This window comes from Myotis nattereri, assembly GCF_964212035.1.
Source record: "Myotis nattereri genome assembly, chromosome: 5".
Taxonomy (NCBI): Eukaryota; Metazoa; Chordata; class Mammalia; order Chiroptera; family Vespertilionidae; genus Myotis; species Myotis nattereri.
Window position 1 is genome coordinate 89685941 of NC_138080.1, and position 131793 is coordinate 89817733.

A 131793-nucleotide genomic window follows, 5' to 3' on the forward strand; every position below is an offset into this window, starting at 1 on the left:
TGTGTGTGTGTGTGTGTGTGTGTGTGTGTGTGTGTAACAGGTTACAATGGGGGGACAGAGGACTGTGGGGCTCCAAGAAAACCAGCCTGGCTCTGGGTGGCTGAGAGGCCCAGCTAATGGGATGCAGAGCCTGGGGCCCAGCAGGCCTGGGACAGGGCCGCGTTGGAGGGCAAGCCTCTCCTAGCCTGGCTGCTCCAGAACCACTTCCTCGGAACCACACCAGATGGGCTAGCAATCTGGATCCCCATTCTTCACAGTCGCCACTCACGGGGATAACAAAACACATGCTCTGCAGCTATAAAGCCTGAACATTAAAGCAAATTAAAAATGTTTATTTATATGCATTTAAAAATATCTCCCTATATAATAACAGGAAGTGCATTTTCATCTGGCACTTTCCTTAAATTAGCACACATCTCCATCTCTCTTTTGATGTGAGACCAGAGGAGAGAGAGGAGGGGAGAAGGGGAGGAGATAGATTGAGCATTCCCCGGTTTGGTTTCCTCAGTAGTTCCTTTGCCAGGTAGTACCCCGACTTCCTCTGGGATGGTAGCAATGGTCCACCATGCTTGGTAGCTGACTGCGTGGTCAGTTAGTTGTATGATCATAAAACCAGGGCTTCAGTGGGTAGATTGACTTATGTGGACCATGTCTTCCGATGCTGGGGTTTTGTTTGTTTTATAAAGTACAGATTTCCCCCACAGCAGCTGTGGTGGGGAGAGGACAGCAGAAAGGTGTGATCTGAGCGCCCCGCCTGGGTGGGGTCGGACTCCTAGATTCCAGGCCTCACCCTGCCTCTACTCCACAGAGTGATTTTGCAAAGTCCTACCTCTTCTGGGCCTCAGTTTCCCCATATGGAAGGTGTGGGCCCAGGACCGTGTGCGCCCAGTGACTACGGCTGATGCTCAGGAGTCACCCCGTGATGCGTTTGCTGCAGGAAGGCTGAAGCCGCGGCCCTGTTCCTTCCCGGTCCCCCAGGGCTGGCTCCCTCCAGGGCTGGATCTAGAGAGAGCAGGTGCTGCTGGGAAGGGGCCATAAGAGGCTCTGGAGCTCATGCCTTGCTACTGTTTCCTGTTCCTATGGTTCTCTGTGCCTTCCATGGGGTCTAATGAAACCAGGGTGCCAATGGGAGGGGGTGGTTCAGTAAAGCTGCCTCCAGGGAGTGGGTAGGAGGGTACTGGCTGGGCCTCCTTGGGATCCCCTGGCACAGCCCATGGCCCCCTTGTTTTATCTCAGAACTCAGAGATTCAGTGACGTCACTCCTCTGAGACGGTGTCCTCAGGTGCCAAATGGGGCTGCACAAACCTGTCCTCCCAGGCTGCTAGAAAGAGTTGAAAATCAATATTGGATAGGAGTTCATCTAATACACACAGTAGGGCTGGGTGAATGCTCCTTCCCTTCGCACTCATGACCAAGGGGCTCCTTCCTCCTGGGTCCCGAGAGCCCCTGGCCAGCCCTGGGAGGCCGGGTTCAAGGAAGGAGCAGCTGGTGGAACTGGGGGAGGAGAGGTGGGCCCGGGGTGGACCAGGCCAGGCCTTTCCCCGACCTTTCGCTTTGATTTAACTCTTCCCACCTCCTGCCGGCTCCAGGGTGTAAACAGCGGCTCCCATCTCCACTCTCCCAAGGCCTCCCCATGCTGGCTGATGGCAGGATGACCCTGTGAAATAGTGTCTGAGCTGGGACACTTTTAAGAGTGAAAGGGCCCAGCCGGCAAGGCTCAGTGGTTGAACATCAACCTATGAATCAGGAGGTCATGTTTCCATTCCCGGTCAGGGCATAGGCCCAGGTTGCAGGCTCCATCCCCAGCACACTGGCGTATGCAGGAGGCAGCTGATCAATGATTCCCTCTCACAGTTGATGTTTCTATATCTCTCTCTCCCTCTCCCTTCCTCTCTGAAATCAATAAAAAAAAAAAATTTTTTTTCAAGAGTGAAACGGGAACAATTTTTAATGCATATGCCGGGTTCACTAGCATATACTGGTTCAGTCCCACAAACTAATGCATATATTCACTCTAGCTAATAATTTTCCATCCTAGCCACAGGCTCTCTGGAACCTTATAACACTCGAAGTCAGCAATTTTCAACCGGTGTGATGCAAGAATTTTTTAAACATGTAATACCTGACTGTTTAGTCAGGGGCACTGACCTCTTTTCCCTTAGACTGTCAAATAAAAAAAATGACAACAGCCAACACAACAATAGCCATCTTATGTGAATGTATCAAAATTATACTTATTTTTGGTCAGATTGGCAAAAAATAATATATTTTTTGGTGTGCCGCAGACTTTTAGTAATGCATTTATGTGTGCCATGAGATGAAGAAAGGTTGAAAATCGCTGCTGTATGAGGTCAGCCAGGCAAGGGCTGGTTGGTGGCCCATTTGAGTATTTGACAGATGTGCAATCATAACATTCCCATGGTCTTACTGCTGGTGGTGGACAGGAGCCCAGGTGCTTATGATCTAAGTCACAAACCATCACAATGACCCAGTGGCGCTTGCCCTGTTTCTTCTTGCCCAAACCTCCCTGTTTCACTTTCAGCTCAAGGGAAAAGGGAGTGTTCAGGACCACTACTGGCCTGGAATCTGCATGAGGCCTGACTCTGGCACTGGTGTCATTCACCAGCTGTGTGACCTTGAGTGAGAAATTTAACCTCTCTGTGCTTCAGGTTCCTCATTTGTAAAATAGGGATAATACCATATGCCTCCCCAGGTCACTGTGTTGATGAAATAAGACCTAGCCTAGGATCTGGTACACGTTAGGTACTCAATAAATATTGGTGGATTGAATGATTGGGTAAATATCTGACTAATGGCTGTTTTTCTTTTGTTGGCAGGAGTGGTCAGTTAAATGTTACTGAGCCCTTACTATGTCCCTGGCCCCCTACTAAATGTTTTCCATGCACCATCTCCCTGAGTTCCTCATAAGGGAAGTAAGATTCTTTTATTTTTTTTATTTTTATTGACTTCAGAGAGGAAGGGAGAGAGAGATAGAAACATCAATGATGAGAGAGAATCATTGATCTGCTGCCTCCTGCACGCCCCCTACTGGGGATGGAGCCCACAATCCAAGCATGTGCCCTTGACAGAAATCGAACCCAGGACTCTTCAGTCCACAGCCTGACGCTCTATCCACTGAGCCAAACCGGCTAGGGCAGGGAAGTAAGATTCTTATTCCCATTTTCCAGATGCAGAAGTGGCAGTGCAGGGAAGTTAAGCAATGTGGGAAGGTCACACAGCCAAAAGGAGGAGGCACTGGGATGCTGGAACCCACAACGGACTGTTAGTGCCCAGCCGAGGAAAGAGAGGCCCAGAGAGGGGAGGTTACTTGCCCAAGGTCACGCAGGAGACTGTGGCGGAGGCCTCCAGACCTCCTAGGATTTCCATCGCAGACACCCCCACCTTACGCGCTTGGCCCCTCCAATCCTAGCTCTGCGCGAGGGGACGCGCATCCCCCCATCCCTACCCCTCCGCGGTCTGTCCATTTGGGTGTCTACGCGGGCGCAGCCGTGCACCCCTCCCCAGCCTCCGGCCCTGCGTAGAGAGAGACTGGCGTTCGCAGCTCCGCTCTGCGCCCCACACCCGCAGCCGACAGACGGCAGCGCCTGCGCTCGCGCCCCCAAAGCCGGTGCACGGAGCCGCCGGGGCAAAGGCGCGGCGCTGGCCGGCGGCGCATCTCCCGTTCTCCCGCTCGCTCCCTGCTCTCTGCGCTGAAGGGAAGACAAGCCGGGAAGCCCCAACAACCTGCCCTCCAAGATGAAGAAGCTCCAGGAAGCTCAACTCCGAAAGGTAGGGCACGAGGGCGGGCTGGGGGCGCACCTGAGAGGGGAGTGCGGAGGCCCGCCCCCAGCGAGGCCGGGGAAGGCAGGGGGGCACCAGGACCCAGTTCAGAGCTCCGGGGAAGGCCGGGCTGAGTTGGATAGCAGGGAGGGACCAGTCACGGCCTGTGCCACCCCATACCACCCCACCCCCGGCTGAGGGTCGGGAGGTAGCGTGTTTAGGCCTGGGGTTCATTGGGCCAGGTCCTGGAACAGGTGTCTGCAGCCCAGGAGGCAGGAAGTAGGGGTGGCTAGGGCCAGGCACCCACCCCTCTCCAATCGCCCTACCCCGGGGAGGGAGTGGGGAGGGGGGATGATGGCGGAAGGTGGGGAGGAATTGCTGAGCACCAGCCTTGAACTTGACTAATTTCGGGGGTGGGGGTGGCGGGGAAGTGGCCTGGGCCTGGTCCTCCCCTGTGCACTCTAAGCAGAAGCAGCCTGTGCCATCCAGCCCCTGCTCCTGCCTGCCAGGCCCACCACCTGCTTCCTCCGGCTCCCTTCCTTCCCCAGGCAGTTTAGTGTCCCTGCTAAGACCCCATGCTGCCCCTCAGCAGGGCAGAAGGAGGCAAAGGCAAGGAGTGAGGAATGTGGAGACCCAAGGGATATGGGGGTGAGAGCTGGCATGAGAGAGGCAGCCAAATCTATGTGTTCCTGGGCCCTGGGCCCTGGGCCCAGTCCTCAGCCCCTCCCCACCTTGTCCTATGGGATTGGACCTCCCAGCCAAGTGGCACAGGCCTGGGGAGGGAGAGTATTGGCCATGTTTCCTGGCTTTGGGCTTAAAACTACCAGTCCCAGCCAAGGCATCAGAACTCCAGGGCACTATTTCTGCAGATGCCCCTTACCCGGTGGCTTTGGGCAAGTCCATTCTCTCTAACCTAGACCATTGCCTGCCCATCCCCCATGTCAGCACCAAAGCAGGACCCCGCCGAAGGTGCTAGTAGATGCGAGACAATTGCCCATCGGGGCCAGTGTTATTGACCACTCTCTTCCTCCAAGGGTCTCCCCTATTTTACAAGCTCTCTGACCTTGGCCAGCAGCGTGGGACCACTGATAAATGGGTCCTTTTTCTTCCTGACATGAGTAACTTCTTTGGGCTATTTGAGGGTCTCTTGGGCCTTGAGTTCTGCCCGGCTATTTTCTATTCTCTTCTTCTCTTCCCTCCCCTCCCCTCCCCACAAGAATCCCTCCCCTCATTGCCGTAGGACCACACATTATGTAAATAGCCATGTTTTGTGAAGCCGTATCTCCTGTAATCCCCCAGCAATAACTGGGAGCTATGGCTTATTATCCCCATTTTATAGACAAGGAACCCAAGGCAGAGAGGGGTGTAGCTTAGTGCTTTCCTGAAGGTGGGCTGAGCAACCTAGGACCAGCAGAGCAGGGGTGGGGCCACCTAGCCGCAGGGTCCACTCCCTTGGTCTGAAGGAGAAGGGGGCAGGGAGGCAGGAAATGCCAGGAGCAACAATGTTCAGAAATGAGTACTGAGCTGAGAGTCAGGGATCTGGGTCCTGGTCTTGCTCTGCCCTTAACTTGCTGTTTGACCTTGGGCTCATCCCTTCCCCTCCCTGAAACTCATCTGCACACTGATGAACGTGGGTTCAGGATTCCTATTGCCTCTCATCCTGAACAAGGTATGAGAACCTTGGCGTAGGCGGTCCTACCTCTCCCAGCCCCTGGCACTGCCGGTGACCTGTACTGCTGGTCCCTAAAAGAGGAGGTGTAGGCCTGCCAAACTCAGGGGTGTTCCTTCTGACTCTGGGTGGGGAATTGGGGGCGGGGGCGGGGGGGGGGGAGGAGGGGTAATCTGGAGAGGGAGCCTCACACGCAGTGGAAGTGTAAACGACTCATTAAGCTTCCAGTCCTGCCCCATTGATGTGGTTGCTTCCCTCTGTCTCCCAACTGGTTCCATCCCCTGTTCCAGCCCCTGGGATTCACTCCATGGTGGGGTTGGGGGCTCCTCCAGCAATGGAGGACCCCATTCCCTGCCCCTGGAGCAGAAGCAGGCTTCCCTCTGATTGGGGGAAGAGAGGGATTGAGAGCTGGCAGCATCCAGCTCTTGGAACTCTTGTCACCATGGAAACAGAGAGCCGGGCCGCTCTGTGAACATAGAAAGGGCAGCAGCTTCTCAGAAGGGATCAGAGGAACCTCATTATCGGGCCTTCCTGCCAGCTGGCCGGGATGGGGCTGGGGGGCTCTCAGGGTGACAGGCCTGCCTCACCACTCAGTATCCGTCCCTGTCATCTGGCGTTACCCATCCCTCCTGGAGCTTACCTAGGAGGGTGTGGTTCCAGCTGGTGAGGGTGCCTTGAGGGGAAAGGCGTCCGGGGGAAGGGGCAGTTTTCAGATAGGTCTGAGAGCTGCTGCCACCCTAACCCCAGCCGAGGTCGCAGCTAAAGAACCGCCAGGCATATATTTCAACCCTGGGAGCCCATTTTCTTAAAAAGCAGCTGTTCATGTTCTTCATTATTGTCACCATCACCCATAATCATGCCAGGCTGTCCCGGTCACCACTACCCTTCCTCAGGCAGGATCACCCCCATGCTCGTCACTATCACTGAGAGTCAACCCAACATTGTTACCCCATTTCTGCCACCTGAGCCTAATGCACCAACCCTGTCACCACACCCGGACACATCCAGTCCTCTGACACGTGCACCCTTCATCCCAGCAATGCTCATGTGACAAATCCCCAGCAAAGCCTCCTCTGTCGCCAGCTGATTTGTGTGTAGACACTTTCTTGGTCTGGTGGTAGGAAGGGCAATTTTAGGGGAAAACACAACCCTGATTAGTAGGTCGTCCTGAGCCCCCGTGTGTGAATATGATATGATCCAGCGAAGAATCTTGCCTCACACATCAGAGCCAGAGACTGTTAGGTAGAGATTGTCTAGACCTGTATTTCCCCAAGTATATCGTGGCAGGCCAGCTCCTTGAAACCCTTTTCTTAAATAGGATTGGGAAATACTGTCTACTCCAGTCCCTATTTGACAAGTCCTGTGAAAAGAAACCTGTCTTACCTGTGTTAACTCAGCTTTTCCCAAGTTCTTTGAAATCAAGAATCATTTTTCCACGGAATACCAAGGGATGTGTTTTTGGAAACACTCGCCTATCTAATCCTCCCAATGTCCAGATGGGGAAACTGAGGCCTGGAAGACCCTTCCCTAAAGTCATACAGTGAATTGGCACAGACCTGGGACTAGAATTGTGGTCTCCTGACTCCCAGTCCAGTGGCATCACTGTTTCCCCACAACCAGTCCTCAGTGGGAAGCAGGGGGTTCTTTCTTCTGAGAACCATGGATGTCTTTCACAATTGGCCTTCTTTGCAGTTCCATCTTTTCTGCCATAAGGTGAGACTTTCAGAGGCAAGCAGGAAAGGGAGGATTGCCCCTTTCTCCTGACCCATTCCTGGAGTCACGTATGGAAACTGCTCTCTGGATTTTAGGCGGCCATCCTGGTATCTTTGAGCTTACTTCCAGGCCCTAAGCCCAGGCAGTCCATGGACATGCTAACTCACATCCCTTGGGGCCAGGATTTCAAGCAGCTGATCCATCTCCTAGCCCCAGCCTGAAGGGAGAATGAGGGTGGACTTCCCCGCCCTCCTTGAATCACAAGGGGAGCCCTTAGGGACAGCTGGCCTCCATTCCCTCTATATACATCTGCCCTTCAGTGACAAGAAGATTATGACTTCTGAGACAGATTGGTGCCTAAATAGCAACTTCCTGCTGCTCGTGAACTAAAATTCACAGTCCTCTGTAGGCCCCCTTGAGCATAAATCTACTCCCTTCCTCAGGGGAGCTCAGAGTCCCTCCAAGCCCTCTCCTTTCTATGCTCAGCTTTCCCAATTCCTTCCTCTTGTCCTCAAGTAACCGCTTTTCCTGAACAACCTCCAGTCTGGCCACCCGCCCTTTGGACACCCTCCAAACTGTCTGTGTCTTTCTAAAATATGGTGCCCAGAATGGAGTAGCTAAACTTCAGCACTGTGCCTGAAGACATGGGCTTGAACTTCAGGAAGCTCTCCCACTCCGCAGCCTTGTAAAAACCTCAGGTATGGCAGGACTCCCCTTTGACCTTCAGCCCCGTCATTGAAATGGAGCTTAGGTGAATACTTAGCTCACAGGGTTGCTTTGAGAATGAAATCCAGTAATGGGAGTAAAATGTTTATTGCATAATCATAGTAAGTGCTCAATGCATGGTGACTGTTGTAAGTTCACCATCATTATCATCGTTGTTGTCATCTTCAAAATAGGACCATCCCTTGATTTGACTGCTGTGTTAGCCAAGCGAAGACCGTGGTGGCTTTCCTAGTGCCCGAGCAACCCTGCTGGTCTCATAGGTTTGCAGTCACCCAAAACCTCGAGGAGCTCCTGCTTATGGGCCATGTTAACCCAGATGAGAGGAATGGATCACCTGAACCAATAGAATGTCTTTCTTGCAGCCCTATTCAAGGCTATATTCTTGTATTGGTGCTCACAGATCCATCCTAGCCTCACCTTTCTCTTTCACCCTTTTGGTTTCTCTTCTTGGCAGCCCGTCACTCCAGACCTGCTGATGACTCCCAGTGACCAGGGTGACGTAGACCTGGATGTGGACTTTGCCGCAGACCGGGGGAACTGGACAGGCAAACTGGACTTCCTGCTGTCCTGCATTGGCTACTGTGTGGGCCTGGGGAACGTCTGGCGTTTCCCCTATAGAGCCTACACCAACGGAGGAGGTATGGGCCTGAGCTCCTGCCTGAGGAGCAGCCGAGTGATGGGTCAAGGCTCCGGGTGGACTGAGGTTTGAAGTGGCCTTAGCTACCGTCTCCTATTGGACCCTGAGCAGAATTAGTTGAAAGTGGTTTTATAGCAACTTGGGACTGGAAAGAGGGAGTTGTCTGTCTTGTTCCTTTTCATCACCCAGGCCCCTCTTCCCTCTCTCTCGACCCCAGCATGGGTATGACACAGTAAGCCCTAAGCCTTGGCATTTCCTGGGTCCTGAGTGATGGGCAGAGGGCTGCCTCTACTTCATGAGGAAGAGCTGAGTCTGCCTGTCAGTGGTCACTGCACTCTCAATATTCTCACCACCACCACCGCCACACCTCCTCCAGAACCTTACTCTATCAATAATTCCTGCTCGTGAATCCTCTATCTCTCTTCCTCTCCTGGTTCCTTCCATTCTGACTGTGAACACAGAGTCTCTGCCATCTTAAACAAATTATCTGTTGTCCCTGCTTCTCCATCAAGTGACTGTTCTTAGTCTTATTACAGTAGCTGGGGTTGAGCACTCACCATCTGCCAGCCCCGGGGCGGATGCTCTCCATGCCTGTCTCATCTAACCCTGACGACAGCCCTCCTGGGTGGGCACCTTTGTCCTGACGAGGACGCCTGGGCTTGGAGAGGCCAGTTCCTTGCCCAGGGTCCCACAGTGGCCGACCCAACATCCCACCCAGAACTATCTTCCGCAGAGCCAGTGCACGCCCACCCGCAATCCATATCTCCTCCCATCTCTACCAAACCCGTTAAAGAAGCTCACATTGTCAGGGCGACAGAAATCCAAATAAACCTACACGAAGCAGCGACAGATGAATGGTATGACTGGGAAGAGGTCTGGAGCTGGGCTCTGACGCTCCAGGAACTTCACAGTATCCACAGTTCTCTCTGCACCTTCCCTCCCCCCCCCCCCCCATCCCCCGGTTCCGACTCTTTTTCCCTCTGTATGCTGGCCTCGTTTTCTCCCGGGACAGGCTTCCTCCTTGCGGTTGGGTGGCCAGAGACAACTCTGGAATGACTTCCTCCTCAGAACTGCCATCCGAATGAATCTATATAGAATTGCAGAGAAGGTCTCTAATTGGCCTGGCTTGGGATATGTGCCCATGAGGAGGTGGGCAGGGGTTGGCTGCTGTCACTGGCAGCCCCTCCAGAGCCATATGGTGGTGGGAAGTTCTCTAAGGAGTTGGCTGCCAATATGTGAAGAAAGCGGGGAGAGATGTTGGGCACATGGGACCACAGGTGGCAGCCATGAGCATCTGAGGTGGCAAAGTGGGGGTTGGGGTGTGGGGACAGGTAGATGGGAGGCTTGATTTCAGCACTGAGGAGTTTGCCCTTTCTTCAGCAGGGAATTCACTTGTTTATTCATGTATTTGTTCATTCAGTGTCTGCTCTGAGCCCAGCCTTTAGGCACTGGGGCTACAGAGGTGAGTGAATCTCTGTCCACCCCTTGGCTCTCAGTGATTGATGGTAGAAAAGAAGACAGTCCCAAGCCACAGGAGAAGTGTTCCCTCAGGTCACAGGTGGTGTCCACTGGTCAGGGGTGGGGCAGGGCTAGAGCTGTGCTTTGGGGGAGCTGACCCCCTGCGACCTGCCCCCACCCCTCCCCACAGGTGCCTTCCTCGTGCCCTACTTCCTCATGCTGGCCATCTGCGGCATCCCTCTCTTCTTCCTTGAGCTTTCTCTGGGCCAGTTCTCCAGCCTGGGACCCCTGGCCGTCTGGAAAATCAGCCCCCTTTTCAAAGGTGAGGCCTCAGGGGTCCCTGGAGTGGTCTGGGCCTGAGGGAGGCCAGGTGATTGCCCCCTTACCCTTTAACCTCCAGAAAGGGAGGGCTTCCCGGAGGAAACACAGCCGGCCCCAAGGAGGGCATGGCCTAAGGGCAGCCCCTGTCGCCACGCCAGGTGCCGGCGCGGCCATGCTGCTCATTGTGGGCCTGGTGGCCATCTACTACAATATGATCATCGCCTACGTCCTCTTCTACCTCTTCGCCTCCCTCACCAGCGACCTGCCCTGGGAGCACTGTGGCAACTGGTGGAACACAGACCTCTGCCTTGAGCACAGAGGCTCCAAGGATGGCAACGGGGCCCTGCCCCTCAACCTCACCAGCACCGTCAGCCCCAGCGAGGAGTACTGGAGGTCTGGGAGGGCCCATGCCCTGGTGGGTTGGGGGAGGGCAGGAATGAGCCTGAGTCCCCAAGGGGCCCAGTGTTCACTTCAGGTGCTAGTATTAGGTGGACTCTAGGTTCTAATCTTAGATATTCACCTGACCGGCTATGTGACCTTAAACAACTTATTTGGCTTGTGATGCTTTATCTTTTATATATATATATATATATATATATATATATATATATATATATATATTGATTTCAGAGAGGAAGGGAGAGGGAGAGATAGAAACATCAATGATGAGAGAGAATCATTGATTGGCTGCCTCCTGCACGCTCCCTACTGGGGATCAAGCCCGCAATTCAGGCATGTGCCCTTGACTGGAATCGAACCCAGGACCTTTCAGTCCATAGGCCAACACTGTATCCACTGAGAAAAACCAGCTATGGCCTGATACTGTATCTTTAAGTGGGTGTAATAGTATTTCAGAGGGTTGCCATGAGGAGTAAAGGAAAGAAGGCATATAAATTTTGCCATCCAGTCCGGTGGATAGCAAGTGCTCAATAAATGCTAGCTGATCATCCTGACGATGGTGAAGGCACTAACAGTAATAGTAACCTTGTGGAGCCTTAGTTTCTGCCTCTGTAAAAGGGGATGAACATAGTCCCTCCTCCATAGGATGTCACCCATTGGCTGACCAGAGGACACAGACCAGGCACCCCCAACCCTTCATCTGCCGAGGGCTGCTCTTAGGAATCTGCCCCCAGATGGACCCCATGTCCTGAAATATTTTGGTCTCCAACCTACATGTATTATGCGGTTCCCCGTTTGTCCGTGTAAAGTCCATCCAGAGTGTGTGCACCTGCTGAGGAGTATGTCTGGCCAGTGGGAAAGGCGAAGCTTGGGCCTGCAGCTTAAAGCCAAAGAATGCGACGTGGGGGTCCAGCAGCTGCTGGGGTTTCCATGGAAGCGTTGGGGGGTGCAGGCAGAAAGCAGACAGCACTCTCCCGAGACGTTAGCAAAGGGAGTTCAGTGGAGGGAGGTGGCAGTGTGAGGGAATCCACACAGAATAGTGAGGCACCAGGGACTAGCAAGGGGGTCAGCTGTAACACCCCCGAGCCAAGGAGCAAGAGGGGGGACCCAGCGAACTGGAGCCAGAGAGATCGGGAGCCTTGGAGGAAAGGCTGCCAACCAGAGCTTGCTATGGAAGAAGGCAGTCACAGCCCGGCCTTCTCATGCATGTGTACGTGCGTGCGTAAGCATGTGCACACGTGTGTGTGCAAGTACCCCAACCCCTCACTCCTCCCACCCTCCAGTCTCCTGCTGTTGCCTCCCCTCACCAAATCCAAATGGCAACCAAAGGGGATGGCAGCCTGGGCGATGTGGCCTGTAGAGGCAGCCTCCAGGTGCAGAGCTGGTCTGGGGACAGACCAAATCAAGTGGACGCTAGCCAGGATCGCCTCGCAGGCTGGCCACGGCTTTCCTCCATGTCCGTGGAGCGTGACCAGCAGACACTCAGACCTTCGTCTCCCACAGCCGCTACGTTCTCCACATCCAAGGCAGCCAGGGCATCGGCAGCCCCGGCGGGATCCGCTGGAACCTCTGCCTCTGCCTGCTGCTCGCCTGGGTCATCGTGTTCCTCTGTATCCTCAAGGGTGTGAAGTCCTCAGGCAAGGTGAGGCCCGAGGGGCTGGGAGGGGTGAGGGCTTCTGGGAGGAGGCAGGGCATGGACTGAACCGAAGAGGTGAGGCAGAGGGAAAGGGCACGGAGCTGGGGAAGATGTGGAGGCAAGGACGGGCTAGGAACTTGCCAAGGGCAGGACCTATTAGTTATTCAGGTTTGTGTCCTGACCGGTGCTGGCACTCTGAAGCGGCTAGGCAGGTGTTTCTTGGAAGCTCGGAGGGTGGCTGTGAATCAGAGCCCTTTGAGAGGCAAGTGGCCAGAACCCAGTTGTCACAATTGGAAAATCCAGAGTGTGTGCTGGATTGACTGGGTCCAGGAGGCAAGTGGAGGGAACATCCCCCCCACGGGCCCCATAAGGCCCGAGAAATTATTTGGTCCGGCCCTGCCAAAGCACTAGGGGTGAGTTAATGAAATGTTTGACCAAGCAGAGCAGGCTCATTTTAAGTTGGTAATTTTGTGTGGCCTACAAATGATGTTATAAATAGCCAATGGGCCTCGGCAGAAAAGAGGTCTCGGGGTTCAATTAGTGTTATCAGGACTGGTTCTCCCGTCTCTCAGCAGTCTTCTCGGGCTTCATTCCGTATGCGGTCGCCCAGCAGCTCTGGGCTACACTTTACATGCTTAGGGAAGGGTTCTCCCTTCCCCAGTTTGCAGAATCCTAGACGTGAGTCTTACTGGGTAAGCTGGGTCGCCATACCCATCCCTGAACCAGCCACTGTGGCCCGGAGGGGGGCGTGCTGGGCCCACCCCAGGAGCCAGGAATGGAGTCAGCCCCAGCTGGGGAGAGTCGGGGGCTGTTCTCTGAAGAAGGTCAATGAGATGCTGGGCAGACTAAGCCACAGGTGTCCACTTTAGGTGATGAAGGGCGAGAAGGCCGTAAAGCAGTTTGGAAGGACTTGGAAACCTGAACGGTTTACTTAATCATTTATAAATCAGAACCGGTCCCTCTGCAAAGTACTCAGAAGTGATGTCCATTTGGAAGAGAACCATTAAAAGAAACACTAGGAAGCCAGAGAAGAAAGCCTTTAGAAAGAGAGGAGAGGTCATCGGGGGCAAGCCAACACAGCGGGGAGCCTGGGACTCGACAGTGTCTGCTGAGGGCGGAGGCAGGGCAGCGGGGAGTCTGGGAATGTCCAGCTGATGATCATGCTGGCTGATGACCACATGGGGTGGGTTTGCCGGGGGGAGGGGACATGTGGAGCAGGAGGCTCTTCTGACCTTCAGGGGAGGGGTGATGGTGGCCTGGACTGGGCCACAGTAGACCTGGAGGGGGTGGATGGATTTGGGCAGCCTTGGGAAGCAGTGACAGGACTTTGCTGATGGCATCGGTGTGAGGAGAGAGGGAGGGAGGGAGGGAGGGAGGGAGAGGAAAAGAAGCATCATAGGTTGATGGCTGTTTCCCACCTTGGGAGTAAGGTGGGGCTTTCTAGAAGAGGAGCAGGGCAGAGGAAGTCACCCTGCCTTCCATTCCCACTTAACGCCTCTCAGGTGGTGTATTTCACGGCCACGTTCCCCTACCTCATTCTGGTCATGCTGCTGATCCGTGGAGTCACTCTCCCAGGGGCCTGGAAGGGCATCCAGTTCTATCTCACCCCCCAGTTCCACTACCTCTTGTCTTCCAAGGTGAGGCCATCGGGACTAGGGTGCGGAGGGAGGGGGCAGGCCTGACCTGGGAAGTGGAAATAGGGATCCCTGGAGGAAAGAGTGGGCAGGGGGTGGGAATCCCTCACGCGGTCAGCCTCCAGTACCAGGCACTGTGCTCAGTCCTGTCTTCTTCATTTATTGTTCTCGACAATTCTATGAAGTAGACATTATTCTCCCATTTCACAGATGAAAAAAACTGAGGCCTGAAAGAGTCAGTGATCAGCTTACGGTGACATAGGGAGGGGCAAAGCTGGGATTCTAACCTCGATCTGTTTGATTCCAAACCCCACAGAGGGCATTTTGTAATATTAGTCACAACAATGTTACTGATGGCTATCATTTCTTATTTATTGACAACTGACTGTGCCTAACCACGCTCTCAGCACTTTGCATATATGTAGTCATTTAATCCTCATCACCACCCTACTCCCATTCCCTTATTGCAGAGGGACCTGAGGCCCAGAGAGGTGATGTGGCTTTTCCACACGATACAGCCAGAGAGTGGTAGAGCTGGGGTCCAAACCCAGGTCCCTCTGGCTCCAGGAAGGAAGTTTAAGGGTTACATGGGCTTGTTGTCCACATGAATTTCCTGAAAATCTTACATGAGGAACTACTTCCTTCAGAACGAGGCCAAACTTGGAGGTTGCCTTCTAGATCCTGGATGGGGAAACTGGGGCCGTGAGAGGCACAGTGTGAGTGTTGGAGCTGGGTTTGCTCCCAGCCCAAGTCACTTGTGGGCCAGGCCCTTCCCCACGCCATCCCTGGACCTATTGGCTGGCTCTCTCCCCACCTCCTTCCTCCTGTTTCCCTGGCCCTCTGACACCACGGTGTGCCAGCTGCTTCTCTTTGTGCTCCGTCTGCATCCTTCTTGCCACAGGTGTGGATCGAAGCTGCCCTTCAGATCTTCTACTCCCTGGGTGTGGGCTTCGGGGGTCTCCTCACCTTTGCCTCCTATAACACGTTTCACCAGAACATCTATCGGTCAGTGCAGCCTCCTGGACCCCAGGGCCGCAGCTGGGAGGAGGGGGCGGGGAGACGGGGCGGGCGGGGGGAGCGATGGGGGGGTGGGCAGGGAGGACTTCTCCGGGCGAGGTTCACCCGGCCTGTGCCTGGACTTCTCCTGGCAGAGACACCTTCATCGTCACTCTGGGCAACGCCATCACCAGCATCCTGGCCGGCTTCGCCATCTTCTCCGTGCTGGGCTACATGTCTCAGGAGCTGGATGTGCCTGTGGATCAAGTTGCCAAAGCAGGTGGGCAGGCTGCCCGGCCCTGGTAGGCAAGGGTGTGTGTTGGGCACAGCTGGGGCTGGAAAGTGAGCCTGTGTGTGGAACAGCAAGGATGTGGATGGGCGTGTGGAGTGTGTGTACGCACAGGCATGCGTGTGCGCAGAGATGAACGTGTCTCGGCTGGTCTCTGGGTGGCCATGTGCAAGTGAGTGTGCATTAACCTGTGTCCGGAGATGTAGGAACTTCTGTATGAGACTGCCTTATATTGGTCACATTAGTAACTCTCCTTGCTTGTCCAAATGAGTCATATCCTGAATTGAGATGTGTGTGTGCAAGTGAATCGATGTTGTGAGTGATCTTGGGAATCAGTGTCTTGTGCCAGTGGACATGTTTAAGCATGTGTGTTAGTGGGATTGTTTGTGCAAATGGTTGTGTACATAAGTGTTTTCAAAGGAGGCATTACTAATTTATTCATTATTCATTACTAATTCATTTATTCTATCAACTTACGCTTACTGAGCACTGACCATGTGCTGGCATGTGTCCTAGGAGTTAATAGAGTATCAGAAGTGTGCAGTTAGTGGACGTCTTTGGGTTTGCTCAGGTGGGTGTAAGCGACCATGAGTGTGTGAGTGTGGATGTGGGGCCTGCCACGTGCCCCAGGCTGCTGACCCCGTGTGCCCTTGGCCCAGGCCCCGGCCTGGCCTTTGTCGTCTACCCACAGGCCATGACCATGCTGCCTCTGTCGCCCTTCTGGTCCTTTCTCTTCTTCTTCATGCTGCTGACTCTCGGTTTGGACAGTCAGGTGAGCCTTGTCCATACCACTAGGTGCCTCAGGGCACATGCACCGTGTGTATCTGTGTGTGCGTGAGATGTGTGACTGTGTGTGTGATCTGGGTGTGTCTGTGATGTCTGTGGGTGTGATATGTGTGTCTGTGTCTCTGTGTGTGTCTGTGCATCGTGTCTGTCTGTGTGTCTATGTGTAATGTGTCTGGAGTGTGATATATGTGTGTGTCTGTGATGTGTGATGTGTGTGTGTGTCTGTGTATTGTGTCTGTTTGTGTGTCTATGTGTAATGTGTCTGGAGTGTGATATGTGTGTGTGTCTGTGTGGTGTGTGTCCGTGTCTGTGTGAGTGTATGTGTGTGGCGGAGACAGAACTCAGAAACCCCCTTCCTTCCCTCCAGTTTGCCTTTCTGGAGACCATTGTGACAGCTGTGACAGATGAGTTCCCCTACTACCTGCGACCCAAGAAGGTGGTGTTCTCAGGGCTCATCTGCGTGGCCATGTACCTGATGGGGCTGGTCCTCACCACTGACGTGAGTGGCTTTGGGGACAGGTGGCTGGTGGGCGAGGCTGGGAGGACACTCTGGCAGTGTCTGTGGCCAGGCTGTGCACTCCCTGAACCACCCACTTTCTTTACCTCTTTGGGAGGAGCCTAGACCACCTCAGACCCTCTCTCCCAAGGGGCACCTTGGCCTATGATGCAGGGTCGTGGCTTTGGAGTCTAAAAGACCTGGTTCAAGCCTCGCTCCTGCACTTGGGGGGGTGGGGGGGTGCTGACATCAGCTGGCTCTCCCCGCCGGCCTGGCTGCTTCCTGCCTAGAGAAGGGGCTGCAGCAGGGAGCCTGGCCGTGGTGAGGGGACCCCAGAGCTGTGACTTGTATTCCAGGGGGGCATGTACTGGCTGGTCCTTCTAGACGATTACAGCGCCAGCTTCGGGCTCATGGTGGTGGTGATCACCACATGCCTCGCTGTCACCCGGGTATATGGTGAGAGGGGCCGGAGAGGCGGAGTTGGGGCTTCCCCCGTGGGAGAGGGGAGTCCCCCAGCAATTGGGTCCCTGTTCCCAAGGGCCAGGGTCTTGGGTGGGGGCCACTGGGGTGGAGGAGGGGCTGCTGGCACTTGTGGGGCCTCTGGGAGGGACCTGTGGGAGGGACCTGTGGGTGGGGCCATGCTCCTCTCCTCCTGGTGCAGGCATCCAGAGGTTCTGCCGGGACATCCATATGATGCTGGGCTTCAAGCCGGGCCTCTACTTCAGGGCCTGCTGGCTGTTCCTGACCCCGGCCACCCTCCTGGTAACTGGGGTGGGTGGGAGGGCTGCTGGCTGGGGCCCAGGGCTGAAAGCAGGGCCCCTCTGGGCATTCAGTCTGGTAGGGCTGAGGGGGGTGGGCTGGGCACCAGGATCGGGTCTACTCTCCTCCCCCAAGATGCCCCCAGCCTTTGTGTCTGTGCTGGGCCTAGTCCTCAGTTTGGTTGGCAAAATGAATGCGGCTTTCTCAGGCCTCTGGGTCTTAGGCTGGGCCTTGAGGCTCTCCTTTCTCAGCCATGGGGTGGGAGCAGGTCAGAGATAGACCATCTCAGCAATTAGGGTTCTTCAGAGCTGGGCTGTCTCAGGCCTGGGCATCGGGTGAGCTTGAGCAGAGCTAGCTCAGGCTCCAAAACAAAGATGGACCATCACAGGTTCTGGCACCACGTAGGACTGGGCTATCTCAGACACTGGGTGTCTCGGCTGGGCTGTCTCAGGCTTTGGGATGGCCCTGGACTGAGCTTTCTCAGGCCTTAACCTAGCTGAGACCCGGGCTATCCTAAGCCCTGGGGCCAGAAGGCGCACTGTGATGCTGGGAGCCCCCTCCCTGCAGGCCCTGCTGGTGTATAGCATCGTCAAGTACCAGCCCTCCGAGTACGGCAGCTACCGTTTCCCAGCCTGGGCGGAGCTGCTGGGCATCCTGATGGGCCTGCTGTCCTGCCTCCTGATCCCAGCCGGCATGCTGGTGGCTGTGCTTCGAGAGGAGGGCTCGCTCTGGGAGGTGAGTCGGCCGCCACCTTGCCTGCCCTCAGCCTCCCCGGCCTGTGGCCTGGCCCTGGCTCACCTGCTAAAACAGAAAAGATTTGTACCAATACCTGATCCAGGGCTTTCAGGCTTCTTTTAAGAGCAGTTTTTCTAACCAGTACCCTGAGCTCTGAATCAGCTCAAACCTGTTTGGGCGGAGGTAGGCTTGCAGGCCTGCCCTGTGGCCCCTCATATCACACAGGGACTCAGGGGGCCACAATCCTAAGACCACCAATGTCAGCCAACAACTGCTTGTCTGGGGAGAGGACAAGGGACTTACCCCACAGTGAGTCAGGCAGGGTCAGGACGTGAACTCTGGTCGCCAGCCCAGAGCTTCCCTAAGGGACTCACGGGCAGAAGGCAACATTGAGGGACCCCAGAGGGGGGCTGTCTCCCTCCTCCTGTGTCCAGGAGCCCTGCTGTGGGGCTCCTGGGAAAGGGAGGATGGCGTGAGCCCTCCTCATGGCCAGGGCTTTGTGGAGAGACCCACGGGGATCTGCAAACCGCAGAAGAGGGGCGTAGTGACCCTTTGTGGGCGCATGGGCTTGCTGTGATGCTGTGTGGTCACGGAGAGGTCCCGCCCCCCTCTGAGCCTCAGGGTGCCCTCTTTATACTGAGCCCTTCACCGCTGAGGCCATGGGTGCGGAGTTCCTCTGGTGGCAAGAGGCTGTCATAGTGAGCAGAGCTGAATGAGCCTGCAGGCCAGCAGAGAGAGCCTGGGAACCCCACCTCCTACCCCCGCACCCCATCAGAGATGTGTGGGTCCAGCTAGTACTGCCTCACGAGAGCCAATTGTGAAATATTCGGGAATGTCGTTAGCCACTTGTCAAAGCATTGATAGCTTGAGGACACTGGTGGGAATATTTGCACCACTGAACTTGACTACACATCAGGCCTTCTGTACCCTCACCCTCCTCCCCAGCCTGCTTACCAGCACACTACTCCCCACTCCCCAAACAGCTGCACTGCCCTTCAGCTGTCCCTCAGGGGGCTCAGAGCCCTTTCCTGGCAGAAGTGGGTTGTGGCCGCTCTGCCCAGACCACAGGGGTCCTGGAGTCCAGCCACTGCTCTGCCTCCAGCTGCTGTGTGACTGGAAGCAAACCCCTTGCCTTCTCTGAACCTCAGGAGCCCCACTCGTGCTACTACAGAAAGCGCGTCTCCTTGCTTGAGAGCCAGGGTGTCTGTAAAGGGAAGGAGGAAGGGGGGTTGCTCAGGTGAAGGGCTCCAGTCCCCCTGGAAGGTTATGGTTCCCAAGCCTTGCTCTGCTGCCCCAGCTGCCCATAGCCGGTTGGAGAGGCATGTCGTGGGGGGGTGGGGGTGGGGCAGCGGAAGAGTCATTGTCCAGCTCCGGAGTGAGGCCTTCAGAGACCAGGGCTTCTGGCCCTGACAGACACCTGCCTAGCTTGACAAGGTGATCGGGATGGAAGATAAGGGGAGAGCGTTCCAGGCAGAAAAACCATTAGTGCAGAGGCCAGAGGCAGGAGGGGCTGGCATGTTTGGGGAGAGCAAGGAGGTCAGTGTGACTGGACCAGAGCGGGTAGAGGGAGAGTGGCAGGAGGAAGTCAGGGAGGAAGACAGGGGCCAGGACACGGAGGCCGTGACGAGCACTTAGGATTTCATTCCAAGTGAGGTGCCAAGCCATTGGCAGGTTTCTGAGCAGCGGGGTGACATGCTCTTCATAGATTTTAATAAGTGTCGCCATGTTTGAGTGCAGAGCCGTGCTAGGCCCTGGGCTGAGGGCATGGCGTACATTCTCGCCCCTGACCTGGATCCCCTGGGCTCTACTTACTGTCAGTTGTCTTTCCTTCTTGGAGAGTCTGGGGCCCTTTTTCCTGGCAGGGCAGTGGGCTTCCGAAATGTGGTTTGAGGAAGAAGGAACCTAGAATGTCCAGGCTTACTCATCCCTGTAGTCAGCTTCCTCCTTCCATGGAAATGGGGCCTCGGAGAGGGAAAGGTCGGACACCAGAGTCCGAATGAGGCCGAGTGGAAGGTCAGAGCTAATTCCTGCCTCAGTTCTCCAAGTCCACGGCTCTTTCCCCAAAGCTGCCAGCTCCTTAGGACGGAGCATTTTAGGGAAAGGGACCCAGAATGGGCTCCTGTATTTGCTGCTACGCAGCCATAACCAGAGCCACCGTTTCCTGGGCCTTACCCTGCACAGCAACCCTAACCGGCATCCTGAGTCCCAGTTACGAGGAAACAGAGCTTACATTCTGTGCCCAAAGGCCACCCAGCCTGAAAGTGTCAGGCAGAGCACGAGTCTCATCCAAGCATGTGACTCAGTCCCCAGGGCGGGTAACAGTACCCCATCCCCGGGCTGTTGCAAGGACTAACCCAGAGGATGTGGAAGGTCTTTGCTGGGTGCTGGGTGCTGGGTGCTGGGTGCTGGGTGCTGGGCGCCGGGTGCTGGGCCCCAGGACGCACTGCTTGAGCTTGGGCTGTTCCCACCGCTGTCTTTGGTCCGCTGCAGAGGCTCCAGCAGGCCAGCCGGCCGGCCATGGACTGGGGCCCGTCGTTGGAGGAGAACCGGACAGGCATGTACGTGGCCACGCTGCCAGGTAGCCAGTCGCCCAAGCCGCTGATGGTGCACATGCGCAAGTATGGGGGCATCACCAGCTTCGAGAACACCGCCATCGAGGTGGACCGAGAGATTGCCGAGGAGGAGGAGTCTATCATGTGAGGCAGGAAGCAGGTGGACAGGGGGTCCTGCCCCAGTGCAAAGGCAGCCGCGACCTCTGGGGTTCTGGGAGGCCTGAGGCTGTGGGAGGTTGCCATGGTGTTGCCAGTCCTCAATGCAAGTCCTTCTTTGTGGTCTCTGCCTCCCCTGAAACCTCCATCTACCCCCTACACACACACACACACACACACACACACACACACACACACACACATTCCAAGCTGAGAATGATCTAGCTCAGCCCTCACTTCACAGATGGATACACCGAGGCCAGGGAGGAGGACTTGCCTGAGGTCTCATGGCAGAGGGGACTGAACTCCAGGCCTCCTGACCAGCCAGCTCCCTTTCTCTTGTGGCAGCTGGCACTACCCTCTCATCTGTGTCCAGGGCACAGGCCCCTCCCTTTTCTCAGGGAGCCTGCCCCCAAGCCTTCCACACAGCCAGAACCTTGAGCAGGCAGACACTCAGAGTGTCTGGAGGCCCATCGGGCCCCGGGCATCGAGGGTTAACAAGTCGAGTAGGAGAAAGATCCCTCCTGGTTCGTGTGTGCAGGTCAGGTTTCCTGGAGGGTGGGCAAGTTGGAAAGAGAGGAAGAGGAAGGCAGGGTGGGGAAGGCCTCTGGGCAAGGGGCTGACCCTGCCGAAGTAGAGATCAGCCTGTAGCCTCTTCCTCCTGCCCTGGGTCCAGGAGGACGTCAAGAGCTGAGGAGCAGGAAGAGTGGCGGGAGAAGAAGGTGCTAGGTAACAACAAGGTCTAAGTAAGGATGAGGAATATTGGGGAGGGGATACGGGGTGGGCATGGGATTGGCACGATCTGTGTGTGCTTTAGAAAGAATGTTGTTCTGGGTCAGTGTGCAGAGTGGTTAGAGGGGACGGGGTGGAGGTGAGAGGCCTGTGGAGGACAGGCAAGAGGGGCTGGTGGCCAGGCAAGGGTGATGGAGGTCACCCGAGCATGAGGGTGGAGATAGCAGAAGGCAGCTGACACCCCAGGCCTGGGGCCAGAAGCCTTGGTATCTTCAATCCCCAGGCACGGAGGGGCTGCCCTGGGTCCCTCCTTCCCTGAGAGAGGAGGGTGGGGGGTGAAAATGCCTGAGCAGGTCTGCACACGGCGAGCTCCCCACCAGTGGGGCACGGCCCCCACGTGCAGCTACACCAGCCTCCGCGCCCGTCTCTCTCCCGGTGTCACCCCGACCCATCTGTGTTCTGTTGGTTACTTGTTAATAAAACCCAATGAGGTCACCCTCCTTACCCTGCCTCCTTATTGCAGAGCCAGGAGGCGGGCAGCACAGGCCTTCCAGCTCCATTGCTCAGATGAGGAGACGGACGCCCAGCTGCCTCCTGCCCTGGCTCTCCTGGCTTCTCTCCTGACACACAGTTTCTCTGTGGCAGTGATGGGTGGGTGGGTGGGGCTGACGAAGGATGATGAAGAAGGTGAGGAAAGCCCCGAAAGACCGCTTGGCTCCCCATTATACACACGAACAAGCCCAGCCCCTGGTCAGGGTTACTCAGCTGAGGCCCGCAGAGCTGGGGCCGAACCAGGGCCTGCAGCATGCCCTCTCCCTCCAGCTGCTCTGCCTTCCCGGCAGGGGAAGCTGGAGCTGGGAGGCCAGGGTCAGAAGGAGCCAAGAGTTTCCCAGGCTGGAAGAATGTCCTGGCTCCCCCCCACCCCCCACCCCTGGCGGGACCTGCCATATAAAAGAGCCCAAAGCCTTTCAAATGCGAGGCCCAGGTGTTCTCAAAGACTTTGATTGGGGTGGACAGGAAGGGCTTGCGTGCTGCATGTTTCGGATATTAATAAATTTCCCCTAACAAAGGGCCAGGGCCCCCTCCCACTCCTCTTTGTTTGGGGCTTTAGGTGGGGGAGAGAGATGGGTTTGCTAATTTGCAGAGGATGTAAGAGTGGACTTCACAATTCAGCGGGCTTCTCCCCACACCCAGGGGGTAGGCTCTGGCCTTGCTGACAGAGCCCCTGGCGTCAGCCCTGAGAGCGACCCTGTCCCGGTGCCTGTCCCAGGCCCTCCCCACCAGCTCTCAGACAGACTCTAGGCCGCCACGGCCTTGCTTGTACTCCTTACACAGATGCATATTGGGAGTCAGGAACGGAAGAACCTAGAAGTCTAGGCTTCGCCCTGGATTCTGAGTCTGCAATTGGAGCACCCTAGGCGTCTGGACCACTCCCAGCTTCACCTCTCCCTGCCTCATCTCCCTGACTTGCTTCCTCCTGCCTCCCTTCCCCCTGCTCACTACCCTGTGCTGGGCCTGTGGTTCCTGGACTGCCCTCCCTGGCCCAGTCCTCCAGGCTGTCCTGCTTTTCCCATTTCCGCTGCTCCCAGACAGCCCGGCCTACCGCACTACCCTTCCCTCCCTCTGCCGCCCGCACCATCTCCCAGCTGCGCCCCTCCCAGTCCTCAGTGGGAGCTGACTAGGGACCAGGGACCCGCAGCTAGAGGACTCCATGGCAGCATAGTGGGCACCTGAAAGGAAACACAGCCCTGTCTGGAGTGGAAGCTCAGCCAGGGATCCTGGACGGTCCTAACGGGATGAAACCCAGTGCCTTCGGGGCCAGGCGGGGAGCCCAGGGGAGCAAGGCTATAGGTGTGAGCACGTGAGGGAGGCCTGCCTCTCTTAAGGTAGAGGTTACCCTCAGAAGTGTGGGCCCAGGTTGTAAGATATCAAGGCTTTTAAAGGGAAGTTGGAAGTCTGAAGTTTTATGAGAAATTTCCCATTTTTAAACAGGAGCAACTGATCCAAAAGATGTACAGCGGCATGGCTCAGCTAGAGCCTCCTGTCGGCCACTCTGCAGTCTTAGGGGATCAGCAGCCAGAGGGGCGGGGCTTGTCCCAGGGCTCCCCACCCAATTCAGTGCTCTGGTCTCCTCCGCTAATCTCTGCGATCATAGTCCCTTGACCTTGAGAGGCTGGTGGGGCCCTGCGAGGCAGCGTCTGGGCCTGCTGGGTGTGGTGGAGGGTGCCCTGGGCCCTTCATTCCTGTTCTGGGGCTCGTCAGAGAAGGTGGTCTCTTGGACGGTGCTGGAAAGCGCTGAGATCCGAAATCACTTCCAGCCCATGATCTGAGAGCAAACGTGGGGGGAGGGGAGAGAGGGGAGGAGCACCTTATCATTAGGGCCAGCCACATTCCCAAGGTCAAGTGAGGGTCAACAGACAAAACCAGGGGTCACAAGGGTTAGTGTTTGATCCTCAGTAGGCTCTGCCCCAGGTGTTCCTCTCCACGGCCCGGCCAAGTTCATCTGCATGGTGTCCTGAGCAGGCCTAGGCTCCTGACCCAGGGTCTTCCCCATCCACCCATGGGAATCCTGCCATTCTTGTAGGTCTTGAGTCCGTATACCCTCCATTCCCACCAGTTGTGAGCATGGACTCCTAGAGTCTTGGGCTGGGGCAGGGGGAGCGGGCTGGCTCAGTCCTCCCTCTGGTGAGCTCTGACAGCCCCGCCAGCCTGCACAGGGCGCTGGAACTCACCACCTTCTGAGACGACCCATTTTATTTCCAGGCAGTTAAGGCTCTTATCACGCTCCTTGGACCCCACAGGGCTTGCGGGCAGGGAGTGCAGGCTGCTCAGCCACACAGACCCCGGTTCATTCCCGGCTCTGCCCCTCCCTGCCTGTGTGTCCTTGGGGACCCACAATGCCAGTTCACAGCTTCGCACACAGCCCCATCACGCTGAAAGCAGCTTGCTGGTGGCTCTAGAGACTGCCAGCAAAGAGTTAAGATGTTCCCAGTCCCTCCGAATTCCACGTGACCCTGGGTTGCTGAGCCTTCAGGTCTGCGGTGGACGCTCTTCTCCAGACTCATTTTTTGCTGGTGGCTCATGGAAAGTTTGGCTCCTTGAGCTTCAGGCCACTCCCTCTGGGGCTGAGGCCTCGCTGACGCTGGCCCTGCCCTGGGAGGGCGTCCATGGCCGCCCGCCCTCCCTCCCTCCCTCCAGCACCCCCTTGCTCATCTCCGCCTGACCTTCCCCACCAGGACAGAGCAGCAGCCTGCCCCACTGGCCACTCGAAGGCCTCCGCCCAACACCCCCTCCAAGATTACTTTTATTTGGGGGAAAGGATGCCTTTTCCCATAAAGTTCACAGCATCTCTGAGCTGCATCTCTGAGCTGCATCTCTTCGAGAGTTGTAGCAGGTAGGTGCCGAGGCCAACTTGGACATCACCTGTCTGGGATCCACTGCTCAAAAACTGATCAGAGTGCTGAGAGAAAAACACGGCATATAGAAACCCTCCGGGTGGGTTTCTCATCAGCCTGCTGGCCCTTGTTTAGATAAGGAAACGGTCCCAGCCCATTTTGCTCAGTGGTTAGAGTGGCAACCCTCGGACTGAAGGGTCGAGGGTTCCATTCCGGCTGAGGGTGCATACCTCCGTTGCAGGCTCCATCCCCGGCTCCTATCGGGGTGCGTGTGGGAGGCAGCCAGTCGATGTGTCTCTCTCACATCAATGTTTCTCTCTCTCTCTGTCTCTTCCCCTCCCTTCCACTTTCTCTAAAAATCAATGGGAAAAAATATATATCTTTGGGTGAGGATTAACAACAAGAAAGAAGAAGAAGAAAACAGTAAGAAACAGGCCCACCTCCTGCCTCCAGCCAACCCAGCAGAAGGAGGTTGAGCCAGAAACAGCCAAGATAGAGGCCCAGGGCTTGCCAGCACCTTTTGGTTCCATGACAAGGAAGCAGGGCCTCAGTGTGTCCATCTGTAATGAATGGACAGAAACAGTGTGCCCCATAGAGGTGCCTGGGGGGAGAGCCGTGGACAGAGGGAGCCGCCTACCCAATTCAGCCTTCTGCTAGAGCCCACCATGGAGGGCTGCAGGGGGAGCAGAGCCCCTTCTCTGAAGCTGGACTCGGGGCTTGGCTCCTTTTGCCAGATGAAGTTAATGGTTAGGGGCCCCGTGGTTTCTCCAGGGAGCCTGGACGCCCTGCCAAACCAGGAGGAGATGGGAGGGGGACAGCAATAAAACCCTCTGGGCCCCACGCGTTACTTTGACCTTGACTCTGCTGACCTGAGGTCAGGGTCTCAGCTATGGGGCTTTGGGGTGGCTCGGGAGACAGAGGCAGGGGAGGGGCCTATGGTCAATATTGACCCAGCTGAGTCAGGAGAGCGCCATGGGGAAGCGGGAAGGCTGGGGTGGGGCTTGCCGATAACTGGATCTTCCAGCTCCAGTGTGACTGTGGGAACTGGGGAAGGGGGTGCTTAGAATTCCCAAACAGGGTGCTTACTAAAACTACAGCTGCCTGGAGCCCTGCCCAGCCGTCACATAGCCTACTCTCTAGGGGTAGGGCCTAAAACATCTGTATTTTTAGCAAACTCCTGGGACGACTCTGTGGCAGCCAGCCCAGTTCCCATATTTGGGGACACAGGTTCAACCCCATTGTAGTAATAATGAGGAAACTGAGATGCAGAGAGGGAAAGTAACTCACCCAAGGGCACACGGTGGGGGGCAGGGATTGAGGATAATTCCCCCTTTTCTTGAGGGGAAGGAATAGTCTACCTCTAGACAGCTCTATCCACCCCCAGCTGTGGCGCAGGGCCCAGGAAGGGATGGCGGGCCAGGCTGCCCAGGGGGAAGTGGCCTCTGAGACCTTGGCAGGCCCAGGTGGAGAAGGAAGGGTGGGGCTTGGCCCCGGGGAAGGACAGGAGAGGAGGCCATTCCCACAGGACTGGGCCTGCTTGGCCTTGCCCTGTGCAAACACTCCCAGAACCTGCTGGGGGGTGTTTCCTAAAAGATTTACTAGGGTCTCAGGGTGGGGAAGGCCGTCTCCATTGCTGGGGACCCACCCGTGCCCTGGAAAGGCATGCCCTCAGCACAGTAGGTTGGGCACACTTCTGGCCTTCCTCAGCCTCCTCCCCAGCCCCTTCTCCCTGACCCTCAGCCTCTGCCTCCACTCTGCCCCACATGCCAACCTATCCAGCACCTGCACCAAGGCCCCCAGGACCCCCAGCTGCTGCCACGCGCTTCCTGCTGCTTCTGGCTTCCACACACTTTGCACCTCCAGGTCCAGCCCCCGTCCCTACCTGCCCTGAGTTCTGGGCTTTGCATGGCTCATGCTTACTGGGGTGGGGTCAGGGATTTCTGGGACAGGGGCCCAGTTGGCTGCAGCCCGGAACTTAGAGTGGCCAAGAGTCAGAATCTCACTTCCCTCCCTCACATGTGGGGCCATCTTGGGCTGGTTCCTTCACCGTCTGCACCACAGGCTCCTCATTCATGGGGTGAAGAGAAAAGTTATGCCCAGTAGAGGGTGAGAGCTCACATAAAGGAGGGAGGGTGTGCAGATGTTATTGCAGAGGTGGGTGTAGAGCTCAAGCCCCCACAGCAGCCAGTTCTCCTTCATTCCAGCAGCAGAGATCTGCCAGGGGTCTCCTCCGTGTAAGAGTGACGACACCTGCTGCGTGTGGCCTGAGCCTGGATGAGACGCTGTCAAGACTTCAAGGAGTGCATAGGTTTGCAGATGCTTGCTAAGGTGACTTCAAACCAGAGGGCTGTGACCTAACTGGTTTGGCTCAGTGGATAGAGCGTCGGCCTGCGGACTGAAAGGTCCCAGGTTTGATTCCAGTCAAGGGCATGTACCTTGGCTGCGGGCACATCCCCAGTAGGAGGTGTGAGGAGGCAGCTGATCGATGTTTCTCTCTCATCGATGTTTTTGGCTCTCTACCCCTCTCCCTTCCTCTCTGTAAAAAGTCAATACAATATAAAAAACAAACAAACAAACAAACAAAAATACAGAGGGCTGTGTGAGGTGGTAGAGGAGCCATGGAAGCCCATAGAAGGACCTACCCTGGTGTGTGCTGGGAGAGAAGGGGAGACTTCCCCAAGGAGATACCAGAGCTGTGTCCTGAGGGCAAGGAGGTGTTGGGCTGCGCAGGAGAACGAGGGGTAACCAGCCATGCGCAGTGGGTTCTGGAGCACATGGGCAGTGAGGAGGTGGAGACGGCGCGTGGAGACAACTGAGACATGAGGCAATAGCTGGAAGGGACAAATGAGTTCCTGAGAACCCAGTCAGTATGTGCTGGCTGCCCGGAGATGAGCCCGGAAACGGGCCAGGGCAGGGAGATCCCGGAGGAAGCGGAGCCCAGCCCTGGAGCCCTGACGGTCTTGCGAGAAGCCTTTGCCTCTGAGTCTCATTGTCTTCATCTTCAGAACAGGGCTGTTGTGGCTGGGACAAGAGGTGTGGTGAGAGGCCTGTGAACTATAAAAGGTCATGCTCCATTAGCTAATAATAGTGTTTTAAGTGGAGCTGGCACTGTCGGAGAGTTAAAGGTCAACTGGGAGCGCCCAGAGCACGCGGGGCCCAGGACATCCTGTAACCTGCTCCTGTGCTTCCACCTGCTGGCAAGTGTCTGCAATGGCAGCCCCAGCCTCAAGCCCTGCCTTCTGCCCAGGCGGCAGATCCCGGGCTCATGAAGGCAGAGCTGGGCGGCCTGGCACTAAGATTTGCAGGCTCCAGGACAAGAGTGTCAGTGGAAGCCCCCAGGCCCCTCTGCAATCAGCCTTGGCCTCTGCTCTCACTGAGAAGGTCCTCACGTGTGTGCTAGGGGCACATGCCCATGACACGCCCCCGGCCATTCCACATAGCAGCAGTGAGGATAGACCCAGAAAGTGGTTGGTGCAAACATTCTGGAACCCCGGGACACCAGGAGCATGATCAAGAGGGGACTTTGGGCTCCAGAAGGCGCATTCCCTGGTCCTGTGGAATCTACACCTCTTAGGGGACATGGCTTAGAGCTTCCAACCCATCTGGTTTGCCCAAGACTGTCCCAGGCTTAGCACTGAAAATCCCTGCCTGCAAACCAGGATGGTGGGTCACCAAAGCCTCTGCATTACCCCCTGGCTCAGTCTGGGCATCTTGGGCTCAAGAAACCGAACTGGCCTCAAATGTGGCTTCAAATGGGCCAGTGGAACCTCTCATGCCTTCCCTCTGTCCAGCCCCAAGGCCCCTGTCCCCATGCACTCTGTCCACAGATAGTTTGTGGGTAAAAAGACCCTTGTCCAATTCAGTCTCCAGGGGCTCTGAGGCCTGGGGCTTGTCTGTGAAATTGGGCTGAGGGAACAGAATGGGTGGGGAGGGACTTCTGTAACAACCTCCTCGTTATACAAGGAACCAAGGAACCCAGGCCTGGAGGAGAAGAGCCTTGCCCAGGTCCCCGAGGGAGACTTCGCTGTTGGCTCCTTAGAGCAACCCCTTTGCTTTTGTTAAGGGCCCCCAGGTGCCTGAGAGCCCCATCCCTGTCTCTAAGGGTGTGGCAGGTGGTCCAGGCATAATGTCACAGTGATTGGCTCAGCCTTGAGTATGTGACCAAGTTGGTCCAATCACAATGAAGGCCTGGGTTTTCATTTTGCATCTAGGAAGATCCAGAACAGGAAACAACCTGCAGGCGTGTGCTTGACTCAGACAGGGAGACAGCCTGCACAGAAGTTTGTAGCTATTTATTGCACTGAAAACACCAAGAATAAAACAGACGCCCCCCCTCCCCCCTCCCCCCAATAGCAGAAAGTTTGAGCAGTGGTCATTCAAGTTCACAGCCACATATTTTTTAAAAACAGAAAAGAAAAAAGAAAGAACTGAAACAAAACCCCAAACAAATAGTAACAAAGAAACCAGCATGGGGAGCCTGGCAAACACATCCCCCCAGAGGGTCTACCCGTGAAGGGCGACGGGAGGCCATGGTCAGGGTTAGCGCCACGTGGGCACCAACCCGGGAGAATGCTTTCCTGTAAACGTGTTTGCATGCTGGGACCTAGGCCTTGTCTTAGGTCTGGATTTTTTGCATCTATAGGATGTTTGGAAGGAGCACAGAGTTGACTGTGTTTGGGGGAGGGAGGGGCATGGGCTCTGGGCTGCGTGGTCCGTCCGTCTCCCCTGCCTGCTGCCTCAGGATCACACGGGTGCCAGTGCCGGTGCCCTGCAGACCACACCGGCTGGCTGCCCGCCCACCCGCAGGCGAGGCCTTCACACTGGGGCCATCTCAGCCTGGGGTAGGGACCTGCCTCCACTTCCCTGATACTTGGAGAGGGGCATGGTGGGCAGGAAGTGTGTCAGCAAATGGGAGGCAGGACCTCGGCGTCCTCCAGCTCAGTTTCCTCTGGTGGGAAAGTGAGGACCAGAGCAGGGAAAGGGTTTGCCCGGGGTCACACAGCAAGTCTGGCCAGAGCTGGGAATGGAATCCCAATGACCCCCAAACCACACCTCTTGCCCCAGTTGATAGGCACGAACGAGGAGAATGAGCGGGCAGGCGGGGGAGGGGACTGGCCAGGCTCAGAACGAAATGGGAGTCCAGCCAGTGCCTAACCCCGTCAATTGTGCCACCCCATTTGATTCTCCCATCAGCCCTGCAACACAGGCCGGGCAGGAATACTTAACTCCTATCACTGATGGGGAAACCAAGCCTGAGGAAGGGATCAGACTTGGCCTTGTTGGCTGCAGCACCCCCGGGGAAGGCCACACCTCTGGCTTGGGCATGGCTGTGGGAGCTCGCAGCTCACAGGGAGGCAGGCCTCTTTGCTGCTGGGATGCTGGGATCAGCGGGCCTTACTGGGAAACCCTCTGGGCCTGGGGCAAGCCAGTGCCCACCCCTGGGCCTCAGCAGCAGGGTCTCTACCAAGAATAGAGGCCAGTGATCGACCAGTTTGGAGGCCAGGAGGCCTGGGCAGCCTCTTGACTGGCCTGTGGCCCCAGCCTGCCTACCTCACCTGTCCCCAGGGCGTCAGCAACTGAGAGAAGAGCCCACCATTGGGGAAAATGCAGAAAGGTCTGGATCAAATATCCCCATCAGTCCTGCTCCACCCACCACCCAGGACTCCTGGGAGGTTTGGGGGAATCAGTGCCTCCTCCAAGCCTTGGGGATGCGGCTCTTCCTCCCCTAAATCCTCCAGAGGGGACAATATCTCATGCTGGCAAAACACGGCCACACAGAGGCCAGAAGCACAGAGAGGCAGCAACATATTTCCGAGTCGGACACTGAGAATACAACCTCTATTTTTTTTTTTTTTGTCCAAAACATGTAGATTGGTTTTGCTGTGATTTTTTCTTCTTTTCTGTTTTTTTTTTTTTTCAACATACTTACTGCATATAAAGTCATGCAAAGAAAATAGTGCAGACAGTAGATCCTAGTGGGTGTGCCAAGGCCTTCCACATCAGAGTCAGTCCCAGGGAAGAGGGCAAGAGCAAGGAAAAGAAAAAAGGAGGGAGCGATGCGAACCCGCGGCTGCAGGACGAGACGTGGAGAGTAGACATTCTGGTGCCCTGCGTGGACCAGCAGACACCGAGGGGGTGGGTGATGAAGACATGTGCTCAGGGTCCTCCGCCAGAGACGGGTGAGGACGCTGGGGGTGGCACACAGATGAGCTGGGATGAAAGCTTGGGAATCGTGGTCGTGAGGACTCCCGTTTGGGAGGCAAGCAAAGAAAAGTCCAGCTATTTCCATCCTGAAAACCTCCCCCAGGCTCTCGGCCCCCATTCACCGTGTCTTATCAGCGCTGACATCTGATTCCATCCTGAAAAGAACCTTGGGACCAAAACCTGGGGAACCACTGGTGACAAAGTCCATCTCAGAGGTGACATTGAAAAAGAAATAAATAAACGAACAGGAAAAAAGCTACCCCGCTGTCCTCTTCCCACCTCCCTTCCCAACCCAACCCAACCCTCTTACAATAATGGAGAGGTCTAGTTATTACATAAATATCAGTGAACGTGAGATCCATTTACGAAACACACGGGAGTTTGGCTATAAAAAGGCATGCGGTCCAAGTAGAAGTGATAACCTAGATGTTGCTTTCTTTTGCCCCCAAGAAGCAATCAGGTTTTCTCCCTCAGCTATGATGGGGCTGGAATCCCCCGGGCCGATGGAGGGTGGAATGGGTGGTTGGCGATGGAGGTAAACATCAGAGAAGGAAGAAGGAGAGAGTGGGGGCACCCTGAGAGGATCGCGCTCCCCACACTGAGGGGGAAGTGTCAGGCGGGGGCCTGGAGGCCGGGACGGGATGGGAGGCGAGTTAGGGAGGCAGTCTGAGGCCGGAGGCTCCTGGCATCGGCTCCTCTCTCACTCTCTCCCACGGGGCAGGAGTGGGCAGGGGTGGCGGGTTCATCTGCCTTTCCCAGAGGAATCCTGGAAGAGGAGAGATCAGGGATCTCCTGACTCCCCAGCCCCTGGGTGAACACACAGCTGGGCACTCTGCAGCCAAGGCAAGTCAGGCCAATGGCAGCCGGGGGGCGGGGGGAGGGGGGCAGGGGGTGTCCTCAGGGCCAGCACCCAAGGCACCCGGGCCTGAGGAAGCTCCGCCCTGGCTGGGGACAGGCGGCAGGGAGATGTGGTCGTTTGCTCTGAAGACGCGATGGCTTTGTGGGTAGGTTTTCTTGATGCAGGTATGAAAGTGACGGTGGTGGTGGTGGCGGTGGTGGTGGGATGATGTGAGTGGGGGAATTCCAGCAAAATCCAAGGTGGGAGAACCAGCAGCGACATTCCACGGACAGACGAACGAGGAGCAGATATCTGCAGTACAGCGCCCCCGCCTGGCCCTTCAACTGTAAGACACAACAATGCCGTGGGTCATGCAGGTGCATCTGAGGTGCCCCATTCTCCTCAGGCACCCGCCCTGGCCTGCCTCCTCAGATGGAGGTAGCTACCACCTAAGGGACCCGCCCAGCTCTTCCCCTGGGACCTGCAGGCCTGGTCTCCTCCCACGGTCCACCCGCCCCCATCCCATGGCCTCCCTTTAGATGGTCCTAATGACGAGACAGGAAGGAGGGGCTCTTACTGGGGCAGGACAGAGGGCGCCCCAGATCTGTGGAAGTGGACAATCTGCCATTTGCCATCCCGGCGGTGCCAGACGCGGGTCTCCTCTGACTGGGCCGTGCGGGGGATGCCGCCAGCGTCCAGGTACTGAGTGATACGGATGTAGGCGATGCAGGCTGACTCGTCGCCCATCAGATGGATGTGGGGGTTCAAAATGGTGGTGTGCACAGGCTTGCTGTTCCGGGACCACACTGCAGGCGGGGACGGGAGTGAGCAGAGCAGATGCAACTGAGGGACTTCTGCCTCGTGTCCTGCACTCCCCCAACTCCCAGCACATTCCCAGGGGAGCCCCTCTGCCTGCCTCATCTCCGTGACAGGGCTCAGCCACCTGGGTGTCGAGGCAGAACTCCTAGGTCACATCCCCGCCTAGGGATGATGGATTTCAGACACCCTGACGTCTTCAAGCACAGGGAAATGGAATTTTAGAATCACAGTGTCTCAGACACAGAAAAAGAGAACTTAGATGATTATAGAATCAAATCATTTGAGACCAGAGTCTCGAACGCAGATCCCTACAGAGGCCAGGCAAGTACATAAGTGAGGGGCTGAGCTGGGTACAAAATGCTAAATGACCACTGACCCCTTGCCTCTGGGTGAGGGAGACAATAGCGAGTGGTGGACACTGGTGAATGGCTGACCACATTCCATCCACAGGGGGCGCCCTGTACACAGCTCCCCTAGTGGTTGCTATGTGAGTAACTGGGACCCCTGGTGCCACACTTTCTGACTTTTCAAGAGAATCAGGAAATCTGGATTTTTATGTAGAAATGGCTCCTGTTTAATTATTGGCAACTAATTCAAGTTTGAAACATCATGCAGGCCACATAAAACATGTGTGCAGTCCAGGTATGGCTTGTGGGCCCCTCATTGGACACCACTGCTCTCAACATGTAGAATGAAGGAAACTTGGGGAATATTAAGATTGTAGAACCTTAGACTCTTGGGGTTGTAAGGATGGTATTTGCGGTTCATAGGGTGAGGTCACGGAGCTTTCCAGAGTTAGGGAGAAATGCATAGCTCTTACAATCATAGGACTGACAAATGCATCGTTTGAAAGATCTGAAACATCTTTCTCTATGGAAAATATTAGCTATCATTATTATTATTATTATTATTATTACTATTATTATTTATTTTGATTCTAGGAATTCTTAATTTTTTTCCAGCAAAACAAAAGCACAGAAAGATGATGATGACCCAGGGAGGGACTGGACAGGGTCTCGGGAATAACCCTTAGCTTTCCCTTCATATAGCCCAAAGGTAGGCCCAAACCCCACAGAAAGCACACGTCCACCCTTGGAGATGCCAGTTCAAGAATCTGTAATATTAAGAAGCCCCTGTCCCCTTCCCCACCCTCTCTGATTCTGAAGCCCAGCCAGGTTTGTGAGTCACTGATTTCTGGAAAAATGCCCCCCCCCCCCGCCCCCATGACTGTAGAAAGCCTCCAATAATATCCACCCCTAATATTATAATCACATGCTACCCAGGCTTTGGATAAAGGACTCAAAATCACTGAGTCTTAGGTATGTAGACTAATGTAGTTTTACAATTCTGGCTCGTAGAGAGAACATACAGCTTTTGTGTTGTAGGCTTGGGAGTGACTTCAGAGGTCAGAGGTCACCCGTGGCCCTCCTCCAAATGCAAGGAAGCTTCCGTAAGCATCCTTGACAGCATCCAGAGCTGAAGGCAGTCAAGGTGGTCTAGTTTAACGCGTCCATTGCACAGATCTGGAAACTGAGGTCCAGAGAAGCAACCTGACTTGTTCTAAGCTGGGCCAGGTTTTGAAAGAAAAGCGGTAGAACCTAAAAGAAGTCCGTGTCTCTGTGGGACTGAATTAGAGCCATCTAGAACAATCCCAGGGGGGCAGACAGGGCTTCGCATTGCTGAGGGCACTGGGCCTTGCTGTTGGTGACGAGGGCAGGGGTCCTGAGGGGCCTTTCTGAAGCAGACACCCGATGTGGTGTCTCTTGAACAGACTGGAGGCTTTCAACACCCGCTGTGGTGGAGGGCATGGGAGAAAGCCGCCGGGGCCTCCAGCAGGAAAAGGCAGGGAGTACAGTGGGACTCGGCCACAAGCAGGCAGATACTCCGGGTCTTGCTCTCAGGGGTCCTGTGACGTGACCAGATGGTCCAGCTTAGAGTTTCGGGGGCTGGGGCGATGCCGCAGGCCAAGGGCTAGCACGAGCTTCTCTCTGCGTTCTTTTCCCTTGGCTCCCCAAGCCCTTAGAGTCCGCTCAGCCTGGTCTCTGCTCTGTGAAGGCTGGAGCACACACTGGGGAACCAGCACCCCCAGAGGACACACCAGTAGAGAGATGGCCTCAGTGACCAGCCAGGGAGCTCTAGGGTGATGGGGACCGATTGGAGGGGGAGGGCGGGGTCCAGCCACCTCTCTCCACATAAAAATTAAACTGCCATTGCTAGCCTTAAAGAATCAGAGTTTGACTGATCACGGAAAATGCAGCTTTTCTTCACAGCTTTCTGGGGTGCTCTTGAGCCCCTGTACCCTGTAAGACTCAGTCGGAGTGGGTGCAGGCAGCGGTGTCCAGCTGATGGCCGCTGATGCACAGAGGAGAGGGGCAGCATGTGGAAGGGAAGGGAAGGGAAGGGAAGGGAAGGGAAGGGAAGGGAAGGGAAGGGAAGGGAAGGGCGCTGCAGTGAGTCGGGACTGGGGTCTGCCACCGACTTTCTGGGTTCCTTTGGACACGTCACTTCCCCTCTCTGAGCCTCAGTTTCCCCTTCTGTGTGATGAAGAGCTGGACTAGATCCTACTTCAGCCACTTAAATACCCCCTTTATTTTAACCTACAACTGCCACCTTAAAGTATTTCCTTAAATCGATTCCCTTTAGTAATGGATATTTTAAAAGAAAACTTTCTAGCTCAGCCATGCGTGACAACAGTATCACAGAACACAGTTTTAATAAGTCCAGCGGAAATGAAATGAAGCGCTGTAATCCTAGCTCCGCACTCCTGCCTGCAAGAGATCTGAGCCACTCTCTTTGATGAAGAGGGAAATGAGAAAGTGTTACGGGGCGTTCAGGACAGACTAGCACCCAACTGAGCCTTTCCCCTTGGTGGAGCCAGATGTACTGAAGGAGAATTTAGAATGGGACCAACTTTCTCACTGTGAGGACCAATGTGGCTTGGAGCGGTGCCCGTGTGCCCCGGAAATCACCTGGTGAAGCCTCAGTGGTCCCTGCCTTCCCTTTGGAAGACCCCGGACATGTCACCTCCAAGGCCTTCCTCCGAGCCCCGAGCTGCGTGATCCTAGCCTGCATGCGCTTTGGTTCATCCCTGTCTGACCCCTGGCCAAGGTGAGACACGGACACAGGCAGAAGCACCCTGGGTCAGGCCCAGCCTCAGCCCCGACAGCCCCTGGTTGCAAAGCTGCCGGGTCTCTCCTGCAGGGGAGAGGCCCAGAGAGGACAGACATGCGGACAGAGACCCAGACATACAGGCAGGGCACAGCAGTGTGAGCTCGGGGCCTCTCCGCTTCCCCACCCAGAGGGGGCACCTGCATAACAACCCACAAGCCAGCTTGTGACCAGGTGGGCAGCTGGGGTGGTCCCAGGTGTCAAGATGACTCTCAGTTGGATGTGTGCCCTCATGGGAAGGGTTGCGGGCAGGAGAGGGCTGGGAGGGCTTGCCATGCTTTTCCCAGATCCCCATCCTCAGCCACAGGAGGGGCAGCTGGCAGTCGGGCGGACCAGGGTTAGGAGAGGGAACCAAGGTGGTACCCACCCCTGTCCACACGGGATCTTCCTCTTCGCTGGCTCCTGAGCCGCCCCGGGGGCCCTGCCCGTCACCCTGCTGTGCCATCCGGCAGGACACGGAACGAGAGCAGACAACAGGCACCCCAGACAGAAGGAATTGCTCACGGTTTTCAAAATAGAATCGATGGAAGTCCAGGCCCTCGACCAGGTTCCCCAGGGCCTCGGGTTCGAAGGCTGTCATCCCGGGGTCACACATCTTCCTGGGGGGAGGAAGCCAGAGGAAAGAGGGGCTGGGGCGGCCTCCCAGAGCCACCCTCTCATCCAGGGGCCTGGACCCACAGAGGGTGAGCCTGTCAAATTGGAGTAATTGCACCCGCCTCGCAAGATCAGTGAGGCTGATGGATGGGGAAGGGGCTTGCGAACTGTGTAGTGTGGGGGCATCACTGACTGGCTGGTGCCATTTAGAACTAGGCAGCCTGGGTTTAGGTCCTGGCTCTGCCATTTTACCAGCAGGCAGCTTAACCTCTCCAAGCAAGAGCCCCATGAATGCGTGCAGAGCTGTGCCCTGCATAGCCCAGCCTGGAGGCTACTCTCCAAATTGCACTCCAGGCAGCAGATCCACAGGGTGGGGAGTTCCTACTTTGTCCTGGGTTCCTGGGAAGGGGACCTTTCCACTCACATTAAAGTGACTTGCGCTCACCAAGCAGGTCTGTCCCTGGAGAGGGTGCGTTTTGCTACTTTAAACAGAGGTGTCCTGTTGAACAGCAGCCCTCACTATGAGATGAGGAAAACAGCATTCCACAAAGCAATGCCTGGGAGGAGGACGCCCGGGGCGTGGCCAGGGAGGCCCTCACTGTGTATTTTCAGGGCAATGCTCCCTGCCTGTTCTCAGTTTTCTGAGAGCCCCTGACAGCTGGGAGGTGGAGGGGGGGGTGGGGGTAATGGTCTCTCCCACCCCCAGGTCTCTGTGGCACAACATGGGCTCCTGTGACAATGACAGTGAAGCCAGGGACAGAAAGTACCCCAGGAAAAGCAGTGGTCCCAATGGGGGGCGGGGAACTGAAGACAACTGGAGGAGGGGGTCAGGCCCAGCATTTTCCAGCAAGTACAGGGCGCTCTGTGCCTGGCTGCCCTGACTGCTCTGTCGCTGTGACCCCAGGCAACTGGCTTTTCCACTCAGAACCTCAGATTCTTCAGGTGGATTAACCAGGGGCCGGGGGCTGTGCTCAGACCACATGGGAGTCTGAGCTGTAAACATCGGGGAGACTGAGCACCATTGGGGAAGCCCCTCTCCAGGAGGTCTCTGGGCATCCCTGCCTCTGAAGGAGACCATCTGCTTCAGCCTCATTGTACATGTAGAGAAACCAAGGCTCATGACATGAAGGGACTTATCCAGGGGCACACAGGGCCAGACTCAGGGCCCCACAGGCACCAAAGGGCATGGCACGGGGTCTAAACCTAGAGTACACTACAGATGCCAGAGAAAGTGACAGTGACATCACAGAGTGGGGGAGTCCCATAAATGGCACTGAGAGACTTGAGGTCCACAGACACCACCTCTCTTTGCCCCCTTTCCTGGCTGTGTCCTCCCGGCGCCATTCTCTGGCTCTCCCATGGCTGACTGAACTCTTTCTAGGGCCACTGCAAAACCGATTTAACAGTGCATTTCCATGCTTTTGTGCAACACCCAGTGCACACACCCCTGTGCACACAATCGCAAACCTACATGCATGAACAAGTGCATGCACACACATGTACCTGTGGCCTCAGTCTAACACCTGCACCTTCCAAGGTCCTGTTCCTCCAGAGATAACCAATAGATTTCTGAGGCTTTGCCACCCGTCGCTGTGGAAACCCTCCCACAGCGACTGCCAGACCTTTGGGAAACCTACTTCAGCTCCTGGGCACAGTGGAAACCAAGAACAGGCTGCCCAAGGAGCAAACCTAGCCAGGTTGCTCTCCCCTCACTGAACCCAACAGGCAAGGGTTATTCTGCCTTAGCTGGCAGTTTCTGTCCACTGAAAGCATATGTGGGGTCTCCGGGCCCAGGCCTTAACAATCCTCACCAAGAGATTGAGTCCTCAGCCTGGAATCCTGGCTCTCCCTGGAGCAGCTGAAGACAGGCTCAGGGCCGGCTTCTGGGCCAGACCAGGAAGGGTGTCTGGGTGACCACCAGGGGGCGCATCAGCTCAGCTTTTGCACACAGCTGCCCCTCTGAGGGCTGGCCATGACAGGTAGGTGTGCAGAGAACATCTTATACCACCTGTTTCCTTTCATGTTATTTTTGCACACTGCCTTATTCCCTAGAGAGTTTTAGGTTCCGTTTTGAGGTTCTTTTGCTCACCCTTGCTCACTGGAGGTACACACCCTGTGGATTCCTGCCCACTCCTGCCCAGCTGAGGTCAGAGGTCTGAGAAGGTCCAGGGTGAAGACCCAGGCCCACAAGGCAAGACTAAGGAGGGACCTGCCTCCCTCTCCTCCTTCCCAGCGCATTTCCTGAGGAGCCCGTGCTGCAGTGGAGATCACCCCCTCTTTCCTCAGGGAAGCAAAAGAGTCCTGGGGAACGAGAATGAGGAGCAGGAGGAGCAGGACTAAGGTATAGAGAAGCATTTTGGACAGAAAGCTTAATAAAAGCATAAAGTCTGAACGCAAAACAGAAACTCGAGTTCATTCTGATTCACAGCACATGCAGAGTGAGTGACTGAGGGTCAGAGACGAGACCCCAAAGTTAGCCATCAGCCCCCCGAACAACAATCCAGGCAGGACATGCAGGATGGGCCCAGCCGACTCACGTGTAGGACTCAAAATCTCCATTGCTTATGGCTTCAATCAGCTGCTCTGTCACTTTTATAATTTCCTGTTTCCGCACTGTAAGGCAGGAGGGGACACAGAAATAGTAGCAATCGTGACAGTAATGAAGCACCAACTACCATTTCCTGAGTCCTCATCATGTGCCAGACCCTGTACTGGGAGCTGAGGGCCTCATATACAGCGTCTCATTTATCCTCACAGTAGCCATGACAGGTAGGTATCATTACTCCCATTTCACAGAGGAGAAACTGAGGCCCAGAAAGGTGAGAATGGTATGAAAGTTCCCTCAGCCACAAAAGACAGAGCCAGTGTCTTAGCTGCCAGCCTTTGCCTCCAAAAAGCAGCCATGGAGGGCATTCCGACCCTAGGCCTGTTTTGACTCCAAATACAATTTCCTGTCAAAACAAGGTCAACTGTCATGGTTGTCACTAGCAGCCATGCCCAAACTGGGGCCGCTAACAAATGTCTCAGGGCTTATTCATCCCTTAGGTATGGGGAGCTTTATGCTCCATTTGGGTGCCTGTAGGAAACAGGTTCTGAGCTTTCCAGAACTTTCTAGGCATAATGAGACTCGGCCTCCCCTGCCGCCACCGAAACAATACAAACAGCTGCTGTCTTTCTGGTAGAGGCTTAGACATCACTTTTCTTATATGTGTGATTTCTGAGCTCCAGTTTTCCCATCTGTAAAATGGGGACAACACCTCTCATTCATTCAGTGCCAAAAGTATCGTGGAAAGAACCCAGGCTTCAGTACCAGACAGGCTTCATCTAAATTCCAACCCAGGCCCTGGCCAGTGTGGCTCAGTTGATTGGGCATCATCCCATGCACCGAAAGGTTGCCAGTTTGATTCCCTGTCAGGGCACATGCCCGGGTTGTGGGCTCGATTCCCGGTCGGGTGTGTGAGGGAGGACACCAATCAATGTTTCACTCTCTCTCCTTCTCCCTTCCTCTCTCTCCAAAAATTGATAAAGAAAAAAAAAAAGCTCGGGAGCAATTATAGGTAGAAGGACCTTTCATTCTAGGCTGTATTCTTTAAAAAAAGAAAATAAATACATTCCAACCAAGGCCCTTACAAGGTGTGCAAATGTGGGCCACAGGCAGTTCTCTGGTCTGTGTGATGAGATAGTGCTCCCCTCCTTGGCATGAAGCTGGGAGGAGGCGATGAGCACGAAGCACTCAAACCAAAGCCTGGCACACAGTAGGTACACGGTGTAAGTACCCTTTCCTGCATCCTCCCACATGGTTGCCACATCTGCTCCTCACAGACACCCTGGGAGCTTGGCAGGGCCGGTTTCCCCCAGCCGACACCTGAGGAGACTAAGCCTCAGTAATGCAGGACTTTGAGGCCAGGTCTCTTGGTCCCAGAAGGACAGCTCTAGCAGAAGCTTTGCATGGTTTCCCAAAGGTACGCCCTCTCCCACTCCTCCCCCAGGTTCAAGCTCAGCTCCAAATCCGGTCAGTTCATTGGCCTATGGAGCAGCCTCAGGTGAGGTAGATGGGCACGCAGCCCATTTCTCAGTTTGGAATGTGGGAGAGAGTTAGAGAGAGAGAGAGAGAGAGAGAGAGAGAGAGAGAGAGAGAGACCATGCCTGGCTGAGACTGTCCCTGCCCTTTTCCTCATCACTGCCCAAGTCACCCCACCCCATCTCACACCAGGACTCACCTCAGACCCAGAGGACACAGAGTCACAGAACAGCCAGGCTGGAAGAACCCCTGGAGACAGGGACTCAGCCTTCTTATCATGCTACTGGGGAAACGGAGGCCCGGGAGGGGTTGCGACTTGCCCAGGGACATAGAGCAGACAGGGTGCAGTTTGGCTCCCAGCCCAGGACCCTTCCACCGGGCCCCAGCACCCCACCATGTTTCCTGATGCTCGGGGCCTGTATGCCGTCTATTCCCCAACTCAAATACAAGTTCATAGAGGCTGGGCTGTGGCTGCCCTTAGCTGCTAGATCCCAGGAGCTTGGAACAGGCCTGCCCCCAGGAGAACTCATTATTAAATAAATGAGCGCACCAGGCCTTGTGCTGTGTGCTCAACCTACAAGATCTTGAAAGCTCACAGCACAGCTTCATGTGGCTATCACTTCCACATCACAGGTAAGCAATCTGGAGGTGAGAGAAGTTAAATTGTCTGCACCATGGACCAACAGCCCAGCGTTTGCAGCTCCAAAGCCATCACACTCTCCCCCACAACACATGCCCCTCAGGGCAGAGGCCCCTGCCCAGCACAGCTCTTGGCACATGGTGGGTGCTCAGCAGATATAGCAATGTTCATCTTTAATGTCTGTTACCACCATGAACAACAAATTATTTTTGAATAATCACCAGGGCTGGGAATGAGTCCATCTGAGACCATGAGCTCTGCCAGGTCACTCTGGGGCCTTGCCTGAGGTTGGGGCAGAGGCAGCAAGAATGAATGAATGAGTGGATGGCACCAAACCAGGGTCTAGGGCTGCTGTTTTTGCCGTTTCCTGGAATTGCCCAAGTCGCCTAGTGGCCTGTCTCTGGGAGTCCAAGAGCCTGGCCTCCTGGTCAACTTTGCCCTCTTGCACAGAAGCTGGAGACTGAGGATGGAAAAAAGCCACCGCTGCCAGGAGACACCTCATCCCAGCCTCTCCCACGCGGAACCAAGGTGATGACCCAGAGCGAGTCCATGTGCTCACGGCAGGCATGGGGCCAGTGCCACCTCCCTTGCCTCCTCCATCTGGACTTTAAGAATGCATCCAGCTTGACATCCCAGGAGCCTGTGCTTAATGCCCTGTCCCCTGTGGGCTGCTTCTCGTGCCATCTCAGAGAGGCTAGCAAAGTGGTCAAAGGCATGAATTCTATAGCCAGAATCCCAGTGTTTGGATCCTGGCTCTGGGACCTTGGGCAAGGGACTTCCCCATGCCTCAGTTTCCCCATATGTATAATGGAGCTACCAATAGCACTTACCTCATAGGGTGGTTCTAAGGATTATGTGAGTTAAGAATATATCAAAAAAAAAATAGCTGATACATATGTGGTCCTCACTAGGAACCAGCTACTGTTCCCAGCCCTTTATAACAACTTCTTTATGTAAATAATGATGCAATATGTAAAGCACTTAGAGCAGAACCTGGCACTCCCTACATGAGAGCTGTGGTTAGTTTCTTTTTTAAAACATAAATTTATTTTTATTGATTTCAGAGAGGAAGGGAGAGGGAGAGAGAGATTGAAACATCAATAATGAGAGAGAATCATCGATTGTCTGCCTCCTCCACACCCCACAGTGGGGATCAAGCCCACAACCCAGAAATGTGCCCTGATCGGGAATCGAACTGTGACCTCCTGGCTCATGGGTCGATGCTCAACCACCGAGCCACACCAGCCGGGCCTGTGGTTATTATCGTGTGCAAGTCTCTGAATTGGAAGCTGCTCCTGAGGATGGCCTCTAACCTCAGCGAGGACGCCTCCCAGCAGCCTATATGTGAGGCTTTCGTCTTGGTTGACATTTTGGGGCTTGCAGCCTAGTGGGAAGCCCACTGCACTGTGGGACAGCTCTCACCATTGGTGCCAGCCTCCCTCTTCTTTCAAGTTGAAATCTGTCGCCCTGAAGGCCCCTAGCTATAGTTCTGGTTCCTTTCTGCCATCTGGGGCCCTGCACTGAGTTGTCTGCTGCCTGGATTTATGCCTTTTCCCCTGCCAGTCTTCTCTCCTCGGGGCTGAAGGCCTCCAGGATGTGGTTTTCAGGATCTGACTCAAGCGGGCCATCTACTCATCAACGCCTCACTGAGTGTAAGCATATAATCCCAGGTGTGGCTTGGATTTTACACAATGTCAAATCTGGAGTAGCATTCTCTCTCCCCTCCCCATTTTGGACACTATACCTCTATTAATGTAGCCTGAGATAGTACCTAACTTGGTTTTGCCTCCAGCCACTCAGGACACCAATTATACCAACAGCCAATGCCTAATGGGCAAGAATCTCCCTAGCTTCATTCTCTGGGACAAAAAAATCTGGGAGTCTAGTGTTCCTTAAATCTGGATAAATTCACTCTGGTTCTGGGCCCCTCTCGTGCCCTCAGCAATCCCATTGCTGTGTGAGGGGTTCATTCAGCAGCTGCTCAGGAGCAAGCTGTGCACTTCCACCTGCCAGGTATTCACCCAGACAGTCAGGAGTGCTCCCCTACAGATGGGAAAGCTGGGGCCCCAGAGAGGCTAAGGCACTCTCTCAAGGTCACACAGCATGCCAAGGCTGAGATGGGATCAGCATTCCTGGCTGATATTCCCCAGAATGTCTCTGCTGAGATTCTGAGGCAGCTCTTTGGGCTGTAGAGGAAATTAATTTTTCATGGAGCTGACCAGGAGGAGGTAGGGGAATGAGGAGAAAGCCTGGCAGAGCCCAGTGAAATTTGGAGGGTGAGAGTCCTGTGCATGAGGCCCGAGGTATTCTGAAATATTAATGTCCCTTCCTTTGCTCATGGGAAAATGTTCCCTGGAGGATGACATTTCTAATTAATTTTAATGTTAGGTCGGAATCCACCCCACCAGCTGCTATTCTCACTTAGGAAGAAGACTTAGCAGATCAACACCAGGAAATGGTTCTCTGGAAAGTTTCTCTGAGGCCTGGAGAAGCTGTGGGAGGCACAGGGCTCCTCTTTCCTGCCAAACGCGGGAGAAGCTCCTGGCTGAGCCAGTGTCTCTCCCATCAGACAGGGCCTTCTGCGTGCGGGGAAATGAGGCAGGGATGGGCCCCAGTTCTGCCATCAGTACCCCGATGTGCCCTTCCTCCTCCTTGAGCTCAGATTTCCTCTGTAAGAGGGCCTAGCCCTGGCTGGGGTTGCTCAGTTGGTTGGAGCACTATCGGGTGCACTGGAAGGTCACGGGTTCGATTCCTGGTCAGGTCACATACCTAAGTTGCAGGTTCGATCCTCTGTCAGGGCATATACGGGAGGCAACCAATCAACATCTCTCTCTCACATTGATGTTTCTTTCTCTCCCCCTTCCTCCTTCTCTAAAATCAATAACATTTGTAAAAAAGAAGGGGGAAAAAAGTGGGGACTAGATGAACTAAATAAAATTCAAGGCTTCACAAAATTTCCCATGGTGTTCTAAAGCAGAGAATGATGACTGTAAATGTGGGGCCTTGGGGGTGCAACCCAGAGCCATTCCCCCAGGTGGGAAATGTCTTTGGCAGCTCATATTTTACATGTACAGCACACACGAATTTTGCATTCTCTTTCAAATATTTCTCTGTCTGCTTAATATATAAATATTTGCCTTAAAATAATCTTTCAGTAAAATTGATGCTCCAAAAATGGCATGTGGCTTCCTGTCAACCACAAGCTCTAGCTTCACAAAGAATTTAAGATTCACTAAACAATTTCCATGTGCCAAGCACCGTGTAAGCACTCTACATGCAGCCTCTCATTTCACCTTTACAGCAGTCCTCTGAGGTTGGAACGATTATCATCAACTCTTTATTGTTAAGGAGGCTCAGAGAGGTTGAGTAAGTTGTCCAACGTCCACCAGCAAATGGACCCCAGTGAAGAAGCACAGAGCTAGTTCGCCTCCATGGTCCCTAACTGCTCTGAGACCAGAATTATGAGGCCACGGCAAGTCTCCTCAAAAATCCCAATCTTACCATCAGGACAGTGAGCCCTCAACTATGGGGCTGGTCACAGAAACACCATGTCTCAGCCCAGTGCAAAACCATAGAATCGGAATCCACAGGGGCAGGGCCAGGCACGGGTGGAGAATTATACTTGAGGGACTTAGAAGGCTGATTTGACCCTAACGAGGAATTCTTCTTCAAGATCATATATTTTTAAAGGTTGGCACTAGTGCCATCATGGAAGACGGATTTGCTCTAGTGCCAGACTATGGCGTTAGTGAGTCCCTCCCCCCCCAGCCCCCGCGCCCCCACAGTTGGGACTGATCAGAGAGGGCCGTACACGGGTGGGGCTGATCTTCCAGGGTATCCTGGCAGAGTCAAGAGGTAGTCATGGCATTTATTGTATCAAAGCTGTCTTAAAACCTGAATTACAATTGTGCAAAAATATTTATTGCATAATGAAATGCTCTTTTCCCCACCATTATGTTCTTTTAGAGGAAAATTATCTAAACTACTGAAAAATGGCTAAACTGGTCCAGCTGTGATCTCTCCAGGTCAACGGTGTCTTCCTAGATTTCAAGGGATCCCAGGCGTCTCTGACACGTGCCCAAGTGTGGGAACCCTGAGCTCTCTGGTCTCCCTGTCCCAGGGGGATGAGGAGGGCCGGGTGCAGACAGCACAGAATGTCACCAACTCATCCAGCAATTTGGTGTCCCCTGGCCAAAAGATGCACGCTTTCCACACACCAAGGCCCCCAGCGTGGTGGTTATGGGCCAGGCCCTGGAGTCACACTGCCTGGATTCAAATCCTGACTTCACCCTTGGGAGCTATAGGACCTGAAGACACTCCTCTGTTTCTGGGGCTGTGGAACGAATGGGGTTAATTACAGCACCTCCCCAGAGGGTTGTGATGAAGTTCAGGTCAATATAAAGCACTTCCAGGTTAGCCCACAGCACAGCCATTGTTTCTGTTACTGTCCTTACTACTTCCTCTCTTACTATCTGATCACAATTATATGCAGTTTGCTCCCTCCCTGCTAGTTGCTTCTGGGCAGGGATTTCCATGCTTCCCATACAAATGCTTCCCATTCTGCACTTTTTGCTTTCCCTTTCCTTACAATTATTCATGTTTTAAAAATCAGCACACTTAAAAAAATTCAAAAATGCTTATTTCAAAAGGCAAATGCATACCACTGTGATACATTTATGACATGACTGTGTTACATTGATTTTTTCTAACACATATGAAAGTTAATGCATAACCCCTACAATAAGAAAAGTCCAGCTGTGTACCACCAGTGGGCTGAGTATCCCACACCGGGCACAGTGTACTCAGCCTGGAAGGAACCAAAGGGAGGTTCGTTGCAGAGCAGTAGGACACCAGGTTGGCATGGGGTCCTTTCAAACCAGGGGCTGTCAGTGAAGGGGGCCTGAGGAGGCCTTGGGGCCCAGACGCCAAAGGCAAGGCCCCCCTACCTTTGGTGTCTTCGTCCTCAATGGTGGTGTTGGTGCTCTCTGAAGATTCCTGCCAGAGAGAACAGGGAGGCATTGAGGCCTGCCTGGCCAGCAGGAGGGGGCGCGGCCAGTGGGGGGCTGCCCCGGCTGCCTGATGCTGCGGCCCGGTTTCTGTAAGCCTCATTGGCTCTGCCATCCGGATGCTCCCCTGAAAACCTGTCAGACTTCTGAACCTAACGGGGGGAAGGGCCCAGCTAAGCAGGTGGCTGGTGGTTGGGGCATGGATGGAGGGATGGATGCAAGGAGAACCCTGGACTTTTTGGAGGGGCTGGGAGGGGTTCCTGGGCCCTTTCTGCTTAAGGGATCATAGAGAGGGTGTAGAGGGGCAGAGAGGCACATGGTGGCCACAGAATGGGGAAGGAATACACACATTGGCAGGAGAGGAAGAGAGAGAGAGAGGGAGGCCCAGTGTGAGAGAGCTGGGCTTTTCAGGGAGAGAAAAACCACACAACTGAGGGAGATAACAATGGAATCAGAAGAAGAGGGACATGGGCCACCATGCCACCACTGGAACGTTTAGACAGAGGCAGGGCTGGTGGCTCCTCTGCCACCGGCAGGCCCTGTATAGCCTTGCTCAAGAAGGGCCTCTACGGCGCCCACTATATTGGCCAAACCACGCCCCTCCACCCTTCGTCACAACTGGCACAAACCAAGCCCTGAGATGAGTTCCAGAGCAGAGGGTGGGAAGAAGCGAGAAGCCAAGGGCTGGATGTGGGATGGGGTTCAAATCAACCTTCATACCCAACAGAGTTCTCAGGTCTACTGTCAGGCTACTGGTCTGGTCCATGGAGTTGGAGGTGTCAACAGAAACACGCCAACAACACGCACACGCAACACACATATTTGTCACACGAGGCACACGTACCAAGCACGCCCTGAGCACCCTCTCCCCGCCCCGGGTTCCCAGTGCAGCCTGCAGGAGGGAGGCAGGAGCAAGGGGTCGAGGCCCAGCATTTACCGGCGTTGGGGAGACGGCAGACACTCACCATTAACTGAACGCTGGAACTGGACTTTCTTTTCTGGAAAAACAAGGAGAAGAGATGGGACAGGAAAAGACACAGCGTGAAAACGGCAGAGAGCAGAGGGATGGACGACAGGGGAGGTTCGGAAGGAGGATGGGCCTCAGGGTCATCCTCAGTGGGCTTGTGCCGGCAGGGCATGGGGGCAAGGAGTCAGGGCCACCAGCAACAGCTGACCTGGTGGGACCAGTCCTCTCTCAGCCTAAAGTTCTGGGGCCTCACGCACAGCTGCCTGGGTCTCACAGTCTAATCACCAAGCTCCAGGCCAGGCCTCCCCTGGACCAGGGCTCCTTCTACGCCCCGCTCTGCTGGGGGAAGTCAACCTGGGTCTCGGATGCCAGTTGCCTAAGGCCTCCAGAATCCACAGCTCTTGAAGGACAAAGGGGTGCTTGGGTCTCGGGATGAGGCCCAATCTCTCCTCCTAGACTCCCATGCATCTCTGCTGAAAGGCCCCCAAGTGTTCTAGTCACACATAACCAGGCCCCTTCAAGGAGTCTGGGAACTCAGCCTAGGGTGGGACCAAGGGATCTCCGTTTAAAACAATATCTCCAGGAGATTCCAGAGCAGGGCACAGTGTGGGAACCAGTCCTCTCAAATGGCCTTTGAACTTCTGCTTGTGTTCACAGCTTCCCAGCGACTGGCCTAGCCAACTCCTTTATGCTGAGAGAGAAACTGAGGCACAGCCAGAGATAGAGCGGAGCCCAGAATTTGAGCCGTCGGGCCCTGCCATTCAGCCTACTCTACCTTGTGGGAGTTTGTAGCTTTCCCTGTATTACTGGCTATGGAACCAAGGGAAGAAAGGAGAAAGTTCAAAGGTAGATTATCTTCTTCTCTCAGCTCTAAGCCAAGAGTCCTAAAGACTCATACAGAGGGTTGCAGCTCAAGACTGACACTGGATTGCACAGATGAGAAACTGGGGCCCAAAGATGGGCAGTGATCTGCCCGGGGTCTCTCAGCTGGCCGCTAGCAGAGCAGAGGCCAGAACCCCTAAGTGCCGCTCTCTCCTCTGTCCAGACCTCAGGCACCCACAGCCTGGCCACTCTTCAAAGGTTTATCCTTCCCAAACCATTCACTTCTGAGGCCATGAGGCTGCTCTCCTTGCTGCACTGCAGGGGGTGGGAGGGGGAGCTGAGGAGGGAATACAGATGCCCTTAGGGTGGGTCCTCCAGGGAGAAGCACAATGTTCTGAGGGTCTAATTCTGGGCTGAGATCCTGTGCTCTCTCTCCAGGGCTTCTGCAGACATGGCAGGGGTGGCTCACTGGGCACAGCCCCTGCACCTGCTCCAGCTGGGCTGGACAGCATGACTTCCAAAGCCAGCAGCCTACAAACAGCCCTTCCTCTCCTCTCCTCTCCTCTCCTCTCCTCTCCTCTCCTCTCCTCTCCTCTCCTCTCCCTTCCTCTCCTCTCCTCCTAGAGTCAGCCTCACTCCTGGAGGGAGCCAAGCCAGGCACAGTGTTTGTGGGAGGGCACAGGCCCTCTCAGCTTGGCTGACAGCAGAAACCTGAGGACCGGCCCGGGGGGCCAGGAGGTTCCAGGCAGGACACGAGGAGGGCACACAGAGCAGAGACTGCATCAGATTCGGACGTACAGTGACAGGATGGGACATGGGAGCGAGAAGTCACAACGGCACGGATGGGACACCAACAGGGGCAGTGAGTGGACTAAGGGGTGGGAGCAGGCGGCCCCTCCTCATAGCAGGGGAGGCCTCGGGGTGGTTGGAGGGGGGCATCGCTTCTTGATAATAGGAAGACTCAGTTTCCCTGAGTCACAAATGATGATACTAACAGTAATCTCACACTGACCGGCACGTTAGCGTCTAATTTACAAGTCTTTCACCAAAAGTAGAGTCACATCTCTTAGAACCACCTGGAAGAAAGCATGGTTCTAAGGTTAGCAAGGATGATAGAAATGAGAAGTGTGGTCGAAATTAGCCTCAAAAGCCCTTAAAAGCCCTTACAGTACAGTATTGTGCCATGTCTCTAACTCCAGCTGGCCGGCTGGCCTCCAGCGGCAGGACCAATCCCTGCTTCTTCGTCAAAGCCCCGGGTGGAACCGGTGGTTTGTCTCTAGGACAGTGTTGTAGGAAGATTTCCTCACTTGGGCTGAACGTGTGTCAGTGGAAGAAGCACAGGATGGCCACCAGGCTCGCAAGCCACTGCCATCTTCCTTTGCACGGATGACAGAAGTGATGACCCAGGTCCCCAAGGGAGGGACGGCGGGGCCCAGAGTCAAACCCTTGGCTTCTTGAGTAGAGCCAGTTTCACTCACGGTGAAAACATGACTGGACCCCGGAGTGACACATGGCAGGCAGGGTGCCCCGAATCCTGGGCGAGGCCCCGGGAGACTTGTCTTCCAGCTGGACTTCCCCCTTGGCCAAGCCCCAGGAGGGGAAGGAGGCTGCACTACAGAGAGACGGTCAGGCCAGGAATAGCCTTTGAGCTTCGGTTCATCCACCCAGGCTGCCCTGAGAAGTCACTCAGGGTCTGTCTTAGCTGCCAGGAGGAGGGGTACTTTCCTCAGCTGCACCCACTATAACTAGCGAGAGCCCCGCCATGCCATGGCCTTGCCCTCCGGCAGGCTCCGCCTCCTGGCTTTGCCTGGGAGGAGCCAGACCAGAGCTTTGTCCCAAGACCCTGCCTGAGGGAGGCCTTGACCTCACAGCAGTGGCTCTGAGCTAGCCTTTGCCAGGGCCACACCAGGAGCCAAGCAGACCCTCCCTCTGCTGCCGCCTCCTCCTCTGACCTGGGCCACAGCATGCCAGCACCTGTGGCCTCTGCCCCCATCTCCCAAATACAATTTTCCCCAGGGAACCCCGTGCCCCAGTGTCTACCAACCAGGGCCAGTGAGCGCTCCAGCGGCTCCAAACCGGCCACCCCCACATTGTACATCCCCCCATTTCCCTTTCAAATGGTGAGCCAAACAGCAGGTGAGCCAAAACTCAATTCTGAGTTCCACTACGGGACTCGGGATGCGTGCATGACAACTTTAGAAATGGTGCCGGCTTTAGGTCTGTGGATTACCAAATATTCTCTTGAGCAAACTCTGTTTTCAAGACAAATCTGAACCCGGAAGTCCAATAGATAAAACAGAAAAGATAACAACACTGGCCGGCACCTCATGAACATGTGTCGCACGCCCTGCACTGTGCTAAGCCCTCGACACACGTGATCTTGGCTCATCCTCACAAACAGCCCTGCGAGGTGGACACCCCTGTGAGCCTCTCTGCTGGAACGAGGAAACACAGGCTCAGGGGACTCAAATAGCCAGCCAAGGTCTGCGGCTGCTAAGCCCGCCCAGACTCTCGTAACCACGGTGCTGGCTGTAACATGGAGCCGTTCCGGCTGAAGTGGGCATGGGAAGCCCAGAACCTTCTCTGCTTGCCGCTTCCAATCCCACCCCACCCCATCTGCTGCTGGAGGTGCTTCCCCAGAACCTTGGGGTTCCAAGGACTTCAGTTTGAAAACCACGGACTTCAACTGATAACCAAATACTTAGGTATCCCTCAAGCACCCAAGACGAGAGGGAGAGTGATTAGATAGGGTTTTGTCGGTTTGTTTGTTTGCTGGTATGTTCTTAAAGCTGAAGTCCTGGAAATCATGGAGTCTACACCCTTCCACCTGCCCACTGTACCTATGGGAAAACTCAAGCCTGCAGAGGGCTAAGAGCAGAGGGGAGTCCCGAACCCTGGCCTCTGAGAGCCAGCCCAGATCCCTCCCATGTAACCGCGACAGACCAAAGCCTGCGACCTGAGACTGTAAATGCCACTACAAATGAAGCCACAGAGCCACCAGCCTGCCTGGTGGCTGTGCTTGGACAACGTCCCACACCTTCCAGTGTCCTGGGCACAGCCCAGCCCTGGGGCCCTGGCCAGGCAGGGCTCTGAGCCCAGAGAAAGGCAGGGTCTCAAGAAAGGAGAACCCACAAGGCGAGCCAGTGGCAGGGAGAAGGCGGCTGCAGAGAGTGGGACCAGGCCCCAGAGAGCAGAGGGAGAAGAGAGAGGAGGGGAGCGGGGTCAGGGGTGTGTGTGGAAGTAGCTCGGGCTTCAGGTCTGGGAGGGAGGACAGAGGGCAGGCCTGGGTCGGGGGAGGCGGGGATGCTTAGCATTGAACCGCAGGTCTTCAGGGCGAGAGGGCACCTCTGGACCCCAAAGTAGAGAAATTGCTGTCCATCCTCTTGGACTGCGGTGTATTGGGTCAGGGATCCATTCCTGCCAGCCCACACTCGGGAAAAGGGAAGTTACTCCTCATGGTCATCTCTATCCCTTCCTGGTACCCCCTGCTCAGCAGTCCTCCAGCCCCAGAGAACCCCAGAAACCTCCTTCTGACCTGCCCCTTTCCTTGTGCCCACTCCAACCCCAGGCCATCTGCGTCTCCCACCGGCTTTCAACCCCCCCCTCCCCCGCTTCCTCCCCTGATCCTGGTGAGAGGTGGGCACCGAAGCCCAGGTCTCTGGGTCTTGGGATGGCCCGGCTGCAGGAGAGACCGCATCTGCCCCGAACACCACCAGCAGGGCCTGGGTCTTCGCCAGGCCTGAAAGCCGGGCCTTCCTGAAGGAAACGCTGCCAGAGCAGGCCCTGGTGGCTCCCGGGGGGCTTACCTTCACACCATCGTTCTTCTTGTTTCCTCCACTCTTCCCTCCTATGGAGGAGAGAAAGTAGAGGGTTACCAACACCAGGCAGGGCACCAGGGCCCAGAGGGCAAGGAAGAGCAGCATCCACGGGCAGCCGGAGGGCAGGGAGCCGGCTCAGCAATCTGGGAGACCTCCTGCTGCTTCTCCTCCCTCCTTGGAGCCTGGGACTGCCAGTGGCCCCCTAGGTGGGCCTGGGCTCCCACAGTTCTCAGCGATCGCAAGGGTGACCCCCCAGCCCCATGGGCTGAGGTTGAGGAAGGTATCCAGTGCGCCCCAGGACTGTGAGTTACTGATTGAGCCCGGGGATTCCCTCTGGATCCCGGTCACCACCCGTGCTGGTGTGGCCAACCCGGAGGCTCGGCTGCCCGGCCGGGGCAGGATGCTCCCTCCCCAACCCAGCCCGCTCTAATTTTAGCCCCATGCTGCTGCAGAGGTCATGTGTCAGCCCTGCCTACTCACGCCGGACAGCTGCGAGCCGTGTTTTGCCAGTGACAAGAAGCAGATGCCCCCTTGTGGGGCCCACCGCTGCCAGAGCACCCATCCTGGCGGAGGCCTCCCCACCCTCAAACTCCAGAGCTCCAGGCTGGGGCTGGCTCTGCCCCCGGTAGCCAGGAAAAGCAGAGCAACAGATCTCAGGGCGGCTCCACCTCTGTCACTTCCCTTTCCCTCCCCCTCACCTCCTGGCCAGAGCCCATGGAGAGGGAGGGCATCAGCCAGGAAGTGGCATGAGTGCCCAGCCTTGCCCAACCTGACAACCGGCCGCTCAGACCTCAAGCGAATGCTTTACGTTGAAGGAGATGGGGTGTCTATAAAGAGCTTACTTAGCACTGCGCTTGACCCCTGTGCAGTAGATGCTCAATAAATGGTGCCACTTGTGCGTCTCCTGGTGGCCTGCAGAGTGAGCCGGCCACAAGGGGCGTACAAGACGTTGCAGCCCCAGAGGCTTTGAAGGATGGGGTTCCTGGTCTGTCCAGCTTCCCAATCACCCTCACATTTCCAATGACCCCTACCTGGCTCTCGTCCAAAGTTTACCCTCTTGTAAGCAAGTGGGTACCGCTGGATCCAAAGCCGAAAGGAATGGCTGTCCCTGCCCCACAGGCCTGTGGGCTGAACCAGGCTGCTCAGCGGGGCCGGGAGTGTTTGCCCCTCCAGCCTCCAGGGAACCCTCGCAGCTCCAGCCACTATGGCAAGACTGGGGGGGTCTGTGAGGCCACATATTCTGATTTTCAAGAGAAGACAGAGATCTGGGCTTTTCTGGGAAATCTCCTGATTTAAGTGCTGGGAACACTTTGCAAAAAAATTTTTAAACACCCCTGCCCCCCCCCTCCCTCTACCCCCAAGCACACCTAGAGATTGGAAGTAACCCCATGGGCACCATCTTTTAAGTTCTGGATTAGAGTTCTCTAGGGGCACCTCAGTTGTTAAAAAAAGACTCTGTCTGGGTGGCTCATGTTTCAGTTTGAGGAGCTGCAGGATCCTTGTCTGGGGAGAGGATGGGAAGGCAGTTCAGGCTGTGGCAAAAGCTCAGACCCGAAGTCCCAGGTTTTCCCACGCTGGGTCTCATTCTCCCAGCTCATGAACTGGGCAGGGGGACCCTCTCGCGAGGCCTGGGCTGCAGCCGCCCAGAGTCGACCCCTTGTTGCGGAGCCAGCCACGTGACCACAGCAACCTTCTCAGGCTGGCTCCAGCCCCAGGCAGAGGGCCCCTCGGGTGAGCTTTGCCATATCTGCTCAGCTGCCCTCTCAGCCTCCGGGCTCCCAGAGAGAAGCCTCTGGCAGCGCTGGTCCTAGAACTCTCCAGTGTGCCAGGGGAGCTTCTTGTTAAACCCTGACACTAATCCCTTCCCCTTCTCTCTTTGGGGGCCACATGCCACAGGTCAGCGGGCACTCCCTGCCCTAACCAGCCTGGCTCTGGCCAAGGCCGAAGGCTCCTGCCCTGGCTACGGGCACTTGCCCTGAGGTTGGTCAAACCTGTGCTGATCACAGGCTCTGCCTCCCCCTAGCGATGCCACCGGGGCCTCCCACGTCCAGCCCCCTGAGCTTCAGTTTCCTCCTTCAGAAAGCAGGGACGGCGATGGCCCCCCACTGCCTTGTCGTAAAGGCCATGGGGACTGCTCAGCACAGGGCTCTGTAACCACGGGGAGCAGGAATACTGCTCAGTCCCACCTGGACCTGGACCCACATTTGAGAGGCCTTCCCTCTGGCTGGCCCAGCCTGAGAACCCAGCACTCCTGTGAGGCAGGGGACACAGGCTGAACTGCTGACCCTTCCCTTCCTCGTGGGCCCGTAGCTTGCCAACCTCTGACCCTTCTCCACTTCTGGGTGCAGGTTTGCATCACGTGAGCAAAGCCCCCAGTCACGGGGTCCTCTGCAGCCCCCTCTCCCAGGCCCCCTGGCCTGAGGGTACCCAGGTATCTGACATGGCAATGTTCCCACTCCTACAGGATGTGTTTGGGGCTTTGAGGTCCTACCACCTACCAGAGAAGTTCCTGGTGGCCAGCATCGTGGTGAGGATGGCTCCCTGCACAGGTGAGAGGAGAGGGTGTGGTGGGGAGAGAAGCCAGAGGTGAGTGGGGAGAGGAGAGACAGAGAAATGGGTGATGAGTGGGGAAGGAGAGGCAGGTGCTCCACTCATACACAAAGCCAGAGCCGCTGCCCCTCACAAGTCCCCCATTCCACAGCCCAGGGACCAACCCCCACCTCCCTGGAGAAACCAGGGTGAACTCAACCTTAGCTGGCACCGCTCCAGGGACAGGGCCATTCTAGAAGCAGATATTAATAGGTCCCACCGGCCTGGCCAGAGCTGGTGGATGGGCCCGGGACACCTGTCAGGGGGCTGCTAAAGGGCACGGAGGTGTCCTGCCTGGGCAAGGACAGTAGACCCTGCACCCCAGGGCCCCTCCTGTGTCCACCCTCCGCCCGGGGCACTCAGCACCCACTCTAGTTTACTACATCCCTGGGCTTGAAACCCTGGAAGGTTAATGCAGAAAAGCCCTTTCTGTCAGCAAGGGGGCTGGGGGGCAGTGGCCCTTCTAGTCTGATGCTCTCTGACTCGGACACTCTCTGAGTCCGACAGCCCCTGGTTTTAAGAACCCCTGATTCTGACACTTTGAGACTTCTTCTGTGACAGCTCCCACTAGAGGCTGGGGGTGATACTCAGTTTTCCTGGCATCATGCTGGCCGCCACCCGTGGCCCAGGTCCCCACCCTGAGCCACCGTGCCAAGCTTGGGAGCAGTTGGTGAGAAGGTTCCCAATGAGCCGGGGCCTCAGTCTCTGTCACTCAGCATGCTGATGGCTTCTCTCCTCCGACCAGATGGGGACCCCTCGGTCACTCTTCCTACCTGCCCATGGGGTCCCTGGCAAGGTCTAGGCCAGTTGTCATGGCCCCGAGAACACACAGGACCTGCTGAGAGGCTGCAGCTCAGGGCCCACCTGGGTCTCCATGTAATTTCCTTGGGGTCACGACCCCTACCCAAGTCTCTGGGCCATTCCTCACCAGTGGTTGGCAGCTGGGGCCTCACCCCCATCGTGGCTTAATGCCTGCTTCTCCTTTGGGGCCTCAGCTTACATGCTGCTTGCCCAGGCAGGCTTCCTGGGTCCTTCCCTGGTCCTTCTAGACCTGGCTCATGGCCCTGCTGTGTACACCCACAGCCTCGGGGCGTGCAAGCACAGCACTCACCACGGCCCCATCATGTCCTGGTTATGTGTCTGTCTCCACTGCTCACCGCCCTGCCCAGACAGCAGGTGTTCAATAAATGTTTGTTGACTCAGTGAAGGAAAGAACAGTGAGTGGTTTCCTGGGCACTGTTACTCCCAGGCCACGCGACTCCCATGTCTGGGGGCATGGAGGGTGAGGACCTGTTACCTTCAGTTTTCTCCTGGCGTTGAACTTCTTCAGGCAGTCCACGGTCTCCTGTCTGTGCATGCAGGAGGCCACGGTGGACCGGTGCTGGGGGGAGTAGGGAAGAGGTCTGTGAGTAGAAGGCAGGCCTGCCCAAGGGCCCCTCAGCAGGGTGTCTTATGGGTGTGGTTGGCATCTTGGGGGAATAATTCTTTGTTCTAGGGGATGTTGTAAACATTCTGTTGTAGCATTTGGTGCACTGGACATTCAATGCCAATAGCACCCCCGTCCTGATGCACTTTCCCCTGAGAACCACAGCAGGGTCGGTGTCTCTTGGATAAAGCCCCTCACCCCAGGGACAGGAACAGGACTCCATGAAGGCCTTAACCCTGAGGTCTGGCGGGGTCCTGGGAAGGGTCTTGCTGAGGAAGGCTCACCGAGATCCAGGGGTGCTTGAGGGCCTCGGCGGCCGTGATGCGTTTGGACGGGTTGATGGTCAACATCTTATTGATGAGATCCTTGGCTTCTGGGGTGACGGTGTCCCATTCTGGTGATGGGAACTGAAAGGGGCAGAGGGGCCAGGTTTGCCCAGCCTACCCCAGGCCACCCCTGCGATCCCCCAGCCCCTGACTGGCAGGGGAGCAGGCAGGGGTCCTACTGCCCATCCACTTGGGCATCCATAACCAGGAGGAGTTGGGGCAGGGTGCCCTCACCCAGGAAAAATCAGAACTATGGGCATAGGAAAAGGGGGCCTCCCTCTGCTATTCTGAGGATGTGCCTTATCTGGAAAGCAGCAGGCCTGTGGTTATAGCCCAGACTTCAGGATCACCAGGCTGGGTTCAAGTCTGCTTCCTGGGCTGAGTGACCCTGGGTGAGTCATGTGACCTGGAGGTGTTGTGAGGATTAAGTATGTATAAAACACAGGGCTGATAGAAATCAGCCATGTAAGAAAGCAGTATAGTTTGTAGTTAGAAGCTTAGACACGAGAGCCAGACTGCCTGAGTTCAAATCCCAGCTCTACCATTTCTTAGCTATAGGATCTGGACAGTTATTGAACCTCTCAGTGCCTATACCAGCTGTGGGCAAACTATAGCCCGCGGGCCGGATCCGGCCCGTTTGAAATGAATAAAACTAAAAAAAAAAAAAAAAAAAAGACTGTACTCTTTTATGTAATGATGTTTACTTTGAATTTATATTACTTCACACAAACACTCCATTCATGCTTTTGTTCCGGCCCTCCGGTCCAGTTTAAGAACCCATTGTGGCCCTCGAGTCAAAAAGTTTGCCCACCCCTGGCCTATACCATAGATTGGTGTGAGGACTAACTATAATAATATATAGAAAGCATTAGAAGAGTGCTATATAGGTGTCAGCTATCATTATTTGTGTGTATATAGATCTATCTATCTATCTATCTATCTATCTATCTCTATAAATCTGTACCTAGAGAGAGAAAGAGAACTTGGATCTAAGGCCTGCCCCCGCCCCCACCCCCGCCCCCACCCCCGCCCCCCAGCCTCTCGCCTCACTTTGCTGCTGCTTCTGCCTTCTGGAGCCCCATGGTCTAGACCCCATCCCTTAGAGGCCCCCAGTCGTTAGACACAGGCAGCTCATCGCCTGGCCTCAGTCAGCCCTCGAGCTCCACCTGCCATTCACCCCCTGGCCCACAGCTAGAGAGTGGCAAGGAGACCTAGAAGGACTGGGAGTCCAGGAGGGGGGCATCCTCGGGTCCTGACCTCACGGGCCATTGGTTCTCACTGGAAGGAGCTCAGGGGAAGGCAGGGAGGCTGGAGAGAAGAGTGACACTCACATCATAGGCGCCGGCTTTGATCTGCTGGTACAAGCGGTGCTGGTCCTCATCCCAGAACGGGGGATAGCCCACGAGCAGGATGTACAGGATGACTCCTGGGGAGAGCGCCAGGAGGAACTTCAGCCCCTTGTGAGGAGAAGCAATGGGGAGGGGAGTGATGGGAAAGAGGAGAGCGGGCACCAGAGACGCCACTGGCCAGGGGGATAGAGGGGCCTTTGGAAGGACTCACCGCAGGCCCACAGGTCCACGGGCTTCCCATACGGGTCCTTCCGCAGCACTTCTGGAGAGAGGTATCCAGGTGTCCCGGCAAACCCTGCTCCCCAGACACACAGACAGGCAGACACACACAGAGGGTGGCACGTAAGTGAACCAATGCAAGGTCCTGCTGGAGGAGGGATGAGGGCTGCCCTGGAGATGGCAACAGCACCTCCTGCCCTCAGATGGGGCCAGCAACGCCTCTAGACCAGGGGGGACCTCCTGGTCACTGGGCACCGCCCCCACTCCAGAGCCTAGGGCAGAAGTCACTGATCAACCCCAGAGCCCTTCCCATAGGCTCCTGACTCAGCTCCATGAACTAGCACACCCTCCCAGCAGCCACTACCGATCAATTGCTGGTGGTACTCAAGATAAAATGTCCTTGCCAGTCAGCCCCACGCTGAGCTGGGGCCCACTTCTACCCTGTGAGGAACTGGTCCTGGGATGGCAGGAGGCTGTCCCTCACTCTGCCTTTACCCTCAATCCCTTGGGTAGGTCTCTTTTCTAGGCTTCATTTTCCTCATCTGTCAAATGAGGGCTTAGGGATTCCTATTTTAAATACCTTCCAGCATTGTTGGGAGGATCGATTGAAATAATGGACAAGTAATCATAAGAATGGTTCCTATTTATTGAGTAGTGTGCTAAGCAGGGCTGAGCACTTTCTATGCCTGATCACATTTAACCCTCACCCAACCCTGAGGAACATTCTATTATTGTCCCCATTTCCCAGATGAGAAAACAGGCTAGGAGAGGTGCAAGGAGGCCCATTCACACACCCCATATGTAGCAGAAGCAGAACTGGAACCCGGAGCTCTGGCTCTTAACCACTGGGCAATATTGCCCACTAAAAAGGGTCCCCGGATAGTGGGAAAGACTCAGTTATGCCCAAATCTCAGAGCATGCTGGATCATCTGAGCTTAAAACCTTGCTCTGCCCCTTGTAATCTCCTTTGACCTTTTCCAGGTTTCGTAGCCTCTGTTCCTCATCTGTAATGTCAGGATAATAATCTCCAGCACTCAGGATGTGGGGGAAACCCCTGGAAGCCTCTAGCCAACAGTGTAGGTATTTATGCATGTGAAGAAGCTATGTTCTGTTTGATTGGTAACCATGTCCCTGTGCCTAGCCCTACCCACTGACCCAGAGGCTGGGTGGGGAGGGACCTCTAACTCTGCTACCTGAGCCCTGGCTGGTCCAACACCATCTCCAACCTGCCCCTGTTCAGGCAGAGGTTCCTAGAGGCTAACATATCAACACAAGGCTGACCCCCAACACCCCCTGCCCCCACTCACCGAACCATGCCTGCTGCTCCCCCTCCACCTCTATGGCCAGGCCAAAGTCTGCCAGTTTCACCGCAGCGCCCTTGAGCTTGGAGGCCAGCAGCAGGTTCTCCGGCTTCCCAGGACCAGAGAGAAGAGGGGACGGTGGGGAAGAAAGGGCCAGAGGACATGAGCAGGTTCAGGACCTCATCTCCAGGGGCCTAGGCTTACAGGTGGAGCAGCTGGATAATCCAGAGGCACCCTGCCCCCACTTCCAGCTCCAACCCCAGGGCCCTGAGTTTAGTCCCCAGAGAGAGGACTACCCCACTGCAAGTCTGCAACAGTAAGAACCTTCCTCCACCAGCCATCCATCCCCTCCTTCCCCTCCCCTCAGGGTCTGGACCTGGGGCTGAGGGGAGGGCAGGAGGTGGGGGGAGGGGACAGCCACCACCACAATAAGAAAAAAGAAGCAACATCTACTGTGTTCCTACAATGTGCCAGCCACTAGGTGAAGGGCTTTGCACACATAACCTCATTTGTCATCTCAACAACTCTTTGGGATAGGCATAATTATTCCTATTCTTATAGCCCTGAAATAGTCATGCTAGTTGTCACCTCAGGGCCTTTGCACTTCCTGTTCCCCCTGCCTAATTTGTTCTCCCTCTGAGCTTCACAGGGCTGGCCTCTTCTCTTCATCTGGCTCTCACCTTCATGCCACCCCTTCCAGGAAGCCCTCCATGACTACTCTATGAAGAGCCCCCAGGTATCTTCTACCTTAGCTTCTTGTTACCTTCATAGATCTCATTGTGATTTGTACTGTTTTTCCCCATCTGTCTATGTGCTTGTACATTATCTGTCGCCCTGTAGTATGTGAATTATCTGTTTTGTCCACCACAGCATCGCCAGCACCTAAGACAGGCCCACACATATCAGGTAATTAGTAAGCATTTGTCGTAGAAAGAGGAGGAAACTGAGGCTCAGAGAGGTAAAGTGACTTGACAAAGATCACAGAGCTGATAAGAGACAGATCCAGAATCACGGCACAGTCTGGCTCCCAAGCCAGGCTCTTAAGCACTCTAAGCTGAGAGACAGGGATGGGGAACGGAGGTCATGGGGGCCTCAGACAGGCCTCCTGGCCTCTGGGGTGTTGAGGCTGCTGTCTCCTGCTGGGTCTAGAAGAAAGGAAATCGCCCTAGTTAGGACGGAGAGGAGTTAAGAGCGTGGACTTTCCAGTTAGATAGCCCTAGCTTCTGATCCCAGCTGTGGAATTTGGATAATTATTTCACCTCTCTAAGCTTTAGTTACCTCCCAGAACATGGGGCTAGTGCCTATCATTGGGTGGCAGACGAGTTAATTTCAATCATCCACGTAAAGTACTTCACAGTGGCAACAGCAAGTGCCTGATAAGCGTCAGTACTTATTTCCTGCATGGGGAGGGGGGGCTGGGGCTCCAAGTCTCTGGGGACAGCTGGCTTCCTCTGACCCCTTCTCCACTTGGATTTCCAAGAGGGTCCCACAGCTGACCTTTCACTGCCCACAGCTAGATGGGCCACAAACAAATATAGCTCATTACGGCCCCTTTTGTCCTCTGGGGACTGTGTTCCCAACATGTCCTGGGTCTCAGCAGCCGTCCTGCCCTGATTTGATGAATGTGCCACTAATTATTCCATCCAGAGTGGCCTAAATTTGTGCTGCCTCTCCCCCCACCTCCTCCCGTGCAGGGGCTGCAGCTATAATGGGAACAGGCCTTCGGGGAGAGCCACCCGGCCATCTGGCCAGAGACCTTCCTACCTATGAGTCTCTGAGCCGCAGGGAGCTCACCTGTGATCAGGTGAGGAGCCATGGACTACTCATGGCAGTCAGAGGTGGGCAGGGGTTCTGCTCAGAGCATTTCAGCCCAAAGAGGAACCTGGCCTGACTAGAGGGTGCCCAGGGTGAGAAGGGCCTAGAAGTCCTATCCCGAGTGGGAGAACAGCCTGCGGTGACTCAGGAGCTACCACAACGCCACCCAAGTGCCTCCAGGGCTGCTCTGAGCTAGAGGATAGATCTGTGTGGCCCCAGAGGGTAGAACTGGGGAAACCCCCATAGCAGGGAAGAATGAAGGAGCATTTCCCAACGGTACAGGGGCTACTCTGTAAGAAGTGACTTTGTAGTCACTGAAGACCAAAAAGCGGAAGTTTGATGGATATCCAGAAGTTTGATGGTCGCCTAGAAGGGGCTACTGCAGAAGCAGGAGCTGGATTGAGTGGTTTTTGGCCTTAGAACACCCAGGGCCTGGGATCTAAGGCCAGGGTTCCAGTCTTAGCTCAGATACGACTGAACTGCATGTTCTCAGGCAAAGCCCTGGGACTCTTTAGGCCTAGTTTCCTGCTCTGCACAAAAGGAGTGATGTTATGAGCTACCAGCTGCTGAGGCCATGAGGTCCAGCAGAAGAGAGCTGTGAAGTCTGTGCTGACCCAGCAAGACCGTGCGCTGATGCCACCCCAGGACTCCGCATCTGCTTGTCCTGCCCATCTCCTTCTTCAGGTGGGAAAAGAGAGAGGGCCCGAGGGCCTCAAGACTGTTTTCATTCTCCTCCCCGCCCCCCTGCCCCCAGCTGCCAGAGACCTGGAAAGAGTAACCGCATCTGTGTACCAGGCACTGTGCTGTCTCCTTTGACATTCTTGCCAACCTGTGCAGAGGTTGCTATGGCAACACCCACTATAAAGAAGCTGACACTGTGAAGCTAGAAAGTGGCCCAGCTGGGATTTGGACCAGGCCATCGCCACGCTTGGCATTCTAGCCATGCCTCACCTGCTTGGCACAAAGCACGCGGGGCTGGGAGCCGGGAGGCCTGGGTCCCGAGCCCAGATGCTCCACCTCCCTAAGCCCAGTTTCCTTATCTGAACAGTGAGGGGAATATTCTCCCTCCAGCCCAACAAGGGGAAATTAAAGGGAACCTGACACCACCAGTGGCTCTGCAGGTGGAGGGAAGGACAGGGGGCGGAGGAGCAGTCCCTGGGGAGCTGCACCCTCGGGCTGGGGGCTCACCTTCAGGTCCCGGTGCACCACCCCCATCTGGTGGCAGTGCAGCACGGCCTCCAGGATCTGCTGGATACAGTGACTGGGGAGAGAAAGGCAGGCGTCACCACGTGAAGACGGGCCCCCCCTGGGAAGCTGGCAGGCGAGATGCCCTGCCAGGCCACATGGAACTCACCTGGCATCAGCCTCGCTGTAATACTCCCGGGCCACGATGTCCTCAAACAGCTCCCCGCCGGTGACCCTGGGGACACAGGCGCCGTCACCCTCCCACAGAGGCCCCAGGTGCCACCTCTGCTGGAAGAGTCTCCAGGGAGCTAAGGGCGGGGCCTGGGGACTTCAGAACCTCAGCCCCAAAGGGAGGGACTCACAGGGATGTCCCCTGCTGCAACCCCCTTCCTGGCTTCCAGCCCACCCTTCCACTAACGTCCCTCCCTCCCACTCCTGGCTCTTCCCCGACCAAGCCCAGGTGGGAGCTAGGGTGGGGCCCTCAGAACACATCACTAGGATTCATTAGGTTCCTAGAAGCCCAAGGGCTGGGTCTTGGTTTTGTTGTTCAATAGACTTTATTTTTAGAGTAGAGTTAGGTTCCCAGCAAAGCTGAGAGGAAGGCGCTGTCCCTGCCACATGCACAGTCTCCTCCATTATCAAGATCTCAAGGGCTGCTGGGGTTTTTTACAAATGAGACCAGTGTCATCACAGAGTCGCTGCCAGCCCGGGAACCACCAGGCCTCTCACTTAATTATGGTTTTTCACTCAATCGACTGGCATTCAAAACTTTAACATTATTCCAAAAGGGAACTTTCTATTACCGGTAGCCACAAACAGAGACAAAGCTAATGTGCTGGCGTTTCAGGATCACCAACTTGCAGCCACTTCTAGGAAAGTCTATCAGGAGAGGGAGTTCAGCCCAGTCTGGGGGCATTTGAGATCCAGAGAGGTCCTCCCTGCTCGGGCCGCCCTGATGTGCCCTGTACATCCCAGGATGGGCCCAAACTCACAGGTCGAAGATCAGGTAATGGTGCCCCTCCTCGGAGATGCTGTCGTGGAGCCGGACTGTGGGAGGAGCCAAGGAAGCCGGTTACAGGAAAGCACACTGCTCCCTACCCCTGCCCCCCCCATCCCTCCGGCAGCAACACTGCTATTTCTCAGTCACTGAGCACAGTGAGGTACGAGGTGCTTTGGCAAATGCAGGTGAACAGGGGCTCCCTCACTTCAGGCACTGCCAAGAGGGCCTGGGCTTAAGGACAACAGACACCCCCCCCCTTTTTTATATTAAAAAATATATTATATTATATATTTTGATTGATTTCGGAGAAGAAGGGAGAGGGAGAGAGATATAGAAACATCAATAATGAGAGAGAATCATTGACTGGCTGCCTCCTGCACACCCCAAACGGAGGATCAAGCCCACAACCCTGCATGTGCCCTGACTGGGAATTGAATCGTGACCTCCTGGTTCATAGGTCGACACACTCAACTGCTGAGCCACACTGGCTGGGCCAGACCCCTTTTTGGGTCAAAGTTTGGTTTCCTCCACGCCCCACCTCTCCATTTCCTTTCTGGGCAGACAAGCATCATGGGATGATCCTGTAGCTCCAGCCTCTGCCACTTGCTGGCTGTGTGCCTTTGGGCAAGTTGCTACACCTTTCTGAGCCTCTCGTTCCTTGCCTGGACAATGAGAATGAGACTCTTGGGCTTGGAAGCATACAGTCGGTGCTCACTCAGCGCTGGCCCTGGCCAAGTGAATATCCTCAATCTGCTTCCAGGTCTGAGCAGATGATAGAGTATGTGGAGGCGGCAGTGACAGCAGTCCCCGAGTTCTGGCATGCTGAAAAGCTGTCCTCCCTTCATACCTCATTTACCAAGAACAGAGCCAGGCTCCCAGGAGCCCAGAGCTCCTGAAAATAACGCCTGGGCCCGAAGCCTGGGGCTGACTCCGGGGCCTGCACCCTGCCAGCCAAGTGCAGGTTCTCCCCAGACAGGTTCACACCCTCCCCTGCGCCACAACCTAGAAATGTGCACCGAGCGGGTGCGGGCCCGAGGATTATGATGGATCGCACGATGGGAAGTTACACAGCTGTGGAGATCACGCGGTGGTTATCTATTCACTCGTTTGGAATCAGCTCTCAATTATGTTGTTTGGTGAAAAGCAAAATGCAAAACTGTGTGCGTTGTCCTTTTCTCAAGGATACATTTAAGCTTGTATATGCCATACGTCTCCCTGGAGGAGATGGAGATGTGGGCATTGGGGTGCCCTGGGGAGGGGAATTGGAGGAACAAGGGTCATGGATAGGTGAGGCTTACTGTTCACTGTGAACCCTAATGCCATTGGAATTTTTGCCATGTGCATGGATTTCTGACTCAATACTGAAACCCCTAAATTCTTTATGGCTCTCATATCTGCACATAAAAGTTTGGAGAAACAGGGATCAAATACCCCAGACTGGGTGCCTACTCCGGGGAAAGGGAAGATGGGGACCAGAGATGGAGGAGGAGGAAAGGGACACAAGATTAAATTTTAAAAATGTTTAATTCTTAAATGATGATCTATGTTTATAAATAATGCCTGAAAGATGTTTTAAATCTATTTCAAAGCAAAGCTAAAAAGCAGGTTGCCTCCGAGGACATACAATATAATCCTGTTTTGATTTTTTAATCAACATTTTATTATAAAAATTTTAAGTGTATAGTCAAGTGGACACCCATGTGCCCACCACCTGGGTTCTACCATTAATGTTTCCTTATACTTGCCAAACTACATTTATATCCCTTCCTCCATCCATTCACTGATTTTAATTTTTGAATGCACGTCAAAGCAAACGCAGGCTTCATTTTTAGAAGGTAGATGTGTTTTGAACTAAGCATTCTGCATTTTTTGTGTGCAGACTGTAGCAACCCTGCACTGGAGCTCTGCCCGGCCCCCCTCGGTAAGAGGGTGCAGCCACCTGCCGCTGCTGGGAAGGCGGCCTGCTCACAGCACACAGCTGCCTTTCCTTTCTGGAGAACTGCCCACTGCTGAGGGAGCCACCTTGCCCAGCAGGTGACCTGCAGCTTCCAGCCAATGACTGAGGAACGTGAGGAGGCAAGGTCGCTGCAAAGGTCCAGTCTCCTTGCCTTAAGGAGGGACAACTCCAAGATGGAACTTATGCTCCGGAGGCCCCACTGCACCCCTCACCTGGGATTAAGTCAGTTAGACTTGACCTCAGGCCATTCCTTCCCCTTCTCCTTCCTGCTCCCCCATCCCCATCCCTTACAGGTCTCCGCTGGGAGTACAAGTACCTAAATCCCTGCCTCGAGCTATGCTTCAAGGAAACCAGACCCAAGGAGAGATGTATAGGTGACCTTGAGAGGTACAGGCATTAGCTGTCATATGGAAGCATAATCATACAGTCTTAGCCCTAGATGCTGAGGTTATAGGAGATACTTTTAAAATTATTTGTCTTCTCACTTATGGACAATAAACTTGCATTGTTAGTGTATCAAGGCCAAGGGTGGGAAAAGACCCTTTTCACCCTGGCCAGTGTGCTCAGTTGTTAAAGTGTCAGCTCACACACCAAAGGGTTTCCGGTTCGATTCCCAGTCAAGGGCATGTACCTAAGTTGCGGGTTCCATCCCTGGCCCCATCAAGGCGAGAGACAACCAATTGATATGCCTCTCTCACACCAATGTTTCTCTTTCTCTCTCTCCCCCGCTTCCTCCCTCCCCCCCTCCTCTCCACTCTCTCTAAAAATCAATGGAAAAAATATCCTCAGGTGAGGATTAACAACCAAAAAAAAGACCCTTTTCTCTCCCACCTTCCTCTGGGTAGACCAGAATCACCTGGGAATCTTTTTAAAATCCTGATTTCTGGGCCTCATTCTGGATGAGTCAGGATTTTAAAAAGATTCCCAGGTGATTCTAATGTGCAGCCAAGGTTGAGAACCACTGGGGTAGACTCTCAGCGATAGACTCCTTCCTACCTCCTCTGCTCCAGCAGGTGGGAGAGGTTTTGACTTTCCTTTCCTGAGCGTGAGAAGCTCTAAGAAGCCAAGTTGCAGCCAGAACCATCTCAGAAAGGCCTTCTGGGGCCTGCCCCACAGCCATTTGCGGGGAGCTCCAAAGAGACGGGGTTCCAGGTCCACCTTCTCACTAGGAGCCTCAGCCCCTTGAGAGAGGGTCCTTGGGGTTCGAGGGAACGGACAGAGCTGGATGGGGTGTTGTTCCTGAAGAGCTGACTTCAGCTCAGACGGTGCCTTTGTGCTGATTGTAAAAGGCTGCCCCTCTGAGCAGCCAGGCGAGCAATGGGGCTGGGCTCCAGCCCGATCCAGGGAGAACTCTGGAGTCAGCTTCGGTCCCTGGGGGGTGGCCGACACCGCTCAGAGCCCAGCAGACAGGGCCTCTTCTCTCACTGCGGTTCTCACACACAAAACCTCCCCTCCACCTCCCCTCCCATCGGTAGAGGCCTCCCTGACGACAAGCTCAGCCCAGTGCCCAGGAGGACAGCGGAATCCAAGGACCACGGGCTACACGACAGTCCCACCCCCGGTGCAGAGATCGGCATGTCTGTGCCCAGTGAATTATGCTGTCACTTTTTTGAATTTTTAAAACACTGTCGTAGAACAAACATTCTGTAACCTAGTTTTCATTTATGTGGCTGAACTCACGAATCTCTGACACTCCTGTCATAGTTCTAACAGTTATCATTTTTCTCTTCGAAGTTGAAGGGAAGTCCTTTTCCCGTTATCCACACGCCCCCCTTGACAGCTCACCCCTGAGGTCCACTTGGGGCGCTAAACAGAATGATTGAGAAGGGCCCTGGAGTCGGACTTGCTGGGTTCACCTCCCAGCAACACCTCCTACAAGCTGTGTAACTTCGGGTGAATTCCATAACCTCTCTGAGCCTCCTCTCTTAATAGCAAGGGTGCTGGCAAGGTCTTCAACCCAGTGCCTGGCATCCCAAATGACCTGCTAAACCCTCTGGGTGTCCCCTGCTCCTTGGGGTGGCCTTCTGGGGTCTGCAGGTGGTCATGATACAGAGAGCTACAGTCTGTCAGCCCCAGAACCCATACTTGCTGCTCCCCGTTATAGCTGGGAATGAGAGGGAGATGGGGTGCAAATCGGAGGAGGCAGCATTGACCCGAGACAGCGGCAAAATAAGTAGCAAAACACATACGCGCGTGTACACACACACTCACACCTCCTTTATAGGAACTGTGGGATGTTGTAGTCAGAGATCACTCACAACCTCCTCCAAGATACCGCTGGGGAGTTGGAGCATGGGAGGGTGCCGCACCATGAGGCCGGGAGCAGACCAGGGACCAGAGTCCAATCAGAGTTCCTCCCACCAGCCGCTGGCTGCCCCTTCTCTGGTTCTGGCGCTGGAGCCTCCACGGCTGCTGCTGTTTGTGCGGCCCTGCTCCCCTTCCCAGGCCCAGGGAAGGGGAGGTGCTTTCTGGGTATAAATAGCAGATGGAGATGCTTCTCTCCAGCAGAAGAGTTAACCCTTGGGGCCCTGGGCACAGAGAAATGCTTCCCTGGAGGGAGAAGGTGTGGTGGCTGTCAGAGTGGGTACAGTCCTTAGAGGGCACCGAGGCCTTGCTCCTCAGCGTGTGGTCTGAACCAGCAGCCTTGGCATTGCCTCCGAGCACGTTAGAAATGCTAAGTGTTGGGCCCCACCCAGACCCAGATCTGCCGAACCAGAATCTACTTGTTAACACGATGCTCAGGTGGGCCCGACAGCACTCTCCTTGTGAAGGTGAGAGAAAGTGGCTCAGAGAGGGTAGTGCTCCTACCCAAGGTCACACAGCCATTTCCTGCAGAACTCTATCTAGAATCTGTACTTCTTTCCCTCAGGACTCCGAACCCTGATGGGCAGGGACACAACCCCTCAGACTGCGCAGGGGTGGGGAGAAGAGACCCCCCTGCCCTGGGCCCCGCCCCTCCACACAGCCTCTGCATGCATTCTATCCCTGGGCAGGGGCCACCTTGCTGCCAGCCTTGAAGGGGCAGGCCAGCCACAGGGCTAGGCAGGTGGGCAGGACCACCGTGCCAGGCTGACTCAGCATGGGGGTGGGTTAGGGAAGTGGGCTGCACTGGCCAAGGCCAAGCTCGGCCTATTTTTGTCTCTCTGGAGAGATGAAAGGCTTCGGGAGTTTTCCTGAAACAGCTTTTCTGAAGGAGGCTGCCGGCAGCGTGGGCTGCGAGGAAGGGCCCCTTCTTCACCTTCCCCCCAACCAAGCTGGTCTCTGAAGAATGTGGAAACCATCAAAGACACCCCCTTTTCCCATCTCCCTTGCTGCCATCCCCAGAAAAGAGAGCAGCTGCCTCCTCACCCTATCAGCAAAACACACACACACACACACACACACCAAGATGGGCAGGGGAGCCGGGCCAAGCCCCGCCCTGCACCCCTCACTTGTCCCCCAAGAACTTACCGATGTTGGGGTGCTTCAGCAGGCGGCAGATGCGGGCTTCACGCTCCAGCTTCTGATGGTCTGAAACAGGGATAGAGAGACGCCCAGGTGAGTCCCAGGTGAGGAGGAGCCTCCACCCTCTCCATGTCTCCCTCCTACAGCCTCTTATGATCACCATCTCCCAGGGCAGCCCCGGGCCCTTTCAGGCACGGCTCTGGGTTATCCGGGCAGTGAGAGAGAGGCCGGGTTGCAATGATGCAGAAGTCCCTTCCCTTCTGTGGACCTCAGGCTCTAGGGCCTCAAAGGAAGACCATCCTTGAGCCTTCCCTGTATTGGACCCAAACTCCATGAAGCCAGGCCAGGCTCCTGCTGCCCCTCCTCCAGCGCTGCCCCTCACACCACGTTCCCGCCAGACGAACCCCTGAGGTTCCCTTCTCTGGGCACATTCTGTTCAGTCCTCTCACTTTGGGGCCCTCACACAGAGATTCTCTCGGCTTGGAACACTCCCCCTCAACCTCCCACTGGTCCTTCACTGGCCATCACTCACTCCTACCCGCCCTTAATGTCGCCCTCTCCTGGCGGCCTGCCCTGATTGCCAGGCTGGTGGGCCCCTACTCTGTGCTCTCCGGGCCCTTGGATAGCACATCTCACTCTGTCTCGTTGATATCTCTACCCTTGAGTGCGGGGACTTGGTCTCTGTTGCACTCCTGGCATCTACCCAAATGCCTGGCACATGGTAGGTGTTCAAAAAATAACTGAGTGAAAAAACAAACGAGGAAATGAGTGAACCTTTCTGGGGGAGTGGGTATTCTCTGCAGAAGAGCTGTATTAATTTGCAGAAGACACCTCCTGAGCAGAGGACACAGAGAGCCCCCCAAAAATGCAGGGTAGAACTTGTATGTGGCTGAGCCAGAGCTCTCACACCTGCCTTCCAGGACTTTTGTCCAAACCCCCTGGGTCTCCCCACGCACCTGGGAGAGAGGCCTGGTTCAGGATCTGCCCCCTGAGGCTGCTGGGCAAGTCATACCCCATTCAGTCCTCCCAACACCCTGGCCGTGGGCATCACTGACCCCACTTTACAGATGAGGAAACTGCAGCCTGAGAAGCCGGGGCCTCATCAGTGGCAGAACTGGGATTGGAAATGTATTTTCTAATTCCTTTCCCGGTGCTTTACGCACAATTCGGTCGTTAATACCTTAATTAAAAAAACACCACCAATAACACGGAGCCAATTACAAATGTAGAATATTTACCATGTGCTAGGCAGTGTGCAGAGAGCTTTATACGCTTGTCAAGCCCTCACTGCAACCCTTTGAGGGGGTGTAATTACTATTCTGCCTTTTAAGGGGAAGAAACAGAGGTTCAGAGAGGTGAGTACCTGCCCAAAGTCACACCCGTGGTGAGCGGTGGAGCCATGTGTGGTACCCGGGCAGCCAGACTCCAGGAGGGAGCTTTAAAGCCCTGTGCTATACTGTTCTCCACGCCCTGACAAATCCCCACCACCTCTGCCTGCCCCCAATCTCAAAGGGGAAAATCGAGCCCCACGGGAGGGCTCTCACAAAGACACTCAGAGGTGGAGCCAGGACTAGAACCCTGGTCTCCCAAGGCCCTCTTCAGAGCAGGTAAGCACCAGGGAGGGTGATGAGGATGGAGTCCCAGCCCTTGCCCCCTGGCAGCCAGCCCCCCTTTCCCCGCCCCCTCCATGAGAACAATCACTGGCCATCCTCCAAGGGCTGCAGAAGCCAAGATCAATACTGAAATGTGGCTTTTCCATCAGCAAAGCAATTAAATCCAATCAAGTTTTCATAGAGTATAAGCTCAACTCCCCAGCTAACGACCAGCTGCAGGCTAAGGAGGGGAGGTGGACCCAGGGGCATTGCCCCAACTCCCCTTCCCTCCCAGCCGCCTTCTTTACCCTTTAGGGTGGGGGAAGGGCAATGCCAAGGCAAAGGAGGGGAATCCCCATCTACCCAGGAAGGCTGGGCCCACCCCCTGCTCCATACCCTGTCCCTTCATCCCTCCATCTCCAGCAGAGCCAGAAATCAGACAGGTCAAAGTTGGGCCTATCAGAGGGGGCTGGGGGCCTTCTGGCTCAGGCTACACATGGGGAGGGGCAATTCAGAATTCTGGTGTTTCTTCCATGTGAGCTTAGCCAGGAACAGAATTATATCCAGGAATAGAAGAAGAAACGGTTGGTCAGGCAGCTAACTTGTGCCTGGTCACCAGACCTCACTGCAGGAAATGCTAGGGACTAATCGTTTTTATAAATCTTGTAATCATCTTGTGTGTAGGACAGTTACACTGCATTGCCACTTGCTAAAAGCATTACCTTGAATAGAAACACACATGTTACACAATAATTTTTGTAACTCTGTTTGAAAATGTTCTCATTTTCTAATGCTATACAGAAAACTTCAAGAAATGTAGGGATTGTATTTCTCTTGACCTCTGAGGCCTCATTCTGTTATGTAGATGGGGAAACTGAGGCACAGTGATAAAGAAGCAGTCACTTTATCAAACTCACTCAGCTAGCTGGTCCAGCCTTATTAGAACTCAGAGCTCTGAGAATCCACTCCTGGACACACCCTCTAACCCTAACCTGTCAAAAGTCCTTAGCAGCCAAGGAGCTCTTATCTATATATATAAAAGCCAAGTGACCGGAATGACCAGAACGACCAGAACCCAGAACAAGTGGCTGCTATGACATGCACTGTGGCCAGCCAACCGGCCCGATCAGGGCTGGAGCAGGCTGGCCAACCTCCTCTGGCCCCTCCCCCTCACTGTCCTGGCCCCAATTGGCCTCGATCAGGGCGGGCCAGCCGGACCCCACCCATGCACAAATTTGTGCACCAGCCCTCTAGTTAAAATATAAAACAGATCCTGTCATTGCCAGGCTTCAAACTCCCCAACAGCTTCCTAATGTCCTTATAATACAATCCAAACTCCTCACTACAGCCAAAACCCTGCTGGGTCCTGCCTCATCTTGGCCTTGAAGTTCCAGCCACCTTGGTCTCCTTTTGAGCCTCAAGCACACCAAACCCTTCCCACCTCAGGGCCTTTGCACTTGCTGTGCCCTCTGCCTGGAATGCTCGTATCCTGGGCCTTCTCGTGGCTGCATCCTTCTTTTTTTCTGAGTGTCCCTCCTGCCCCATCACTTCCCCGTTACCTTGTCTTATTTTCTTCACAACACTCGTAGCTTCCTGAGATTGCCCAGCTTATCTGTCTTTGTTTAATGCTCTTTTTGGTCCCCCTTCCTGAAAACAGGTGCCATGAGAGCAAGAGCTTGTCCATCAGTCACTACCGCGTTCCCAGGGCTTAGAGCTCAGCTGGCCGAAGATCCCAGAGCTAAGAATTGGCCGAACTCGGACCTCAATCCATGTTCACAAAGACCACACCATCTTGCCTCCCATTCTAGTAATTCATTGCTAAACCAACTCATCCAGCTCAGTAGAGTCCCATGATGGTGAGAGGTCTGAGGGAAGCAAGTCTGCAGCCCTGGAAGGGCCACCCCCAATGCCCACAACATGCCTTGTGAACCTTCCCCCTCCCTCCCTGGGGGCAGGCCTCCAGGATGTTGGGGTTGTGGGGACCAGCCCTGCGCAGAGCTCAGCAGGCAGGGGTGAGTGCGGGTAGGTTACGGGGGCCAGCAGGGTGTGGTGGGACAGAGCAGAGGTGGGGGGGGCTGCGGGGATACAATCAGGCAGCTCCAGGCTCTCTGCCTGCAGAGGGGCAGGTTCCTGCTGAGGTGGGCTCCAGAGGCAGGTGGGTGGCAGGATTGGGACCAGAGGCACGGGCACCAGGAGAGAAAATAGGCCTCCGAGTCTGGGACAGGAAGTGTCCCACCCTCCATGGGCCTCAGCAGGGCTCCTGATCCTGGGAGGTTGGAGAAATAATCCCCAGGACTGAGTGCCAGGCAGGGTGGGAGGAAGATGAGGAGGACAGGAGAGATGCTCCCTCACGTGGGCCTGCGGCTCTGGGGCAGCTGAATGAGCGCAGGCCCTGCTTCCCACCCCATGTCCGGAGGCTGGTCACCAGGGAGCTGACAAGTGGCCCCTCAGTGCCAAGGTGGACAGTGAGGCCTATGGAGGTCGCTGTACCCAGGCCAGTCACCTCTGGCTGCACCAGCCAGGCCCACGTGCCCAGCCATGGTAATGAACTCTTTCTGGGTGTGCCCGGCGAGCTGGGGCTGGAAAGCACACAGAGCCCTGGCAGGGATTTCGCCGAGCAGATACTCGCTGACAGGGTTTTGTCAACGCGGAGCCTGGGCCTCACCTACTGAATCCAAGTCCGGGGGTGGAACCGCCCAGGGCAGCTGCAATTTTATAAAGGCTCCCAGGGGATTTGGCAGGGGGCCGGACAGGCAACATTTTTACTTCTCATTTCATGTCTATATGGTTTCTTGGAATTGTCCGTCCTATGAGCATTTTATTGAAAAAAACTAGTTTCAAAATACATACAACAAATATCTCCTGAGTTTTGGAACCACTGGATAGAAGAGGCTGCCCCAGTGAAGGGGAAGCCGTAGCTCCATGGGGGTTGCACAGACACCCCAGGTGGGCACAGTCCCCTGCCGGGAGCTGCCAAGGAGAAGCTTAGCGTGCATTGCCGAATAGTCTCAAACCGTTGCCGGCTCCAGGCACCTTGAGTAGCAAACAAAGAAACCAGCAAAAAGGAGCCCTGCTCTCCTCCCGCTGGGGAGAAAGCATTGGCAGCTAGCAGGCTCCTTTGGAAAGGTTCCCCCAAGAACATCCCCACTCCCACCCTCCATGCTCCCCCAGGCCTGGGCCACCTTCCTCCCAGGAGGTCAAAGGTTCAACAAATCAAAAGAGGGGGCATGGAGGTTACTGCCTGGCACAGCCCATTGCATACACTGCCCAGGAATGCTTAGTCACCTTCTGAAAAAGAGCAATTTCTCTTTATTCTCCCCCATACGTGTGTGTGTGTGTGTGTGCGTGTGTGCGCGCGTGCGCACGTGTGTATGTTGAACCCACTCAAGACCCCCAGCATCCAGGAAGGACCTTGGTTCCTGATCCTCCCTTGTTTCAAGGCAACGTCAACCTGTCACCCCAAGTCATAACTCTGGTCCTGCCTCCACTATTTTTCAGGGATTGGGACAGCTCCCTTGATTGTCAGAGACACAAAACACAGAGGGCACCAACCAGGTTGCCACTAGTCACCCAGCAACAGCAAGGCCAGTTCCACCATCTGGACAGGAGGCAGCGCTCTGGCTGGCCCTCCTGCCTGTCCTGGCCCCTCCCCCCGGCTCTGGCTACAGACCTTCCATTGGACAGGTCTCTCCCTTCCTTCCACATGGGCTTTCACGCTGACCATGTGCCACCGGGGGCCCTGGGCTTCCAAAGAATGCCGCCCACCCCACCCCCAGCCTCTTCTCCCTGCAGGACACTGGTTTGCCTATAGGAGAGCTTGGTAACTAGGAGAAAGTGCTGGGCTCCCAAGCTCACTGAGTCGGAGAGATGAAAAGCAGCAACACGAGGTCTAACACGGGGCCTGCTGGAAGGCCTGCGGGGGACTGCGGGAACATCCTGATCCGGCCTCCATGACCCCCACACCTGCTGGGCCCCAGCCCAGACACAGCTGCCGCCTGCGCCAGGCAAACACCTGGACTCTGCCAGCCCTAACCCAGCACACGGTGTCTCCCACACCACACAAGCCATGGCTGCACAGCCCACACCTGCACCGTGCCACCCGCCAGAATTCCCTCCACCACCCAGTGATCCCCCCCAGGTAGCTGTTCAGACCAGGGATGGAATCTTTGAAGGGAACCCTCACCAACACCCAACACCCAACACCCTGACCGTGGCCACCACCATGACTGCCCTAGTCACCTGCTACAGTGAAGAAGCAAGACTTCTAGGCAGGCTCCCCAAGTTTTACCATCCACGTGAATCGCCCAGATGTTAAAATGCAGACTCTGATTGCTTAAGTCTGGAATCAAGAATTTGCATTTTTAACAATCTCCTAGTGATGCTGCTGCTGCTGGTCTAGGATCGCTTCCAAATTAGAATTACCTGGGGATCTTTCCCAGGTCACACATCCCAAGCTAATTAAATCACGACCCCTGGGAGTGCCCAGGCATCAGGAGTGTTTGAAACTCTCCAGGAGATTCCATGGTGAGCACAGGTTTGGAAGCCACTGTCCCAGGGAGCATCAGGGACCGGAGATCAGACTGGTGTGGTTGACGCCCAGCACCTGGAGTTTGATGGACACTAGCGGAGCACCTTGGCTGTACAGGGCGCTGTCCTAGGTACTGAGCATGTCACAGGGAATGAGACCCGTCCTTACCCTCTTAGAACTTAGAGTCAGGAGGAAAGATGGATGTTAAACAAGGAATCAAGACAGTAAATGGATTAAGTCCAGGTGTGTGTTGGGGGATGGGGGAAGCCACAGAAAAGTAAACAGTAATGAGAGATATAAAATGGGGGAGACACCCTCAGATTTGGGGGTCGGAAGTCTCTCAAAGTATGTGACCTGAAGCCAACCTTGTAAGGAGCCAGGTAAGGGCATCCGGGCAGAGGAAACAGCGGGTGCAGAGGTCTGGAGGTGAGAATGGAGGCGAGAGGCAGAAAAGAAGGGAAAGGAAGTCCCGCTTGGCATCGTCACCTTCACCTGGATGTTCAGGCAGAGAGCTTGGCCTATCAGAAAGGCTGCGGCCTCCAGCCTAGACCCCATAAGGATGGAAAACGGAGGGATCTGTTTTCATAGCACCCACCAGAAGAGCTCTCATCCCTGCCCGCAGCATTGCCCCTGGGGACAGACTGCGGTCCTGGTTCTAAGCCAAGGGGTAGAGGGAGGGGTGAAGGGAAGGAGACCCCCCCAAGGTGGGAAGGCGTGGATCTCCCACCTACCTCTGGCTGAGAGTTTCTTGGTGTTGATGATCTTGGCAGCATACTCCTGGCCAGCCAGCACCTTCACACACCTGCGCACCACCGAGAAGGCTCCCCTAGGAGGACAGAGAAGCCAAAGGGGGTGAGGGAAGGCCCAGGAGATGCTGGTGTTGTTGCAGCTTCACCGTGGTAGGTAGGGAGCCCTCCTTCGGGACTGCTCGAGCTCAGAGGGGATGCTGTGGCCACTCCAGGGACATAGCAGGGACAGAGACGCAGGAGAACCATGGCTGATGAGCCTTTCAGAGGCCTAGTAAGTCAGGCTCACCAAATTATAAAACATTAGAATCACGTAGTGTTAGAATCACAGAATCTCGGTTCCTGAAAGTGTTTAGTGTGGTTTTTTTTCTTTGAATAGGTAACACGTTGACATGCTTCAAAGCTCAAAAAATACAAAAGTGTAGATAGTGAAAAGACTCCCTCTCACCCTTGGACCCAACTCCAAGGTCCCCTCCCCAGAGATGGCCAGTGTTACCAGAGCATCTTTCCAAACACTCTCCCCCACGCAAACGCTACCGGGTCTCGCAAGCTGTTCTGCATCCTCTATTTTCCATTAGGTATTTAGGTGAGCCTCCTTCCATTACACAAAGAGCTCCTCACGAGATTGTATTTAATCATATGGCTGTAGTTTACCTAGCCAATCTCTGCTGACGGGCCATCAGGTCAGCTCCAACCTGTAGCGATTACAAACACCGCTGCAACCACTAACCTTCCGGGTGTGTGTTATAATTACTTTTCCCATGTGTGCAAGTGTTTGTGGTTAAATTTCTAGAACCTGTGTTGTTTGGTCAAAGGGTGGGTGTTGGTTGGTAATTCTGATAATAATGAGGGATTTTTCCGTCTTAGAGATTGTACCGACTTACGGTGAGGGGCCCATTTTCCTCCACTCTTGCCCACGTGGTGTGCTATCAAACTTTCTTATCTCTGTTCGTGAGACCGGGGTGTAGATCTGATTGGTAATTCTCATACTAAGAGTAAAGCTGGGCATCTTTTTCTATGTTTTAGGGGGTTCCTGGGATTTTATCTTCTAAGTATTGGTGGTTAGAAGAGAATTTGAAGTATTTATGTGAAATCTCAATTTTTAAATACTGGCACCTTATTCTTTTTAAGTGTAAACATAGTCTCTGGCCAAACAAAACTAGTTGGAGGCTAGAGCTGGCACCTCGGTGCCGTGTTGCACCCTCCACCACAAAGGTCATCTGCCCCAACCCCTTCCCATCACAGAGGCGGCGGCTGGGGGGCTGGGACGGACCGTGGTCGCCAGCATTACCACCCTGAACACAGGCTGACTAACGGCAAGAAGCCAGTCTGCGGGCCAGGCTTCCCCATTTTTAAGGTTCATACGAAGGACCCGGGTGTGTTGCTAAAATGCAGATTCTGATGCCTTCAGTCTGGAGTGGGACTCAGAGCTTCAGCTTCCGTGCAGCTCAGTGTAGATTGCACGAGGTCACACCGCGAGTGCCAGGCAGGGCCGCATCAAGAACTCAGCTATTTGCATTCCCAGGTTTTTGGCTTTTCCCCCACCACTGAGCCTGCCGCTTCCTGGCCTGCACGTCCAGGCTCCTGCCGTGGGCGCACCCCATCATATCCTCCAAATGTTGATCCCCCTCCTAAGCATACAAGCAGGTCCCAGCCACGAAGATGAGACTGGTGGGGACAGAGAAGGACGCTGGCAGGCACCGAGGAAGCCAGCAGGCCAGTACAGATGCCCTCTCTGCACAGACCCTGGGCATAATGTCACTGGCTTTGTGTCTGGGCAGCATGAGGGAGCCTGCAGGGAGTGGTGGGACACTGTGGAGAAAGATGGGAAGAAAGAGCTGGGAGGGAGCTGGGGACTAGGGCGCATGACCTGGGAGGGAGCTGGAGAAAGCCAGAGCTCACAGGCAGATGGAGAATCTCGCACAGCAACAGGCCCTCCCCGGGGTGTGCAGCCCCTGCCTGTCCTGCACCCAGAGTAAAGCAGCAGGACCCGGTCACCCTCCCTGGGAAGCCTCCCGTGACGGAGCCTCTGGTTTGCTCTCCCAGACACCGAGACCCCTGCCCCCCCACTCCCCCTGTAGCTCAGGTGTGTGGCTGCTGGTCAGGTTGTCTTCCCCAGCTGACAGTGAGCTCCTGCAGGCCAGGGCCTGAATGAGCTTTTCCACACCCCCGTGCACAGGTACCCAGTGGCTGCTACCCAAAGATGCCACTTGCAGGAACAGGAGGTAGATTTGAGCAACAGTGAGACGGACTGGAATGAGCCAGGGAGAGGATTCTCAGTCACGGGTGTCAGGACTAGGAACAGGCGCCTGAGGAACATAGGGCCCAACGTGCCTCCCAAAGGTACCCATGCTCCCCAGGCAGGGGTTAGACTCATAGACCTTCAGGTCCCTTCTCGGATCCCCTGCTCAGCCACCATTTTCAAAGGCCCCAGGAGAGAGACTGGTGCAAGTGGCCACTTCTGGGAAAGGTTCTGAGGTCCCCAGGGGGAGACAGGGCCGCGAAGGAGGAGGCTCTAAGCTCCCGAGCAGGGCCGGGTTCAGGGCTGCTCACCAGCACGCAGGCCCTGCGTGGTCCGAGCGGGAGTTCAGTTCCTATGGGAGGGAGGGAGGGAATTTCCCCACCAGAGAAATAAAGCCCCATTCTAGATAAAGACCTGAAATCAGTGGTCCTCCAACTGGCTGCTTCAGAACCCCTTGGGGGTGTTTTAAAAATGTGTATTCTAAGGCCCCGTTCAGACCTCTGAGTGGGGCCCCGGGGATCTGTATTTTATTCTAACATGTTGTCCCAGCCAGCTTGGCACTGTCTTGCCCACCTTCTGGGGAAGTTCCGCCTCATGCCCGCCCCATCCTAGAAATGAGCATTGGTGGGCGTCACAGGGGGCTCTGAGCACGGAGGCCCCAAAGAACCTGCATCCAGAGTGGAAAGGCTCCTCCGTGCCTGCCCAGGGGCTGGGGCCAGGGAGAGGAGGGGCAGGGGAAAATCTGTAGGAAGAATGAGAGCGGGGGCAGTGAGCCTGCTGCCCTAACCGCCTCCTCTTTTATCTTCTGCATCAGAAGGGTATGCTTCTGCATTCTGGTCCAGCCTGAGCGAGTGGCCACAGCGCAGCTGCCTTGGCAAACAGAAGAGCCAGCCCACTCCTCCCCCAGGCCTGAGCTGAGCAGGTGGCCAGCAAGTGGGTGGGCAGGAGCTTGGAAACAGGACAGAGAGGGAGAGAGGGGAGGAGGCCCAGGTGGGGAGGGCAGGGTGGAGGAAGTGACCAGGGCTCCCAAGAGGAAGGGATGAGGCCTGCACGTGAGGGCTCTGTGTGAGTGCAGGGTGTCATGGGAGGGTCCTGGGAGTGCCTGGGAACGTGTCCTGGGTGTAAAGGGGTCGAGGAAACGTGTCTGCTCACAGGTGTGTGTCGGCAGCCCTGTCAGTGCCCTGATGTCCGTGATGCCATGTGGCTCTGGGTGGGACAGAGCACAGATGCATCACCCTTGGGTCTGAAGTGTGTATCCACGTTATTAAGAGGTCACAGAATGTGGGCAGGGAGGGGTGCGTGTGAGACAGAGAGACACCGGGGGTCAGAATCTCAGGCCTCGGTCGTGCTGGGAGGTCTTGGGCAGGGGAATGGCATCAATCGGCCTCAGTGTCTTCATCTGCAGCATGGGGGTGGGGTCTGGAGGAGGCAAACTAGCAGAGGCCTTTCCATCTTTAATATTCCACACCAGCGCCGCCCAGCAGAACGTGCTGTGTGTGACGATGGGATGAGTCTGCGTTGTCCGATGGGCAGTCGCTAGCTTCCTATGACTGTGGCACCTGCCATGGGGCTAGAGGACTGAAGATCTGAGTGTTTCATTCTATCTCACGGAAATAACTGTATGTGGCGAATGATCCCGTGTTGGGTAGTGGAGTTCTATGTGGATGACAGGCTCTTCAGAACCAGAGCAAGCAGAGTTCAAATCGTGCTTCAGCCGCTTACTGGCAAGCGCCTTAACCTCGGTGAGCCCCTTTCTGCCCTGTGAAATTCGCTGAGAGCAGTGCCCACCCTGTGCAGCTTTCTCAATGACTCATGGTAATAAGGTATGCGATGGGTTAGCACAGTCCCTGGAGTACAGTAAATGCTCAGGAAACAACGCCTTTTATAGGCATCATTACCTACGAGGTGCTGCGAACAGCTGGCATCATCAGAAACAAAATGGACCTTGTTTGCCAGGCCCAGGGAAGAAGCAAGCTAGGAGAGGAGGTGGGGGCCATGGTGATGAGGGGCTGCTCCCCCAAACACAGAAGCCTGCCCCGGGGTGTGTGCGGGCATGAATGTGCACGGGAAGGAGGCCGTGAGGGACTGTCCAGCCGCTCCCACTGACAGATGGAGAAGGCGTGCGGTGAGAGTGGGTCCAGCATGGCCGCGAATGTGGGACCGTGCTAATGGGCTGTGAAAGGCAAGAATCACACTGGGAAATTGCTTTCTAGCTGCCTGGCAGGTGTGTGTCCTGGGACTTGCTGGCTGCCAGCCCACAGGGGCTCATCACCCTCTCCGGCCTGAAACACCCTGAAATGCTCACATGGCAGTCAGGTGCAGCACCAGGAGCATTGCACGGGGAGTGGAAAGACCTGGGTCCTCACACAGCCTGGTTACCAGCTCGCTTATCCTTCTGGGCCTCAGTTTCCCTGTTTGAAAGATGGACACGAGGAGCCCCAGCCCCACTTCCTTCTGAGCCATTTGTGGGAGCCTCTACTCCGCAGGGATGGGGAGAGATGCCTGCTACCCAAGACTGGTCACTGCCAACACCCTCTAGAGCAGCGGTTCTCAACCTGTGGGTCGCGACCCCTTTGGGGGTCGAACGACCCTTTCACAGGGGTCGCCTAAGGCCATCGGAAAACACATATATAATTACATATTGTTTTTGTGATTAATCACTATGCTTTAATTATGTTCAATTTGTACCAATGAAAATACATCCTGCATAACAGGTACTTACATTATGATTCATAACAGTAGCAAAATTACAGTTATGAAGTAGCAACGAAAATGATTTTATGGTTGGGGTCACCACAACATGAGGAACTGGATTAAAGGGTCACGTCATTAGGAAGGTTGAGAACCACTGCTCTAGAGGACGCCCCCCCACCCCCCACCCCGACCTTCCCGAGTACTCAGAGCCTGCAGGTCTCAGCAGACAGGGACACTGTTAATGAGCCTGTGGAGACCACACAGTCACCAACCCCTCCCTCCACTCTGTACTCCTTGGAGGTCTGGTTGCCAGGGGTCCTGACAATCTTTAGGGTCTTCACTTCACTGGCTACTTTCTCCAACACACCCAGGTCTCCCTCATTCTGGAAAAATAAACAACCACCCTGCCCCCAATATTTAAAAATAAATAAATTTAAAACGAAGAACCTTTCTCTCGACTCAGCAGCCTGGGCCACTTCCTTCCTCCCTTCCTTGCTGCCAAACTTCCAGAACAAGTGTCCGACATCCGCCGCCTCCTCTTCCCACCTCCCACACTCCGTGAACCCACCACAATCTGGCTCCCACCCCCGGGCTCCCTGGGAGAAAAGCTGTGCCAGGCCCGCCCACCCAGTGCCCCCCCAGCCTCAGCCCCACTGCTGCTGATCGGCCTTGCCTGCCCATATCAGGTGGTTGGCCCCATTGACCACCCAGCTTCAAGCCCCCCTCTACTTTTGGTTTCTGGGTCACGGCATCTCCCTGGCACCCCCCTCGCTGACATTGTGTTCACGTCGTCCTCTTCCTCCCAACATCGCTGTTGCCCGTTCTCTCTCCATCATTCTCTTACCATTTCCCCTCATCCCATCAACCCAGGCCATTAGCTGGGGTCTCTGGGGAGGCTCTGGGCATTCGTGAACACACGTGCAATTTTAATAAAATTATTCTGTGTCTGTGCATTGTTCCGAGCAGAGGATGCATATTTTTCGTCAGCTTCACAAAGGATTCTGTGAGCCCCCTCGCCCCCCAAAAAATGGTGGGAGCCATTGGCCATCATCCAAGATGGAAAGTTGCTTCTAGCTAGCCCCCCTCTCTCCAGAATTCTAGTCCTAGATTCCTAGCTCCTCCATCTTATCTGGATGTTGGTGACAGGCACCAGACAATTGAAGTCCAGTCTTCTCCCCAAAGGCCTCCCCACTGTCAGTGAAGACACCTAAGCATTCTCCCTGAGATGAAGGTGGTTTCAGAAGTGCCTGGTCAAATGCAGACAGACCTGCTATCTGTGGGAGGATTCGCATCCAAAACCTCTTGGTGGCCAGCAACTCATAGCCCAAGTCAGCGGATCTGATCACTCAGTACAGAGCATGGCCTGGGCATGTGGAACCCAGAGCAGACAGGGTTAGAATGTCTGGGGAAAGGGACAGAGCTGGGGTAGGCTACGGGAGCAGCTCCTCAGGAGCCAGTGTGGGCCACATGTGGCTGCATCAGAAGCTTGTATGCCTTGTAATATCTTACCATAGAGGTCTACCATCTCCCCATTCCACAGATGGAGAAACTGAGGCCAAGACCTTGAACCCAGTATTCCTGCTTCATCTTCCAGTGCTCTTTCCAAGACCCATACTCTCAGATCAGAAGGGCCCCTCCCTTGGGGGTCCACAGGTAGGCTTTAGACTAGGGGGACCTGTGGGAAGTAATATACAACATTCTGTGTGAGTCACAGTGAGGTGCATTTTTCTGGGGAGAGTGGCCGTGGCTCATAGGAGATTCTGTGAGGGCTCCTAGATTCCCAAAACAATTAAAAAACTGGTGTCAGATTTGTTCGGAAACAAAAGGATTACCCTGTTCCCACAACATCCACCTCTATGTATTTTAAGCAAATCCCTTCACCTCTGTGGGCCTCAGCTTACTCATCTGTGAAATCACCTGTTGATCAGTCATTTTTAAGACCCCTCTCTTTTTATTTCTTTTTAAGCAATAGTACCCTTTCTTTATAACAAACAAAACATAGCTATGCAAGTCCCCGAATGGCCAACAGAGCAGAGGAAATAGGCGTTGGGGGCTCAGGATCCCCTCTGCTTGGTTTTCTCTCTCTTCTCCCCAGCTCACCACAGCAGCTCTGCCCAGAACTCCATAAATGACAGCATTTTACAGCCAGAAAATCCTAGGCCCTGTTACAGAAACCGCGCACCCCTCCTCCCAGCCCGGCTGCAGCCGCCCACTCTCAGCCGCCAGAAGATGCCGCAGGGACACTGTGTGTTGGAGCCGTCCCGCACCCCCGGGCCTGCCCCACGCCAACCCAGCAGAAGTCTTGTGGGGGACACAGAAGGCCTGGGGACCGGAAGATTCTGTTTGCTGCAGGGAACATTGAACCAACAGAAGTTCCTTGTTTGGGCTCTGCCTGGGTTTTCTTGAATGGGTTACCAAAAGGGAACTGAAAAATTATTCACAGAACTTGGAGACAGGGCCAGAGCAGGCAAAGCAGGGGGTGCTGAGGGGCTGTTTCCTCTCCAGCCTCAGATGGCCTCCTGGCTGGCTCCGTCCACCTGCACACCCCCAAGGCTCCCAGAAGCTCAGAGAGGTGCCCCAAGGGCCAAACACCGGACTGGAAAGAGGTGAATAATGTGCCCAAGTCTCCTGTGTTACTGGCTTGTGTGACCTCAGGCAAGCGTCTGGCCCTCTCTGGGCCTCCATTTCCATCCGTCAGTCAGGGCGCACTCCTCACTCCACTATTCTGAGTGGGACCGAGGATATCCTGGCCCCTAAACCATCTCCACGTCACACATGCAGCAAAGCATCTCACTGGGCGAGGGCAGGGAGGTGGGCACGAGGGGACAGAGGCGCGGGGGTAGGGCAGGGCTGTGAGTGTGCATATCCCTGCTGCCAGAGTGCCCGCTGTCTCCTGAGGGCATGTCCATCCAGGGGGCAGAGGAGCAGTTCTGACCATTAGAAGGTTCTTTGTTTCGTTGAGCTGAAATCCACCTCCCTGTTCCTCTACACACTTGGTCCTGCTCTGCCTTCCTGGGCCACATAGAGTAGTCTGCTCTCTGCCCTAGGGCCCCAGGACATCCCTGCAGAGATGAGGGGAAGGACACCCCCCACCTCAGGGTCCCTTCTTCCTGCTGAAGTCCCCCAGCTCCTTAGCCCTCTCTCACTTGATGTGGCTTTCAGACCTTTGACGCCCTGCCTGCCCTCTCTTCTAGACAATCAACAGGTTTTTCACATTCCTTCTAGGCTCCCGGAATCCAAAGGTTGGGGGCAGGCTGAGCAGGTCTAAGAAGAGGGAGACCCTCCATTCCCCCAGGACTGACATGTTCCATCAAAATACACACCTCAGAGCCTTTGCCTGTGCTGTTCCCACTCTGAGGAACACTCTTCCACCTCTGCCCTCTGATGAACTCTTATTCAGCCTCCAGCTTCCCAATGTCACCTCCTCAGGGAGCCCTCCCTAATACCTTCCTTACCCCAACTAGTTGGGGTCTCTTCGTAGCTCATAGCTCCATGTTGGTGCTCATAGTCCTTGTCCGGTTGCATTTAAATAACTTCTGGGGTGATTTAATTAACGTCAGCTTCCCATTGAAGCCTAAGTCTTGCGTGTGGCTCCTGCTGGGAGCAGAGTATGGGCTCAGGAAGCACTTGTTGGATAGATGCCAGAGTCATAGATGCTCCTCCTTTTACGCAATCCCCAAGACACCAGGCCTTCAACCTTCTCCAGCACAGAACATCCCACTGGCCTTACAGTCCCACCTGCCGTCTTGGTGGGCAGCCACGCCCCACGAGCACCCAGAGAGCCTGGGCTGTGCTTCAGCCGGTTTTGACATGCTCTGGGGGCTGCCCCAGGCTGGCCTGGGATAGGAGGCTTCCTACTGGCCACAGAGGGGCTCCAAGGAGAACGTGACATGGGCAACATGCGCACAGGAGGGTGAACTGTGGCCAGGAGACCCACACACACAAAGACAGGGCAGGGGAGAGAAAGAAAAAGAGATAGAGGAGACAGAGACCAGAGAGACACAGAGAAAGGGAGAGAGGGAAGGGGAGATAGAGATATAGAGACAGAGATGAGAGAGAGAGAGAGAGAGAGAGAGAGAGAGAGAGAGAGAGAGAGAGAGAGCCCAGAAGCCCGGCCAGGTATCATGTTGCTCTCTCTGCACTGGGAGATAAACTTGTACTTAAAGCCCAGTTGGAGCCAGTGTGTGTGTGTGTCCTCATGCATATGTATGCATGTGTGTGCATGTGTGTGCATGTGCATGTACGTGTGTGCGCGCACTAGCAAAAGGATGCTGGTGTTGCATCCCAGGGCTCTGCCCTCACCCCGCTGAGAGAGCCGGGGCCCCAGCCTGCAGGGGTGCTGGCAGCAGTGTCACTGTGTGCCTGTGCAGGAGGCGGGCAGGCGGGCGGCTCGGCAGAGTGTCAGTGTGTCTCAGCCTGTGTGGGGGCGGCTGCGTGGGGGCGGAGGGCTGCCGCATGCACCAGAACATGTGCGTGCCTGCCGCTCTGATGGCTTGCAGGGGGAGGGAGAAAGGCTGTACCCTCCCTGTCCCTGCCACCCCCTCCTGAGGACCTGCGCCCCAACTTTCCATCCTTGGCCTCTGGCCCCTGCACATCATCGGGCCCCCTCCCCTGGCGTGGCACTGCCTCTCCCTGTGGCCTTGGGCAAACCATTTCATTTCTCTGTGGGCACTGACTTCACCGTCTGTGCTGTGAGTAGAGACGTGCCCAGGGTCCTTTCAGTCCTGAGGTTCTGGGCGCGTGTGCCTCCCCCAGAGGGAGCCTAAAGAGGACAGCAACTCTAATGGGGGCGTTTTAGCATCTGCAAAGTTATTCCGATCCCATTATACAGATGGCAAAGTTGAGGGACACCGAGGACAGGGGATCCATCCAGGGTGGCCCAGTAAATGAGAGGCAGAATCGTTATTGGAAAACAAGCCACAGCTCAGAGTCCCTTCGCCCACCAGACCACCGCCCCTCTTCCTAGTAGTGTTCCCCAGACACAGCACCAGGAGGGGACCCTCTCATCAACGTTCCCCCATATGCAGGTGCCGGAGGCCTACATGCAAGTCTAAGCCCTGTCCCCAGTCCCCCGAGCCAGTCATCCCACCTGCTCAAGCGTCAGTCTGCTCATCTGTGAGATGGATAAGTAAGCCCCCGGCCTCCAGCCAGATGAGCTCATCCGGGGAGAACAGCCCCGTTGGCCCCACAGTGCTGTGAATGTAATAGGTTATTAGAAGCAAAATAAACACACAACACCCATCTCCAGGCGGTGCGTCCATGCCCAGGTGCCCTCTCTCCCCAGTGTTACATCATCGAGCCTCCTAACAGCTCGGGAAGGACCAGAGAGCTACACACATTGGGCAGACATTAGAGTTTGGGTCCCCAGAGGGGCACCCAGGACCCTGGACACCCAAGTGCAGGGAGCTGCCTCTGGGCCCCAATATGGACCCCTGATCAGCCCAGCCCACGGCCGGTTCACCACACAAAGCAGAGGGAGCAGCGGTTCCAGAGCCAGCTCTCCGCCCGCCCTCTGCCAACCTCGCTGGCTCTTGAAAGCCCTCCCCCAGCCTCACACGCCCTTGAGACAGTTTCAGATCCCTGTGTCTCGGGAGAAAAGAGTGGGCTGCACCCGCTCTCTGGTCTCCCTCCCTCTCCTTCTCTCAAGCACTGTCTCCTTCCGAGGCTCCTTCTTATGCCTGGTGATTACACAGGCTGCAGGGCAGTTCTCGGCTCCCTAACCTCCCCGGGCAGTGGGAGCCAAAGCCCAGAGAACGTCAGAGGCTGGAGGAGGCACCCCCTGCTCCACCTGCTGGAAACTAACCCCTTCCCCTGATCCCAGTCTCCGGAGAACGGAGAACGCCTGTCTGGTCTGCCGGGAGCGATGGCCCGACTGCCCAGGCCCACCCTGACCCTGAGCTGGTGTCGCTGCAGCCTGCCTCCCAGTGAGCTTCTGTGCTCCTGAGGTCCGGCTTTCATTTCTCTCATTCCCTGGGAGGAAGGAGGATTGGGGTCGAGGGAGGGGAGAGTGAGCGAGGCTCTGGGTCCAAGAGACAGCCCCACCTCACCCCTCTCAGGAACCTGGAATCAATTCCTGGTTTATCTGACTCACATCTGCAGTGGGACCTTCCTCCAGTGGCATCGAGAGGCCCTTAGAAGCCCCTGCCCAGGGCACTGACTCCAGCCCACACCCCCAGCTGGCTGCCCACCAGGAGGGAGACGGGCAGCTTCGGTTCCATCCACAGCCAGCCCTACCCCTGGGCTCCTTGAAGGAAGGCCTGCAGTCACCAGCCAGACCTCATCGGGCAGGACGCCAAGAAGCCCTCGAGAGGCATGTGCCCTCCTCTCCAGCTGGGCAGCCCAGGGCTCTGCCAAAGGAGGTCTAAAGGCTCCCATGTCCCCTTGTAGGGCCCACGCAGCTGTCTCTGCCAGTCACCCTGCCAGTGATCTGAAGTGGGCTCCTGGAACAGGGGCTCAGCTTTGGGTGGTGACTGCAGTGTCCTGGCTGGCAGGGACCTTGGGTCACCAGACTGAAGGATGGGCCCTGCACGCATCTTTGGTGCACCAGTCCCCAGAAGCAACGCTGTCTGGAAGGCCCACTGTGTGCGGGCTTGTCACTACGTCTTCACGTGCGCCATCTCATCTCATCCTCACAGCCCTTTTTTATCTCCAGATTAGAGGTGGTGGGGGAGGGGGGAGAGAAGTGCCATAGCCCGTCCAACATCACTGTGGGTGGTGAGGTCCAGAGCCTATACCCTGTGCTGGGCACTGTTCCTACTGGCCTCTTGGGCTGAAGCTGTCATGCAGAGCAGAAGACACCCTCCCCGCGGTACCCTGGCCCTTTTAAACTAGGATCAGAAGTGTGGGTCCTCATCCCCTTTTTTCCAATGCAAGCATCCTTAACCTGAGGCCCAGCCGCAGCCTTCCTGGGGCCCTGCAAGCGCCTGACATTGCATGCAACACATCTTAGTTTTGCGCATTTTCCTGAGGAATGTAGACTTAGCCTTTCGTCAGATTCCTGGAGGAATATGTGACCTAGAAAAGGTTAAGAGTACTGATGGTTCTGGAAGGGAGAGATCTGAAATGGATTAGACAAGGCCTGGCCACGCCTGCCACCCTCAGCGTTCCTGCCATGGACACACCAGGGCTCCCTGTCTCCTGAAGTGCTGCCATGGCCCAGGTCCCTCCAAGCACCCTGGCAGGCAACGGGGCTGCGAAGGCTCTCTGCCAAGTCGCCCCCACAGCACCCAGTCTTCATGAGCTCCATCTCCTCATGGGGTAAAACATCACTTTTATTGTCATTTTGAGCACCTGAGTCACATTTTAACTCCATTTCACTGCGCTCTGTGACGCAGTCCTGCCAGCGCACCCTGAAAGGCAGCTCCCAGCTCATCAGGGAATCCTGCCTTCCAGTGGGCCCTGGAAACCAGCTGAGAAGGGGGTCCCCACACAAACTTGGCAGACAGCCTCAGTCCTCCAGGGAAGCCCTAAACATTTTGTTCCTGCTGCCTCCCCAGCACAAAAACACACTCAGAAAGACAGGTAGTCTGCAGACCAGAGTGAGCACACGTCTGCACAGGGGTGTCTGTACGAAGGAACTGGCGTGTGCCTGTAGGTGTCAGGCTTGCCCAGTGTGCAAGTGTGTGTGTGTGTGTGTGTGTGTGTGTGTGTGTGCAGGCAGCCTACTTGTACACAGCCACAGGCCCACCTCCTACACATATGCAGACACCAGCAAGAGCTCAAAACACCCACACTCCCACCCTAGCCTGTGGGCTCAGGCCTCACACGCACACACATAAACCGTCCTGTGTGCATGTTCCCAGGTCCTCACACGGAAATGCATGTCCAGACCTCATAGGGACACCTAAGTCTCAGATGTGCATCCTTACACAAACATATATGTGCACATGCCCAGACCTCACACATATTTGCCTGCTGATGTGCACACAGCTGACTTGCCATACATGTAACGCGCGCTCACACCTTCACTCCCGTGCAAACCAGCCAACAGCACTCCTTGTGCCACTTGCACACATCCATGCTTGCAGGGCACACTTGCACTTTCAGGCTTCACACACTAGCACCTCCTCCTGGTGCACACACTTGGACACTCGCACACCCTTTCGGTGCACAGAGTGTACGCCAGAGTCAGTCCTTATACAACACACACCAAATGAACACTTGTGTGTGCACTTCCTGACCTCCCAGCAGCCCAGACCTGCTTACAGAGCCCCTCTCCCTGCACTCCTGCCGCTACACCGAGGGCACTGGAGTGGTTTTGCCCAAAGGGAAAACTGCCTCCAAACTGTACCCTTACCCTGGATCCATTCCTGCATCTTCCACAAATTCTACTGGGGGCATCCAGGAATGCTTCCCTAACAGTCCATCGCCTTAGGGCTACCCCAAGGGGCTCTTCGTCCCCCATCCTCCCACCCTTCTCTCCACACCGGTCATCAGAGGCAGAAAATGAGCTCTGGGCTGGACAACTTTGCCAAGGACCAGCGCTGGTGCACCTCACACCACTAGCCCCTGCAACTGCAGTGCCCCCTCCCAACTTGCCTGGCTGCCCTTCCCCTCCTCCCAACCCCAGAAAGCCTCAGCCTTTGCTCAGTTATTAACCCCTGCTGTGCCGATGCCCTCGCTCCTACAGGAGCTGGGAGGGGAGAGTTGGGGGAGGATGAGCTTCCAGGGAGAAGTTGGCTGTTCTGCCATCGTGGAAGCTGCCTAGCGTCAGGGAGGACTTCCCGGGAGGTGCTGAACTCTCTGTCACCAGAGGCACCCACATGGATGCCAGTTGGCCACCTCCAGAGAAACTCACAGGGAATTCCAGCCTTGGACTCAGCTGACAGGAAAATCCCTTTTTAACCCCGAGTTTCTAAGAATCCGTGTGCACCCAGGTCATGGATGTGTGTGTGCACATACATGTGTGTGCACTCACTGGCCTGCATCATCAATCCTTCACCTCTATACTCACACTCGCCCAGCTGGTTTTGGCACATCTGTGTACCCACAAACATGCCCGTGCCAGTTCTGGACACTCTGCACATGCAAGTGCCCCCAAACACATACAGCCTTCCTCCCTCTGTGAGCACGGGAAACACCGCAGGTGCACACCCCCACCCATGGCACGGAGTCCCTGGGCCCTCCAGGACTCTCTAAGGTGTAACTCACTTTCCCAATTCCTCGAAGAGCTGGTACTCTTCCGTGAAGCGGGTGCAGGTGATGGTGGCCATCCTGGTGTCGTGCGGGCAGGCGAGGCTCAGGGCTGGAGGACCAGGGCTGGGGCACTGCTGTTCTGCTCCCGGAACCAGGAGCCACTCGCCTGCCCGTGCTGCCGAGTGAGAACCTAGAACCGGCTTGACTGAGGAGCCCCCAGCTTCTGAGCAGGGCACTGTGGCTGCTCACAGCCTCGCGAGCCTTCGTCAGCATCCAGGTCCCCATGGCAACCAACTCGGAAACGCCCTGTTCCCGTTGCCCCGGTAACTGCCTCCCCAACACCTGCCTGCCTTCCACTGCGAAACCTGCTCCTCCAGGACGCCCTGGTCTGACCGCACACAATACTGCAGGCATGTGTGGGCTGGGGGCAGGTGGATAAAGCACCCTGAAGGTGGGGGCGGCGGGGCAGGGGGGAGGACTGCAGGAGGGGGAGGAAAACAAACTTCATCCACAAGTGATCTGCTCTCTTCCCACCTCCCCCACCTCCAACTGTGGGGCCCTCAGATGGGATTAAATGGGGCAAAAAGGCAGTTGCCATGGTAATGGTGGATGCCACATTCCAGGATGGTCCCCAGGAAAGACAGGATGCAGTTACCCTGGCAACTTCAGTTCCTCTGGAGAGACAGGTATTGCCCCGTTGTCCTGGCAACAGCGGGGTTCTAAGGTTTATAGGGAAATGATGGCTAATTCATTGGGATCTCTCTTCTCTTCTCTCTCTCTCTCTCTCTCTCTCTCTCTCTCTAGTCTCTATAACTGTCTCTCTGCTTCCCTCTGTATTTTTTTCTTCTGCTTTTTTTTCTTATCTCTGCTCTTTCCCACTTTGCCCATCACACGGGTGCTCTAGCTTGGGGAAGAAGTCCCCCTTTCACAGCTGTAACAGTTGATCCCTCCTGAGGCTCTTCCATAACCTCTCCCCTGGCCCATGCCCCCGAGGGACCTTGGAGAGCTGGTCTCCTGGGGCTCGTGTCCCAGTTTCTGCTGGCGCTTCAACTCAAGGTGAAAGAGGTGGAGGAGGCAGTGGGGAGGGGAGCATGGCCTGGCATGGAGAGAAGCGGCCACAGACCTGCCCTGAAGCCCTCATTCCCAAATCCTGTGGGTACTTTCCCAGCCAACTTCAACTCTTCAGGGCAAGAGCCATATATGTGGCCCCAAAATCTCACCCTAAGGCCTGGGGGGGTTAAGAAGGAAGAAGACTGGACTCTGAGGATCTGGGCTCACTTTGAGCTCTGACATTTGTTGGCTGTGTGGCCCTTGGAAAGTCAATGTTCCCCTCTGAGCCTTCAGCTCCTTTTCTGCAAAACAGAGCAAAGCTGCCCCTCAGAGGAGGGTGTGAAGATGGAGTAGGCTAATGGCTGCGGAGGCCTCTTGTTAGTTTCTAGAAGAGGAAAGGGAAGGTCTAAGGCAGGACCATGACCACCTGCATCACTCCCAGCTTGCACTTAGAAGCTCAGACCCTTCGCACCCTGTCCCTCCATTCAAGCCCATTTTACAGCCCACCAGGCTGAGGTCTCAGGCCAGCATTTGCCCATAATGAGCACAGGTTGGATAATGGGATCCGAACCCTCTGGGTTTCTAGCCCAGCCCCTGAGAACCTCTAAATTGCCTTACTGGTCACTTCATTTTCTGGACATGGTGTCTGCTTGTTGGTAATCCCCAACCCCAGCAGGTCCCCGACTCACATCCCTAGGTCCAGGGGTCCCTGGAGACATCAGGTACCCCATCCCCCAAATTCTACCCCTATTCCTGGAAGTCGAGGGTGGCAACGATGCAGCCACTTCTTCCCAGGAGAGAAACAGGAGGGAGGCAGAGGGGAAGGAGGAGAAGCAAGCAAGGGAGGAGGGGTGATGGCTTAGCCACTAATTGTACCATTACCACCTTCAGAAAAAGGAAAAACCACTCAGTTTTGTTTCTGTGCACAATATGCTTCCCGCTTCTGCCGCCAACGTTGCAATTCAGAGGCAAAGAGGAGACGCCTGTGCTCTGGGCTCACAGCCGGTGGGCAGCAGGCAGGGCACGGAACACCGCTAGAGGCTAGCTATGTAAATGGGGACGTGGGGGAAGGGCCGCACCACCGCTCCCTGCCCCAACCTTGGAACCGGTTCCCAGGAGGGATCGCTTCCACACGTGAAATTGCTGGAACAGCCCTTAGTGACCACTGAGGACACCCCGGTTATTGTCCAGGAGAGAGGGAACTGTGCAGTGGTTAGAGCAACTCCACGACCTACAGGCTGTGTGATTTTGGGTAGGTATCCTAACGTCTCTGTGCCTCAGTTTCTTGTCTGCAGAGTTAAAAATATTCCCTACCTCCAGGGCTATTCTATGGCTTAAATGAGATGAGCCCAGTGGCTGACCTTGTAAGTACTCAATAGATAAGAGCTGCTATTATTAAGGGACTCCGAAGATTTCCCGATGCATTGCTCTCTCTGCACCATGGAAGCTCACACCACCATCTTCGAGTCCCAGCACTGTAGGGTGTCATTCTCTGAGGCCCCACTGGAGTAGAGCTCATGATTTGAACATCACCTTGCCCAGGCCTGGTTTGCAGCAGTTCCTGCAGAACAAAGGACTTGGAGCTAGAGCGAGAGGGCTCACAAGGCCTGAGGCCATAGTCATGGGAATCTAATGTTCTGAACAAAGGAGGTGATGGCTTGGCCTGACCACCCTGTTTCTCCTCCTCTCCTTCCCCCATGAAATGGAGCATGTCAGAAGAGAGCAGGGCCCATGGGGGAGGTCCCAGGGTCATCCCAGGAATAGCCAGCAGTGACTCAGGGACATGAGGGAGGGAGGCATAGAGGACCAGCTTTCACCCTGACTCTGACAGGGTCCATGGAGATGGCTTCAGGGGGCAGGGCCAATCCAGCCCCACTCCAGCCCATCACCCCCATCACCAAATCCGCCTGTTCTTCCGCTTCCATTTCTCCTTTCAGCTCTCCTTTTTTCTTTTTGCTTTTCCCCCGTTTTCTTCCTTCCCTCCCTAGAGCCCTTCTTCCTCAGTGCCACCTATCTCCCCTCCCATTCCTTTTCACCTCCCTTCTTGTCTCCATCTTCCTTTCCTTCTGTCAGTCTCCATCACTCTTCTCTCCATCCCAGCACTGGCCGGACCCAGTGCACAGGATCCTGGGGGATGGGCTGGACCCAGACTGCAGGATCCTGATGGTAGAGAGATGGCTGGAGAGGAGGTGGGGGGGGGGGGAGGGAAAGAAGCTAAAAAGGTCTCCTTGGCAACTCTCTCTCTCTCTCTCTCTCTCACACACACACACACACACACACACACACACACACACCTCCGAACCTTTGAGAACCTAGCACAGGCGTGCGGACACTGCCTTGGACGAGCACCCCCATCCAGAGTGTAACTGCCACCTGCTAAAGAGGCCCCGCTAATTCACTGCCTCCCGTGTGCCAGAAAGGCTGCCAGCTGTGCCCAGTGGTTGCAGGGAGCAAGGAGCCGGCCCTGCCTCCGTGGCGCTGAGAGAATGAGTTGATGATTGCATCAGGGGAGACTGTTCCTACCAGGCTCTCCACTCCCCAGGGCCAAGGCAGGCATGCGAGCCGGCACGTGTGCCCCCATCCGCAGCATGTGTGCGGTACTCAAGAGCAGGACTGCATGACGCAGGCTGGTGGCCAGCGATGGGAGCTCTCCAGGGCACTGAGCACAGCTCTGACATGCTAGGATAGGGAATGTGAATATGAATACAGGCTGTTCCCCTTGTATATGGGGAGGGACAACTGGGACCAGGGCCAAGTTCCTAGGCCAGGGTGGGCAAACTTTTTGACTCAAGGGCCACAATGGGTTCTTAAACTGGACCGGAGGGCCAGAACAAAAGCATGGATGGAGTGTTTGTGTGAACTAATATAAATTCAAAGTAAACATCATTACATAAAAGGGTACGGTCTTTTTTTTTTTTTAGTTTTATTCATTTCAAACCGGCCGGATCCGGCCCGCGGGCCGTAGTTTGCCCGCGGCTGTCCTAGGCCCTGGTAAGGATGGGGGGTGGGGGAGATTGGAGTCCCAGTAGCACCGTGACAGCTGACTCTAAGTCCACAGCCCTCTCAGGTGCTCATGTGCACATGCCCAAGTGCCTCGGGGCCCTGCAGGGCCTGGACAGGCACCACGGGAAACGTGCCAGCAAAAGGGTCCCCATGAGGCCTGTCCCACTAAGGGCAGTGAGCATAAGGGGCAGAACCGGTGGAAAGTGGGCCAAGAGAGAAATGCTCCCACAGAGGGTCTAGGCAGAGGGTGATGTGGTGAATTCGTTGTAGTAATGCCAGGCTTGACTCGGAAGGGAGAGAAGTCAGGGGTCAGCGAGCAGCACCGTCCTCTGAAATGTCCCCCACAGGAGGCATCCCTGCAGGGGAGAGGGAGCAGGGAGTCACGGGACAGAGGACAACAGCTGCCGGGCCAATGTCTGCACAGCACGACCTGCAGTTAGATGACCCAAGTTCAAGTCCTCCTGTAGGCTGTGAGTACTCGCGGCACATCTTTTCCCCACTGGGGCCTTCACTTCCTCCTGAAAAGTATGGGGACAAGATGTTCCTTCACAGACTTCAAGGATATGAAAAATAGCTATTTCCACTTTAAAGCCAGGCCCTGTGCTAAGCACTTGACATATTGCACTATTTGTACCTCACAATGAATGTCCATGAGACAGGTACAGTCATTGTCTGTTTTGCAGAGATGAGACGTGATTTACCCATCTGGGGTTTGTGTGACTTCAGCACCCGGCCCTGAGCTCTTTGGCCTCCACTAGGATTGGAAGGGCCCTGAGGGAGCCCATGCCCCCTACACATCGGTGGCCGAGGCACAGAGGAAGGAAGCTGCCCTCCCGCAGTCACACAAGTCAGGGGCAGAGCCAGGGCCACAATCTGAAGCCCTGACGCCCAGGTCCTTCCCTTACCCTGCTCTGCCTTTCCCCTTTCTGACACTGCAGGGCTGCTTGCCCAGGTCCCAAGAGAGACAACAGGCACTGAGGAGAGGAGGAAATGGTGCCAAGGCCCAGGGTGGGGCTCAAGCCCCTCCAGCCAGGTCTGGGGCTCTCTCCTGGTTTCTAGGAGACTGACCGTCACTGTTCAGGATTCTATAAGTGGGGCCCAGCTCAGATAGGGCTGCCCCTGGCTCAAACCCATCAGGCTGGCAGACCTGCTGCCATCTGGTCCAGCCAAGGGGGAAACGGGGCTTGTCTGGCATCCCTGGGCTGCACTCCCCCAGATCAATGACCCAAGAGGTCAGAGCTGCCTCTGGTCTGCCTGCCGCCCATCCCTCCCATGGTGCAAGCATCTGCCTGCTGATACCAGTCAGAGGCTTGACACAGAGTCCAGACCAAGGTGCCCTGGCTGGAGGGAATGCAGGGGCCATGAGAGGCAAGACAGGGGGCAGAGGGAGCATGCTGACTGCTGGGATGAGCAGAAGCCACAGCAAGCAGACTGAGCCTCTTGTCAGAATGTCCTAGGTCCTGGTCACTTCTCATCTCAAGCCCTCCCTCAATCTCAGGTCAGGGCCAGCTGCCAGCACCCCTGTTAGGCAGGCTTGGGGGCTGCTGGGCTGTGGATCAGATGGCAAGCTGAAGCTTGAGGGGGGTGCTTCTGGGCTGCTGCTGGGCTCTGAATTAGGTAGGACTCTGCCAGGTGAGCTCTAGGCTGAGTTGGAGATTAGACCAAGCCTCCTTTTCAAGAATCAGAATGGAGCCAGCCCCCAACCCCACCTGGGCTCCCTGTTTGGGGCCAGGTTGACCAGTGGGCCTTGGTCTGTAGGAAAGAGCAGAAAGGACTTTTTATGGCTCTGCACTGGTGCAGAGAAGCAGGGCTGGAGATGGAGGCTGGGCCACCTTGGGCAGAGCCAACTCAGCAGGCATGGGCAAGCCTATCACTCAACTGGTACAAGCCTAGAGCCACGGGGGAGCCCGGTTCCACATCACTCTGGCATGGCCCAGCCCACAAAGCTGGGACGAGCCTCCAACAGAGCAGGGGTATCCTGGGTAATGGGCAGACTATGGACAACCCCCCCCCCCGCCCCCCCTGTGGTACACTGGGCCTGGGACACATCCCAATGGGTGACTTCTTCCAAGTCTCCCTCCTGAGCAGGCAGAAGCTGGGGCTGGCTGGAATCAGAGGCCTCAGCCACTCCTGGTCCCTGCCCACCATGGCCCTGGCACCAACATCCTGGGAAATGGGAAAGGTTTCAGTTGGGGGACCAGGGTTGGGAGTAAGGAGCCCAGGACATGAATGGTCGTCTCTGCCCTGCAGCCCCAGAACAGACCCTCCCTCCTGGGTTGAGCCACCTCTGCAGTGGGGATGCAGCTCTTAAAACCCAAACCCTCTCCACTGCACCGCACCCACCACACCCCACCCCATCCACAAGCTGACGAGTCCTAACAGGCCTCCTTTGCCAGTGACAAAAATAACTATTTTCAAAATTCACAGCAGGGCTTTCGCCTACACACGCTGTGCCGACTGGAACCTGAAGGGAGATCTGCAGAACGCAGTGTGCGGATGAGGCACGCTGTGCAGCAAGGAGGCTCTGAAACCCCCATGCCCCTCCTCCCACCACTCAGCCCATGTCCCGCAACACACACACATACACAGGGGAACCCAGAACAGCCAGGTAGGAAGGGCTCTTAGATCATCCACTACACACAGGGGACATTGAGGCCCCGAGCGGGTCTGGGATTTACCTGAGGTTACATAGTGGATTTGTGCCAGGATGTGACCAGAACCCGCACATTCCACCTCCAGGCCAGGCTGCCCACCTCCTCTCCCATTCACTTGGCCAGTGGTGAGCTCACACCTGGATGCACATGCACACACCCACCTGTGCTCATAAACAGCACTACAGCCCTTGCTTCTGTGTTACTGCATTTTAATCAAGTTCATGGGCTCCTCCACAACCACTAGCTGGGCCAGTCCTCCACAGCCCTGTGAGGTAGGCAGAGCCAGAGATAGCATCCCCATTCGCAAGTGGGGAAATCGAAGCCCAGAGGGAAAGGACTGGGCTCAAGGTCAAAGCAGAACCCAGATGTCCTGAGTGTTGGTCCTGCAGCAGCTGACAGCCAGGCCAATTCCTCTGGGTGCTGGGGACAGGAAGGAGAGCTCTCTACCACAGCCACCCCCACCCAACAGTCTGGCCCCAGGCCATGTGAAGAACCAGGAGGGCCACCTCCCTGGACCCCTGCTCTTGCACCCAGCACTCAGGGGTCTCTTCGGAGAGTGGCCAGATTGCCATGCCTCGGCTGGGGTCCAGGCCTGGACTTGCCTCCATGTGGCCCCTCGCCCAAGCAGTACCGCAGAGGGCAGGGTATGCGCTGGGAGGTGGTGAGGTCCCAGGAACTGCACCATGGCACCGGCACCGGGTCCACACCACAAAGCCACCACATCATCAGAGATCATTTCACAGATGAGGAAAGTGAGGCCCAGAGAACTTGTGCAGGTCACCCGAGGCCACAGAGTAAGTCAATGGAGAGGCAGGACTGGGGTTCAGGCATCCATCCCATCTAGTTTATTCTACCCCTACGCCCAAGCCAAACTCCCTACCCTTCAATGGAGCGGCTATATACCCTACATTTCCCTGCAGACGGAGCCGTGACCTCAGGCCCCCCCCCTGGTTGAGGACAGGACCAGGCTTGAGAGGAGGGATACATTTAGGAGGACAGAGATCCTCCCCCCACTCCTCCTACATCAGATCCGGTGGGACATCAGTCTGGTGTTGAGTTTACGGAAAAAGGATCGCAGCTTGCAAATCTTGCATTTTTTCTTGCGGCGCCCCCGGGAGAGGCTTCGAGACCTGGCTTCCTCCTCCTCCTCCTCTTCTTCCTCATCACTGGCCCAAGGCCCCCAAGCACCCCCATTAAAGTCAGGATGGGCCCGGGGATTCTCAGCCGGGTAGCGCACAGGGATGGCTGTGCGGTTATAGTCCACCAGGCGGGCCAGCAGGGCGCGGACCACGTCTGGCCTCTGGCCAGCGAGGTCCTCCCGTTCGTAGGGGTCAGCGCTGATGTTGAAGAGCCACACAGCCTGGCGGGCACTGGCCATCCGCTCCAGGTTCCACCAGCTGCCTGGGAAGGCGGCCAGTGTCTGCGGTGGGATCCAGTCGCCATAGCCCGGGTCTCCCGTCAGCAACTTCCACTCGCCCACACGGATGGCAGCCTGCACAGCAGTGTTCCAGATGCCGAAGCCACCCTCCAGGGAGCCGTGCCGGGCGTGGTTGTAGAGCGGGTCAATGTTGTGCAGGATCTCCGTGCGTGGCGAGGCCCGGCCCTCGCTGATGGCTGGCCACACGTCATAGCCATCTAGCCCATCGGCCACAGAGACAGTGCCACCTGCCAGACCCACCAGGGTTGGGTACCAGTCAGTGATGTGCACCAGTGCCCGGCTGGTCCGTCGCTTTCGCTTGAGTAGAGGGCTATGGACAAAGCCCAGGCCCCGCACACCACCTTCCCAGTAAGTGCCCTTGCGTCCTCGCAGCGGCCAGTTGCTGCCCCCGGAGAAGGTCTGGCCGCCATTGTCACTGGAGAAGATGATGACACTGTTGTTGTAGAAACCATAGCGCTTCAGGGCCCAGGTGATATTGCGCACGGCCTCGTCCATGCAGGTCACCATGGCTGCGTATTTCCGCCGGGCCACGTTGCCCATGGAGCGGTAGCGGTACAGGTACTCACGGGGGGACTGCAGGGGCGTGTGTACTGCCTGGAAGGCCACGTAGAGGAAGAGGGGCTGCCGGGGGCTGTGGCTGGCTAGGATGTGGCTGACGCGCTGGGCATAGAGCATGGTGGAATACTGGCCACTGAGCCCCCAGGCCACATTCTCGCCCTCGTGCAGGTCAAAGCCACACACCCCGGGGCCATCGCAGTTGTCGTAGGTGTAGTAGTCCACATTGCCCGTGAGCGAGCCCAGGAAGGTGTCAAAGCCCCGGCGGGTGGGCAGGCACTCCTTCCGGTAGAAGCCCAGGTGCCACTTACCCACCATGTGGGTAGAGTAACCTGCCTCCTGCAGCTTCTGGGGCAGCGTCACCTGGTCCAAGGGCAGGCAGTTGGGCTGCCGAGGGCGGATGATGGAGTGCTGAAGTCCCGTGTGGATCTGGTACCTGGTGACAAGAGCAGAGGGCACAGAAGGCACAAAGTGAGCAACAAACCACTGCCCTGGCCACCCAACCCCCATACTCACCCTGAAGTGGGCTCTGGTCCCAGCGTTACGAGCATGCATAGTAATAGTAACCAGCAGGTAGTATCCAATGTGCTGAGCACTTCAAATGCATTATCTCTTTGAATCATCAAACTCAACCGAAGCGGATATTATTACCACTTGAGGAGACTGAAGCTCAGAATGGTTAAGCCACTCTCCCAAGATAGCACAGCTAGGAAGCTGGGGAGTTAAGCGTCAAACCCAGGTTCATCTTAACAACAAAATAATAATAGCTAACACAAGTACTCACTATGTGCTCAGTACTGAACGAAGCCCCTGTATGAATTATCTCACCAAATCCTAACTGCAACCTAGGAGGTACAGATCATTATTTTCCCATTTCCCAAATAAGGAAACTGAGGCTCAGTAAAATAAATCACTTACCCAGTGATTCATACAATTAGTAACTGGCGTTGGGATTTGTATCCCTGGCAGTCTTTAGAGACTTCGGAGTCCCTAAGTTCTAAGCCACTAACTTGCTATGGGGCCTAGAGAAGTCCTGCTCTCTTGGGCATACTCCTACTCACTCTTCAAAGCCCAGCCCAAAGTCTCCCAATGTAAAGTCTCTCACAAATCTTTCAAAAACTGAGTCACTTTTGCTTCTGAGTTCCCTCAGCATTTATTACCCATGACCACTGTCACACTTGGCCATGAGATTCTACTCAGTGTACATACTCAACTCTGTATTCCTAGCACTCAGGTGGTATTTATATTTATTTATTTATTTTTGGTGCCCGTGACTGGAATCGAACCTGGGACCCTTCAGTCCACAGGCCAACGCTCTATCCACTGAGCCAAACCAGTCAGAGCTCAGGTGGTATTTAAAGAAACACTCAATTACTTATGGAATAAAAGAATGATACTCACAGGATTTAGAGTCAGAAGGTACCTAAGTCATCTTCTAGCTCAGTCGCCTTGTCTTTAAAAGGAACTAAGATCTAGAATAGGGGAAGGGCCTTCCCAAGGTCGTTCATTAGTCAGGGGCAGAACCAGGACTTGAACATAAATACAAACAGAGTCCAAGCACAGACTCTTTTCCAGCAAACTAGGCTGCCACTTGCCTGCCCTGTTTGCTCATGTGCAGGAGTGAGTTGGTTGAAATGGAAGATCTTTACAAGTCTTTCCAGCCCTTCCCAGGTAGCTCAGTTGGTTAGAGCATCGTCCTGATATGCCAAGGTTGTGGGTTTCATCCCTTGGGCAGGAACATACAAGAATCAACCAATGAATGTATAAACAAGTGGAACAACAGATCCATGCCTCTTTCGCTCTCTCTCCCTTCCTCTCTCTTTTAAAATCAATGAAAAAAATCAATAAATAAAAACATTTCAGTTCCCAAACTCTATGAGACTAGTTCTTCTGTGCCTGCCTGTAAATTCATGTGGCCCCCCTGGATCTGGGTCACTTACAAAGGCTAACACCCTGAGGCAAAAGCAAATGGTTAGCCTGCATTCCTCATTGCTCATTCATTCATTCAAATCTGTGGTAAAGGCCCTCATGTGATCTGCTTATGGGGTCTTGCCTTTACTCAAGTCCTAAAAGTCCAGAGTAAATAAGAAGCCTGGAACTTCACAGGAGTATTAGAAGCCCACACCTCTCACCCCCTTTTCCCTGGGGTATCCAAACTAAGTCAAGACTTGAATAATTGACACTTTTAACCCAGGTACTGGGGGAGTGGGGGAGGGATCTGTTTTGGTTTCCTTATCTTATAGCTGTTATTATTAGCTATCATTAGCTACTACTGCCATTTTTTATTTTAAAGAGAAAGGAAGAGGGAGAGAAAGAGAGAAACATTGATGTGAGAGAGAAACACCAATCAGCTGCCTCCAGTACGCACCACAACTGGGGATCAAACCTGAAATCCGGGCATGTGCCCTGACTGGGAAGCAAACCTGTGACCTTTCAGTTTATGGGACGGCACTCCAACCCACCAAGCCACACCAGCCAGGGCTACTGCCATTTTTAATACTATATGCCACATACATTATTTCACTTAATCCTCAAAAAATCCTACAGGAAAGACTATTATGACCTTCATTCTACAAATGATAAGACTGAAGCTCCCAAAAGTGCAGCCACGGGCCCAGACAGCTGGCAGTGGAGCTGAGCTTTGAACCCAGTGTATGCAACTCATGCTCAAAATTTCTCGGCGATGCGGCCTCTGCAGACCTCAGCCGAGCTAATGAATGATTAGAGTGGGTTAGAGGCCAAGCCTCTCTTTCTAGGGGCTGAGCACCATGGAGCACTGTTGTATAAAGTGGGTGGGCCGGCTCAGAGTCCCTGAAGCTCATGTGCAAGTGAGTAACATGAGAAACCTTGGCTCTCTCCAGCTTCACCAGACACGACTGGACTTATTAACAAACACTAATGAGAGTCGTCAGCATCAGTCAGATGGAGCCAGCTGCAAGGGGCGGAGGGCGCTGCCCAGCCACGCTCAGCTAACTTCACCGATCAGGGGGCTGGAACGCTGCCCTGCTGGCTGCTCATTCCCCTGCTTACACCAACATCACCTCTTGGGACAGAAACGCTAACTTGTGCACAACTCCCGAGAACACAGATTCCTCCTCCCTCTGCTGGAAGTTAGTCACCATTTGGTCTTCACCACCACTGCCACGCGCACCACATACAGTGGCCCCTCTTCCTCCCGTTCTCTCTCTCTGTTCTTGGATGGAAATGCTGAGTGCCAGGAAGAAAAGGCAGCTATCGGCCCCTCAGCCCCTCTCATACAGACCCCAAAGTCGGTACAAGCATGAACGAGTTGGGTCTTGCCTGACTCCATGCCTCAGTTTCCCCCATCCAGGAATCAGGGAGATTACCGCTCTGGTTCCCGAGTTCACACTAGTGGCTTTTGGGTGGAACTTGGGAGAAAGCAGGCTTTGGACCCCATCCAGGGAGGATTAGCTTCAGCCTTGCCAAAGGATTTTCTCTTAAGTGGCCAGAGTTTGCTTTCCACACCCCTACGTCCTGTTCCCCTGCTCTTTTAATCCTGTAGTCCTGCCACCTTGCCTGTGGACAACTCCTTAAGAGAAAGCAGCAGGTCTCCTTGGGACCCCCAGCCAAAGTGGGAGGCTTTTGCATATGAAAAAACAGATGTTTGGAGAAATTAAGTAACTAGCCTAAGGCTACCTAGGTCCTGGCATCCTGTGTGTGTCTTTCACCTCCACCTATCAATTCTTTGGTTTCTTCCCAATATAGTCATCAGTTTGGGGATTCGAATCCCTCCAGTGACATAGAGGCTGCCATACACTGACAGCCAAGCAGGTTACACGAAATCCATTCCATCCTTACCACTGTTTCTCCCGATAAAAACTGTTCTTCACCCCATTTTATGGGCAAGAAAACTGAGGCTTGGAGATATTAAGTAATTTGTTCAGGGCCTCAGGGCATGTAAACAGGAGCACCATTCAGACCTAAGTGTCAGAGGCTGTCACTCTCCTCTAACGAAGGGTGACCAGATGTCCCCTTCACATGGTGTGGAGTGTGAGTGTCCTAGAACACCGGAGGGAGAAGACCTCAAAGATGATCCAACCCCGTCAGGGTACAGGCAGGGCAACTGAGGCCCAGAGAGGGCAAAGGATTTACTAATGATCACACAGCTAGCTGGAGACAGAATTGGCCAGGAGCCCTGGTTTCTCGGGTCCCAGAGGGGCGACTGTAAATGCCGGGGAAATCTCCGACTGGGTTTATTTGGGACTTGGACTGCCGGCGGCCTGAGCCATGCCTACCTGCCCGTGAGAAGTTGGCTCCGCGAAGGCGTGCAGATGGGCTGGATGTAGTAATTCTCCAACTTGACACCCTCGGCGGCCAGACGGTCCAGTGTAGGGGTCTCAATATCTGAGCCATGGTAGCCCACGTCGTGGTAGCCCTGGTCGTCGGTAAGGATGAAGATAATGTGGGGAGGCTGGGGTGGAGCGACGGAGGGCTGCTCGCTGGCCTCACTGGGGCCGTCAGCCACCAGACTCGGCTTGGTCCAGTCCCAGGACAGGTAGCCGAAGCTGAGCAGGCTGACCAGCGAGAAGCCAGTAAGGGCGTGCATCGCCAGGCCGGCCGGTGCGTCCCGGCGCGCAGCGCTCCCCAGGCCTCACCGCCGAGCGCGCCCAGGGCGCACGGCCCGCACGCCCGCCGGCCGCCGGCCCGGACGATGCAAAGCGCTTAGCGCCCCCGGGGGCGGCCGGGCGAATTTTCTGGGACTGGAGACCGGACGGCAAGGCCGGACCTGCGCGGCCGCAGCCGGGCGCTCTGGGGAGGTCAGACCCGCGCCCAGCTGTCTCCTGCCGCCCTCTCGCCCGCCCTGTGCCGCCCTCGTTCCCTCTCCCCCAGCTCAGCCAGGCCAGCCTGAGACGCGGCGTGGTGACTTCCAAAATGTGCTCTCCACCATCCTCGGACTCTCCTCTCCTTCTAGCCCTCGATTTCTCCCGCCTCCTAATTTCTCTCGCCTCTGCTTTCCCTTTCTCCTCCCCCCGACCCTCCAGCCCCAGGCCCGGCCTCTCGCCCCGCCCGGAGTCTCGAGAACAGTTGGCCTCCCCGCAGGAAGGTGGGCAGGACCCCAGCGGGGAAGGGGAGGGGGGTACGGGTAGGGCGGGTCTGGGGTTGACACCGCCAGAGAGAATGAGAAAAAGTTGTAACATCTGCCGGCGGAGCTCCAGGTGGAGGGGCGGACGCCGGGAGGCGGCTCCGCCCCCGGGCGGGAAGCCCAGGCCCGCTGGGCCCTGCAGCTTCAGCGCCCGCCCTCGCCCCGGGACTGGGGAAAGGAGGGAGGGGGCTTCTTGGAATTCGATGGAACCGCCCCGGCATGGCCCGGTCTGACATTCCTCGATTATGGAGTCTTGGCGTCTCTGAATTGCCCGCCCTAGAAGGACGCGCCTAATTTTCTGTTCCAACCGGGTCATCCACAGTGAGAGAAACTGAGGCCCTGCGATGGGTGGGAACTCTTCTAAGTCACGGAACAAGGTAGTGGCTTCTTCCCTGGGGCTCACCGTGGCTGTTTGAGTGGCAGCAGAGAGAGCAGTGGAAAATAGGAGATGACTTTGGCAAGCACCAGGGGCTGGAAATCAGGAAACTAGGTTTTGGCCTTGCCAGCTTCCCTCTCCTCAACCCCTCCCCCTCCTCATTCTGCAATTCACAACTGGAATCTTAGAATGCCGCGGCGCTAGAAGCCACAGGGCAGGGGTTACTGTATACATCTTGTACCCACAGGATCTAGAAGTTCCATCAGTATATGTAACATGCGTGAATGAATGGATGAATGGGCCTCAAGGGTCGTCCATGCCAACTCCCACCCAAGAAAATCTCCATTGCCTGGAAAGCAGGGGGCCCGTTGTATGGCGGAGAAAGGCAGTGGAAGAACGTGAACCAGCGCGTCTGGATCTTCTGATTTTTTTTTTTTTTAAAGGAAACCCAACTGTAGTCTATTATGAGAAATATTCCAGGTGTTACGTGCTAGTACCTGATTTCAAGCCAAATTTAAACACCATGCAGGCCAAATCAAACCTATTTGAGGACTATTTTAGGCCATTGGGTGCCCAATTGCAACTTTTGGATTGTTTTCCAAATGTTTACTCAACTACATTTTTAAATGAGAGAACTGAATTAAACAACACCAATTAGGTTTCTTTACCACCAGGACTGCAAAGGTCTAACATGCTAATCTCCAGGAGGGAGGCTGGTGAAGCTGTATTTCTCAGTCTCATGTGACCGAAGACCCCCTTTTTCACAGAGCCTCTCCAAGAGCCAGTGTCTTGTGAACTCTGGGAAACAAAGACTGCCCAGGTGTGTGTCTTCCCTTCTAGCGCCTTCCCCCTGCCAGTGTTCTGTCGAGATCCCTCCCACTTCCTTAGAACCACGGTGTGTGGGGAGAGACACCATTCCTCCAAAATAGTCGATCTGCATTTGGAAATGAGGGCTGCGTGGGGCCGCTGCTCCTGTTTGCTCAAAGGCCCATATTTAGGGTGACCAGATTTATCAAAAGGGAAAACTGAGCCTGTTCCTGCACAAGAAATGTCGAGGACAGACGGGGAAAATGCAGCCTCCTGAGGAGAAGGCTGCTAAAACGGGGCTTCGGCAGAGGCAATCCTGGAGGTCAAAGTGGGACAAGTCACAGGGGGGGTCAATGGGCTTGGGTTTTGCACTCTTTGCATTGTCCCAGACCTTGGCCAGGAGGAACTGGAGAAATGGCACAAGGATAAATGGCAAGGGAGAGGGGGTAAGGACTCAGCCTAAAAGAAAAGCAGTCTGGGAGGCTGACAGGCCGCAGATCTCTATGAGGCTATCGCAAGGACAAGACAAGGCAGGACAAGCAGAATTTCTGCGAGTTCATGACTGTGGCCTCTGACATCATACTGCGTGAGTTCGAATCTTGCCACTTAATTGGACAAATTATTTTACTTCCATCAGCCTCAATTCCTCCATCTGTAAAATGGGATGATAATATTAATGAGATACCATACAGTGCTCAGTAAAGTGGCAGGCACATAGTAAGCACTCAGTGAATGTGAGTGGTTTTCACGATTGTCCTCCTGGGTTCTGAGAGAGAAAACTACATCTTATGAGTGAAAGGGACTACAAAACAGATTTCAGGCCAATTTAGGGAATTACTTTTGTAAGTAATCTGGCAGCTTGCTTAATAAAAGGATGACAGTGATAGATGAATCACCATGTGGAGAAGAGTGGGTGGAGCTCTTGGGCCTAACTCTTGTTCCCTAATAGTCACATTTCTTTTAAGAGCCCCTCAGTAATCACCCAAACCCACGGTGGCCTCAGAGGACACCATCCCCCCTCTAATGTTCTAGGGAGATAAATACTGAACCTCAGTTCTTCTTTTAGTGCCATTACACAATGAGACCAGGCTGGAACGTTTAAACCAGACATTTTCAAAGGCTCAGAGTTGACAAGGGGGAAATAACTGCAAAGAGTAATGTGAATTCAGGTCATATCTTTTTCAAGGTGTGACTCAGTCATCTTCCCTTTGTGTCCGCTACAGGATGCCTGCCTGCCTTCTCTCCTGGGTCAATGCCCATCAGCCCTACTCCCACCTAGGTAGACTCTCAACAACTCCAAGGTCTCAGAGAAACACAAGCTAGCCTTTGCAGTCTCTAACTCAGGGCCTACCAGCTTCCAAGACGATCGACAGCTAGAGTATCTACCCCATACAGGTAAGATCTGTCCATCCATTCACTCAGGTGAGCACTCACCCCATAACCCCCAAAGGGCAGCTGGGAGAAGCCTAACATCTGCACACGAAATGCAGATCAGATGTGGCAGGGATCCAGTGTGGTTACTTCCTGACAGAAGTTCCCATTGATGAAATCCGCCTTCAGGAAGCACTGAGCTCCTCCTTACTGGTATTATGCAAGAAGGGGATAGAGTGCCCATCTGTCCAGGAAGTAGCAGGAGAGATTCCTGAACTAAAAAGGGGAGCAAAACTCAAGGACTTTAAAAGTTCTTTCCAACTTGAAAATGTTATGATTCTAATTATTTATCCTCATAAAGCTTTTTAGGGCACAGAGATATAGAAGTGAAAAACTGGGTGAGTCTGTTTTGTGGCTTCGTCTTTCATTGCTATGCATGACATGTATGTTAGTGAGTGTGTGTATGTGTGTCTATGTATATGTAGTTGTGTGTGTGTGTGTGTGTATAGGTATGTTTGACCACCTTTAAACTGAAATTATTTCAGTGTAGATATTATTTCCTTCTGACTTCATTGACCTTGGCAAAGATCTTATGTCCAGATTATGCCTGCTGTCACCCTGAGGTCCATTTGTCTTAGGCTGGACCAAATCAAGGACCTGAAAGAAAATACAGAAGGCCTCTGAGCAGTCAAAAATGTCAGAGCTCAGTCCCTTAACTCAGAGGAGCGCTCCTCAGGCTCTCTTCACTCCAAGCCCGTGGGCTCTTATGAGGTCTATGGTTTCTTGTGCACAGTTCTTATGAGGCCTATGGTTTCATTTCCTAGCCCAAGAATATGGGAAGCAGCTCAGAAAAAAATATATAAGGTGGGCGTGAGGAAACTGTCGGCTTTATACTAATACAGTTTCAAAGTGAAACATTAGGGAGAAACAAAAGAATAAAAATCAGACTGACGAATGTCGAAAGGCTGGGAGTTGGGGGCCATTTATACAGGAGAAACAAGCCATATCTACCTGAACAGACCCAAGGGCATCACCAAATCACACCCCAGCACAGAAGTGAGTGATGGGTTGCCCCCAGAGTTTAAATTTAGTTCAGGATCCTCTCTCTAAGGAAGATGGGGAGGGCATGGGCTATTTTTTATTTCCATCCAAAAGTGGTTACTATGACAAATTCATGGTATAAGCTCAGCTTCAGTTCTAGAGCATCCTCCCTGAAGATGCAGGCCTAGGAGGCAGCAACGTCTGCAATGGGTTCCATGGTGATGAGGATGCTAGAGGTCAGGCTCAGAAACCCAATAGCATGCTCCTCCCCAGTGGCAGGCCTGGCTCGTCCACCTCCTGCCTCCTCTCCGCAGCTCTCAGATGCCAGCATGATGTTCCCTGCACTTCGAGCCCCAAAGCCTCTGTATCTTGAAAGGGCGAGTGGCCCTGGGTAAGAAGCACGCTGAGTGGAGCACAGAATTCCAGCTCCGGTGCCCTTCCCGACAGTTAAGCCATATCCTCCGAATGAGCAGCTTCTCTCTCTGAAAAAGACCTCCACAGGGGAAATTCCACAGGTTCCCTTGGACACCTAGTCTAGTGACCGCTGGTTGTCACGTTGGCTCCCATGATCTCGACTAAGGCATCATTAATTAGAATTATTTGTGATTCATTGAAAGCTTGGGGGTGTTTAAGAAAGCCATGCTGGCTACATCATGGAGAATGTATTGCAAAGGCCCCCATTAAGAGTCCATGTAAGAAGGCCCAGTGGAGACAGGCCTGCCCAGACGAGCTGTTCTCCCCAGGGGGCAGGCTGCGGGGCACCTGAGGCCCAGTTCTTCCTGAATATTACTTTGGGAAAATGATTCTTAGAGGAAAAGTGTTTTCTTTGATGCTGGGGCACCCCCGTTAGCATTTCCGGGAGAGACACACATGCCCCCTGACCCTTGCTTCTGGTCCTCTCTGTGGTCTCATTGAGTGTCCCTTGGTGTCGAAATCCCCATATCAGACATTGGAGCCAGGAGTGGCAAGAGCCCGGGCACCCGCAGCCCCTTGCCTTTAACCCTTCACGGGGCCCCGGCCGGGGCATTTCAATGGCTCCTTTCTCTGGCGCTCAATGAAACATTCTTCCAAGTAGATTATTGAAAGCAGAGCTCTGAGTACACAATGGGTGCTCTGTGCTCACAGCCGCTGCCCAATCTGTTTGCCCAGCCTGACTGCGGCCTCGCCTCTCCGCACACTCCCCACCCTCCACCCACCCGACCCCGGCCCCACGCCCCATCTCGAGGCCAGCTCAAAGGGAGGCCGTCTGAAAGGACTTGTTCTCCGTCTTCTCAGAAGTTCCCGCCGTGGCTCTGCCAGCCTCAGAAGGAATTAGCCTAACGGGACCCAGGTCTGCCTCCAGCCCATCCATCCGGGGCTCTGCCCACTTTAATGTCCAGAGGCTTCTCTCCTCGCTGGTCAGCTGACATTTCTCTCTCTCTCTCATACACACATGCACCCACGAACACACACACATGGAGTGGGGCTGCTGAGATCAAGGTAAATGGAGGGGCTCCTAAAAGTGAGAATGACAGGCTGCCCACCAGCACCCCCTCCTTCCAGATTCAGAGAAGGCAAAAGTGTGTCCTGGTCAAATGTGAGATGCCGGGAGCCAGATTGCTTGTGTCCCAGCCCAGCTCCTCCATTTGCTAGCTGTGTGACTTAGAGACCTGAGTTAGCCTCTCAGTACCCTGTCTGTAAAATGGGAATAACAGCAGTACCTGCCTCATGAGGTTGTTGTGAGGATTACAACAGACAAGGCATGTAAAGCTTTTAGCCCAGTGCCTGGTGCATAACGGGCTCTCAAGAAATGATCACCATTGTTATTATTGTTCCTATATTTAGATTCTATTGTCATTGCCCTAGGAGTCTGTTCCTGCAAATATATAGCTTCCTTGGGAACAAAAGTCTGTATTCCCCCTGATCAAGTCAGTCCTCTCCTCCAAAATTTCCAGTGGCTACCAACTGCCTGCAGTAGCAAGCTCAAGCATCTTGGCTTGGCATTCAGAGATAGAACTTTAAGTTCCTTCTTTATAATAGCCACTGGCTATCTGGAAGGTAAATGGGCCCATCACTGCTATTACTGTTGTTCCTATCATCTACTGTATTTGGAGAAACTGGCTAGTAGCACAGCTATAAGGAGACCCTGCCTAGGTGCAAAACCCTGAATCAACACCAAATTGACATTTGAAAGTAATAATAAGAATATAATAGCTTGTATTGATTGAACATCCACTACGTGTTAGGCACCATGCAGGACTCTGCTTAATTCTCACACAGTCCAGTGGCGTGGGTAAAATTATTATCACTACCGGAATCTTACAGATGGAGAAACCAAGAAGCCAAGAAAGGGTAAGTAATTTGCCCAAAGTCACACAGCTAGACAGTGTCAGAGATGGGATTTGAACCCAGGTCTGGAGTCTAATGCCTGCTGTATTAGATACCCAACCTTCCATTCTCCTCTTAGAGACAGCCAGCCTGTCAGGGGCTCTTCACTTACAGCCTCCCCTCGGCACTTGAGTGGTTAGATGCCAACTCTGTTCCCAGTGCATTGGAATAGCCTGGACGTCCGCAGGGGCCCTCGGAGGTCTGAGTGGGCCTAGAAATGACACAGATACACAGTTTGGGAGGCTCCCTTCCTCTCCGACATCCAGTGACTTTTGCATTGCTCCACCCTCGGGCTCCAAGTGGGAATGGAACCACCTGGCAAGCCTGCTCTCAGGCCTGTTCCCTGCCCTTCACATTCCTTCCCTGAGCCCCCTAGTGCTTCCTTCTAGTAGCTTCTGTATGTCCCAAAGCCCTGCACGGCAGAGGCTTCCCCTAGCTGTCTATCTTCTCAGACCCAGATGTCACCTGTCAGCTCAGCCTCCCCGTGAAACAAGAGTCAGCCTCCCAGAGCAGCAGTCCTGCTGGGCTTTTCTTGTAAGGGATGTAGCACAACCCTCCACCCCCTTCCCCACTGTTCTTGGCCTTGACTAGACAGCTTGAAGCCAGGGAGACTCGCTAATGACAGGGACTGAGGCGTGCTTCTGTTCCCATGGTTACTGCTGTGCTCCACTTAGTCAATCACTTTTTTGAAGCTCTTGCTGGTGTGAAAGTTGTTTTGCATAGAAGTGCTTAACTCTTATCCAGGAACTCTACTCTGGGTCTTTAGATCCTTCCAGGTTCCTTATAAAGTTGATTTTCTCTTTCCTCCCTTTGTGGAATTCCTTTCATCTTTAACGCTCAGCTCAAATCCCACCTCTTCTAAGAGACCTTTCCAGACCCCCGCTCCCCTCCCCTCCCCACGTGGAGTCAATCTCTTGCTCCCCACACTCCCTTGGGGAGTGTTTATGGCTCTATTAGATCACAGCCTGCCTGTTTCACAGTTATTTATGTGTCTCCTTCTGAGCCCCTGGTGAGTGATCAGCCCATAGTAGGTGCTAAACAAACATTTGTTTGAATTTATTTGAATTTCCCGTTCAGAGTCTTTTTTTAAACAACTATTATGAACAGTACAGGCCATTACTAATAATCCCTTATGCTTGTAAAATTATTTACAGTTTATATATAGCTTCATGCTTGAGGGCACTGCTTTAAACCCCAGCTCCACCCTTGCTAGCTGTGTGACAGTGTACAAGCCTTGTAACCGCTCATAACCTGCTTCTCATCAGTAATGAATTGTTGTAAATATAAAAATAAACGTGTAAAGAGTTTGCTTAGCTCAGGGCCAGATGCCTAGCGATGCCTCGACAAATGTTAGCTATTATTATGAGTCATGGTCTCATTTGGACCTCACAAAAGCTCTAGGATGCGAAGAAGGGCAGAGCTTTTGTTAGTGTCATCATCATCGACGACATATGAAGAGATGAAGCTCAGGAAGCGAGTGAAAGGTTTGCCGAAGTGTTCAGACTTCAGTCGAATGCTGTGGAGGGTCTGCAGGAGCAGGCTTGGATATTCGAGCATCACATGTCCCCGGACACCGTGATTCGTTCGGGGATGGGCAAGTGACCCAAATCTGTCCAACGAGACTCGATTCCGAGATTTCGTTTGAATTTTTGAGGACGAAATTGCCTCTTTTCTGCTGGACTCTAAGCCTGGACCTGCCTGGGGCTCACACTAACAGAGAGGAAAGCGAAGCACCAAGGTGGAGACAGATTCATAATATTAGTTGAACACATGAGTCCTAGATGTAGAGCTACCCCTGGACTTCAGCGATATGAGCTGAGAATGGTCTCCTTCTCATGCCAATTTGCACTGGTGTCTAACGCTTGCAACTAAGCCAGTTCCAGCTATTATAAGTATGTTATCTCCTCCATACAGAAGTCAAGGATCTCTTGTTCCAGTCATTCACTCAGCAGCGCTTCTTGAGCACCGACTATGTGACTTCCACTCACCTGGGCTGAGACTAGGGGCGTGGGAAAGACGACCTTGTCTGGCCCTCTGGAGTTGACAGTCCATCGTCATTCCCCTTGACATGAAGAGACTGAGGCTCAGAGAGGGGAATGTCCTTCCATGATTTAGAGTGCCACGGTCTTCACTGAGGCTGGGCAGGAGCTGGGGCCGGCAGCTGGGACTGGTTGGCCCCTGGCAGGGAGGAAGGCTTGAGGCATTCATGAGTATCTGCTCATCCCAGGTCAAAGCAGGAAGGTTCTGGGCCAAGGTCAGAGGTTGGACTTGAAGGCTGGGTAAGGCTCTAGTCCTCTAGGACCAGGACTCCGGGCAGGGGAAGGTTCCTGGGAGCAGCATGGTTCCAAAGTCTGATTTCAGGGATTTGACTCCCATGCTCCTGGCTTCATGGATAACCCTGCCCTCGGGGCTGGAATTCTGATGGTTAAAGGCTCTGCAGCCTCCAGAGTATCCTGGGAGGAGGCTTCCTCTCACAGGATCTGTCACAACATTTCTTAAAGGGAAAGGCCCTGCTTTCCAGCCTCGGCTGAGGCTAGTGTTTCTCCTGTAGCCAGTGACTCACCCCTGGGAAAGCACAGGCTCTCCAGGCTGAGCCCCTCGGGGAGGCTGTGATGTCTAGAAGTTGGATTTGCACTCGGCTTGCTTGTCTGTCTCTGCCTCATCCATATCTAGCACAGCATCTGATATGTAGGAGATGGATTAGTGTCGGGCACCATCCCAAGGCAGACTGACCATGAAACTAGTACAGCTTAAGCTTCAGGTCCTCTCCTGGCATGGGCCCCTCTCTCAATCTCAGGAGAGGCCCCAACAATATGTTCACATGGTCATGTGCTTCTGTGAAATTTGCACAAGTCATTTTAATTAAAAGCAGTTGAGATCACTGACTCTTCCCACTCTGACCTTCTTTCTCACTGTCATATTTTCCTCATGTCAGCTGGCTTTGGAATAGCAGTGGCATTTTGGGGCTAAGGGGAAGTTGAATTCAGGATAGTTTGCATTTGGTGGCTGTCAGGGTTCCACGCATAGTTAGGTCGGCTGCCTTGGTACAGAAGTGTCTTGCTGTCCGCTGAGCTGACTCACCTGGCATAATGACACAAAGGTGCAGGCTCAGAGCTTCGTGGTGATGTGAACGTGCCCTCCGGTACCTGGCAACAGGACTGTGTGTGTTGGAAATCTAAGGAGCCAGCAGCTAGGCTATGGAAAATTCTTCCAATTATGAGCCCTGCACAATTGTAAGCAGAGGACTTGCTGCTCAGAGATGCTTAGACTAGATGGAAGTTATTTCCTGTCAGGAATAGTCTTGGTAATACAATGGATACAATTATAAATGCACTGTAAACTTTTTGCCCCTTTTTGATGGTATCACGTTGTTAATGAGTTGAATTGTATCCCTCCAAAGAGATATGTGAAGCCCTAACCCACCACTACCTCAAAATGGGAACTTCTTTAGAAATAGGGTCTTGACAGAGGTCATCAGGTTAAAATGAGGTCATTAGGGAGGGCTCTTCTCCAATGTGACTGGTGTCCTTATAAAAAGGAGAAGTTTGGACACAGCTACAGACATACACGGGGGAAACTCCATGTAAAGATGTAAAGACGAAGACAGAGATCAGGGTGATGCAGCTATAAGCCAGGGAACACCTACAATAGTCAGCAAAGCACCAGGAGCTGAGAGAGAGACCTGGGACAGAGTCTCCCCCACAGCCCCCAGAAGGAGCCAGCCTGGCTGATCTCAGACTCTGGCTTCCAGAAATGGGCAATAATACATTTCTGCTGTTAAGCCACCCAGCCTGTGGCACTTGGTTATGGCAGCCCTAGAAAACGAATACACACGTGAGGTAGAATTTGTCAGAAGACCTGTGTCTGCAGGGGCTGACCAGCAGACCCTGAGTGACCGATAAGTGATTACTCTGACACACAACTGCTATGAAAGAGAGGGCTAAGGGACTGCCTGGTTATAGGAACCAGAGAACCTCGTTTGCCTGTCTCTTCAGGCTTTTATTATAACAGCAGTTTGAGCTAAAGTTTAACTTTTAGATACAATCAGTAAGGTAAGCATTCTTGGGAGGACACAGGCAACAGCAGTGCTCTTTAAGCAAGGAAACATAAAGATGAAGCATAAAGATTCCGCTAAACACCTGAGGATCTGCACATACAGACTTGTTTGGAAAGGTCAAGGAACGATCAGGGCTGGTTGCCTTCAGCCAACTCCTCTAGGAAGTTCCAACCTTTTGGAATTTCCTCCTTACAGACTTTCCAACCAAGTCCTGTGCTCCCCCACAGTGTCTTTAGGCCGCAAACAAAGAGCAGGACGACGAACAGTGAGTGCATCCATGTGTGAACTGCTTATGCATTCAGACTATCAGAAATTAAGAAAAATTCAGTGAGCTGTGTAAGAGGGAAGAGTAGCTTATCTTTCCACTTTCTCTATAGAAAATGAGTACAAAATCGTTTTCCTACCAAGAGTATGCCTAAGGTGCACCTGTGGCCTGCCCTCATCCTTCAAATACTACACTGCTCCTGTCATCCAGAACTTTCTTTCGTTGTCCACAACTAGGACCTCCCTACCTCCACCCCTAGAACCCTCGTCCTGGTGCCTAAGTGTGCTCCCCAGATCCTATTTAGAAAAACAACTGGCTGGGCTCTGCTCTGAAGGGCCCAGATCCCAGATTGGAGATCCTCGAGAATTAAGGGGTCAGAATGGTTATGTCCAAACCTGCCCATTCCCATCAGTTTCCATTCCTTTCCCCAACCCAGAAAACAAAATCGGAGTTTCTTTTTCCTTTCAGAATCTGAAGGAACATTGCCTTCATGTTTGGCCCCGAAAGAGCTTTCTCAATTACCCTGGAAAGGCCATCTAAACATTGGCGATTCTGCAGGGTTTTTCTTTCCACCTTTCCCTCCTCCTCCCGCCGGCCTGGCCTCCAGCCTCCCTTCCAATTTCCCTGCTCCAGTGTCCTCAGGGGAACCCCTGCCCTCTTCTCTCCTGCGGCCTACTTCCCACCTGCCCTCACCACCAGCCTCTTTGACTGATTCTCTTATCAGATGACCAGCCAGGGTCCAGTCTTTCTCAGGGATCTGTCTGGGCGCCTTGGTTAATAACCTGGGAACTAAAGAGTGGTTCATCTGCAGGGTCCAGGTATGGATTTGGTGGCTCATAATGTAGAGGATTCTGCCTAGAGCACCTCAGACACAACCTGAGCCATCAAGATTCTGAACCCAGCACTCTTGGGGACACAGAAACCCAACTTGCCAGCTTAGGCAAGAAGGGGGACTTTTCTGACTTGTATAACCATGAGGAAGAAGAGGAGATAGAGCAGAACTTCAGGGATGACTTGAACTCCTCCCATTCTCGACCTTTTCTCCTCTTTGGGTATCATTTGCATTCTTCCAGACAAGTATCACCCAGAGTCACCAGGAAGAGACTCAGAGATACTCTTTTTTGGGTCTAAGTTACAAAGTCCCAGAGAGCTCATACATTGCTGATAAGCATATAAAATGGTGCAGTCACTGTGGAAAACAAGTAAACATAGAATTACCGTATGACCCAGCAATTCCACTCCTTGCTATACACCCAAAAGAATTGAAAACAGGGACACAAACATATACCTGTGCATGAATGTTCACAGCAACACTGTTTACAATAGCCCAAAGGTAGAAACAGCCCTAACGTTCTTCAACAGATAAACGGATAAACTAATTGTAGTAAATACATACAATGGAATATTCACCCTCCATACAAAAGAATGAAGTACTGATACATGCTACAATGTGGAGGAACCTCAAAACTAGTATGCTAAGTGAAAGAAGCCAGCTCGAACGGTGTGGTTCAATGGTTGAGCATCGACCCATGAACCAGGAGGTCATGGTTGATTCCCAGTTGGGGCACATGCCCCAGTTGTGGCCTCGATCCCCAGTTGGGGATGTGTAGGAGGCAGCTGATCGATGATTCTCATCATTAATGTTTCGACTAGTATCTCTCTCTCTCCCTCTTCCTTCCTCTCTGTGAAATAAATAAAAACATATTTTTTTTAGAAAAAGAAGCCAGACACAAAAGCTCATATATTATATGATTCCATCAATGTGAAATGCCTAGAATAGGTAAATCCATCGAGACAGAATGCAGATTGGTAGTTGCTAAGGAAACTGGAAAGTTAAATAGCGGGAGCAACTGCTTAATTGGTATGAGATTCCTTTGGAGGCGATGTAAAGGTTTAGAACTACATAGAGGTGGTGGTTGTACAACATTGACTTGAATTACTCATTTGCTTTTAAAAGGTTACTTTTAGGTCATGTGAATTTCACCACAATAAATTTAGAAGTCCCAGAGAAGAGCTCTGATTGGCCTTGCTTGGGTCAGGTGCCTGCCCTGACCGATTAACAGGGGCTAGGGTGGGATCTGCTAAGAAATGGCACCTCCCATTTGAGTCACCTCGTTGCAGTCACGGGGAGTTACATTTCCCAAAGAGGTGAGAGACAGGGTGCTCTTTGGAGAAAATGAAATTCTAGTTTAATAAACAAAAGAACCATCAAACATCAGAGCCCAAAGGAAATTTAGAACTACACCATCCATTTCGTGGCCCCTAGTTAAGTATGACTATTTCGATTTAAATGAATTCAGTTTCTAAATAGCATTCGCTCCTTTGAAGAGCTAGCGGCTACCATATTGGACAACGTAGACACAGAACTTTCCCATCATTACAGAAAGTCCTATTGGAGAGCAGTAATTTGGACACTGTAGAGTCCAAACCCTTCATTTTAGAGGTGAGGACAATGAGGCCTAGAGAGAGGAAGGGACTTAACATAAACACGCACAAGAATTAGGGACACAGCGAGAACCAACACTCAGACCCCTTAACTCTTATTCCCTCCGTCCTTTTCCCCTATGTTAGCGTAGCCTTTGGGGTGCTGTCTCTCTGCAGGGGGCTCTCAGGTTCACTGGAGAGCAGAAATGTCCACCAGAAGGATAAGGCAGCCCCCTCAAGTCCATTCACAAATGGAATTGATAGCTGTGGTGGGCCAAGCACCCAACCATACTGGGAAAACCAGTGTATGCCATGGAGAGGGTGACAGCCATAGGCCATATAGATATAGGAGAAGTGGAAATGAAGCTTTTAATTGGGAAGAAGCTCTAATTTTTCTGTTTATAAAGGCAACATGCTTATTGCATGCAGTTTAGAAAACCTCAAAAAATATTAAGAAAAAATCAATATCACCATAATTTTCATGACTTAGAGACTGTAGATATATATATATATATATATATATATATATATATATATATCTCCTACTAGGCCTTTTTTTTTCTACGCATTTCCAATATAGACACACATGGATAAAAATGCATTTTATCCTATCTCTTGATTTATTTTTTTTCTGCTTAATATATTTTGGACTTTTTTATGTCATCAAATGTAGATTCATGCTGTCATTTTAATATCTTTGTGAGATAAACTTTGTTTTGTTTTTTAATATATTTTTATTGATTTCAGAGAGAAAGGGAGAAGGAGAGAGAAATAGAAACATCAATGATAAGAGAGAATTATTGATGGGCTGCCTCCTGCACGCCCCCAACTGGGGATTGAACCTGCAACCCAAGCATGTGCCCTTGACCAGAATTGAGCCCGGGGCCCTTCAGTCCACAGTCCAATGCTCTATCCACTGAGCCAAACCGGCTAGGGCGGTGTGAGATAAACTTTGAGTGGAAGGTTCCAAGAGGCTCCTTTAATGAAGTGGCATTTGAACAGGCCCTTCACAGATTAGGAGGCAGAGATGGTGGCCAGGGGATTCTCAGCAGAGGGAACAGTGTGGACAAAAGTCAAGTCAGCGATAGTCCACTCCGCCCACTAGTAGCTGGCCTTTGATAGAGGAGGGAACTGGGGCCCAGAGAGGGGAGGTAATTTTACCGAGGTCACACAGTGAGTTGGTGTTAAGGGTAAGACTTGAACCCAGGACCCACACCTCCCAGTCCAGGGCATTCGCCTGTACAAAGTCCTGCCCAGAGTCTTCACATTGGCCCTCGAGGACCTGTATCAGCTGGTTCTCATCCGCTTCGTGCACAGGCAGGGAGATCGGGGCCCAGGAGGGAAGGGCTGTCTCAGTTCACTGAGCTAGAGGTTAACAATAGCATGGGTGGAGAAGGTCCTCACGGGAGTCAGGCCGCGAGCTGGGGCTGGCCTGCATTCCTCCTCGAGACCCTGTCTTCCTCTCCCACGGGCTGTGCCTCCACCACCCCTGAGTCACAGTCCACCCGCCTGCCTGCTGTGCGTCAGCAGCGTTCTTTGGGGCTGAGAGCACCACAGCGCGGCCACAAGGCCCTCCCATGCCTCAGTGAGCCTGGGGTAACCCAGCAAGGCTGCCAGATGAGTGGGCTCGGGTCACAGCCTGGGAGCTGACCTGTGGGGGCCTCGGGATCCAGATGACTCAGAGCAACCCCAGCTGCGTCTGTGCTGCGGGGAAGTTGGACGCTGACCCTGTGCGCTTTCTGGGAAGGAGCCCGAGGCAGAAGGCACTAGCAGCTGTCCGGGCTGGGAGAGAGTGGGGGAGGCAGTGAGACAGTTCGGTACACTCGCTCCACCCCTCTTCGGGCAAGTCACTCCCCACCTTTGGGTGCAGGGGGGTGTTAAGAGCACAGGCTTTGCCACAAGACAAACCCAGGTTGGGGCTGGAGCCCCAGCTTTGCCTGTTACTCGCATGTGACCTTGGCAAGTGACTTAACCTCTCCGGGCTTCTGTACATGGGAAAACCTGTGTCTGCGTGAATGCGATAATATGATGCACTTTGCCCAGTGAACAGAGAGGACTCTTCGGGATTGGTAGCTATTCCCAATAGTTACTAATTAGTTACTAATAGTTACTAATAGTTACTAATTAGTAACTATTATCCAGGGTCTCTTCGGGCATTCTCCTTTTACTCATTCACCATTCACTCCTGCGTTCATGTAACCAGTATTTATTGAGTGTCCACCAGGTGGGCTCAGAGCTGGGGTGGGGCTCTCCAGGGACTGGAGGTCACCCAATTGCTGATGTCCATGGTTAAGACCTCAGCTGAGCAGAGAAAACACAGATGTTGACAGTCATGGTTTCTGCGTCATGGGACTAAGATTCTAGTGGGGAAAAGTGAGACCCAGAAAAGGCAAATGGATAACAAGCAAGAAAATGACAGATATGTTAAGGCTGATGGAGGAGGCGACTTAGATGGAGTGCTGTTTTCTACTGAGAGGTGAGGGCTGAAGCATGAGAAGAAGCCAGCCTTCTAAGAGGCAGGAGGTGTCCTTCCCCCGGGGCCAGAGCAAGGTTAGGTACAGAGCCAGGCGCAGGTCTGCTGCGGAGGGAATGGCAAGGGGGTAGGTGGGGCTGCCATGAACACAGTGACTCCAGGGAGAAGGGAAGCGATGCAGGATGGAGACAGGGAATGCCCTGTTAAAACGTGTTCATTTCTCTCTAAATGCAAGCCCATGCCCCCGTAGGCTGGAGCTCCAGGGCAACACCACCCCACCACACACACCCGGAATGCCTGAATCAGAACTAAGCTGGGGAGGGCTTAACCATTTTCCCAAGGGGGCAGCCTGTGTCCTGTCCAGACTGCTGTGACCCTCAGCTCTCCCAACACCAGCAGGGCCCCTGGAGGTGAGCACCTCCCTGGAGCAAGGAGACCACAGCAAAGCCACCCCACCGCTATTTCTGGCAGGGCCCGGGCCCTCCAGCGGCATTCCAGGAGCAAAGCTGCCCAAATGGTTGGACCTGAGGAATGCAGAGCCCACCCCTACCCCAGACACAAGGAGCCTTTTCTCACCCAGGCCCCAAGGGTGAGGCTTTTGGGGAGCTGGAGGTCACCCGATTTCTACTGTGGATGGTGAAGGCCTTTACCAGGCAGAGAAAAGGGCAGCCAGAGGCCCAGCTCAACATCTGCAGGGAGGGACCAAGCAGGGGAGGGCAGGGGGCTGCCGGACTCACTGGGGTCCTCTCCCTGCCTACCACGTTCAGTCACACTGGCATTCAGGGACCTGCAGCTTGACTGTCCTAAGGAGAGATGACAGCCTGCCATAGCTCATCCTCTGAACCCACTTCAGAGACAGGGAAACTGAGGTCATACAGGGGAAGGGACCCCCAGCGAGATAGTGATAATTTCCAGCATTGAGAACATGCTATTGCCGTGTGGTAGGAGCTTGACCAACACTTCCCAACAACCCCGTGATGTGGCTACTTATATTACCACCATTTCACAGATGGGGAAACTGAGGCTTAGAGAGGCTCGGTGTCATGCCCCTGGTCAAGGAACTAATGACTAAATGGAGGAATGTGTAACTGAACCCAGGCCTTTGGGCTCTACAGTTCACTCTGGGTTGTTGTGTTGTGTGTTTTTTATTGTGTTTTATTTCCTTAAATTAATTCTCTTCTGAAAGGTAACTCCTTATTACTACTATTAATAAAAAGCCCATATTGAACAAAGGTAAAATTAAATGCAACAAAAAACAAATAATGTCAGTAAATTCGAACTAAAGTCTCACTAAATGCTGTGGCTGTTCAAAGACCTGAGCCTGCGAGGTGTTCTCAACGGATCAGCAAGAGCGACGACCGCGTGTGGAAAGGTGTCAGCGCTACTGGACTGAGGCTTTCTCCTCGGAAGAACATGGGAGCTGCGAGGAGACTGAAAGGGGGCTCAGTGTGGCGCTGTGTGCTTCCCTGTCATGCAGTGCCGCCTAGCCCTGCGGTCCCCATGAGTGCTGTCCACCACGCGCCTGTGGCTGTCTGCCTCCCGGGCATGAGGAGGACGACACCGCCTGGTCCCTCCGTGGTAGGTGGGGCCACAGGACCGGTTCTGGGTCTGAACTGTACACTGTCATGGCCTGGAGCCTTCCGTGGCTGGTGTGAGGCCCTCAACACTCTTCCAGAGAGTGGCTTCCGTGGCCTGGGTTCCAGAGCGATGACAGTGCAGGAGAGAGAGAGGCTGCAGCGGAGCCACAGCGAAGATGTGACACGAGCGAGAAATAAGCCTTGATGTTAAAGCCATTACGCCTTCCAGATTGCTTATTCATCGTAGCATAACCTGGCTCTTCTGACTGATACAGCATGTCGTCCAGAGCCCACAGCCTTAATTCCTGGCTGCGCGGACACTGGCCAAGCCCAGGCCTTCATGTTCCTGTAGAGTGCTCTTACCTTTACCGTGTCGCCTTCCCTGCGTTCACAACCTTAGAAAACTATTTCCCTGAGGTGCCCCGTCCTGGGGCTTTGCTTAAGCATTTCTCTCTGGCAGGAATGACCAGTGCCGTCGGGGAGAGGCAGCTGCCTGTGTTTGGATCGGGGCTCTGCTCTTTCCAGCTGTGTGATCCTAGGCTAGTCACTTCCCCCCTCTGAGAATCAGTTTCCTCTTCTGTCACTGGAGATGGCAGTCGGACTATTAAATGGAGCGCTAAAATGGTTATAGCAATCAGACTCTACCACTCACAGAGCTGTTGTGAGGACTCAATGTGTCAATATCTGTAAAGCGCATAGAACCGTGTGCTTTATAAGCATTAAACTGTCGGTATTATTCCTGCTCCTTGGAATTCTGTCTTGGCCCTGCCTCTGGCCTGTGCATGGAAGGTCTGGGACCCTCCCCCTTAATCCTGAGGCTTACTTTGGATACAAGTGGAAAGACTGGATACCGCGTATATTAGTTTGCAGGGACTTCCATAACAAAGTACCATAAACTGTATGGGTTGAAGCAATGGAAGTTCATTCTTTCACAGCTCTGGAGACTTGATATCCACTATCAAGGTGTCCATAGGGTCATGCTCCGTCTGAGGCCCTGGGAGAATCCTTCCTTGACTCTTCCTGGCCTCTGGTGGTGGCCGTAGATCCTTGGCTTGCAGGTGCATCACTCCACTACCTGCCTCCAAGGTGTTCTCTGTGTGTGTGTCCATGTCTTCCCATGGCGTTCTCTGTGTGTGTGTCCGTGTCTTCACGTGGCGTTCTCCGCGTGTGTGTCCGTTTCTTCACGTGGCGTTCTCCGCGTGTGTGTCCGTGTCTTCACGTGGCGTTCTCCGCGTGTGTGTCCGTGTCTTCACGTGGCATTCTCCGCGTGTGTGTCCGTGTCTTCACATGGCGTTCTCCGTGTGTTTCTTCTCTTCCTATAAGGCTGGCAGTCATATTGGATTAGCTCCCCACCTCCATCCGGGCAGACCTCATTTATAACTTGGTTCCATCTGCGAGACTCTATTTCCAAATATGGTCACAGTTCCAGGTACCGGGCTGAGGACTTCAACATATCTTTTCGGGGGACAGGATTCAACCCAAAACACCCAGAGTCAGGAGACGTGGCCCTTGACCTCTGGCTTTCCCCACAGGGCCAGGGGCACAGGGTGGGAGGAGGGAATCAGGAAGGCCTGGCCTGGGCACCGGGACACCTGGACTCTGCCTGCAGCTCCCAGCGCGGCCTCGGGCACTCCCCTTTTCCTATGCCTTCTTCTTCTTCATGGTCAGATGAGGTAAAGCACCCCACCCTCAGCCAGGTTCTTGTGAGACCCACACAGGCACGGGATGTGAAGGAGCTATGCAGCCCGAAATCCCACACAGACGAGGAGGCTTGCTCTTGGGCCTCGTCCTCTCGGGCCTCGTCCTCTCGGGCCTGTCCTCTCGGGCCTCCCACATGAGCGGGCGTTACTGCAGTGGTGGGTTTTCTGCGCACCCCCCTAATTAGACACGCTGGAGGCTGGGCCCCCGGCACTCCACCCTGGCCATCCCCAGGGTTCTCTCTGTGACTCCATCCTTTCTCCTGGTGTCTTTAGTTCAGTTACTTGGCTCTCCAAGGATTAGCTTCCTTCTCTGTAAAGTGGGAAGAGTGGTGGCCATTCTGTATGGTGATGGCAAGGCAGGTCAGTAAGCATGGAGCCTGACACATGGTAAGCACGAATAGGTGTTTGTTGATATTGATTCGATCAACACCATAGGGAAGTCGCACACACGGCCTGTGGAAGGCCGTGCACCGTGGCCACTGTACCCTCAGCCGGGGCCTGCATTCATGCACTCACCCAGCAGCCTTTGACTCCGTTCCCCACTCCGTGCCTTGCCAGGCTTCAAAGAGGAAGGACCTGGTTTCCTGTGAAAGGCTGCTGGTTAGGATTGCTGTGTGGCTTGGGGAACGGCCCCTCTGCCTCTGGCCCCTCAACTTCTCATCTGCACAAGGGGGCGTTAGGCTAGGCAACATCTGAGAGGCCCACCAGCCTTCCTGCTGTGAGGTTCCAGCCTGCGGTACCCTTTAGGGCACTCGGGCCTCAGACAGGACGGTCGGAGGGCAGGCACAGTGGGCAGGAGCGCAGACAAAGGCCAGGACTCCTGGTTCTGCTTCCTGCTCTGCCACCAACATGCTTGGGCAATTCCTTCCCCTCCTCGGGTCTCTTTCCTCCTTCATCGCAGAAGAAGCTGATGGGGAGCAAAGCCCTCCCCATCTGCGTTTCTATAGCTCAACAAACAACCCCCGTCTGGAACATGCCCCTTACCACCTGGTCTCAACACCTGCTGTGCCCTCCGCCAGGAGCACCTCTCCCCCGTGTCCACGTGGTGCACTCCCCACTCCACTCGGGTCTTCAGCATCTAGCAGAGCCTTCCCCTCCCACCCCACCTAGAACCACATGCAGATGCAGCCCTGACACTGTTCTTCCCTAAAACAATGATCATTACCAGATGTCAGCCTACTTTCTCCCTGGCTCCCCCACGAAATTATAAGCCATATAATATCAGGGACCTTCTCTCTCTTGTTCAACAGGGTACCCCAGTGTCTAACATAGGATTGGGCACATATTCGGTGCTTGATATATTGTGGAAGGAAGCGAGAGAGGGAAGGGAGGGAGGGAGGGAGGGAGGGAGGGAGGGAGGGAGGGAGGAAATGTTACCTACATTCATGAATTTAGCCTAAAATCACCTAAAATCCTTTTCCTTCTCACCACTGCTGTTGCTAAGCTATGTCTTTTTAGCTTGTATTTGTCTGTTTGATCAATATTTACTGCCCGCTGGCTCTGCTCAGCAGCACAGAGCTGAGCCCGAGGGAGATGGAGGTGAACCTGATGCCCTGACCGCCTGGCTCTTATATCTTCTGAAGAAGAGACAAGTTAGCACTTAACTCGTACAGTAAACCAGGCTTGTCGTCCATGCCACAAAGGAGGACAGGCCCCGTGTGACAGTGGGACTGGGGACAGGCCGGGAATGGAGAGGAGTTAGAGGAAGGCTTCTCAGAGGCAGTGGGCCGTGGGCGGCTGGGGCGGGAGGCTGGTGGACCTGGGCTGGCTCCCAGGCCTGGAGCATGGCAGCCCAGGGGCAGGGCTCCTCTGCCTGCTCCCCTGAGACCCTCTCTCCCTAGCCGCCCACTCCAGCCACACCACGCTCTCGTTAGTCTCTGCACACAGAGGTGGCCAGCTCCTTTCTCTCTGAGCTGCCCCTGTCTTGCCTGGGCTTCCAGCTGCCTGACACTCCCCCCCCCCCCCCCCCCCCGCACGAGCACTCCCCTCCTGCCTGTTTGACTCACACTGGGCCAGGCTCTGGACACCCTCCCTGGCCTCTGTCCTGCTGCAGATTCCAGACCAGGCTCACCTCTGGGGCATCATGGGGCACCTCTGATTCCTTCCGTGCTGTTCTCTCCTTACTCATCCTTTGCCTTCCCCAGGGGCTTGGGTGCAACCCTAAGTCTCTCCCGGAGTCAGCACCTTGCTCTCCACAGGTGATGTTGGAGGACATCCAGAAGGCGTTTCCAGGCAGGCTCCACTTAGTAATGATAATAGTCATAATAATGAAGAGGAGGAGGAGGAGGAGGAGGAGGAGGAGGAGGAGGAGGAGGAGGAGGAGGAGGAGAAGGAGGGGGGGGAGGGGGGGAGGGGGGGGAGGGGAGGAGGGGGAGGAGGAGGAGGAGGGGTGCTTCCCTGCGCCACATCCCGTACAAGTATTTCTTCCTGCGTCCTCAAGGAGGACTCTCCTGTTAGGCCTGTTTCACAGGCCCTAGCAGGTGGCTGAGCCAAGCGCCTGCTCCTTTTCCGGAAGTCCAGCCACTTCCTGTCCTGAGAGAGTGGGATAGGGACGCTAGGCGACCAGGATCATAGAACTTTCCAAGTTTGGGCAAGACCTCAGAGAAGGGAGTGAGATAACCACTCATCCTGCCCTCTAGACACTTTTGTAAACAATACTGATTCCCATAGCTGCCCCGGATCCAGTGCTGACATGTCCCAGGCACTGTACACAGCACACAAGCATTAACCGGCCTGGGTAAAACGAGAATCTACACTGTACAGCCGAGGCAGGGAACAGTTCCATCCACACGGCTGCACGGTGACGGTGCTGGGATTGGAGCCAGCGGGCTCCGGAGTCGAGCGCCTAAGCTTGACTGATACCAGTAAAGCAATTCTCAGTCGAGGACAGCCCTTGTGCACAGAACTGTCACCCAGCTTGGAACACACACAGACAAGGGGACTGGTCGGCACAGCCCCCCTGCACCCCAGCCCTTGTCCTCAACCCCCTGAACGTTTGTCCTCCAGACCTGAGGCCATGTTCATGGTGATGGGCCCGGATGCCTTTTAGAAGAAAAATACAATTTTCTTTTCCACTCAATGAGCCCGTGTTTCTCTCTCCTGCCTCCAGCCCCAGTGTTTATTCCGGCAAGGCAGGGCCTTTGAAGTCCTCACTTCTTGAAAGCTGAGAGGGAGAGGGAGGCACTACAAACATTTCAAAGCATGTCCACATTTTGGTTGGAACTTGGAATTTTTTTTAAGGATTAATAACAGTTTTTGGAATCCGCAGACCCTGCTGCTCTTTCAAGGTGAAAAAGAAAACCCCTTGAATATCATGGCTGGGGCAGGGAGCAGGGCCCGGGGTCTCCGGCAGAGTGAGGCAGCGAGGCAGAGTCTGATGGGGAGCAGGCGCAGATGCTGGTCCCAGGGGAAGATTGCGAGGACAACAATGGAGTTTGTCCTGAAGTTCCCTTCATTCCCTTTAAAAGATTGCCTCTCGCTCGGTGGTTAGGCCCTTCCTGCTTCGTTGGATGTCGAAAGTCCTTTCTTTTAGGAGGTCGCTGCTATACTAAACAATAACCTTTTAAACATGTCTTTGGCAAAAGAAGATCGTTGGCAACCCTAGCTCAGTTTTTAATTTTGGGGGAATGTCTGGCCTATGGAACCCCAGGTCTGAGCGTACAGTTGAGGAGGAAGAAAGAGCCGAGCACCATTATCACAACCCGAAGTAGAAACGGGGGCCTCCTGAGACTCCGCCCACGTGCCATGGAGGTTCAGGGGACGTGTCTGCAGACGCAGATCCTGGGGAAGCTCCTCGGAGGAGGGGCACCGGCCTGGACTGGGAAAGGCAGGGACCGCCGCACACCCAGGGCCAGGGACTGCGCCGCGGGGAAGGCAGGAACCGGGCAAAGCCGCAGAGCCCCGAGGGGACACCGCTTGCCCACAGGCTCCCCCAGAAGCCGACCTCAGTTACTTCTCATGACAACCTGCAAGGAAGGTACTGCAATCCTCCCCCCATCTGACACCCCAGGAAACAGGGGCACCACAGGGTGAAGTCATGCACAAGGTCACACAGGGCGTCGAGACAGGGCTGAGTGCTCACCCGGACCACCTGCCGTGACCGGCCGCATGATGTGCGGGCCCAGGGCACAGTGACAATGTTGGAACCCCTGGTTCAAACATTATTAAGAATTTCAAAGCGGTGACCACCGAGCATTCAGCCAAGCATGAGCCCCTCTAAGTTCAGGGCTCTGTGCAACTGCCCAGGTCACACACCCACAACCCTCCACCCACCCCCGCCCCTGCCACCTACCCTTTCTGTGCTGCTGCTTTCCTTTAGATCAGCGGTTCTCAACCTGTTGGTCGCGACCCCTTTGGCGGTCAAACGACCCTTTCACAGGGGTCGCCTAAGACCATCCTGCATATCAGATATTTACATTATGATTCATAACAGTAGCAACATTACAGTTATGAAGTAGCAACGAAAATAATTTTATGGTTGGGTCACAACATGAGGAACTGTATTTAAAGGGCCAGAAGGTTGAGAACCACTGCTTTAGATGGTGCAGTTCAGTTAAACAGAGAAAGCACAGCCACCGTCTACAATGTACCAGATTATTCATCAATGGCTATGTTTGGGGAGTGAGATCATAGATGAATTTTTTCTACTTTTATGTATAACTAATTTTAACATAAGTATGCATTTCTTTAAAATGGAAGAGAAGTCGATGCTTTGCTGTGTTCTAGTGGTTTTACCTGTACAACAGCAAAGGATCGTGGAGTTTTCTGGCCATTCTCTGAGCTTCTCTTCCCTTCCACTTGGTTCCTCTTTGTCTGTCATTCTCTCTGACTCTAGAGTCTAGACCCATACCCACCCCGCTCTGGGACACCGGCCTGGCCCTGGCCTATGCCTAACTGTCAGGGCCAGAGTGTGTTTGATAAAGCATAGCATGTGAATCAGTGGAGAGACCCTCGGCCTGGGAGGGAAACCAAGTCTACTTCCTTCACTGCCGTGCTGTGTGGCCTTGAGCAAACTCCTTTCCCTCTCTGTGCCTGATGTTACAGCAGGGTCTTTTCATGTAGAATGACCTATGTCTCAATTGCTGCAATGGTCAAGGAGACAACCCCACCCACCAAGATCTTTCTTGCATTTCCTCTTTTTCCACACAAGAGAGTAAAGAGGGAGAGAAGCAGGATGGCCTGGGGGCGGGCAGTGTGGTATAGTGAGAAGTGTGCTGGGCTTTCCCTTCGGAATTCTAAGTCGGAAAAATACTTGATGAATGAGTGAATGAATGACTAGAATGGGCCTCAATTTGCCTCGAAACACATGAGAGGATAAGTATAACTCAGTAGTCCTGGTCACAGCTGCCTTTTCAAATGTGATGCAATTTAGGGGTCCTCTCTCCAAAAAAGCACAGACCCACAGCAATTTGCATGCGGTTTGGAGAGGAGGTCCCTTCCCCTTCGAAGCCCACGCTGGACTCCTCTCTGAGGGTTGCAGATTTGGGAACAGAAGACAACGAAGATCTGACGGCGGTTCCTTTGGCTGCCCAAGGTGCTCAGGCTCCGGTGCTCTCCTTCTGCAGAGTTTGCGTTTCCTCATTTGGAGGCAAAAGTGACTCTGGGTGCCCGTCTCACATCCCTCTCTCGGCAGATCCCTCGGCGGTCTGGCTCTTTCTTCTTGCTCCTGGGTTGGCCTCCCTGGCTCCTCTGGCCCCCTCCCCTCCTCCTCCTGCCGCTAGGATCTTAAGACAGCAGACTTGGGGCCCCCAGAGACACGGACTCCCTTAACACCAACACAGTCCCCTGTCTATAAAACCTTTCAACATCATAAACTCGTAACTGCAGAAATCTGTCCAAACATTCCAGGGCAGTTGTAACTATTGCTGTTGGCTCGCAGACCTGAGCCGAGCTGCCAGGACTTTAATGAGGAAATACTTAACAGTCCCAGCCCAGGGTAATGGCCAGAGAGGACGGGAGCCCGCGGGTGGGTGCCAAGGAGCCGTGAGCTGGCCTCCATGGCACGGCGGACAGGACAGGCTGTCGAGCGTTTTCTCAGAAAAGTGAAATTGACTTAATCCTGTTATCCTTTGCGGGTGTGGGTCGAAGAGGCTGAGATGGGTGGGAGGCGGCGGGACAGCTGTCAAGAGCGAGAGCTTAGCCAGGACTGAACTTTTGTGTCGAGACCCGCATAGCCAGACAGATGAAAAAGCCACTTTCTCCCTCCCAGGCCGGAGCATGCTGTCTTTTCCATGATTAATGTGGAGAGAATGGCTTAGATGCTTTGGAGCCCCGGCGGCGAGAGAAGTGGTCCTTTTTTTCCTCCTCCTCCGGCGCCTGCCTGGAGCATGGTGGGCCGGAAAGGGTCAGCCGTGGTGGCGGGGGCTGCCGCTGGGCCACCGGGAACTGACTCAGGAATCCACATGACTGCACACCCCTGGCACCCAGTAGGTGGACTGCGGACCACCTCAGGAAGAGGGGGCTGCTCTCCCCCAGCCTCCACCCCCCAGCCGGCCAGCTACAGAGGAGCAACTGCCCACGGTATTTCCCCTCCCATGAGCCACATGAAACGGTTCTTGGGGCAGAGGGAGAGAGAACACACTTCAGAAGTGGGTGTGAAAAGTTGGGCCTGGCAGATGAATGAGGTGCCTTCCATGAGAAGGGGCAGCTCTGGTCATCCAAGGAGCTCCCTTAGGTCTGGGCATCAGGAGAAAGGGGCCATTGGCTGTGTGGTTGGAGGGAATTGCTGCCAGAGGCCCCTTCTCCCCGCTGTGTGAAGAAGGACTGGGACCTGGATGGGCCACACTTTGTGCCAGTAGCTAGGTAGCCATTCTGAAAGTTGGGTACCCAGAGGTACCAGGTTCAGAGCAGCATTGCTGACCTTCCCAAAGGGTCCAGCCTGTCGCCACACCTTGTAGCCCCAACGTTCAGGGCAGTGGGCCCCTGGCCACGGCAATCCCGTCAATTCCAGGCACGTGGAGAAATGAAGCTGGGGCGCTGGGGTCTTTCCCGACAGGGTGATGGATCCCTTTCCCTTCGTCACCTCAACAGCTCTCAAGGCCTTGTCTTGCCTAATGTCCTGTCCCCACTGAGAGTCTCCAAGATGCCCCAGGGATGGAGCCCGACTCTCTTTACAAACAAGACCCAGGAATTATGCTGACAGCCCTGGGGGTCAGGAAGAGCAGTGGTTAGGTTACCGACTATTGAACGGAACCAGAAACTGAGGCCCCAGAGGAACACGGAGAGTTAGAATCATAAAATGGGTTTTCCTTGGAGGCCTTCTGGCAACATGCTGGTTTTGCAGGTGGGGCCCTCCACCTCCCCTCCCTCTGCAGATGTCCCCACAACTCCCGGCAGAGGCTGGGCCTGGGCCAGGGGAGCCTCAAGGGCCTCGTCATAGCTGAGGGTGGGGTGGGGGTGGGGTGCCAAGAAAGCAACAGCTGCAGGGACAGGAGTCAAGAAAGCTGATTTTGGTCCCAGTTCTCTCCTAGAAAACCCAGTAACTTTGCAGGGGAGCAGGGGGGCGCCTTTTATAAATACCCCTAACATTTGAAGAACACATTACATTTTATACGGCTCTTTCACATGTTATTTCATTCTATCCTTAATCTCCTGGAGCCTCAGTTTCCCCCACATCAAAATGAGGGGATTGAACAGACAGATGGCTTCAAGGCTTTCCCCCCACATGCTAATATTTTCTGAGAGACAGTGTTTCATAGCATCTCATATGTTAAATTATTCGTTTTAGGGTTGATGGTGCTAAGATTCTGTTCTGGGATTCTAGAATCCTGGGCGTCCAAAATGCAATGGTGTCTGATTCTGAGAATCCGTGACTTTTTTGTTCCACGACGGCATATATCAGTGTTTCCCAAATTTCAGGACTCGCCGTACCACCTAGGCGATGTCTGCCTGCCACCTGTATTATTATTCATTTAGTATTTTTCTTTAAATAGACTCTTTTTAACCTAAATAAATGTCTTTAGAATGGAAACTTTATATCACTCCTGCAAATGGAAAACCAGTCTCACCTGCCATAAATAGGAGCTAAAAGTAAAAATAAATACAATAAAAACAATGTTATTAAATTCTAACTAGATACTGTTGCCTGCCAAAGGCTCCAAGCCCAAGGCCTGCTTTAAAAAAACACACACACAACAAAACACACATCTTTTTTTAATACACACACACAAGCAAGGCTTAGAATGGTATTAAAGACGTGCTAGCAGCAAATTAAAATGATATGATGTGAAGGACTGAAAATATAACTGAACTTTTCATCTCTTTCTCATTAAGTGATTCTGTATTCAGCGCCATCCATGGCTATCGCCTACGTTCATCTCAGGAGCATTGGTGACATCACTGGTCCCGGAGCTGCCAGCAGGACTCCACCAGGCAGAGATGCACTGGCTTCAGGTCCGGTGACATCCAGGCCTGAGGTGCCACCTTGGCCTGTGGGGCAGAGAGTGCATGCACAGCCCTGGGGGTGCTGTACCCTTAGAGTCAGAGAGGGTGGAGGCTGTGGGAAGAGCCTGGCATGGCCCAGCGCACCCCTGGAGGTTCAAGGCTGTGCTCACCCTCTTTGGGGGCTGGCTACAGAGCCAAGGTGGCATCAGGAAAGGCTCTGAACTGTGGGCAGGAGGAACCAAGTCTCAATCCACCTCCTGCCAGCCCGCTGAGGGACCTGGAGCACGTCCCTTCTCTGTGGAGCCACTCCCTCACTGTGAAGCCGGGATGGATACTCTGGCTCAGGCTAGTGCGTCTGGTTGCTTGCTGGCTCACAACTCTGTCTTCAGCACACGTTCACACGCAAATGAATGGCTGCTGCTGTTATTGTTGTAACAATAGTTATTATTATTTGATCCTCACGATTCTTTGAGGAAGGCCAGCAGCAATTTTCTCATTGACAGGGTCAACACGTATAAATGTTTTGGTACATAGAAGGACTTTGTAAATTTGATAACAATTCTTTTTTTTTTCCTCCTGCCAGGTCTCTGGTGCCTGAGGGCAGCATTGACCCCTGGCCTGGGCCAGGTGACAGCTTCTCTGTGATGGGGACTGACGTTGGCCCCACATTCAGGGCAGCTCCTCTGACACCAGAGCGATCTATGGAAAGCTAGGGCAGCCTTACTCCCTGCTCCCTCCTCCCCAGGTGCCCTCTTCTCCTCCCCTTGTTGGACCCAGCCCTTAGGACCAACCTCTGAGATCCACGTGATGGTCCTGATTGGGCCCCCGATTCTCTGGTTGCTTGGGGTAAGTCCCAACATGGCTGCCCTGGACCTCGGTTTCCCCATGTGTGACAAAGCCTGAACTGCATGACCCCCGTTCCTTGCAGTCCTGGCACTGGGAATGGCAGATGCAGTCGTGCCCACCACAAGACGGAAGTGATCCTGGCCACTTGGATTCCCTGGGCTCAGTGAAGACCTGTCAGATCTGCAGTCAGGAGGGTGGAGCCATCGGCTCGATGGCCTGTGAAGGTTTGTAGCCATCACCTCATAGACTGTGGGCAACCAGAAGACAGGGCCATGCTCGGACTTACTGACCCTCACATCTCAGCGCAGTGCTCAACACACAGAAGTTGCTCAATAGCCCTGACCGGTTTGGCTCAGTGGATAGAGCATCAGCCTGCGGACTGAAAGGTCCCAGGTTCAATTCTGGTCAAGGGCATGTACCTTGGTTGCGGGCACATCCCCAGTAGGAGGTGTGCAGGAGGCAGCTGATCAATGTTTCTCTCTCATCAATGTTTCTAACTCTCTATCCCTCTCCCTTCCTCTCTGTAAAAAATCAATATAATATATATTTTTTTTAAGTTGCTCCATAAACAATGATTAAATTAATCCATGTAAACTGAGGTTGGAGTTAAACAAAGGCAAGTTAGGGCTTCTTAACATTAAGTTCCAGAGAAAGAAGTCCCCTCATCCCCCTCACCCCCTCATCCCCCTTAACCACCTCTATCTTTCCCTCCAGGCTCAAACTGCTACATCAACCCAGTCTAGGGTGTGTGTGTGTGTGTGTGTGTGTGTGTGTGTGTGTGAGAGAGAGAGAGAGAGAGAGAGAGAGAGAGAGAGAGAGAGAGAGAAACAAGACCATCCACTTATTTTAGCTGACTAGAGAAAACTTCAACTCTACAGGCATCCTTACCCTGCCCAATACTCATTCATTTATTTCACAAATATTTCTTGAAAACATCTGTGTGGCTAAAACTACAGAGAGGGTGTAGGCGTCAGCACTCTTTGTATGAC

The 131793-nt window shown here is 54.4% G+C and overlaps 3 protein-coding genes across 4 annotated transcripts; 1 reads left to right on the forward strand and 2 right to left on the reverse strand.

The window, feature by feature from the left end:
* Positions 1–3634: 3634 nt before the first annotated feature.
* SLC6A7 (solute carrier family 6 member 7) lies at positions 3635–21969 on the forward strand. Its single transcript, XM_081091106.1, has 14 exons — positions 3635–3789; positions 8343–8526; positions 10174–10305; positions 10463–10697; positions 12207–12345; positions 13842–13976; positions 14875–14978; positions 15125–15249; positions 15918–16030; positions 16412–16543; positions 16897–16996; positions 17202–17302; positions 17867–18034; positions 20525–21969. Exons 1-14 carry the CDS (start codon positions 3757–3759, stop codon positions 20732–20734), a joined length of 1911 nt encoding a protein of 636 aa, XP_080947232.1. The 5' UTR covers positions 3635–3756; the 3' UTR covers positions 20735–21969.
* Positions 21970–30692: 8723 nt separating this feature from the next.
* On the reverse strand, positions 30693–89582 carry CAMK2A (calcium/calmodulin dependent protein kinase II alpha). Of its 2 annotated transcripts, none has more exons than XM_081091041.1 (18): positions 89330–89582; positions 75229–75323; positions 68384–68443; positions 62969–63023; positions 62146–62211; positions 61980–62052; positions 58983–59085; positions 57668–57751; positions 57439–57533; positions 56066–56188; positions 55653–55736; positions 54265–54307; positions 51755–51795; positions 46100–46148; positions 39030–39105; positions 36403–36497; positions 32489–32717; positions 30693–32255 (listed from the first exon to the last, which is right to left on the reverse strand). In XM_081091041.1, the coding sequence occupies exons 1-18, from the start codon at positions 89389–89391 to the stop codon at positions 32252–32254; spliced, it is 1437 nt and encodes a 478-aa protein (XP_080947167.1). In that variant the 5' UTR covers positions 89392–89582; the 3' UTR covers positions 30693–32251. The 2 variants fall into 2 exon arrangements, with proteins under 2 accessions (XP_080947167.1, XP_080947168.1); XM_081091042.1 differs by having other exon boundaries at positions 75229–75299; positions 89330–89520.
* A 7463-nt stretch (positions 89583–97045) lies between these two features.
* ARSI (arylsulfatase family member I) lies at positions 97046–102581 on the reverse strand (the record flags this gene model as incomplete). The annotated part of the gene is made up of 2 exons (XM_081092357.1): positions 97046–98450; positions 102271–102581. 2 exons carry the CDS (start codon positions 102579–102581, stop codon positions 97046–97048), a joined length of 1716 nt encoding a protein of 571 aa, XP_080948483.1.
* Between the last annotated feature and the right edge of the window lie 29212 nt (positions 102582–131793).

Excerpts from the sequence above, each read along its gene's own strand:
- SLC6A7 (XM_081091106.1), top strand. The coding sequence starts at position 3,757 with ATGAAGAAGCTCCAGGAAGCTCAACTCCGAAAG. Across the intron at positions 12,346-13,841 it reads GTGTGAAGTCCTCAGGCAAG|GTGGTGTATTTCACGGCCAC; the intron begins GTGAGGCCCGAG and ends AACGCCTCTCAG. Across the intron at positions 15,250-15,917 it reads GGATCAAGTTGCCAAAGCAG|GCCCCGGCCTGGCCTTTGTC; the intron begins GTGGGCAGGCTG and ends CCCTTGGCCCAG.
- CAMK2A (XM_081091041.1), bottom strand. The coding sequence starts at position 89,391 with ATGGCCACCATCACCTGCACCCGCTTCACGGAAGAGTACCAGCTCTTC. Across the intron at positions 59,086-61,979 it reads TGGTGCACCGGGACCTGAAG|CCGGAGAACCTGCTGCTGGC; the intron begins GTGAGCCCCCAG and ends GGTCCTGGGAAG. Across the intron at positions 51,796-54,264 it reads GGCCACCAGGAACTTCTCTG|GAGGGAAGAGTGGAGGAAAC; the intron begins GTAGGTGGTAGG and ends TCTCCTCCATAG.